The sequence below is a fragment of the Durio zibethinus genome, chromosome 19 (genome assembly GCF_047325235.1).
Source record: "Durio zibethinus cultivar Kanyao isolate XHJ-2024 chromosome 19, ASM4732523v1, whole genome shotgun sequence".
NCBI classification, from domain to species: Eukaryota; Viridiplantae; Streptophyta; class Magnoliopsida; order Malvales; family Malvaceae; genus Durio; species Durio zibethinus.
The window spans coordinates 2,708,247-2,848,197 of record NC_143180.1 but is presented as its reverse complement, the minus strand read 5'-3'; the positions used below and the strand labels follow the sequence as shown (position 1 = coordinate 2,848,197).

General features: G+C 31.1%; 15 protein-coding genes, 1 long non-coding RNA gene, 4 other non-coding genes and 3 pseudogenes across 40 annotated transcripts; 15 read left to right on the top strand and 8 right to left on the bottom strand.

The window, feature by feature from the left end:
- Positions 1-26,226: 26,226 nt before the first annotated feature.
- Positions 26,227-28,658, top strand: LOC111310227 (actin-depolymerizing factor 2-like). Of its 2 annotated transcripts, XM_089748335.1 has the most exons (4): positions 26,261-26,367; positions 26,606-26,665; positions 27,891-28,156; positions 28,258-28,658. In XM_089748335.1, the coding sequence occupies exons 3-4, from the start codon at positions 27,909-27,911 to the stop codon at positions 28,406-28,408; spliced, it is 399 nt and encodes a 132-aa protein (XP_089604461.1). In that variant the 5' UTR covers positions 26,261-26,367; positions 26,606-26,665; positions 27,891-27,908; the 3' UTR covers positions 28,409-28,658. The 2 variants fall into 2 exon arrangements, with proteins under 2 accessions (XP_022765205.1, XP_089604461.1); XM_022909470.2 differs by lacking the exon at positions 26,606-26,665 and having other exon boundaries at positions 26,227-26,367.
- Positions 28,577-31,680, top strand: LOC111309802 (uncharacterized; annotated as a pseudogene). Its single transcript, XR_016330428.1, has 5 exons — positions 28,577-28,581; positions 29,171-29,251; positions 29,453-29,545; positions 30,803-30,895; positions 31,044-31,680. The product of XR_016330428.1 is annotated as an uncharacterized LOC111309802 (transcript).
- Positions 31,681-32,455: 775 nt separating this feature from the next.
- LOC111309801 (enoyl-CoA delta isomerase 1, peroxisomal-like) lies at positions 32,456-34,393 on the top strand. Its single transcript, XM_022908805.2, has 2 exons — positions 32,456-33,056; positions 33,901-34,393. The coding sequence occupies exons 1-2, from the start codon at positions 32,611-32,613 to the stop codon at positions 34,187-34,189; spliced, it is 735 nt and encodes a 244-aa protein (XP_022764540.2). The 5' UTR covers positions 32,456-32,610; the 3' UTR covers positions 34,190-34,393.
- Positions 34,394-35,373: 980 nt separating this feature from the next.
- Positions 35,374-50,912, top strand: LOC111310226 (uncharacterized). Of its 13 annotated transcripts, none has more exons than XM_022909460.2 (19): positions 35,374-35,842; positions 37,236-37,315; positions 38,519-38,569; positions 38,869-39,399; positions 39,574-39,831; positions 41,658-41,723; positions 42,094-42,273; positions 42,901-42,952; positions 43,043-43,327; positions 43,492-43,602; positions 44,653-44,844; positions 45,331-45,606; positions 45,970-46,593; positions 47,987-48,492; positions 48,590-48,650; positions 48,794-48,862; positions 49,432-49,832; positions 49,951-50,052; positions 50,370-50,912. In XM_022909460.2, exons 1-17 carry the CDS (start codon positions 35,591-35,593, stop codon positions 49,504-49,506), a joined length of 3,669 nt encoding a protein of 1,222 aa, XP_022765195.2. In that variant the 5' UTR covers positions 35,374-35,590; the 3' UTR covers positions 49,507-49,832; positions 49,951-50,052; positions 50,370-50,912. The 13 variants fall into 13 exon arrangements, with proteins under 13 accessions (XP_022765195.2, XP_022765194.2, XP_089604449.1 ...); XM_022909459.2 differs by having other exon boundaries at positions 35,394-35,842; positions 43,480-43,602; XM_089748323.1 differs by lacking the exon at positions 38,519-38,569 and having other exon boundaries at positions 35,394-35,842; positions 43,480-43,602.
- A 963-nt stretch (positions 50,913-51,875) lies between these two features.
- LOC111309800 (THO complex subunit 4A-like) lies at positions 51,876-55,006 on the bottom strand. Its single transcript, XM_089748322.1, has 6 exons — positions 54,528-55,006; positions 54,083-54,224; positions 53,067-53,075; positions 52,750-52,799; positions 52,481-52,665; positions 51,876-52,131 (listed from the first exon to the last, which is right to left on the bottom strand). Exons 2-6 carry the CDS (start codon positions 54,219-54,221, stop codon positions 51,945-51,947), a joined length of 570 nt encoding a protein of 189 aa, XP_089604448.1. The 5' UTR covers positions 54,222-54,224; positions 54,528-55,006; the 3' UTR covers positions 51,876-51,944.
- A 375-nt stretch (positions 55,007-55,381) lies between these two features.
- LOC111310225 (zinc finger C3H1 domain protein) lies at positions 55,382-64,664 on the top strand. Of its 2 annotated transcripts, XM_022909454.2 has the most exons (11): positions 55,382-55,629; positions 56,104-56,209; positions 56,619-57,569; positions 57,654-57,778; positions 58,296-58,460; positions 58,547-59,501; positions 59,586-60,002; positions 60,076-60,401; positions 61,132-61,230; positions 61,326-61,451; positions 62,522-64,664. In XM_022909454.2, the coding sequence occupies exons 1-11, from the start codon at positions 55,504-55,506 to the stop codon at positions 64,292-64,294; spliced, it is 5,169 nt and encodes a 1,722-aa protein (XP_022765189.1). In that variant the 5' UTR covers positions 55,382-55,503; the 3' UTR covers positions 64,295-64,664. The 2 variants fall into 2 exon arrangements, with proteins under 2 accessions (XP_022765189.1, XP_089604445.1); XM_089748319.1 differs by lacking the exon at positions 56,619-57,569.
- Positions 64,665-64,810: 146 nt separating this feature from the next.
- On the top strand, positions 64,811-69,213 carry LOC111309799 (elongator complex protein 1-like). 2 transcript variants are annotated; one of them, XM_089748320.1, is made up of 4 exons: positions 64,811-65,409; positions 66,267-66,396; positions 68,105-68,203; positions 68,298-69,213. In XM_089748320.1, exons 1-3 carry the CDS (start codon positions 65,255-65,257, stop codon positions 68,156-68,158), a joined length of 339 nt encoding a protein of 112 aa, XP_089604446.1. In that variant the 5' UTR covers positions 64,811-65,254; the 3' UTR covers positions 68,159-68,203; positions 68,298-69,213. The 2 variants fall into 2 exon arrangements, with proteins under 2 accessions (XP_089604446.1, XP_089604447.1); XM_089748321.1 differs by having other exon boundaries at positions 66,267-66,413.
- Positions 69,214-69,295: 82 nt separating this feature from the next.
- On the bottom strand, positions 69,296-69,367 carry TRNAC-GCA (transfer RNA cysteine (anticodon GCA)). Its single transcript has one exon. It is a non-coding gene; the product is annotated as a tRNA-Cys (tRNA).
- A 527-nt stretch (positions 69,368-69,894) lies between these two features.
- Positions 69,895-73,306, bottom strand: ACR9 (ACT domain-containing protein). The gene is made up of 6 exons (XM_022908804.2): positions 72,821-73,306; positions 72,486-72,725; positions 72,287-72,392; positions 71,186-71,537; positions 70,515-70,799; positions 69,895-70,411 (listed from the first exon to the last, which is right to left on the bottom strand). The coding sequence occupies exons 1-6, from the start codon at positions 72,972-72,974 to the stop codon at positions 70,265-70,267; spliced, it is 1,284 nt and encodes a 427-aa protein (XP_022764539.2). The 5' UTR covers positions 72,975-73,306; the 3' UTR covers positions 69,895-70,264.
- Positions 73,307-75,121: 1,815 nt separating this feature from the next.
- On the top strand, positions 75,122-80,873 carry OVA1 (methionyl-tRNA synthetase / methionine-tRNA ligase / MetRS (cpMetRS)). 2 transcript variants are annotated; one of them, XM_022909448.2, is made up of 12 exons: positions 75,122-75,683; positions 76,266-76,409; positions 76,544-76,693; positions 76,938-77,105; positions 77,193-77,317; positions 77,639-77,732; positions 78,124-78,222; positions 79,003-79,183; positions 79,299-79,414; positions 79,742-79,897; positions 80,239-80,367; positions 80,454-80,873. In XM_022909448.2, exons 1-12 carry the CDS (start codon positions 75,366-75,368, stop codon positions 80,583-80,585), a joined length of 1,812 nt encoding a protein of 603 aa, XP_022765183.2. In that variant the 5' UTR covers positions 75,122-75,365; the 3' UTR covers positions 80,586-80,873. The 2 variants fall into 2 exon arrangements, with proteins under 2 accessions (XP_022765183.2, XP_022765182.2); XM_022909447.2 differs by having other exon boundaries at positions 75,142-75,683; positions 80,209-80,367.
- Positions 80,874-81,311: 438 nt separating this feature from the next.
- On the bottom strand, positions 81,312-84,976 carry LOC111310222 (UDP-glucuronic acid decarboxylase 6-like). Of its 3 annotated transcripts, none has more exons than XM_089748318.1 (13): positions 84,805-84,976; positions 84,280-84,388; positions 83,745-83,831; positions 83,473-83,560; positions 83,298-83,389; positions 83,138-83,202; positions 82,961-83,049; positions 82,604-82,681; positions 82,407-82,500; positions 82,224-82,290; positions 82,075-82,138; positions 81,944-81,984; positions 81,312-81,749 (listed from the first exon to the last, which is right to left on the bottom strand). In XM_089748318.1, exons 2-13 carry the CDS (start codon positions 84,358-84,360, stop codon positions 81,564-81,566), a joined length of 1,032 nt encoding a protein of 343 aa, XP_089604444.1. In that variant the 5' UTR covers positions 84,361-84,388; positions 84,805-84,976; the 3' UTR covers positions 81,312-81,563. The 3 variants fall into 3 exon arrangements, with proteins under 3 accessions (XP_089604444.1, XP_089604443.1, XP_089604442.1); XM_089748317.1 differs by adding an exon at positions 84,494-84,552 and having other exon boundaries at positions 81,366-81,749; positions 81,944-82,138; positions 84,805-84,921; XM_089748316.1 differs by having other exon boundaries at positions 81,366-81,749; positions 81,944-82,138; positions 84,805-84,945.
- A 2,826-nt stretch (positions 84,977-87,802) lies between these two features.
- On the top strand, positions 87,803-87,874 carry TRNAH-GUG (transfer RNA histidin (anticodon GUG)). The gene has a single exon. It is a non-coding gene; the product is annotated as a tRNA-His (tRNA).
- Positions 87,875-88,046: 172 nt separating this feature from the next.
- Positions 88,047-89,858, top strand: LOC111310224 (dolichyl-diphosphooligosaccharide--protein glycosyltransferase subunit 4A pseudogene; annotated as a pseudogene). The gene is made up of 2 exons (XR_016330316.1): positions 88,047-88,108; positions 89,478-89,858. The product of XR_016330316.1 is annotated as a dolichyl-diphosphooligosaccharide--protein glycosyltransferase subunit 4A pseudogene (transcript).
- Positions 88,354-88,426, top strand: TRNAR-CCG (transfer RNA arginine (anticodon CCG)). The gene has a single exon. It is a non-coding gene; the product is annotated as a tRNA-Arg (tRNA).
- A 1,753-nt stretch (positions 89,859-91,611) lies between the features above and the next one.
- Positions 91,612-92,950, bottom strand: LOC111310223 (CASP-like protein 4C1). The gene is made up of 3 exons (XM_022909450.2): positions 92,516-92,950; positions 92,078-92,213; positions 91,612-91,993 (listed from the first exon to the last, which is right to left on the bottom strand). Exons 1-3 carry the CDS (start codon positions 92,743-92,745, stop codon positions 91,772-91,774), a joined length of 588 nt encoding a protein of 195 aa, XP_022765185.2. The 5' UTR covers positions 92,746-92,950; the 3' UTR covers positions 91,612-91,771.
- A 3,129-nt stretch (positions 92,951-96,079) lies between these two features.
- On the bottom strand, positions 96,080-96,151 carry TRNAP-AGG (transfer RNA proline (anticodon AGG)). Its single transcript has one exon. It is a non-coding gene; the product is annotated as a tRNA-Pro (tRNA).
- Positions 96,152-97,253: 1,102 nt separating this feature from the next.
- On the top strand, positions 97,254-98,262 carry LOC149513321 (uncharacterized). The gene is made up of 3 exons (XR_016330504.1): positions 97,254-97,499; positions 97,615-97,688; positions 97,954-98,262. It is a non-coding gene; the product is annotated as an uncharacterized LOC149513321 (long non-coding RNA).
- A 1,671-nt stretch (positions 98,263-99,933) lies between these two features.
- LOC111310218 (heat shock cognate 70 kDa protein 2-like) lies at positions 99,934-102,397 on the top strand. The gene is made up of 2 exons (XM_022909443.2): positions 99,934-100,236; positions 100,457-102,397. Exons 1-2 carry the CDS (start codon positions 100,023-100,025, stop codon positions 102,190-102,192), a joined length of 1,950 nt encoding a protein of 649 aa, XP_022765178.1. The 5' UTR covers positions 99,934-100,022; the 3' UTR covers positions 102,193-102,397.
- A 331-nt stretch (positions 102,398-102,728) lies between these two features.
- LOC111310219 (uncharacterized) lies at positions 102,729-105,567 on the bottom strand. The gene is made up of 2 exons (XM_022909444.2): positions 105,281-105,567; positions 102,729-104,803 (listed from the first exon to the last, which is right to left on the bottom strand). Exon 2 carries the CDS (start codon positions 104,506-104,508, stop codon positions 102,985-102,987), a length of 1,524 nt encoding a protein of 507 aa, XP_022765179.1. The 5' UTR covers positions 104,509-104,803; positions 105,281-105,567; the 3' UTR covers positions 102,729-102,984.
- Positions 105,568-108,993: 3,426 nt separating this feature from the next.
- LOC111309510 (RING-H2 finger protein ATL52-like) lies at positions 108,994-110,389 on the top strand. Its single transcript, XM_089748988.1, has one exon. It carries the CDS (start codon positions 109,295-109,297, stop codon positions 109,850-109,852), a length of 558 nt encoding a protein of 185 aa, XP_089605114.1. The 5' UTR covers positions 108,994-109,294; the 3' UTR covers positions 109,853-110,389.
- Positions 110,390-114,314: 3,925 nt separating this feature from the next.
- LOC111310217 (uncharacterized) lies at positions 114,315-115,608 on the top strand (annotated as a pseudogene).
- Positions 115,609-116,466: 858 nt separating this feature from the next.
- On the bottom strand, positions 116,467-119,063 carry LOC111310216 (heat shock cognate 70 kDa protein 2-like). The gene is made up of 2 exons (XM_022909440.2): positions 118,767-119,063; positions 116,467-118,376 (listed from the first exon to the last, which is right to left on the bottom strand). Exons 1-2 carry the CDS (start codon positions 118,978-118,980, stop codon positions 116,644-116,646), a joined length of 1,947 nt encoding a protein of 648 aa, XP_022765175.2. The 5' UTR covers positions 118,981-119,063; the 3' UTR covers positions 116,467-116,643.
- Positions 119,064-134,538: 15,475 nt separating this feature from the next.
- On the top strand, positions 134,539-136,439 carry LOC111309797 (dof zinc finger protein DOF3.6-like). The gene is made up of 3 exons (XM_022908803.2): positions 134,539-134,783; positions 134,995-135,925; positions 136,039-136,439. The coding sequence occupies exons 1-3, from the start codon at positions 134,733-134,735 to the stop codon at positions 136,068-136,070; spliced, it is 1,014 nt and encodes a 337-aa protein (XP_022764538.1). The 5' UTR covers positions 134,539-134,732; the 3' UTR covers positions 136,071-136,439.
- The last annotated feature ends 3,512 nt before the right edge of the window (positions 136,440-139,951 follow it).

Sequence of the window (139,951 nt, the reverse complement as noted above, 5' to 3'; positions counted from 1 at the left end):
TCCTCTCAGTAGAGGCTCAACAACTTAAAAAAAATCTATCTTAAAAAAGGCTTATCTCAGCAGAGGCTTAACAACTTTAAAATTCTCATCTTGAAAAAAACTCATCTCAGCAGAGGCTCAACAACTTTAAAATTCAATCTTGAAAAAGTTCCTCTAAGCACAAGCTCAATAACTTTAAAAATCTCATCTGTTCTCGAAATCGAGTTCTCATTTTTTAATAAGTAAATTTCTCTCTTTTGAAATCTTTTGTTTGATCTTAATATCAAAATCTTATTTTTTTCATTAGGAAATGGAAATTCTCTATCTTTATTATAACTGCTCATGGATGCATGTACTAAGTGCTCTAAATGCAATATATGTAATGCAATCAAAATTATCCATTGTAGTAAAAAGGTTCTCAAAATCTCTCATTTTTTGTTTCTTTTATCAAAATTATCAACAATTGCCATATAACTAATATGTTCTTAACATCTAACCATTGTATTCTTCCTTAACAATACTTCTCTTCTTCAAAAGTCTGTAACATCAATGTCTTGTCATGCTTTTCTCATCATTTTTCATTTACCTTTGTCATCTTCTAAAAAAGTAATGCAGAGATCTTCCGAGTTTGTTTTTCTTTTCATCATTTTAAGTTCAAGATAAACAAAATGCAATTACACATTTCTCTTATTCATTTGTACGATGAACAAAAATATCAAATGAGGATAAAGGAAAAGATAGGCATTATTTTCAAAGAAAAGAAAACATATTTCATTAGACTAATAAAGTGTTTTAGTTGAAACAAAGGTGCCCAAATAATGGTCACATGATAATCATGAACAAAATATTCTCAGATTCTTTTTCTAAAACTAAATCAGATGACTTTCTTGATTCTTCAGAGTTCATCAAACTACACTTGCCCTAGTGTTGTAAGTATATCCAAGCTGCTCAAGTTTTCAGCTTAGATGAGTCATTATTTTTCATTATTTGACTTTTTTTTTCAAGCAAAATATTTTTTCACAGCATTTGAATTTATTAGAGTAGGCAAATCACCTCCATCCATTTCTGTCAAAATTAATGCCCCACCAGAAAAGGCCTTTTTCGCCACATATGAACCCTCCCAATTTGGTGTATATTTTTCTCGATTGTCATGTTGATTTGAAAGGATTCTTTTCAGCACTAAGTTTCCTTCCTTAAAGCGATGATGACGAATTTTCTTATCATGTGCTTTCATCATCCTTTTTGATATAATTGACCATGATAAAATGCTGACAGTCTTTTTTCTTCAATGAGGTTCAACTACTCGCAGTAATTCTGAACCCATTATGCTTCCTCTAACTCTACCTCCATCAGGACTCTTAGTGAGAGAATTTTTACTTCGGCTGGTAGCATAATTTTCATTCCATATACCAAAGAAAATAGGGTGACCCCGGTAGATATTCAGACTGATGTTCTATAAGCATGCGAAGTAAAAGGTAACTTTTAATGCAAATATTTGTAAGTATCAGTCATTTTCTCTAGGATTCTTTAATATTATTGTTCATAGCCTCTACTGCCCCATTCATTTTCAGACGATACGATGTAGAATTACGATGATGAAACTTGAATTGAGTGCACACTTCATTCATCATTTTGCTATTCAAGTTTTTGACATTATCAGAAATAATTATCTCTAGAAGCCCATATTTATATTTTATCTCTTTTTTTATGAACTTGCATACCACAGATCGGGTCACGCTAGTATATGATGCAGCTTCTACCCACTTAGTGAAGTAATCAATTATCACGAAAATGAATCTATGTCCATTCGGAGCCTTTGGAGTAATAAGACCAATGACATCCATGCCCCACATAAAAAATGACCATGAAAGAGCTAGAACGTATAATGCTGATGGTGGAGCATGAATCTTGTCAACATAAATCTGACACTTATGACATCTCCTAGCATAATCAATACAATCGCCCTCCATCGTCAACCAATAATAGTCAACTCTCATGATTTGTCTAGCCATCATATAACCATTTGTATGTACCTCACATACTCTGTTATGTACTTTTTCAATAATCCTATTTGCTTCAGCTGCACTCACACACCTTAAGAGTACTTGATCTCGACCCTTTTTGTAGAGGACATCTCCATCAAGAAAAAAACTCATAGCCAATCTTCTAATAGTCCTCTTGTCATTTTTCATTACATGTTTTGGGTATTACTGGCTTTTAATCTATTGCATAATGTCATGATAATCAACTTCTTTTTCAATGCCTAAGCAATGTGCTAAAATATCTTTCACATCTAATTTTATGGGTTGGATCTCAATATTCGCATCTATTTTAATCATTACAGCTAGAGTAATCAGTGCATCAGCATTTTGGTTCTCTTCTTTAGGCAAATGCTCAAATTGAACTTCTTCAAATTGCTTAACTAACTCAGAGATGTAATTATGGATTGTATCAACTTGAAATCTCTTGTTTCCCATTCTTCTCGTAACTGATAGATGACTAGAGTTGAATCTCCAAACACGTCCAATACTTTGATCTTCTTTTCAATCGTTGCTTGTAGACCCATAACACAGGCCTCGTATTCAGCCACATTGTTTGTACAGTTAAAATTCAACCTTGCTGTGATGGGATAATAATGTTCATCGAGCGATATTAAAATTGCCCCAATACCATAGCCTAAAGCATTAACGGCTCCATCAAAATGCATCTTCAAAGACTTTTCAACAGGTTTATTTTCTTCAATGGTCATCACATTTTCATCAGAAAAATCTAATTTCATTGGCTTATAATCTTCGATTACACGATCGACAAGAAACTCGACTATTGCACTTCTTTTAATAACCTTTTGAGTTACATAAATAATATCATATTCCGAAAGTGTAACTTGCCATCGCGTTATTCTCCTTATTAGTGAAGACTTCTTGAAGATATATTTAATAGGATCTAACTTTGCTATAAGCTAAGTGGTATGGTAAAGCATGTATTGTTAGAGTCTTCGAGCTGTCCAAGCCAATGCATAACGTATCTTCTCTAATGGTGAATACTTGGACTCGTAATTAGTGAATTTCTTGCTCAAGTAGTAAATTGCTCATTCTTTCTTATTAGTTTCATCTATTTGCCCTAGTATATATCCCATTGAATTTTCATGCACTGTCAAGTACAAAATCAAAAGTTTTTTTAAGATTGGCGGCACCAACACAGGTGAATTTGACAAGTATTCTTTGATCTTATCAAAAGATTCTTGGCATTCGTTATTCCATTCTCCTTAATCATGTTTTCTAAGATGCTTGAAAATAGGATTGTATTTGTAAGTGAGTTGAGAGATGAGACGGGCAATATAATTTAATCTCATTAGAAAATCTCACACTTCTTTTAGGGTACGAGGAGGAGATAAGTTTTGGATGGCTTGTATCTTATCGAGGTCACTTTGATTCCTCTTTCACTAACCACAAAGCCCAATAGTTTTCTTGATTTGGCACCAAATGTACATTTAGCAAGATTCAACTTTAGTTGAAATCTTCTCAACTTGTCAAATAGCTTTCTAATATTGATTACATGATCCTCTCTTTCACGAGATTTTATGATCATATTTTTACATATACTTCTATTTCTTTATGTATCATATCATGAAAAAGAGTCAACATTACTCTTTGATATGTAACACCATCATTTTTCAACTCAAAAAGCATGATTTTATAATAAAATGTCTCTCACATGATCATAAATGTAGTTTTCTTCATATCATCTTGAGTCATCTTGATCTAATTATAGCCTCAGAAGCCATCCATAAAGGAAAATATGAAGTGCCTAGCAGTATTATCAATTAGAGTATCGATATGGGGAAAAAAAAAGTTATCCTTAGGACTTGCCCTATTCAAGTCTCAATAATCGACACACATTCTCATTTTTTCATCTTTCTTGAGAACTGGCACTATATTGGCTACCCATTCAGGATATTTTGTCACCTTCAAAAATCCTGCATCAAATTACTTTTTCACTTTCTCTTTAATTTTCAGCAGCATTTTTGGCTTCATGCACCTTAACTTTTGCTGTACTAGCTTGTATTTTGGTTTCAAAGGTAACTTGTGTTTTACAATATCAGTGCTGAGTCCTGACATATCTTGATAAGACCATCCAAACACATCTATATATTCTCAGAGTAGCTCTTCTAGCTTCTACCTTTCAGCTAGTAAAAGAGATGTACCAATTTTGACCTTTCTTTTATTTTTATCGTTTCTCAAATTCACTAATTCAATAATTTTTTGGTGGGGTTCAATTGGCTTATCTTCATGTTTTATTAATTTTAATAAATCAAGAGGCAGTGTGTAATTATCTGAATCTTTCTTATTATCAAGTTCATCAACATAAATTAAGTTTTTGAAATCAAATTCGAGATTATTGCTATATTATCTTCGTGTTCATTATTCGAGACCTCGCAAAGGGTAAGATGAAGAGAATATTGGCACACGAAAATGGAATGACAAGAAAATGATGAAAATAAAAAATGGAAAACAATAAAAGAAATACTGATGCATCTTCTAAGTCTTTTATTAAAACAATAAACATAAAGACACCATAAAAGATTACCCAATGCTTATAAAAGTAATTAAAGATTTAAAGTTTCACAATACATTACTTTTCAGAAGTTTTAAAAACAACAACCAGCTCTATGACTCTCCAATTATTTAGCTCAAAATCTAAAGACAAGGGTGCACAAATAGCTCTTCATCTCACCTTTTCTTTTCTTCATCATCTATCATTTGAATGGCCAGCTCAGAAAACTCTTCTATGAATTTTACATTTAGGGCTGTAGGTAGATCTGGGTAAATATATCATCTCGAATGAAAAAAATCGTAAAGGTATAAAATGATCATGGGCTCTGACTCTAGCTCATATCCCCCAAGATTACCCATTCTTTTATATTTTTTTCTCATTCACCATTTTTATTCTGTCCCATCTTGTTAGCTTATATCCTAAGCTGAATCTATTTTTCTTATCATATACTGCTAATGGCTTTATGATTCATTGCAGATTCTTCCCTAGTCTAGTTTCAGGTCACCATCCCATTTTGGTAAGTTGTTTAACAACCATTTTAATAGTCGTAGATAGGTATGGTGAATATAGTTTAGATCTTTCAGCCACATATGTTGCGTTAGCTATCTCGAAGGATCTATAAGAACATTCTAGTGCTTCATCTGTTGATTTCACATAAGTAGTATTTATTGATTGAATTACTAATAAATATTCTTCTCTTACCATATATATTAGCTTTTTTTTAACAATAAATTTGACTTTTTGATGTAATAAGGATAGAACTGCATCCACCATATGAATCCATGACCTACCCAACAAGTAACTGTATGAGGGAAAAATATTCATAACTTGGAATTTCATATTGAAAGTGCACGAGTCAATTTGTAATGGCATTTTTATATCTTTCAACACCTCTCTTTGGGTCCCGTCGAAGGCTCAAACTATCATATAACTAAGCTTCATATAAGATCCATCAACAGGGAGTTTCGTCAGAGTAGTCATAGGTATAACATTAAGGGATGAACCATTATCAATCAAAACCTTAGCCATTATATGATTTTTACATTTAATAGTAATGTGAAGGGTCTTGGTACTTCCTCGACCTTCATGAAAAATCTCTTCATCACTGAAAAAGATATAGTTTGAAATTGTTAGATTGCCAACAAACTGTTTCACATATTCAACATAAGCATTGTGAGACACATATGCTTGATTGAGTACTTTTGTAGAGCATTACGATGTAACTCTGAGCTTAGCAATAATGATAATAGTGAAATTCTAGCTGGCATCTTGTTCAACTGTTCTACCACATTATACTCGTTATATTTTATTAGCTTTAAAAATTCGTATGCTTCACTTTTAGAAATCGACTTCTGACATTCTTTATCTGAGACTGCAGTAGGATTATTCTGACTTTTCTCTTCTTTTCTTACCTTTACTTTCTTTTTTTTAGCTTTCTCTAAGGCTTTTGAAGTATAACATCTCCTATTTTGAGTTATACCTCTTACACCCGTTATGTTCACAGTATCTGAATTGACTACAATATCACAATCATACTTCTATGGTACTACTTTATCATTCTAGTATAGAAAAAGATCAAAAACTTTAATTATTACCACTGATCGGGAGATGAACTTTTTCAGCTTCAATGTCGACTTCTCATCATAATAAATAATTATCGGTCTACGCATAAACTTATTCTTTGAATAAATGGTAGACACTTCAACTTTCACCAACTCTTCACTTTCTTCGTAAAACTCTATCTTACTCATATCCATCAATTTCTGCACCTCTTGATGAAATTGACTATAATTCTCGATAGAATGCCTTAAAGCACCTCCGTGATAATTATATCTCTCAGTTGAGTTAATTTTTAGAGTAATTTTAAGGTTCTATTGACTTTAATATGTTAACTTTGACCAAGACTTCAAACACCTTAACCATCGGAGTCCTAACTTCATTTATTTTTTCTTTCACATGGCTTTTTTGCCTATCAGTTAAGGTATTTATTAATGGTCCGATATGGTTTGGTAGAAGGTTCTCATTAACATTTTGAGTCCCTTATTGGTTGGTATCAAAGTTTAATACATCTTCATTGATTAACCCTTGCACTTTACGCTTCAAAATAGTACAATTCTCAGTGAAATGACCTGGATTCTCATAGTGATAATCACAATGCACATTGAGATCATATCATTTGAGAAACGAAGGTTTCAAAGGTTCAACAATAACATGAATACGTAAAGATTTTTTAATAAGTTGAGGATACAAATCTGTGTATGTCATAAGAATAGGATCAAAAGTGAGCTTTTTTTGGGTATTTCTTGAAGTTCTCAGACACTATTAGAACTAGGTCTCCATTCTGGTCTTATAAGTATAACAGGACGGTTATAGGAATAAATAGGTGTCTAAAAAGATAATTGAAATTGAGGTGGATAAGCTGGTTGTTGTAGTGGTTGGTATGGTTGATATGGATAATGGATGGATGTAACATTATTTATGAAAAGGTAATGGATTTGGTAGACTGATGTAGAGTAAGACGTGAAACCTCTGAACTGTTTTTCCACATAGTTTACCGCTTGGGCTTCATTCTTTTTTTTTTAAAACTTCACCTTTCTTTGCTCTATTTGTCTCTCCTACATCAAGCTTGCCATTCTTTATGACACGTTCGATAATCTCACCCGATATCACCATATCTATAAAGTTTTTGGTTGCATTACCTATCAGCCTTTCATAATAAGATGCTTTTAAAGTATTCACAAATAAGACAGTTATCTCTTTCTCAGTAAAAAGAGGTTAGACTTATGCAACCACATATCTTCATTTTTGTGCATACTCTTTAAAGCTTTCAGTTACTTTTTTTCATACCTTGTAAAGATAGACGATCTGGAGCCAGATCCCTGACATGTTGATATTGTATAAAAAATGCCTTTGTAAGCTTTTATCATGAACGAATACGAGTCATGTCTAATTAAACATACCATTTAGTTGTAGAACCCGTAAGGTTATCTTGAAATATATGCATTAACAACTTCTCATCATGAGTATGTGTTACCATTTTTTGACAGTATATGATGATATGGATCATCTGACATTTCATGTCATCTCATTTTTTAAATTCAAAAAGCTTAAATTTAGGTGAAATGATCATATCAATGACCAAACAAAGCTCAGTTACATTTGTAGAACCATAAAAATTCATTCCTTCTACTACTCTAAGCATTTTTTATTAGAGCTTCATCTTTTTCTTGGCACTAGCATTTTTCACTTTTTAAGGTATCTTTATTCTTAGCTTTTCTCTTTCTTTGAGATCATCCAAATCAGGAACTAAGATTAGCTCGGGTGGTTTTTCGTCATAACAGGATTAGAAAAATTTTGAAATTATCCTAGAACATGTATGTATATCATTCCTAGATAAGGATTAAGATATCCACCGAGAGTAAAAATTTGTACTCTTATTTTTTGAGAAGGTTGGGTCAGTCATGGCTTAAATCTTTAAGGGTAAATAGGATCTACCATATCAGGTGATTGCTCTTGAAAGTTGAGATTTTTTTCCATCACTTTTTCTTTGTCAAGTTTCTTAAGCATATCTATTATTGTACTAAGATCTCCTCTTAGTTCTTCTTGAACTTTTTCAATTCTCTCAAATCGACTAGCTTGTTCTTGCTCCACGATTCTTGTCTGAGTCCTGGTGTTGTATGACTAGCGAGTAGGTTAAGTCAAAATTTTTGAAAGGTAAGCTATTCTTGAACCTTTTACCACAAAATTTTTTTAGAAAAATCAGAATGCCATGCGTCAAAAATTTTATTGTTTGTTATTTTTTTGGAAGAAAACAAAATGATGCATGAATGCAAGTATGAAATATTTGCTCTTGGATAAATTTCAACACTAGAAATTTTTATTGATTTCATACAACTTTGATTACATAAGATTTATCATCCTAAAATTATATCTATAAAAGCGTTTGACTTGCTCATAATGGTCTTTCACCTCATCTAGAAAGTTTACTAGGCACTGTCAATGTTCTCTTATAAGATTGACTTCTCTTCTTAACACTTCTATCTATTCAACCATTTTTCATGCTTTTTTTACTATCTTACAAACTTAACTGGTTACGTACTCTATATATTGTTTCCTCTCTAAACTTTTTACTTTTCATATCATACGAGCATCTTTTTCTAAATCATATATGAAGATCCAATCTTTTTCTCATCTCTGTCACTCATCTATTATTGTTGAAATATGATTCTTGTGATCTTACAGTTGTAGCTCCAAACCTTGGATCATCCGGTGAAATGATTCTTTCTCATTCAATACTTCTAGGTGCTTTTTTCTCTCTTTTACGACTATAGCCTTTAACCTTTGCTTTTTTTTCTAACATTTTAGCAATCTTGTTAAAGCTGTAGTTTACAACCCTTTTCAATTCTGGCATTCTTGAGAAATTATGGTGGCTTCTTTTTATTTTTTTTGAGCTTTTTCTTTCTATTAGTTCATTTCTTCTTGAAGCTCATCCACTTTACGTTGTCGACTAAGGTAAGACTTAGTGACCTCTCCAGTCTGAATTGGACTTGTATCCTCTTATTTTTTTGGTGCAGATCTTTCAAATCATTATTGGCCATATCTCATTTTTATGGCTTTTTCCAATCTACTATCTTGGATTTCTACTTCATATTTTAATTGTCCCACCTTCTGACGAAGTCTCAAATTTTCTCTTCTTATTTTTTCTTTTTCAGCTTTTAATTTTTTCTTCATAAGTTTAATTTTTTATAATTGCACTTCTGTCGAAAGATTAGCTGGTTGGTGTGAGCTATCATTAGGACAGAGTACTATGTCTCTAAGCCGTCTTGCTTTTCAAATATGGTAATCATGAGTGACTTTATCGATGAGAGGCTTTAATCTCATTCTTCGTATTTTTTTTCATGCTTGAATCAAATGCTTTGAGGTTCTCGGTGGATTCGATTCTCCGTAAATGAATTCTACTTGGGCCAAGCCATGAGTGGTAAAAACAAACTGTTTTGCACCAAATTGCCTAAGCACATTAATGGAGCATAACTTACAATGCCCCATAGCCCTAATAATGACATCCATGGCTCATTTCTTCCATGATACAATAAGGGCACATAGGGCATCCAAGGCGTTATCCATTCAATTTCATCACCAGTAAGCCTTTGTAAGAAAATGACCCACTCTTCCTTAGTCTTTAATGTTGGCCATTGACTTTTGCATAACTCTTCAATTAGTACTTTGTTTCATAAATACGACTTTAAGAATACATTTCTTTCGCACTTAAAATGACTTCTAATCCACATATACAATAGCGATGCACATCCTATGAATCGTTTCTTTCTATTTTATCAACAAAAATTTAATGATCAGATGGTTTCTGCTAGAACTACTGGTGCAGGATTAATTGCTTGGGTTTTAATTTGCTTAAAAAAGTCTATCATAATTATCTCAATATAACCCAACGTCTTCGAAAAAATTACCATGCCATACAATGATAAAGCAAACACAGCCATGCATTGATCATCATTTAAATACTCTTGAATAAAATTTCAAAGAAAGTCCTAACGAATGCCGAGATGTTCACTTTTAGGCTTTGCGAATTAATCAATGGTTTTCACTTTAACCCCCATAAGCTTGGCCAACTTTTTGTAATAACCTGATTTTGGCTTTGGAGTAAACACTTTATCTGGACATTATAATTTTATTCCAAGAAAAATCAAATATTGTTTAATAGTTGGCATTAAATCTTTCTGATTAAAAGTGAAACATCTATAGGATAGATCCCAAAACTGTACAACTACCCTAATCAATTGTTCATTCATCATTACCAAAATAAAAGACGTAATCTGCCCGTACTTCTTACAAAAGCTTTCTTTTCTTTCTTCACTTAACTGACCCCAGATAGCAACTAAGTCTTCTAAATCATTCTGTGTGAGATTCAAATGTACCTTCTTAGGTAACTCAGACACATAGTCAATAGACAAGCAATCTTCATTCTTTTGTTGAACTTCTTTCAACCAAACATGTACTTCATTATATGGCTCACATGAGACACTGATTGAGGATAAGCAAATCTGTAGTTCTATAGGATCCATGAAAACTTTTTGGGAGAAATATGTCTTAGACCAAATATCTCGATGCAAAACTATATGATATGATTAATGCAAAAAAAAAATAAAACAAAATAAAATTGAGTTAGAGTGAGGATACAATTTGAAAAAAAACATTTTTTTATGTTTTGGGATTTTTTCTTTTGTTTTGTTTTGTATTAGACACAACATTTATTCTTATGTGCTTTTAACTTAGGTATTTTCTACAATAGGGTAGGCAAAGTTCTACCTAAGGTTAGCTTTCTAGGTTTATTACATGCTGGGTTTAGATTGACACATATTTAAAGATTCTCAAATTGCTCCTCATTGTTGTCCATATTGGACTAGTAAGGCACATCGATCCTCACTAATTACAGGCTACAAATAGAAACGGTTCAATTTAAGTGGAAGTATTTCGCTTACCATTGCGAAAGTTATCACCTCATGAGGGTACATGTACTCTACTTAAGGGACGAAGCTCGGGTATAGAGCTCATACATGAGATGCATCATGTTATTGTATGTGCAAATATATCCTAATTTATTGAAAGTAATATATATAGAAAAATAAAGCATAAGAGGCATAGTAAAAGAAATATGTGTGAATTTTTTCTTTTTGTTTTCAATTTATCGTTTTTTAGCTTTTTTCTTATTGAAAGTGAAAAATAAAAATTAAAAAAAACAATTATGACTATTTAAATAAAAAATTAAGGATAATACATAGTTAATTTTGGCCTGACTCTCAAAAATAAAAAGCCTTCCCAGTGGAGTCACCAAGCTATCGTAACGATTTTTTGTCTGTCAGACAAATTTGAAAACAAAATAAAAAATAACAAAGTCACCACCAATCCTTTTTAGCTAAGTGCGATTGGCTACCTATTAAAATATATCATTTTAATAAAATCTTAAAATTAATTAAAATTTATTAAAAGAATAATTTTAGAGTTTGCGCAACAGTCTGGGTTCGGGAGTCGATTACGTGTGAGGAATGATTAACACCCCCATAACGCCCATTTAAAAATGGTACCAATTCACTACGTGTTATCCTTTGATTTTGATAAAAAATAGTCTCATTTTTTGTGTTTGAAAAATAATTTTCTTGATTTTTTTATTAATTTTTTTATTATTATTTATTTTTATTCAAGAAAAATTAAATTAAAAACTTTTTATTGAAATAACTCTTAAAATGTTTCAGTACGTTGGTAACATTAAAAGAACTATCTCTCACCTAAATATTTCTTAGGTATCGCTTCTTGGAATACCTTAAAATCTCATCTTCGGAAGCTCAAATTTATTTTTCGTAAAAAACTATGTCATGCATACAATGTAAAATATTATCATGGTGATACACGCATTTTATTCTTTTTTTAGAAAATTTTATTAATTGTTTTATTTAATATTTATTTTTAATTTAAACTTTGAAGAAAAAAATTTTTTTATTATATTGAAGATTTTTCATAAATATTCTAATATACTGGTAATATTTAAAAAATATATATATATTCTCACTTAGGGATTTCTTAATGCATCTCTACTCATAATACTTTTAGAATCCCATCATTGAGTAAAATTTTTTTTCCTTATTTTTATTACTATTATTTTTAATAAATTAGTTAATTTTTATTTAATGTTAACAAAAAGAAAATTTTATTGTATTGAAAATTTTTTTATAAATACTCCAATACACTGATAGTATTTAAAAAAATATTATCACCTAGAGTTTCATAGGCTTCACTACTTGGAATACCTTTGAATCTCATCATTGGATAAACTTTTTCTTTATTCATTTTTTTATTAATTTTGTATTATTTTTATTTAATTAACATTTTTTATCAATTATTTTATAAGGTTTATTCAAAATTATCAAAAATTTTATTATATTTTATTATTTATTATTTATTATAAAACAATAAAAATTTATTCTGGTAAATTTTAACATTTTAACATGCATAAATATTAAGAATAATAATTAAGATAACAAAAATAATATATAAAAAAATCTTTAAAAAATTCAAAAAAAAAATTTTTTACTTGAACCAAACCGGTCAATGGTTCGATCAACGAGCGATTTGGGCCGATGGTTCGATCTGGTTCAGCGGTTCAAGAACGGTTCGATTCAATTTGGATCGGTTCAACTTGACCGATTAAAGAGTGAAGAAGAAACAAGTCGTCGGGTCGAATCACGGATTGACGCGTGAATCCTCAAGGCTCAAAATGGCATCGTTTTGGGCATTTTTGAAACAATGTCATTTTGATCTTTGGTAATTTCTATAAAAGTCAAAAATTTTCACTTTCTCTCACTTTTTCATTTCTCCCTCTCTCTCTCTAACTCTTTTCTATTCCCAGAGCATTTCTCTCTAAGTCGGTCGATAAGTTGTCAGAAGTCGTGTCAGTGTTGGTAGTCGTGTCGATCGTTGACAGCCGTGTCGATCATCAGCTGTCATGAAAACACGACAACCATCGTCAGTGGTCGTCGGTCGCCGTGTCGATGGTCGAAAAAATTCAAAAAACACTAAAATACTCTTATCGACTCTCTAAACTCAAATCTAGCCTCCGTTTCACCTGAAATTGTCCCAAACGATGCAGATCTGGCCTGAAAGTTTTGGTCATAAATTTTTTTTTTTGTGTTTGTGTGTCGTTTTTTTTTTTATGTTGGCGCTAGGTTTCCCATTTCAAGGGACTATGTTTCTGGATTTTTTTGTCTTTTTTATTTTTTTTTGCAAGGTTTTTTTTTACATAATGCTTTTTTTTTGGTAATTTTCTTGGTAATTTTTTTTCGATTCCCCTCCCTTTTTTTCCTTGCAAGTAACAAGCTCTATTTATAGAGCTTTTTAAGATTAAAATCCCAGATCTTCTGGGATTCAAATCTTAGATTTTCAACTGGTGTGATAAACTTTTGGTGACTGATATTCACGCTTTAGGCAGGGTGTTGGTAATTGTCGGTGGTGATTTTGGATTTTAGGGAGAGTGCATTTAATGCACTAGATTTAGACCAGATAAGGAAGGAAAAAGAAGGAAAAAAAAAGAAAGAAAGAGAAAAGAGAAAGAAACTAATAATAATAATAATAATAATGAAAAAAAATATTGTTTACACCAGTGTATTGGAGTATTTATAAAAAAAAAAATTTACTAATAAATTAAAAATAATAATAATATAAATGTAAAAAAAAAAATTGTATCCTATGATGGGATTCTAAAAATATTTCGAGTAGTGATGCTTTATAAAATCCATAGGTGAAAATTTTTTTTTAAATATTACCAGTGTATTGGAATATTTATAGAAAAACTTCAATATAATAAAATTTCTTTTTTTTTCAAAAATTTAAATTTTAAAAAAAATCAAATAAAAAAATCAATAAATTTAAAGAAAAAAGAATAAAATATATGCATCTATATATTAGTATTTTGCATCGCATACATAATAAAGTTTTTACGAAAAATAAATTTGAGCATCCGATGATGAGATTTTAAGGTATTCCGAGAAGCGATACCTAAGAAATCTCTAGGTGAGAAGGAGTTCTTCTAATGTTACCAACTTACTAGAACATTTTAAGAATTATTTTAATAAAAATGGTTCTAATTTATTTTTCTCAAATAAAATTTAAACAATAAATATGGAATAATAATAAAAGAAAAAAATCAAAATTTCAATAAACAAAGGAAACTAAGAAAATATTTTTTCAAACATCGAAAATAAGATTATTTTTATCAACATCACTGGATAACACGTAATTAATTGGTATCATTTTTAGATGGACATTGTGGGGATGCTAATCATTCCTCACACGTAATCGATTCCCAAACCCAAACTATTGGGCAAAACCTAAAATTATCCTTTTAATTAATTTTAATTAATTTTAAGATTTCATTAAAAAGATATGTTTTAGTAGGTGACCAATCTTACTTAATCAAAAAAGATTTGTAGCAACTTCATTATTTTTTATTTTATTTTCAAATTCTTCAAGCGAACACAAAATTGTTATGACAGTATTAACTAATTTTGTTTTAAATCTCATTATCAATTCAATTTTTATAATTTTAATAAAGGAAAGGAAAGGAAATTGAAAATCCCCCCTTTTTTCTCAAAAGTTTTAATTTTTAATTGCCCTAATTTGGAGTAAACATAAAATATTGAAAAAAGATTAAAAATTTTTAAATATAAAATAACTTTTATATCCTTATTATATTTGATCATTTTTTAAAAAATATTATTATAATATTTAAATTTAACCATTGATGTTAATCATTGATTCTATCTTTAAATCATTTGCAACTCATTCTTCAACTAATTTTTTGTCAATAACTTTAAATTTTATATATTTTTAATTTATGCTTAGATTTTTTGTTCTTTTCATTTTGTTATCACTTCACAAATTCTAAATAATGAAAATAAAAGAACATGACAAAACATGTATAATTGTCAGAAAATACTAATATTTGAACAAATTTATGATTAGTTTCATCTTAATAATAAGTATTTAATTTTTTAATTTTCTCATTTATGGATTAATTTTGAAAAAAAATTATTATTATTATAAAACAATTCCAAATATATATTTTTTATGAATTAATTATTAATAATATTCTCTTTAATTGAAATTATTTTTATTAACTTTCAAAATTATTTAAGATAGTTAATATCAAAATTATTCATATGATAGAAAAAATATTTTATTTTAAAAGGGTATACTTAGAGCAATATAATATAATGTCTCTTTTCCTTTCCTTTTCACAATTTAATCAAATAAAGGCTGTGATTAATCCTTTTTTTTTCCTTTTATTTACTCATTTTAACTATCCAAATAAGATAATAAATTATTATTTTCTTTTTACAAAAAAATTTTCTCTTTTCTTTCTTTTACTAATTCTAATCCAAACATAGGCTAAAAGATATAATTTTATGACTTTTAGGTTAATAGTAAGACTCTGATTTTTTTAAGACTTTAAATTTTTTATTCAATCATTTTTATAATTTGAAATATGGATTATAACATTTAAAATTAAATTTTTTGATTCATTAAAAAAAGTTTAGGTATTATTATGCATAATATTATAATTGTGTTTCAATTTGATATCTTATATATATTATTTTTGCTTTTAATTTAAGTATGTTTCAATATATTAAATTGATTATATATAACATTATATTCAATTTTATTTCAAACTCTTCCAAAATAAAATTTTGTTTTACCGAACGTGAATAATATAAAAATTCTTACTAAATTCGAGTAACATACGAAACATGTGCACTAAAAACAATATCACCATCATCTGATATTGCGCCTTTTGAATTCTTCTAGATAAAAAAAATAAAAAAATAAAAACATTCTGATTAAACATAAGTTCAAGTGATATGAGAACCATGTGCAGAAAATATAATATCAACATCCTTCTTACATTGCATCTTTTAAACTCTCTTAACTTGATAAAACAAAACAAAAATTTTTTTATTAAAATAATATCACCATCATTTTGATATTACATTTTCTTAACTCTAGCACCTTGATAAAACAAAAATAAATTGATTAAAAATTCATACAAATTTAAAATTACTTACACTAAATTTTAAATTTTCTTATATATATATATATATATATTCTCAAAGTGTACCATGCTAATAAATTGAGCATTATTATCAAAAGTTTGGGCATAGTAGTTTTTGATACAAAATAAATTCATAAGATTATATGAGCAATCTAAAAGAGAAGTATAAATATTTCATAAGATTTTATTAATTTTAGTACTAAACAAAAACAAATAACATTGATTATGTTATCTAAAAAATAAAATTTTAAAATTATTGATGATGCTTTCCAAAATCTTTTAGAAATTTATTTTTAAGACAACTAATTATAAAACATATCTAATACAAATGTATATATAGATGAGCTAATACATAACTGTCGCAATATAAAATTTTGGATAATTGTCATATTTCTTAAATATTTACTTGACACTTTACATTTAACACAGGGTTACAAGAACAAAATTAGCCTTCAATGTTTTCCATGAACTATAAAAGTTCCTGTTATAACTTTAGGTCTATTGATTTTCATGAATTATAAAAGTTTTTATTATAACTTTAAGTATATTAATTTTCATAAACTATAAAAACTGTTTAATAAGAAAATGTTATAACTTTAAGTACATTGATTTTCATGAACTATTAAAAAAAAAAAATTGATTTTCATGAATTATATAAACTTTTTAACAAGAAAATGTTATAGTATATTGATTTTCATGAACTATAAAAATTCTTTAACGAGAAAATGCCATGCACGTTGGTTATTCTTATTAAGAATAAAAGGTGAGGTTAACCCTTTATATAGTCAAAACTTTCTAGGATGATCATGATTGCACTAAGTGGCATACAATCATGGACAAACTCTTTATATAGACAAAAACTTCTAAAATGTATAATCATAATTGCATTAAGTGACATACAACCATGGACAAACTAACTGTAAAACATCTCTAATATAAGCCTATATAATATACATGAGACAATTCTAAAAGTTTTGTTAAACATTATACACACAAATGCAACATCTTTTTCACATGCTACCAAGAACCAACTAAGCAATGACATATAGCTCATCATCATCTTTTAACAGAAGATAAATCCATTCAATAAAACAATTTTACTTTGTATCTCTTCCACTTATTTTAAGTCAAGCCATTATTAATTGGATTCTATGTCTAAAATATGTTATACATTAATTTACATCATCTATCATGTAATATTTTAAAGTTGTCATCATGTAAAATATGTATAATTAAAATTTTACTTTCATTTAAAAAAAATTTTATAATTATTTTCGTGGTTGTTATGATGTATGAATATTACTTGCACTATACTTCTATCCTAAGACAGATTAGTAATATAAATGGTTTGGAGTTTGCTCCGATTATGGTCAAGTGAGAAACAACTATCAACATCTCCACAAGGCATCTCCACAAGGTCTGTTTTGAGTTTCCATGTAAACCATTTTTTTAGTAATTTAACTAATATTGATTAAATTTTACGAATAATTATCTAAAATTTTAAATGATTTGTTAATATCAATCCAATTAATAACAATGTCAAACATCATCGCTTCTTCTAATTAAGATGATTAAGTAACAATTAATTATGCTTAAAAATATGCAAATTACTTTAATCTAGTAAGATTGTAAATACTTATGAAATAATAATAATAAGCTTGTACCAATAAAGCCATGGTTTAATGGTAAGGAGAAAGCCCTATAACCTTAAAATTTTACATTCAAGTCCCACTATGTGTAGGTTTAGTTATTTAATTAAATTATAGTTTATTAGTTGATTATCTAGTGATATAATAGTTGATTATACTTGATTATAAATTTGATTATGTAATGTATTGTAACAGTTTTTAGGACCACTGGACTAATTTGAAAACAAAGGGAGGAGTCGTGACCTGTCTTTTTTGGTTAAGTGTGATTGACCACCTATTAAAACTTATCATTTTAATAAAATTTTAAAATTAATTAAAATAATAATTTTTTTGGATCCACGAAAATAGTTTAAGTTCAAGAGTCGGTTACACGTGGGGAATGATTAGTACTCTTATAACACTCGTTAAAATGGTACAAATTAATTATGTGTTATCTTTTAATTTTGGCAATAAGGTCTTAATTTTGATATTTAAAAAAATTAATTTTCTTATTTTTTTTTTAATGAAAAACATATATTTGTGTTTTTAGTTGTTTACTTGAAAAATAAATAAGAACCTTACATATTGAAAAAACTCTAAAGTATTCAATACTTTGGTAATATTAAGAGGAATTTTCTCCCCTAAGGATTTATTAAGACTCACTACTTGGACTTCTCAAAAATCTTATCTTCGGTAGTTCATATTTATCTTCAATATTTATATTTAATAAATATATTATAAAATATGATTATAATTTAAATAAAATAATATTTTCTAAAAATTCATTTCTTATACTAAAACGAAAATTGTTATTAAAAATTATTCTAAATGCTTAAATACATTGACAGTATTTTAGATAAATTTTTTTACTTAAAGATTCTTAAAGAATCACTACTCAAATTTCTTTAAAATTCCATCATCGGATATTTCATTTACTATTTTTTTAATATGATGCACATAAATTAATTTATGATGCTATTGCATTATATAAAAATTCATTTTTAGAAGTGAAAAATAAAACGAGAATTTTTCCATATTGAGAATCATTTTAAATATTTCAATTATTTGGTAATAATTTTTTTCAAAAAATTCTCTCATCTAGAAAATTTTCGAAAATCACTACTCGAACTTTTCAGAATCTCATCAGTGAAAACTCTCATTACTTTCAAGATTATGTAATGACAATGATAAAGTGCAATATACATACAATTTTTTTTTAATTTAATATCTATATATTAAAATTTTTATTTTATTATATTTTTATTACATATTTTATATATATTTTTTAAAAGACATATTACTTATCTTCCTTATATTATATTTCTTTATTACTCATTTTAATTTTGTCCTAGTCACTTAATTATTTCACCATTATTATTAAAAAAATTTTAAAGAAACAAAGTAAAGAAAATTTTTTATTGAAATTTTTTTTTAAATACCTCGATACTTTGGTGATATTTTTAGAAGAATTTTTCACCTAGGAATTTCTTAGGAATCTCTACTCGAACTTCCTTAAAATCCAGTCCTTGAAGATTTCGTTTACTTTCTTACTTTTTTATTTAATTTTATTCTAATTCTAATTTTTTAACTTTTGTTATTATTTTTATTAATTAATACCTATTGAGAAATAAGAATAGTTAACCATCATATTCAAGTATCCTTGTATTAATTTCATTATTAAGAAGATTGATTTTTCCTTTTCATTATTTTTTTGTTTAAGACATCATATAATTATAAATATAATTTTAGAAAATCAATGAATAAAAATCTTTTGTATTGAATATTTTCCTAAATACTCCATTACTTTGGTATATTTTTAGAAAAATATTCTTACATAGAAATTTTAATGAATCACTACTCAGAGTTCTTTAAAATCTCATATTTGGAGATTTACGATTTTATTATTATTTTTTTATGTAAATCTAAAGTGTATGGGAAATAAATTATTCTAAAAGTAAATTGAAACATGAAAAATTATAATTGTATAAAAAATTAAGATAAACATAGAAACCCCTCCCACAAGAAAATTAAAACATGTATAAAATTCAAATTGTAATCAAACATAAACAATATGAAAGAAATGTGTTTAGACTTAAATGATATAAATTGTGCATAAAGATAAACCTTATGGAGAACAAGCAAAAGGTTTTTTTTTTATAATTTCTATACTTTTTTTTTTTTTTGAAATTGCAAAGTAACGCAAATTGTATGAAAATATAAGACCATAAACATTGTACATCTAGAATCGAAATGAACCTTAACAACTAAAAGTAGAATTTTAAACTTTAAGAGGAACAAAGATCGAAAATGAAGAATTTAAGTATTAATAGGCCTTATAGGGATTTCTCTACCTAATGGCTACCTTGTACTGACATAATCAAGTCCATCCATCCATTAGAAACAAAAGGAAGAGTGCAACAACCAAGGCTAACATGACTCAACCAAATGGCAAGAGATGGTTTTTGCACCAAAAAAAGGGCTTGAAAGCTTGAAAATTGTGAAGGATACCTTAGCTATAAGGTAGGACAACTAAGGAATGACATAGCAATAATAACGTAAAGATAATAGGCTCATAGAGTAGGAAAATGACTCAACCAACTGCAAGAAAATGCATCAAGAGAACTAGCAGAAAAAGAAGGAATTTTGCTTAGAAAAGAGAAGGGTTTAAGCTTCTAAAAACTAAAATGGAAGCTGGCGCCAAACAACCATGGAATGCCAAAAAAAAAAAAAAAAACAGAAACAGATACTATAACAAATGATGAAACCCGACTACAAAGAGGACAATCCTTATAGAGAACAAAATTTCTAAACTTACAGAAATTTAAAGGCACATTTAGCTTCACAGTAAGAGGAAATAAGAAATGGAAAAACTAGTAAAAGCTTAAAGAAAGGTAAGTGAAGAAGCTTAGTAATAGAAATGCAAAACATCCTATAAGATCTAATAGAAACTGAGAAAAATGAAAGAACCTTTCATTGAAATTTAAAGTGCTTGAGTTTGTAAATTATATGGACATGTAACTATATCATATAGAACCAAAGTATGGATATAAAATTCTATAGGTATGTTGGTCTGGATATGTAAAGGAAGGAAACAATCAAACATGTGCGAAGCCTCTAACTTTCATGAACCAACCGTATATAACACAAGCTATATCCCTAAAAACCCACACATAGAAGAAAGAACCAATAATCATGTACAGGTTGAAGCATTTAGCTTTCTTAGGTTTACCTTCCAAAGGCATCAACTTTTTTTCATTTTGTAGTAAGCTTTTTTTTCTCCATTTTTTTTAGCTCAAAGACTTCTGTTGCTTTATTCTTCTTTTTTCTTTGTTTTTCTGTTCTTCCTAAACCTACGAGACTTCTTCTTTTTAAAAAAAAAAACTATCCTTTTTTTTCGATAGACTCTTCTTCCTTTTCTCTTTAACCACCCCCTTTACTATTTTTTTTCTTGCTACCTAAAACCTTTTTTTTTTCATTTTTTTTACTCTGTTCCCTTCTCGGCTCTAAAAAAAACCCTCTTTACTATTTTTTCTTTTCTTTTTATATTAAACCACAGCCTTTTTCACCAACCTTCATCGTTTATCTTCTTCTTATTCTCTTTCCCACTTCCCTACAACTGCCTTGGCCGATCATTAATTCTTTAAAATTTATCTGCCATAAATGCCATCAGCTCCTATCTCGCTTGGTTGTCCTTTCGTACACAAGTCACACACAAATGACGAGGTTGAGTGGGAGTCTCTTCTTTCTATTTTTCTCTTTTCTCTTTTTCTTTTTCGTTTCAATTTCAAACTTCTTTTTTTTATGCCACCCAAGCCTCTGCAGAGGCTTATTTCTTATTTTGTCTTTTTGTAAAGGAAATAGTTAGGTTATTTTTCCTTTCGTTTGGCAACTTTTCAAGCTAAATTCAAGGCCTTTGTCTTTTGCTTTTTTCTTTCTTATTTGGGCCATTCTCCATGATCCATTTGGGTTCATCAAATTTTTTTTTACTTGTAATTGGGCTGAATAATGGGTCACATTATAAGTTCTATTTAGGCTTTTAAATAAGCCATAAATTAGGCTTGTAATTGGGTTTTTAAGCGAGCCAATTTATGAGCTCAAAACAGGCTTCATAAAAGGTCTCTAAAAAGTGACCGAATTATGTGCCACATTTTTAGCTTTAAATAGGACTTTTAAAATGGGTTGTATAATAAGTTCAAAAATAGTGATCTTAGTTGAAGCAAAAATGAGAGTGGATTAATAATATTAAATTATTCTAGATAAAATTAGGTATTTATATAATGAATTAGAAAAGTTATGATTTGCAAGATTGAGAAAACAATAAGATATTCATATGGGTAGTTTTCCTTTGTTTTGCATCGATAGATCTGAACATGGTAGACATATTTCTGAAGTTAGGACAAAAAGATATTCAGATTTAATTGATAATTGAATGAAATCTATCAGTGATAGAAGTGAGCATAATGATATTAGTTTTGATAATACTAATGAAGATGAAGATAGTACACTTGTTGGTGATGTTAGAAGAAGAAGATCTTTAGTTTTAATTGCTGATTTAATGTGGTTTGTTAGTTATGTGTTTGAAAATGATCCTGTTACTGCTAATGGAGAAAACATATATCAATCTCATATATTATTGCATTCCTAAGTTGATGCTAATGGGGAATTATAGAACATTGGGATTAAAACATTTAAGTCTCTTGTTATAAGAGATTCAATTGCTCGAATGTAAAAAAAAAAAAAGTTTGGATTGGAGTTGAATCATTATGCAAGTTCTTTTAGATTTTCTCAAATTTCAGAATTAACTATAGCATAATCTATTAGTGTTATCATAAAATAAATCTCAATAGAAAAAGCAATTATTAACTTTAAAATTTTAAAAAATTTTAATAGAAAAAAACTCATCATAAATCGTGCCGATTAACTTGGGGAAATCATATGTCAAACCTTAGTAGTTTTAAGATATAAATAGAAAGGGGCAAAATCTGATATAAAGTATTAATTAAAAACAAATTTAAATCCCAAAATTAAAAATTAGCGTCATTTTTTGTCTAACTTTTAAAAGATTATATATTTGGTGGCTTTTCATATAATTTTTTTAAAAACAGAAGGTATATTTATCGCCGTCTCACCTACCTTTCCATTTATATATAAATCCTTTTTTCACGTGATCTCCAACTTTTCCCTAATCGATATCTCACCCTCAACCTTTTATGTTTTTATTTTTTAAAATTAATTATTTTCTCTAAATAATACTACAGAGAAATAATTTAAAACATTCAAAATTTTTCTTCGATAAATCCAATAAGACTCCAATTTTTCTTGACTAATTTGGGTAAAATATTATATAATTCTCTATTTGTTATAGTGTTAGATATTTTTCTTTTACATTATTATAATCTGATTTTCGATGCAATAGTTTTAATCATAATTATATATAATTCTTGATTTCGTTATGGTGTTAGATCTTTTTCTTTTACATTACTATAATATGATTTTCCATACAATAGTTTTAATCATAATTATATATATATATATACATTTTAAAAGATTTTGTTTATATAAAGAGTATGTCAGTGATTGTATGTCACTTAGTGCAATCATGATCATACATTCTAAAAGATTTTGTGTATATAAAATGGTAACTTCACCTTTTATTATTAAGGAGACTACAAGAGTAATGAAGAAAAAAAAAAAAACAATTTGAGAGATTTGTCATAGATATTTGATTGTATATAGAATTATTTTTTTATAGAATTATAACTCTAAATACTACAAAGTCAAAAGGACGAGAGATTAGTCACAGATATTTGATTGTATATCGATATAATCTTTTTCATCCCATCCGCAATAATAATTAAATTAAAAAAATATAATGTTAACACATTTAGAAAGAAATGATTGATCTTTATCAATAAACCCACTAAAAAACCGAATAAAAGAATACTTAATACCGGTGTCATGGAAATATATATTTTTAGATCTCATATTTAAAATCCTATTTCTTTTTATCATAGTACTCAATGTTAACTTCACATTTTATTTTTAAGAAGATTAGGAGAGCAATGAAGAAGAAAAAAAAAAAAAGACAAATTTGAAATTTTCAAAATTTTTTCTTTTCTTTTTTTTCATTTTCAAAATTTTTTTTCCTTTATTACTCTCGTAGCTTCCTTAACAATAAAAGGTGAAGTTACCATTTTATATAGACAAAACCTTTTAGAATGTACGATCATAATTGCACTGAGTGGCATATAATTATAAACAAACTATTTCAAAATTGTCTTTTTTTTTTTCCTTAATTACTCCCGTGGTCTCCTTAAGAATAAAAGGTGAAGTTACCATTTTATTTAGATAAAACATTCTAGAATATATAATCATGATTGCACTAAGTGGCATACAATCATAGACAAATTCTTTATATAGACAAAATCTTTTAGAATGTGTGATCATGATTACATTAAGTGACAAACAAACATGGACAAACTAACTGTAAAACACCTCTAATATAAACCTATATAATATTATGAAACAATTCTAGAAGTTTTGCAAACATCATACACACAAATACGTCTTTTCAGATGCTACCAAGTACCAACTAAGTATTGACACAGAGCCATCAGCATCCTTTAACAAAAGATAAATCTATTCAATAAAACAATTTTACTTTGTATCTCTTCCACTTATTTTAAGGCAAGCAATTATTAATTCGATTCTATGTCTGAATTATGCCATACATTAATTTATATCATCTATCATATAATATTTTAAAGTTATCGTCATGTAAAATATGTAAAATTAAAATTTACTTTTATTTTAAATTATTTGATAATTATTTTATGGTTGTTATGATATATGAATATTGCTTACATCATACCTTTATCATAAGAATGACCAGTAAAACAAATGGTTTGGAGTTGGCTACAAAACCAATTAGTTGCGACTCCGATTATGGTCAAGTGAGGAACAACTATCTAACATCTACACAAAGTCAAGTTTCGAGTTTTCATGTGAATCTTTTTTTTAGTAATTTAATTGATATTGATCAAAATTTACGAGTAATTATCTAAAATTTTAAATGATTTGTTAATATCAATTCAATTAATAACAATATCAAATGTGACCGTTTCTTTTAATTAAGATGGTTACATAACAACTAATTATACTTAAAAATACGCGAATTACTTTAATTTAATGAGATTGCAAACACTGATGAAATAACAACAATAAGCTTGCACGTGAATGTACTTTTTTCAATTATCTACAATATATGTAAAATCCATCCATTTAAATCCAAAGTATCGTTCAAAACCAGTTATCCAATTCCAAAACCTGCATTTACAAAAGAAAAACTTAGCCAAAAGATAATATTTACTTGCTTTAACATGTATTGATTCCTTTGAGTTTAGAAAGTGAGGGATGTTAAACTGGGCTGAGTGAAATTGAAGTTCATGTTAATGACAAATAAATTTACTTCTTTATCGCTAGTGAAAATTTTGGTATTTATAGGATAATAATTTTTATATTTATATAAATATTTATAATTATTTTTATAATTAATCGTTAAAACTTTATTTATAAAATGTTTTTTTCTCATTCTTTTTGATATGTTGTTTTTTTTTAATTTAATCTACCCATAAATTTTTATTTTAACAAATGCCATTTCATAAAAAGCAGCATCTATTTTTTTTACAATCAACTGGTGAGACTGCAAAAAAATCAAGATTAAAAAATAAACTTCACCAAAAATAAAACTAAAGGAATAATATTAAACCAAAATTAATTACATTAATCATTTTGTCATGGATTTTTTTTTCACTAAAACCAAAAAGAAAAATATTAATTTTTAAAAATATTAATATTATAAATGATTCTTAAATTATAATTAAATGTTTAATATAATTTTTAAATTTTTAAAATTTTTAATATGATATTTAAATTATAAATTTATTAAATAATGTGATATTAAAAATAAATATCACATTTAAAATTAATCATTTTAAAAATATTATATTAATTAATAAGTGTATAAATTTAATGTCATATTAAATATTTTTAAAATTTAAATATTATATTAAATATTTTATTATAATTTAAAAAGAATTCGCGATATTAACTAAATTTTAAATTTCAGTGTTCAACACTGTGTTGCCACAGCAACCCCCCGTGACAAAATTTTATCACTGTCACCTGAGCCAAAAAATTACGTCACCGTACCACAACGTGGCAACTTTTCCACTGCAAGCATACGTGGCAGTACATCGTTGAGTCATTTCGACAACACCGGAAACCGTCACTGTCACTGTAGTATGGAAATTGGAACGGCCACCCCACATAAAACGTGAAAGCCAGGAAAAAAAAGAAAAAATAAAGTAGCAAATTAAAATTATATTAAAACAAAAAAATTAAATTTAAAATTTTTAAAAATCATTTGCCAAACCAAAAAGTAAAATAAAAAGGAAAAAAATTAAAATTAAAATTAGATTCTATCTTTTATCGCCACAATTTCTCTTCCCTTACTTCTGTCTCGGAAGAAGCCCTAGATTTTCTCGGCATTTATCGCTCTTTCCTTCGCTTTCTCGGGGGAAAAAAATGGTAAACACTTTCTCCTCAACTCCTCTTTTACTTCACTATCTCTATCTACAAACTTCTGAATTATTCAATTTTTTTCATTTTTATTTGATGCTATTTTTTTTTTTAATTTTCAATCTGTCGAATTAGGTAGATTTTCATGAAATTAGGCGAAATACTACTCCAATTTAGGGTTTGATTAGGTCTTATTTTGTTCTTCCGATCTAATTTCAATGTTCGATTCGATTTTCGCATCTGACAGTTTGACCGATTGCGGATTACGTGTCTGATTTTCAAGCGTTGATTCTTTTGTTCTATTGCGGTTTGCTTCATATCGCATTTTTTATTTACTTTATATAGAAATTAGAATATTTTGTGTTTTCTAATTTTAGTAAATTTTGCAACACATGTAATTTTTTTCATTTTTTTCTGCACATTTACCTTTGCATAATATTTGGTATCAAAACTTGACCGATATTAATTGTAACTAATTCCCAAAAGAAATTAACTATTTGAATTCAATGATTGTCACAGGTAGGTTAGGGGAAATTTTAAGTAGCCCAAAAAAAAAAAAAGGAAAAATGTTAATGGTGAGCTTGAGAAAATGGGAAGGAACAATGTAGAATACGCATTTTCAAAATGTAATTTAAAGGAATAAGGTCATGTTTGGTGCATAAGATGATAGATAGGATAAGATGATAATCATCCTATATTATGTTTGAGTTGTATTTAAAGAAAATGATAGGATTACGAGGAGGATGAATCATCCTCTTGGTATAAGATGATTCAATCTTCCCGAAGTGGAGAGGATTATTTTTAATCGATGGGATTGAACTTACATATCCTATTATAATCTTAAAAATTACATCAATAATTTAAATTGTATGAACTTTGAGAAAGAATAATTTTAACCAATAAATAAATTATCCTATCCTAATTGTTGCACATATCGAACACAAAATAGGATGACATTATTTAATCTAATCTTATTCATGATATCATCTTATCCTATCTTATCATAATCTTATGTACCAAACACATCCTAAATTTATCAACATGGTATTTTTAATGGGTTTTATGTCTGTCTTGGGAATATTTGTTTCAAATCTTTTGCATTTCTGGTTTTCAATGTTATCATTCTTCAGTTTGTCAAATTGTTTGATAGAATAGGGTAAATATGACTGATGGGTCTTTCTACTTGAAGAATTGGGTGTAAAAGTGGGAGAATCCTTTCCTTCTAGCAAGTGATGTAACTGGTTTGTTAAGCTAATGGGAAAACACATTTGCTTATACTGCCTCTGAACAATGTAATTCACTCTTTTATTTGACCAAGGTTTCATTTCCATGCCAAAATATGTTTCACATTTCATTAATAGAATTTGTAAGTATTGTCATTGTTACAATTGCAATGACTAGATTCTTAGTAATTTGGTAGCTCTTTGTCTTATTTAACTGTTCAGTAGTTCTCTGGCAGTCTGCTGTATTGATTTTTAGTTGGTTTAGTTGATACGTGATACTTGTTGAGATGTTTTGTGCATATTTTGCAGGCAAATGCAGCTTCAGGAATGGCTGTGCATGATGATTGCAAGCTGAAGTTTTTAGAACTGAAGGCGAAAAGGACTTATCGCTTCATAGTTTTCAAGATAGAAGAAAAGCAAAAGCAAGTTATTGTGGAAAAGCTTGGTGAACCTACTGATAGTTACGAAGCTTTCACTGCTAGCCTTCCAGCTGATGAGTGTCGATACGCTGTCTATGACTTCGATTTTGTGACTGATGAGAACTGCCAGAAGAGCAGAATTATTTTCATTGCCTGGTAACATGAAGTGTTAATGAATTTGTAATCTGTGCGGCCAGTTCTATTCATGGATCTCTCCTTAACTGTTTCACTCATCTGTTAACATTTTATACGTGAAGGTCTCCTGATACATCAAAAGTAAGAAGCAAGATGATCTATGCCAGCTCGAAGGACAGGTTCAAAAGGGAATTGGATGGTATCCAGGTAGAGTTGCAAGCTACTGATCCAACCGAGATGGGTCTCGATGTCATAAGGAGCCGTGCCACTTAAAAATGTATCATCTTCTTTGAAATGGAAGTTTTATACCGTCTCTGGTTCACTTAAATGAATGTCTATATCAAATTTGGAACTTAAAACTTGGCTTTGACATTGGGTTGTTGTTCTTGGGTTTATACTCTTCAATCCCCTGTCTTGATTTGTTATATCTGATGGATTCATATGGGGTCAGTGTTCCCCCCTTTGGTGTAATATTCACTGCCTAATATATGATGGTTTGTGGGGGTACCAATCTAATTACAAATTGACTATTGCATGCCTTCTTTCTTTATGTTGGATGGTAATTTACTCTTTTCTTTCTCTACCCTAGAGAGATTTAACATCAGCAGCAATTAGATAGTAACATATATTGTTGTTTTAGTTCATATGAAAGTTTAGTGGATTTTGGAATCCGAACATTTAGCTCAATGATACGTCCATAGCCTTTTTTACTTTATTCTTCAAATAATAATAAAAAAGGTTTTAAGGGTAATTTTTAAGCTTATTATATTTTAGAAAATAATTTATCTATTTAAAAGTGTTCAATTAACAAAATAAAATTAGTAAAGCATAGTAACTTATTTTGATTGGAAAACTTGAAAAAATATATATAAACCCCAAAATCGACATTATTTTTTCTTGCAATTACCTTTGAATACACCTAATCTCAACATCAGAACATTGCCGAAACTTAGAAACATGAAGAAAACGATGTCGTTTTCTTAATGCAGCCAAAAAAAAAGCACGTACCCTTCCACCTTGAACATAAAATCGCAGATTGAGATTTTTCTCTCTATTGAAACAACATTTCCAAAACGGCAAAATCCCAAATCTGAAAACGGTACCTCAATTTTCCAGGTAAATTAAACTCCTCCTATACATATATACACGTACACATACACGTATTGCTTACGTAAATAAACTAAAATGTCTTTCCCTTTTTGTTGTTTGTTAGATTGGAATACATTTTTTTTATAATCTGAAATACGTAAATTTTGTTTTGTTTTTAGAGTTAGTGGTTTGTTTTTGGAATCCTTTTTGAAGGATGAGTTTCAACAGAAGCAAGAGTCCGCCACGTGGCAAAAGGTTTCGAAGCATTGAGCATATTTCTTACTGTGATTCGCCCTACTCCAGACACCGCCGGAATCATCGGTATGACTCAGCTTTCGATTGTTTTAAGGTTATTAAGAATCTTCGTTTTATGATTTACTTTTATTATTGATGAGGATATGCAGTGTAGATTCAGTGTCTCATTGTGTTTAGTTGACAATTTGTGGAAAAGATTGAAGTGGGTATGCTTTGAAATCAAAATAGCAGGAACTAGTGTGTTTTGTATTCAAGGCCTACGTGAAATTGCTAGAAATTTAAGTTAAATTTGTGTCAGACTATGTTGGAGTTGTTTTGAGGATGAAAATGATTTTTTCCTTGGAATTTTTACAAAAAGAACAATGTTTGATGTTTGAACTTCTTATGTTAAAAAAAAAACAAACGATTTGAGAGTAATGCATTTGTTTGGGTAGACAAAGTTTTGAGGCAAGATGAAAAGAAGGTGAGGACATGCAGTGCAAGGATTTGGAAAGGGTACTATTAAAACTGCCAGTATGATGTAAGATAGAATGCTTTCTCTACCTATTTTTGGAAACTGTATTTTTTAGGTTGCAAAGCCATATATTGTTCAAGGATCTCCCTGTTTTGATACTGAAGGTACCAACAACAAGAACCCCAATTTGGATGCTTTACTGTCTAGACTTGGCAGAATTCAATGGTGCCATTGTGATGCATAAGAATTGTCGATTGGAGGAGAGATGGGGTGAGGTGAGATGGATGATGTGGTCATTGTAAGAAAGAAGACACATGACAGACTGATTTATGAGAATAATGGACTATGATGTCAATTGAGAAAAGGTCTTGAACCGTAAAGTTGCTTACTTTATTTAACTCTTCCCCGGCGCTTGATTTTAGACCATGCTCACTTGCCATTCATGGCGGCACCTTGTTTCAGTGATAATCATCTAGTTTGTTCATAGTGCTCTACCATAGAAGACTTAGAATTCCTTGGAATCAGTCCCAGCTGGTGGTGTGGTTATATCAAGAATATATGGGAACGTTGCATGAAAATGTGTCTTAAAGTTTGAGGTTGTAAACCATCTCCAATCCTGAAGCATTCTTAGTTTTTGCTTTGCTTTTTGTTTATTTTGCTACTTCAAGTTCTGTAGTTCAGAATTTCAAGGCTGGGTTTTATAATTGCAGCTTTTCTCTTCCATGTTGATATTTTCATTGTCTAACCCTTGTCAGAATTTATATTGCTGCTGCTTGTACTCCATCTTTCCTCCTTTTCGAAAAATAAAGCTCTTCTTTATTTCTGTAATATTGGTTTTATGTTTAGATAACCCTGTTTTCGTTTCTCAGGCAAGATTATTTGTGCAATAAATTTAAGCAACCTGGACATTTTGCAAGGGAATGTCCAAATATGACTGTGTGCAACAACTGCGGGCTTCCTGGGTGAGATGAACTCTTCCTCATTTAATTTATGTAGAACTTTTCACTTAGCCAAAAGGGAAAAAGGTATAACCTTCCATGTTATGTTAGTTCATTCCTCGAACCATGAAATTTGTTTCAGATCTGTTTGCCTCTCCTTATTTTGTTGTAGTCACATCGCTGCGGAATGCAACTCAACCACAATGTGTTGGAACTGCAAGGAGCCAGGGCATCTTGCCAGCCAATGCCCCAATGAGCCAGTTTGCCATATGTGTGGCAAGATGGGTTACTTAGCTCGCAATTGCGTGAATCCTGGACTTCCTGCTCATGATGCAAGACTCTGCAACAACTGCTACTAGGCAGGCCACATTGCTGCTGACTGTACCAACGAGAAGGGCTGCGATAACTGTTGAAAAACTGGTCACTTTGCTCGTGACTGCCCTAATGAGCCAGTTTGCAAAATCTGCAATATATCAGGTCATGTAGCCCGACAATGCACTAATTCAAGTCTGTCATCAGACATGAGAGACTCCTTCCGGGACGTTATTTGCCGCAACTGTGGGCAGCCAGGTCATATCAGTCGCGACTGAGTGTCCATTGTCATATGCAATAACTGTGGTGGGAGGGGTCACCTACATTACGAGTGCCCTTCGGCAAGGACGTATGACCATGGTGGTGTACTGAGGTATTAACTATTAGCCAACCAATTTAATAGGATTCATTCATTAGCGTCCCCTTGTTTGACTCATCTTACAATTTGATTCTGAATTGATTTATTCTTAAATAAATATGCCATTGTTATTCTACAATTCCATCTTTAGATTTTTCAAAATGTGCTATTCAGATTTTTTCACTGTGTTATAGTTTCTTCATATTAGTAGTAATTTGTTTTATATCTTGTGGATCAGGTTCGAACCTCATCTTACGTATCTTCTTAAACCTTCTTAATCTTTAGGTCATGAAGTTTAAAACAATTTTTTTTTTCAACTTAAAATTTAGAAATATTAAATATATTTTGACATTAACTTCAAAGAATCATTTAGTTATGATACATTAAATGTATTTTGGCATTAACTTAAAAAAAATCATTTAGTTGAGCATGCAAACATCGTAAGAGCATGCATTTGATGAAACAAAAAATTGAATTTGAACAAGAAATCTTGCTAAATTGTTACGTTTCACCTAAAATTTAAAATTAATTGAAATTAGTTCAAGCTCGAAACGATTCAACCCAAATTGTTTGAATCCCAAATGAATTCCTTTCTCACTTTGTAATTTTATTTCTGTTAATAAACAAAAAATTTTAAAAAATCAAATCTAATATCTAAATAATTCTTTTGAAATAAAATAAATATTTGATTTTGTTTGCTTTAATTTTTTTTTTATTTATAGAATCCAAAAGTTTTACTGATAATATATAAAATAATAATTTTATTAATTTTATCTAAATAAATATCTTAATCTTATTATTCCAAAATTTTATTTTTAAAATTTATTAAAATCTTGATTACGAAATGTCAAGTATTCTTAATTTCAAATATCATTTTCAAAAAATAAAATGAAAATAATTACATTGACTAGTGTTCAATAAAAGAAAAAAACAAAAAAAAGTTCAAACAAACAAGAGCGATTGAGCTCTTTTTATAATTTTTCTGTACTTAAAGTTTTAACATTTAATCCTTTTACAAGTTTCTCAAATTCTTTCTTTTTTTTTTTTTTAAAAAAAACTCTCGAAAAAAATGGAGATGTGCACGTTAGAGAAGCGAGGTAACCTGTTCATTTTAACTTTGACCGGCGAAGACGATCACCGTCTAAACCCGACACGAATCGATGCAATCCGGTCAGCACTGAATCGAATCCGATCCGACTCAACCTCTCACTCCGGCTCCGTTCTCATCACTACCGCTCACGGCAAGTTCTTCTCCAATGGCTATGATCTCGCCTGGGCAGGCTCTTCACCAGACAAGATCCGTATAATGTCTTCCAATCTCCGAGCTCTCGTCGCTGACCTAATCTCCTTTCCTATGCCTACCATCGCCGCCGTCAACGGCCACGCCTGCGCGGGCGGATTCATCTTGGCTCTTAGCCATGATTATATTGTTATGAGAAACGATCGAGGGTTTTTGTATATGAGTGAAATGAATATCGGACTGAAGATTCTGGCTTGGCTCAAGGCCGTTATAAGGTAATTCTTCTCATAAAATTTTTTTGACCTTTTTTTTGGATATCTCCTACAAATTTTTCTTCCTTTTTTATTTTCAAAATAAAATTATTATATATTTTTAATCTTAAAGTTAGGAAGTAAATACAAAATAAGTACTATGAGTATTATTATTATTATCAATTTAATCCTTTTACTCATGTAAGTAAAATTTAGTCAAAATTTTAATTTTTTATTCTTTTATTCGACATATTTAAAATTTTATATCAATCTTATATTTATAAAATTAAAATTTACTACTATTTAATAACTTTATAAATATATTAAATACGTAATTATTATATTATATATGCTCATAATGGAAGGATTTTTTTTGGTTAATAAGCAAGGTTGAAACTCTTAACTCTACTATTAACGTTAATCTGGCTTCTATTAAATAAAAAAAAAAATCCAAATATGGATTAAAAATGTGTTAATTTCATACTGATCGTTGGAGCTTTGATAATTATGATAATGGATACTATTCGATTTATTGTTGGTGAAAGTTTAAATCCTATAAGCATAGTTAAAAAATTATGATGTTTTATTATATTAAATTTTTATTTTTTAAAAATATACTCTAAAAAAATGTAATATTTTAATTTAGTTGGAATTAGATTTATCCCTATATTAAGCCGAATCGATGCTGCCTAATTGGATATCTAAAATTTATGTCTATATTTCAATTAAATTCGAATTGGATAATAACTTGATTGTTAAATAGATTTAATTAAAATAATATATGAAATAATCTTTTATAATAATAACAGAAGGTTAGCATATTTGCGTACTTTTGAATTATTGATCATATATCTTTAATTATTATTAGTTGCAAGATTCGCGATGCCACGGTAAAACGAGAGGTGGTGCTGGTAGCGAAGAAGTTGACGGCAAAGCAAGCAGTAACGAGGGGGATCATCGACGCGGCGTATGATTCTGCGGCGGAGACGGTGAAAGGTGCGGTTGAGTTAGGAGAAAAGTTAGTTAAAAAGGGATGGAATGGAGAAGTTTACAGTGAAAATAGAAAGGAGCTTTATAAAGAGATTTTAGATAAGCTTGGAGCTGATGAAACTACAGACGATGTGAAAAAAGTTGCAATTGCATCATCCAAAATGTAGCATGGTTGCAATGTGGTTAGAAAAAAATATATTAGAAAAAGGAAAAAAAAAAGAAAGTACTCATAATAATTTAAGTTTAGCTTAGTGATTATTACCTCTTCAAAAAATGAAAGAGATTTGAAGTTTTAATTTTTTTTTCTCCCTTCAATTTTCCAAACTATGTAATGAAATAAGTAAAAATAAAAATATACTTGAAGTTATTTATCTTTCTTATGTTTTAATCATTATATATCTTACTGTTTTTTATTTTTTTTATTAAAATAAAATAGTAAAATTAAGGCGGATTATAACAAGTATGTATAATGTTAATCAATGTAAATTTTTAACGAACTTGTTAGTCTGAATGGTTTAAAAATTCAATTTTTTTTAAGTAAGATCTTAATTTTAAATTTTATAAATAAAAAAAATAAATATTGAGAGAGTTTATCTATTTATAAGATTTAAATTAACTCAATTCTAAAATAATCGAAATTCAAAGTAACTATCAAATGTTAAAAGGTCACAAACAAATTTTTTATTTTAAACTTAACTTAAATCCGATTTTATTTGGTAAGAAAAAAAAATATTTTGAAAATTAAAATTTTAAATTTCAATTTTAGAAAGAGAGAAGTATGATTTAGGAGATGAAAATAATAATGTTTATGTTTGACTGATAAAAAAGTAAAAGAAAAAATAATTTGAGAGTTGAACTACATAATAACATATAACATATGTTGTTTTTGTCAAAATTTTTATATTAAAAAATTTCAAAAAAGTTTGTTATCATATATTAAAAAAATCCATTTTATGAAAACAATAATAATAAAAAATTAGAATGTTAAAGGCAAGTATTTTGTTTTAATAGAAAGGTAAAGGTCAAGGTCAAGGTAATTATTTTTTATATGTAAGGTATGTGTAATTATTCCTTCATGCATTGGATGAAAGAAAAACCTTAATTTTTACTATTATTAGGGAAAAAAAACACAATTTAATTTTTACTACGTGAGTTCCTACTCAAAAAAGGAAATAGAAAGACCAAAATACCCATAATTCTATTAACAAATTACTTTCCCCCCTTTCATTTTCAATTAGTTTTAACACGATAATTAATTTTCCCTAACTTGAGCCAAGCATTTATTATTTTAATCATAAAAAAATAAAAAAGGGGAAATAAAAATAGCGGTTGCCAGCTAATAACACACCCCATAAATCCACGCTTATACTTACAGCTAATCCTCACTTCCACATTTGTCTCTCTCTCTCTCTCTCTCTGTTCAAATGTAGAAATTAACCCCCAAAAAATTGAATCAAGAAAAAAAAAAAAAGCTTCATTGCTAAAAAATTTAATAAAAAAACTTTTTTTTTTAATTGGAGATAAGATTACAGGCGGTTGTGCGTAGATTCAGTGCAACCAAAATTCCGATGACAACAACGTTCAGTCCAGGTCGGAGCCCGGGAAGTTCGAGGCTTCAGTTAGGCACGGCCAGTGGAGTGTCCAGGCTTAGATCTTCGTCGCTTAAGAAGCCACCCGAGCCGTTGCGTCGGGCGGTGGCGGATTGTCTCTCGTCCTCGTCGTCTTCTTCTTCGTCTCCTTCGGCGGTGACTGGAGGAGTTAGCTCGTATCACCATGGGAGTCCTTCTTTGGTTTTAACTGAAGCTTCGAGGACGCTTCGGGTTCGTAATTTTTGTTGGATTTAACTTTTTTTTTATTGTTTTATTATTAGATCTTGACTTTTTACTGTGTATTTCTGTTTTCAATATAATTAGGCTTTTTATGCTGTTAATTATTATTGAAAAACTATAATAGAATTAATTGAATTATTTTTTTCAAAAAAATTTAAATAGATGGAAATGCTATTGAAATTTAAATTTTAGGAAATTTGATTTATTGGCAGAAGGTAGAGAAATATGGTTTAGTGTAAATTAGTGAAAGTTGTATGATTTACTTTGTAGCTCCACGTCATTGTTATTTCCTGGAAAGTTATTGACTTGGCCAAAGCAAAGAGTAAAAAGGCAAATCATATTTGACTAAAAGTGAAAATGACCAAATGACTAAAATGTAAATTATGGTGTAAAGTAAAAGTGTGCATTTTGTTATTTGCAAAAGTTAGTTTTGAAATTTTAGTTCTCTAGTAATTTGTGGTTTGTTTCGGGAAAGCGAAAAGCAAGTAGTAAAAGAAACAACAAAATACAACTTAAGTGAATGACTTGCTAATGTTGCTTTTCCTGGTTTTCTGTAATGAAGTATCTAATGTGTTTTTCTTCATTTTAACAATGCTTTGATTGTTTCTGTATTATCCTTGTAAGATTTCTAGATTTGCTGTTTTTTATTATATTTCAAACATTAACCAGCCAAGTAGCATTTGGCCCTGAACTACTTATTGGGCTTGAATTTATTATAATGAGAAAAGTTTTGACAATTTTTGGCTGAGCAATAGCTTTTTAATCTAGTGTTGCTTTACTTACAGGTTACTTTAATTAATTAGGAATTGAAATGAATTAGAATCTTTTATATTTCTGTATTTTCTAACTTAATTGCTAGCTTTTGTTGCTTGATCAAAACTAAGCTGAATTCATTATGATCCGAGAGTTCATTTGCCATACATAGAGACAGGAAAGGAAATTCCAAAATCTTGTATTCAATCAATGGTAAACTTTTCCTTTGTTATGTCTTCTTTCTCTTTTGGGGATCCAAGTGTAACCTTGAAGTTGCTTTGTTCTTTTAGTCCAACTTGAATCAGCTCGATATCATTAAAACATAAGGCTGCTGGTGAAGCAAATCTCAGTTCCCCATATAACTTTTCTTCTTGCAGCACCTCAAATGTTTAGAATTGAAAGTACATTTGTTTGAGGTTTTTCCTTTTAAAGAATGTATATTTTAGTATTAGACCTTCCTTTTGCTTCACCTGTGGAATTTATATTTGAATCTTATAGTATCTTAATGTCTTATATTTGTAGATTACTTTTTTTGAGATTTTCTTAGTATTAGACCTTCCTTTTTACCTTACCTGTGAAGTTGGTATTTGAAAGTTATAATATCAGAATGTTTTATATTTAACAATGACAGGACTATCTGGCAGCACCTTCAACTACTGACCAGGCTTATATTGTTATTTTAGAGCATACAATTGCAGAAAGAGAACGCAGGTAATTTTATTTTCTATTAACAGCTTCTGTTATCTTTTATGTCATTAGTCATTCTAATTGATCCCCATTCCATCAACTGCTTTGCTAAAGCATCACAATTTAGTGCCATTATCATTTTTATCCTACATCTAATCTATTGTTTTATGTAAAATTATGGATGTTTTAGTAATTAGGCTAGGGCAGCAGGCATGAGTAATGTTGGCTCTCTAGAAAGCTCTTCTTACTAATGTGACATGATATAAGTGGCACTCTTATTCATGGCACTGAATCCATATGTTTAGAAGAAAAATGGAAATTGAATACCAATCTCCTTGGTAAACATTTGCTCGAAAGATAATGAGATCAGTATATACAAGGTATTACATCAATACATCATCATGCACCATTGTTGATAGTGAGTTTCCAACCTGGGTGTGGACCATCTTTCTATTTGTATATGCCTTTTCAACAAATAAGTTGACTGTATGTACATAGGAGAGGAATGAAAGGAGGGAAGCTAGGTGGGAAGGTTCCCTCTTTTTTTTTTTTTTTCATTCTAGTGGGTTGCTTGATTTTCATTAACAATAGTAGGAGAGATAGATGATTGGTTATAACTTTGACTAACATACTTCTATAGCGACAAAGAGTCAAGAAAGAGATGCGGTTGTTGACACGTTTTGTTGGTAAATAGATTGGAGATGTTGATTTTAAGTGATTTAGAGGTAAACCCTGTTGCTGATAAATGAGTGTGGTGGTAACTTAAATAGTTTGCGCCAGTAGGAGGCTGAAAAGAAAATTTGTTGATGTGTTAAAAGCTTATAATGCTTAATCCATATGATACAGTGCGTTGACACCAAATTAATGCAACAAGTCTTAGCTGAAAACAAGTCTTGTGTAACTTCTTCTAGTAACACGCATAAGTTATGTTTGGATCAAGTATCTGGAAATTTCATAGAAATGACCACAGAAGAATATACTGTTTATTTCAATAATACTTCAACAATTGATTGGAATATAATATTGCAAAGAAAGAAGAAATGATACACTATTTTTATAATTCATTCTTCTCAGGCTCATAATTGTTTTACAGTTAATTAATGATTTGATTATTATTGCTTGTCATGCACAATTTACTTAATTTTTTCATTTTAATTTCAGCATTACTTTTGGAACAGTGTTTATACTATTTTTCTTTGCTGCTAATGTGGCTATAATTTGTGCCAGCCCAGCTGTAGTGGGAAGGTGTGTGGCACTCTTGAAGCGATTCCTTTTAAGGTATTTTGTTTGTGCTGTAAATTTGTGTTTTTACTAGTTTTTACTATATGTAGAATAGGAAAATGTTTGACTGTTGGTTTTAGAATGTGATACGTGTACGAGAATTGTCATCTACCAAGTGTGCACAAAATTAGGTTACTGTTATAGGCAATTTGTAAATATAGTACATGCTATGGTTTCTACCCAGTTTCAGACTAACTGGAAAGATCTATCAAGACCATAGGTTCCAAGATTTATAGGTTCTATTTCATATTTTTCTTTTGTTTTTAGGATTTCATTGTTTGTTCTATTTACTGCAGATATAAGCCCAGTGAGGAGACATTGCTGCAAATAGACCGGTTTTGTGTTAACTTAATTGTTGAATGTGACATTAGTCCAAATCGAAGATTGTCACCTTGGTCCCGATCATTAAATCAACAATCTGGTTCATCAACAGCATCAACTTCATCTGCAAGTGCTTCACCTTCATTGCCTGTATCTAGTTTCGCTTCTATGGCACTTGTAAAGTCATTGAATTATGTGAGATCCCTATTGGCAAAACATATTCCAAAGCGGTCATTCCAACCGGCAGCTTTTTTTGGAGCGACCTTGGCATCAAGACAGTCGCTTCCTACGTTGTCATCTTTGTTGAGTAGATCCTTCAATTCCCAGCTAGGGCCTGTGAATGTTGGAGAATCTTCTGAGAAGAAAGATGCTACAACTTTATCTGTTTCAAACTTGTCAAGCATTGAGGAAGCTGATGGTATAGAGAATCCTGAATATATCGCACATGATGCTTTGAAATGGCGCTGGCTTGGGGATCATCATTCATCATTAATGTTTTCTGAAAGGTAATTGATTTTGCTTATACCTATCAAGTGTTGAAATAGGTCATGTTGGTAATATTGACTTATTTTCTCCCCTTCTAAGTTTTTCTTTTTTTGGCTATTAATACTGTTCTACAATGTGTTCCTTTGCTTCTAAAATGAATTTAACACTCGGAAAGTTCTATGTTCAAAAAACAGTGATCGATCAGTGACTGTTCAAGACATGAGAACACGTAATTTCTTAGAAGTAGGAGCTGCTGCTTTACTTGTAGGAGACATGGAAGCTAAAATGAAGGGCCAGCCCTGGAAATATTTTGGCACTGCTGATATGCCTTATCTTGATCAACTCTTACAGCCCTCATCAGTCACCACAATTGCCAATTCTGCTTCTGCTCGTTCTCACTTGAGAGCAATAACAGCTTTGAAACGCAGTAAAGGAGGACCTCGTCAAATTTGGTATGTTCTCCACGTCTCTCAGATTATTGCTTTGATGACTTTATCTTTAGTCTCACTTACCATTATATTATTCACACTATGTATTGCATGTGGATCCTTTCTATTTGTTATTCTCATGTATTGCATCTGGATCCTTTCTATTTGTTATTCTCACAAACTGTGTCAAACATATGAGATTTGCATTTTGATGGCTGGTAAACGTGGTGGACTGGTAGCTCTAGGGCAGTGATTTCAAGATACCCTGGGTTTTCAAGTTAAACTTGAGTCCGATAGCTTCGAGGTCCAGCTTGTTGATTAAACGTTTTTCTGTACCTAACTTTATTATGACTGATTTTAATGGAGTTTGTCAATTTGGTTAAGTTGGATAGTCTGGGACATTGAAACTAGGGATGACCTCTGTATGTTTGGTTTATTGGTGCCATACTACATACAACCAGTCTGATGTCAGCCATACTCTAGATTTAAAAGAATTTAACTCATCCTATTAGAGAGATATATGTTAGTATGGTTCACTTCTAGAAGTTGTTTCATACTAAAATTTAATGTTGCTTATGATTGTTCAATATGGGTACACTCATTCTTTGCTTTAATTTTTCTTCTATTTGGAAGTTGATACCATTGTACTTGTTCCCACCATGGGCTGCCACATATGTGTCTTTCCTGGGTTCTTTATGAAAAAACAGAGATGAACATAACCTGTGAGTTTTAGATCTTGAAACAAGTTGCATCTATCTGTTATGATGTCTACTATAATTTGCTTGGACCAATTTAAAGGTATTGTCTTCACATTCTAATTCTGAATAGGAATATGAGGGTCAGAAATGAATTATAAAGAAAATGCAGTATTGAATCAGTTAAGAACTATGGAAAAGATACAAAATTGTATTCATTGCAAGTTCTACGGAGTATGGATAGGTGCACAGAAGATATATCATCATATGAATTTTATGGAATCAAAACTGCACATGTTATTCAGAAATTGTCAATACCTAAAGCAGTTGTCAATATCCAAGGGATCTGTTGGGCTACCATAAATATATTACTAGTCATTCTTATGGCAGATGAAAACTGCCTGATATGAAAAAAGTAAGCTTGTTGCAGTTTTCATGTAAGGCATTAGATGTGCACTTTGGTGAGCCCTTTAAACCTTTGATGCATGGCCTTAGGGCCTTACCTGTGTTTATTGCCTTAAATATGCTTTAAGGTTGAGTTTTATACCATTTTAAAATCTTAAGTCTTGTTTGTGATACTTATATCGTCTTTAGTTATAGACCTGCCCATTGGTCATGCTGCCTGCTCTCGAAGCCAAGTGTGGCTGTGAAATCTGTTATATCATATAAATAATGCTTTTTTATTTGAATATATTGTAATATTAATATAATTTCAAATGTTTGTAAGAAATTGTTAAATTTCAGTTTTGTTGGCAGGTATTAGACCTAGCTGAACCTGCCTAGGGCCCATTCCATCTCTTCTTGCAGATATTACTTCATATCTCTAATGTTCTACAGACATTGGAATGATTCATGTAACAATGATATGCTTTTTAGACTGCTAATTTAATTGCACATACAGTTCAAAATGAAAGTCTACATAATGAAAGCAAGGACTTTTTAATTCATATTTCACAATGTTTTGTTAATATCAAGTCTTTGAACTATGACTTAAGAATCTGACTATTCTAAAAACGAAGCTGCTTTTGTGGTGGCATATTAGTAAGATAAAAAACTGTTGAATTTAAGACAAAATTAGTTATGTGTATTTTACACCTTAATTTTGAATACAGTTGTATGATTACATTTCGAGTCTTGCATTTGATTTTTCTGTAGGGATGATTCTCCACCAAGCACATTCCGCCCACGTGCCAAGCGACTTTTCCAGTATCGTCATTACAGGTGTGCAATTTGACATCCTTTAGTTGATGGTATATTGCTTTTGTAATTTGTTAGCATGCTAGCTTAATAGTTTTGGGATTAAATAGGGTACCTTCTCTTTTTTCCCTGTTGTTAACAAATATTCCATGTATAATTTAAGGACATTCATATTGTTGAGTTAAATATGAAGCACTGACTAACAGCCACTGACTTTGATTTATATAATTGTTCTATTGCATCATTATCTGTGGCTGGGTGTATCCTGCTTCTGTTGCACATAGCTTCTTGTTCTGAAGTGCAGTTTCATTCACAAATATTGATAGGTGGCAAAGTGGTCGAGTTTGTGTCTATGTTTTTTTTTTCTCTCATCAAATATATTTGTGTGCATCAGTGAACAACAACCTCTGCGATTAAATCCTGCTGAGGTATGCGAGGTTATTGCTGCTGTCTGCTCTGAGACATCTTCGACAAATGCTAATACCATGACGGTATCTTCTAGATTAAGTAATAACAGCAGAAAGCCATCAATGGATGTGGCTGTTAGCGTCCTTATTAAGCTGGTTATTGACATGTATGTTTCTGTTTTCTTATTTTCTTGGACCTTTTTCCTCCTTTATTTTACACCATGCACTTAACCTTCTCACTTTCTCTCCCTCTCTCTGCTTATGGGACTCATTATTCATTCTATAATAATGATAGCATCCAGTTAACTTATGCATATGAGACCTGGTTGGTTGATATGCTGCTTTTATCTGTAGCCTGAGGTGCATAAGTTATGTCAAAAACATCCTTGTGTCGAAGGTGAAAAACTTTCTTCTTTTCTATCCTGCAATCCTAAATTCACAGTCTTACGATGCACTTGGAATAGTTTACTAATTCCTTGCTATTTAACAATAAGTTATCTGAAAAACAATTTATATATCCTTTTTACTTATCTGAAATCAACATCCCCTTGATCATGTTGTGGGCATACTTTGAATTTTCACATCATGGATGGAAATCTTACCCATTACAAGCTTGAGTTATTCATAAACATTACCAGGGGTTTGATCAGGAATTTCCAATATAGTTGTTGCTGCACAGGATCATATGATTGATTTTGTTTCATTTTCTCCCTTTGCTTGTTTTCTTCTTTTAAAGTTCACATCATCTGATGACCATTGGTATGGAGGGAGTTGCTGAAAATTCTGTTTTGCAGGTATGTCTTGGATTCTGGAACTGCTGCTCCTCTCACTCTGTCTATGCTTGAGGTTTTGCATCAATTACATTTTCAGTTCTTTATTATTTAAGCATTGTGAAAGCATCTTTTAATTCTTACTTTTTTATGAACTTTCTTACAGGAGATGCTTAGTTCTCCAAGAACGGCCTGTAGGGTGCGTGCTTTTGATTTAATTCTAAACCTTGCAGTCCATGCTCACTTGTTGGAACCAATGATAATTGATGATAATTCTGCAATTGAAGAAGAATATTCTCAAGAATTACTTTTAAATGGTGAAGACCAGCTTACCACACAAGGGATAAGGAAATTAGATTCTGCCAAGAAGTTGGGCACCTCCTCAGCCATTGATAAATTTGAGTCTTGGATTTTAAACATTTTATACGAGATACTTCTTCTTCTTGTTCAGGTACAGCCAGTATTTTAACTGAAGCTTGTGCATGTTGGCTGCTTTGATTTTATGAACATCCATGCTTGTCTTTTTTTTTTTTTTTTTTCATTTTTACTGCTACCATGCTATTACATTTGTCCTTAATATTCTTTATGGTCTCATGCTGTTAGTACTTGTTGCAGACTGAGGAGAAGGAAGAGTCTGTCTGGGCTTCTGCCCTAAGCTGTTTACTGTATTTTGTCTGTGATAGAGGCAAAATCTCAAGAAATCGATTAAAAGGACTTGACATTAGGGTGAGTCAGTTTTCCCTTCCTAGCTACCAGTTCCTGGAATTATTTTTCACCTTGATTTAACCAATTAGAGTGCTTTGTTTGTTTGTGTGTGGAGGAAATTTGGTCTAGGTGAAAATTTGGAAGTTTCACTTCTGTGTGTGCATGTATGTGTTTAATATTTGACATTACTTGTCCTGTAAAAGTGGCAGCATCCACCTTAAACATCTAAATGAAAAAATGAAACACCCCAGTAGACTTATTGGTCTCCCAATTGATAACATAGCACTATTGCATCTACCATGTTAAAATTTCTGAGGCATGCTTAAGCAGTGCCCAATACCTTACAGGAAAGTTCAAACTTTGCTTTGGAAGAATTATTTACTGAAGCTAATCTATGCAAAATGTAATCTTAGCATTACAATTCCTCTGAATTATGCTAGATAATGCATCGAGCAATTTTTTCTTTACGGTACTAATAAAGGGATTGCAAAACTAAAGGCCGGTAGGATTTGCTAGATATATCATTCAGTTGTAGCCATATAGGTTCTGAGAATATTGGGATGGGTATTTGGTATGCCTCACCGGAAGGAGAATCTCATGTATTGTTGGAAATTGAATATGTTGAAAGAATTTATTGACCCTAATTTTCACTTTTCTTTTGCATTCTGCACCATCTGCATTATGTGTTGGTAAAATTTGCTGGGTATGTGATTCAGTTCTAGCCTTATAGTTTGTGGGAATATTGGGATGGGTATTTGGTTTACCTCACCTCATTGGAAACAGAATCCCACGGTGTCCTTAGACAATTAAGTATGCTGGAATAATTTATTAACCCTTTTCACGTCTTTTGCATTTGCAACCTCTCCAAAATGTCTCTCTCAAAACCATACTCATGCAGTCTTGTCAATCAAAGCTGACTTAAAATTTGATTGGATTTCCTCGTGAGGAAATTTTATGAATTAATTAGGGTTGTTTGTTTAAATGTTTTAGCTTAGTTTATTGGAACTTAGTATTATTGTGGCAATAAATCTGAGTGTCAATTGTGGTCTCTTCAAATGTGTTTGTCTTCAGGTTGTCAAGGCACTTATAGAGACTAGCCGGGCAAATTCCTGGGCTGAACTTGTTCATTGCAAGCTTATTTGTATCCTAACTAACATGTTTTATCAAGTACCTGATGAATCTACTACGGCCATCATGAGTACTGCAAGCTTTCTTATTGACCAGGTTGGCCTGATTGGAGGAATTGATTTTATCTTCATTGAGGTATGCCAATTTGTTTGATGTGGGCATGCCTAGAAATAAGATTGACTTGGTTCTCTGCAGTAAGGCAACATTCCTGCTGCTGTTGGGGTGATAATTTTAATTTTTATTAAAGGATTAATTTTCCTGAATGAAAGAACGTATGGACCCAATCCAAAATTTAATACCATGACATAAGTATTGTATTCCAATGGCTTAACAAACCTTTGGAAATGGGTGACTAGGTAATTAGTTCTGTTCTAAATAATGGCTTGTAATGTGCATCTTTGTGAAGTTGTTCGACCAAAGATTTATGATTATTGAATGGCTAATTGCATTATGAGTTTTCAATGCTTAACAAAATATGGTGGTCAATTCAAATATATACAAAAGTTTTTAAAATCTTAATCTTTTTTTATTTCCTTTCGTTATTTTAATGCTTTCAAAAACTTATCCATGTAGAGAAACCTTTTAACTTGTATGTTTTCTCTTTTCAATTACGAGGTGCAGTATTCACTGTCAACCTCAAGGGAAGAAAGAAAACATCTGTATTTGGTGCTTTTCGACTATGTTTTGCATCAAATAAATGAAACATCAATGTCGACTGGAGTTTCTGAATATAGTGCTGATGAGATTCAGCCTATTGCTACACTGCTCGCTTTGGCTGATGCACCTGAAGCCTTTTATATTTCTGTTAAGCTAGGGGTGGAGGGCATCGGGGAGCTTTTGAGAAGATCAGTTTCTGCTGCATTATCTAGATACACTAACAGTGAGCGATTAAATAAGGTAATGTCCCGTGAATATATTTATGGTTTTGCCTGTGTTGGCAAAAGCATGTCTGTTTGTAATGTTTGGTGAGTGGGGATGATAAATCAGAAGCAGGCTGGTGATCTGGTGTGTCATGTGTGTGGTTGTTTATGTGATTCCACCAGTTTGATTCATTTCATATCTGGAAGTACAGCTTTTTAATGGAGATTGAAAATGAATCAGGGGTGGGAGGAAGACTCTTTCTAGCTTTATCATGTTAAATCCGTCTTTTTCTCTCCTCATCTCTACTTATATTTCACAGAAGCTTGCTAAAGTGATATTCAACTGTGTGAATTGCAAATAAATATCTGCTTTCTAATTATTGTTTGTTTCCGTTTGCAGCTTTTGGAAAATATTACAGAGAAATTGGATACGATAATAAGTTCATTTACTCATTTGGACAAAGAGTTCTTGCATCTAAAACAGATAACAAAATCCAACAAGTTCATCAACAGTATTGAGCATTCATCTCTGCAAAATGGTGTTGCAATGAAAGCAAAGCTTGCTTGGGCCATTTTACATTCTCTACTTCATTCAGATAGAATCTCTTACCGCCAAAATGGATTTATCTGGTTAGGTGATCTGCTTATTGCTGAAATAAGGGAGTCAAGGAATGGGAGTATATGGTCTAATTTGAAGACCTTGCAGAATAAAATTTCTTATGCTGGTGTTCATGATTCCTCTGATCCTTCTGATGTACCTTTGTCTATTTGGCTGATTTGTGGTCTTCTGAAGTCAAAGAACAACATTATTAGGTGGGGCTTTCTATTTGTTCTGGAGAGGCTTCTCATTCGGTGCAAATTTTTGTTAGACGAGTGTGACATGCAATGTTCAAGCAACAGTGATGTTGGCCCTGATCGTAAGGATGCCCGACTTGAGAAAGCAAATGCAGTGATAGATATCATGAGTAGTGCTTTGTCCTTGGTAGCTCAAAGAAACGAAACAGACCGCATGAATATTTTAAAGGTATATGGCTTGGAGAACTTTCAAACCATCTTTCAAAATGTCAGTGATATTTAAAATCATCAAATTTTATTTGATGAAAGGAAGATAATGTGACCCTTCTTGGATATTTCTTGGAGTAAAATGCCCCTCATACACTTTTCTAGCTTATCTTTGACCAAATCCTGCTTGATGGGCTAGTCTAATTGTTAATCCTTTGCTCTGTTTTCAGTTCCTGTGATAGAATCCTTGAAGGACCAAGGGGTGATTTGGTTTAAGCCTTGAAACCCTTTTTTGTTTTTCTTAATTTTAAGCTAAAATAGTACATGCTACTTTTAAACAATTATAATTTTCAAGTTCCTAGTTCTTTAAATTACTTGTAGGTGACCTTAGTTAATATTTTATGATTTTGATCTGACTGTCACTCAAAAATCGTTTTTACGTAATACAAGTAAGAAAAGAAAGGACAAGAACAGTAAAACTTGAATTAACTGATAGGAAGTCACGCTCTAATGTGATGTTTCTTTTTTAAATTTTTCTTGGAGATGTTACCTCTTTCAATTGTTAAGTAGGGATTTCCCATTTAGCGTGCCCCACAAGTATCTTAAGTAGAAGGCTATATGCAAAAATGTTAGTTTTCTATCACTCAAGTTTCTGGCTTGTCCCATAGGAATTTTTTGATATTTAACATCTCTTTTCTAGTTATTTTCACTTTCTATAGCATCTAGGTATCAATATTCTTTAGACTTGCTTAGATCCTATTAGGATCCTATTTTAACCACCTTGCCTGAGACATGATCTTATATCCACTTGTCTAACTAAAGTGATCTTTTCAGTCTAGTATGTGTCGTCTCATATTTTAACCAGTCAGAGTGGATTTAGTGAAGGAAAAAGCCTATATGTAGAATCTCTCTATACTTTCAAGGACTATAGGGCCATTTCTAAAATCTGTAGAGATATTAAGCCTTCATTTTTTTTTTTTTTTTCTTATTTGAGTTTGTTATGAAGCATGCAAGGATCTATTTGGCAATTTTATTATAGACATTCTCTTGTTTCTTTGGACTGTTGTCTTGTAGCTATTATCATCAGTATCTTGTAATACTTGAGCAAACGCCTCTTCTTTTGAGTTTTGAAGGAAATGAAGTATAGATGGCTAGAATAAAAGGATAAGATGACTGTTATGGTAAACTTGATGCTTGGTTCCTGTGAGATGGATTTATCTATTCATATTTCCAAACAAATAGGAGATTTCACAGAAAAAATAAAATGTTTTTGGCCTAAATTATATGGATCTGTGATTTTGAGTTTTTCTCCATTGTTTTATGCATTGTGCGTATGAAAGTCTTGTACACCATTTCCTCATTAGCACTTAATACATGTGTAAGAGAGTCACTATTCTTTTCTTTTTGTTGAACAGATGTGCGACATTCTATTCTCTCAGTTGTGCTTGAAAGTTCCCCATTCAACTGTGATGCCATTTGGACAAGGAATACAGCAAACTAAAGTTTTTACTCGTACAGATGGAATTAGAAAAACTAGTGATGCTGAGCTTGTATCTCAACAAGCAAGCTGTCGCTGGGATGAACTAATGGAGGAAACTGATAGCAAATCAGGCTACACTGTTAGTAGTCCTCTGATACGTGCGACAGCTTCTATGGCTGCACTACTACTTCGAGGACAAGCCATTGCTCCAATGCAATTAGTTGCACGTGTTCCAGCTGCTTTGTTTTATTGGCCTTTGATTCAACTTGCAGGTGCAGCAACTGACAACATTGCACTAGGTGTTGCTGTTGGAAGCAAAGGACGAGGGAACCTTCCTGGTGCTACTTCTGATATTCGGGCTACCCTTCTTTTGCTTCTAATTGGTAAATGTACTGCAGATCCTACAGCTTTTCAGGAAGTTGGTGGAGAAGAATTTTTCAGGTGATCTCTATTTCTTTGCTTGTGAAGAACGAATTTAAAAGAAGCTTACCTACAGGCATGCCAAAACTTAAACTTTCTGTTTTACCCTTTCTTTCAGGGAACTTTTGGATGATACTGATTCTAGGGTGGCATATTACTCTTCAGCTTTTCTATTGAAGGTAAGAAAGCTTTATTTGGTGTGTGTGTGTCTCTCTCTTTATCCCCCTTCTTTTTATGTTCTTTCTGTTCCACTTCTGTTTTCCTTCCTTCCACTTGTGGTTATGCTTTTCCATTAAGCTATTCAAATATGGGAACTTTGCAGAGAATGATGACTGAAAAACCAGAAAAGTACCAACACATGCTACAAAAGCTTGTTTTTAAAGCTCAACAGGTAATTGACTCCTCAATGTTCAGTATGAAGGCACTTTATTGCAATTATGAAGCACATACATATGAGAACAACTGATGAATATTCTCTACACAAATAGGGAAGGTGATTTTGGTCTGAAATTCCCTATAATGGCATTTCTGCTGAAAGAGAGTTTCATCCCATTTTCCTTATCTAATTGACTTTGCACCTCAAAGTTTAAGAAAACGGTTAAACCTTATGTAAGAAACAATATTTGTGCCAAATTCTGTTTGACTTGAATCGATTTCCTTGTTAAGGGTAGATTATTTCAGGGTAAGCCAATCACTGTTTCAGTCATTTAGTGGATTGTTTTTGCTGTAACTTATTTATGTTAGTTAACATGACCTTAACACATGGTCATATGGTTGGCTTATATGCTTCTTGTTGAACATCTTATTAGTGTCCATTTCTTGATATGCTGATAGAAAAGGTTAAATTTTTTATAGTATCTATTGTTTTTCTGCATTGGATTTACATACTCTTCGTTTGTTGTCATTTAATAGGGTTGCTTTTAATTTCTGAAGTCTTTGTTTTGTGTGCCTAAACTGCAGAGTAACAACGAAAAGCTGCTTGAGAATCCATATCTTCAGATGCGTGGGATATTTCAGTTGTCAAATGATCTTTGAGCTCGGTTGTATTTGATCATTCCTTTATGCAAAGTTTAATATACATAGTGGCGCACTGCAGTGTTCATTAACATGACTTTCCTTTGCTCATGATATCTCAACCCTGGCAACATTTGGCCTGATTCTTTGAGTCCATTGTTGATGTACGCCTGATTTTGTGAGCCTCCATAAGATGGTCTGAAGTCGTAACTAGTTCAGAGCCGCAAAATTATTGAATTTAGGCCAACGGTGTGAGATTCCAAGCCTGGCTCCCAAATATTTGAGTGACAGTGTAAATTCTTTGAATACTGCTAATATGTGCTCCCAAATCTGCTGTAGAAATAGAGGTGAGACTTTTAATGTCTGTTAATATTTCCATCTACGAGTTGAGACACCGTTTAATGGACTTTTAGTACTTCCTAGAAGCATAAAAGTTGATGCTTATTTTGAGACCTTAATTTGCAGGAATGCCAGGAATAAAAATGAAGTGACTGGAGCTATTGATTCATCTGCCTTTTCAGTTCTGCGACTGGATTGTGTATATCATGCCTTTGAACATATCTTCAGGTACTCCTATCTAAACTCAAGTCATATGAATTTTCACCTTTTCATGTATATTCATTCATTTGTATCTTTGTAAATTCAGATTGGATAGCTTCTTCCCACCATCATTATGAACACATTCTTGTCCATCCATTAATTCCTCGCCTTCCCACTCATTAAATTTGGCTTAGTTATATAATTGTTCATCAACTTTTTGTAATGTACTTTTTACGCATGCAGATTGTTTGAACAAAAATATCCATCTTATCAACGTTTAAGAATTCTTCTTTCATCATTACTCATATCATTGCTTGTACTAATATTTCTTCATTTCAAAACAGTTATTCTCGTGCCTTACACAAATACAGAAGAATTTCTGGGCAACTCCAGGTACATAATTAGATTTCCCGTGGCCTTCCTTTTTTACAAATGATGAGGGCGAGTTAGCGTTGGCTACTTTTTAAAGGCCATCTTTAGTAATAAAAAAAAAAAACTTTAACTCAGAGATTCGTTGCCTCGATGGCAATAAGAACAAAGCATCCTTTATTTTCAATGGATAGGGCCTTCAAGGCTCTCCAATTCCATTAATAGGGGTATCACCTTGGAAATGTCTGTTTTTAAGGGGCATCTCTAAAGTGTAACCTGATATGCTTGGTTTTTTCAGTCATTACAGTGTTCATTACATGATTTTGACTTTGTAAATATGTGAATTTGGCTTTTGGTTTGTTTGAGTTTTTTTTTTTTTTTTTTTTGAGTAAAACAAATTTTGGTGCTTCTCAGAGTTGTATTATGTCCTTTTTACTTAGCTTCAGACTCGTGTGTAATTACATCTTTTTTTTTTTTTCTTAATACAATGATAAAAAATTAAGCTTTATATCCCATAATACTTTTGTATGGGATCTTTTGTATAAAATTTTTACCCTAATCTCTCATGGTATATTTCCTTTTGAAGAATGGTTCAATGACCCGTTTGAAGTGCCATTCGGTTCCATGGAGTTCCCAAGGAATTTTGATGTGGATTAATCTCAGCTACAAAATCATAATTGAAATTAAATTTATTAATGAAAAATCAGATTCATTTTATTAAAATATTTATAATAAATTTATGTATTATTAGTTATGATTTTGTGGTTTTAATTAAATTACATGATAACTCATGAAATTTAGTTCATGAGATCAAAATTTTGTTAACTCACCGAATCGAGTTAATGAGATCAAAATTTGTCACAAAATTCTTTCTCATGTTTGACATGAGGAAAAAAAAAGAAAGATTGCAAGAGCTTCTAATTTTTCTATTACCCATTTTACCCTCATGTTTGACATTTTGTTTCCAAATTATATATTTTCTCGAATTTCTTGGTAGACTTTTCATTGAACCAAAGGAGATTGACAAATGAAGCCCTAATCGCCTTTTGCAAGAGTGAGCCCTTCGAGTTCAACAAGAAAATATTACATCAACACAAATTAGAGATATAATTAAGTCTTGTATCCCTAAACTTGGAATTGGATGTATGAAAGAGAAAAAAAAAATCATGTTAAGTCATAATTTTGAATTTTCTTGTGAAGTTCAACAAGAAAATGCAGAGAGAAAAATCTCAAAACTATACTGGAGACTGCAAAATCTCAAAATCAATGAAGAAGATATTAAAGAAAAATATAGGAGAACATACAACATTATGCACTTCAACCTTCACAAGAAAACTGGGGTGTGAAATTCAGAGAGTTCAATTAGAGTCAAAACACAATGCTCAGTATGTCAGTGACATCATTTCTATCCTAAACACTACCTTTCCTTCTTCCCCCTCCCCTCCCCCCCCCCCCCCCCCCCCCAAAAAAAAAAAAAAAAAAGAAACTAGACAATATACCTAGACAAAAAAAAGTAATTTCAGATGCATATAGCAGGAGAGGAGAGGACATCATTTAATTCGTGTAGCTTCTGAGTGGTACTTATCCAAGTCAGCATCAAGATCTTCTGCAGATAATTTCTTACCAATATGTCCTCCTCGTCCACGTCCCCTTGCAAATCTGCGACCAGCAGCACCATTGTTAGGTCCATGACCATCGCCTCGAATCCATCCCCTACCATCAACCCTTTCTTCATCCCTGTCCGGAGGCAAAGAAACTAATATATGAAACAGCATCCAGGTATGAAGTAGGCACTAAGAATAATATATGAAAGCTAGTTTAATTTGAGATGAACTTTGTGAAACTTCCAATATAAATATATTTCGATTTTCCACAAAACCAGCATTTGGTGTCCGTCTCGTCTTTCTGGATTGTTGTATAGGTGAAAGCACATGGATCAAACAGAAATAATATTCAAGGTATCATTAAGCAAATTCAGAATTTTCATTGAAGCAGCAGAAACAAGTTACATGAACACTTGAATAGAAAGCAAGCGATTGGGATGCTAATGATGCGAATAACTAGGGAAAAGCCTTAAATTTCAGACCTTCTAGAGGCCACATTTGGCTTTCTCAGAATGCCAGTTTTGGTTGGAGTGACAGGAGTAGACATAACCACATTTGCTCCCACAAGCTCAATTGACATTGGTTTTCCATCAAGTTGAACATTGTTGTATCTCTTAATAGCTGCCAAAGCATCTGTCTGTCTGAAAAAGACAACTTCTGTAGTTCCCTAAAATAAATACTGAACATTTTCAGCAGCAGAAGAGAAAAAAAACATTTCATATTGGCTTCAAACTTGGACAAGAGTAGATACCTTTGATCTTCCACTCCTATCATAATTAATAGAGTACCTCTTCAAGTGAGCTGCACGAAGATAGGTACGTTAGAGAAAGGAGAGACAAAAATGAATATACAACATATTCAAAAGAGCATTGAAGTTTCTAGCAATATTTCCACTAAAATATTCATGGATAGGCTTTTAACAGAATTTCAATTCAAACTCATATGATCATGATTATCTTTGCAATCTCAACTGCCTTATACCTCAGTCCCACAGCTCTACTATACTAAACTCCCACAGATTGCTGACACACACAATCGGCCAGCAATATTAGTCTCATAACTAGAAACCAACTTCAGCTAAAAAGACCGCTCAACATTCCTCTTTCCTTCTGCCAGAATCACATTACTGAAAGGAAAGATGAAAAAAATGAATACATAACACATTCAAAAGAGCATTGAAGTTTCTAGCAATACTTCCACTAAATATGCATGTGTAGCTGTTGACAGATTTTCAATCAATTCAAATTCATATTATCATAATGATCTCAACAATCTCAACTGCCATATAACTTTGTCCCATTGCATTACCATTCTAAACTGTGACAACTTGGTAGCACACGCAACCAACCTGCAATATTAGTATCATAACTAGAAACCAACTTCCACAAAATAAACCGTCCACCTTTCCTTCCACCAAAACTAGAGTACTAAATGCGAGTTAGAATGAAGAGCTAGAGTACTACATGTGAAACAAAAACATTGGTATGTTCTCAATGCAAATAAACAAATGCTCATATATGTAAATTACAGTAAGGAGCAAAAAGACCTAATAATTCAAAACACGATATGATGATACGACATGAAAAAGATAGATGGAAAAAGACACAAAAGTGACACAATTTAAAATTTTAGCAAAAACCGTATATGGATTTAATAAAAACTAAACAAATGAATTTCATATTTTCTGTGTTAACATGAATTGCCATTGTGTTACATGACACAAATACAAAAATTTGTCAGGGTAACAATAGCTTGACAAACCATTAATCACAAACACGCTTCTATGCTTACACTCTACTAGGCATGTAGTCAAAAATAATTCAATCACGTACAAGAACACCCACATTACAAATTCTACACCACCAATATATCAGCCTCTCTTATTTCCTCCTGCCTAAACAACTAATCCATTCCACATCCAATTATCACCTAAATCATACTCTTCTAGCAGAGAAATTCACCAATCCATATTTTTCTTTAACAAACAACGCGATTCAGGATTACTCGTTCGTTCTTCTTTGCTAAAGAAACAAATAAATAAATAAAATTATAACAACAAATAAATTAGCAAACAAAGAATTTGCAAAAAAGAAAAACAACCTTAATATCCTCATTAGAAACACTGTAATCCAAGTTGGATATATATAATTTCGCCTCCACATCCGAACCTCCACTCGAAACCAACTGTCCCTGCAATGATGGCACCTGTAATTGTACCTGCATTTGCTGCATTCACACGCGCGTGATGCGCACACGTTTGTCAGCGCGTAGACAAAATAACCGTTTGAATAAATTTCCATGTAACAAAATATAAAATAAACGAGTTAAATGATTATATATATTTATATATTTATATATATCCACACAGTCCAATATTCAAATAAAAAAATTACATTTCCATCAATAAAATATATATATATATATATATATTAATTAACAAAGTTGATTTTCTTCTTTATTATTTAAAAAATCATACTAATAAACTCAGTATTTTTATTTTTATTTTTGGTTGGGAGTAGAGGAATTTACCGGTCTAACCGGATACGGGGTTGGTTCGGAGCGGGTCGATAGTGGGGCCACGACGATCAGGGCCAGGACCGGGGCGACGAGGTTTTGAGTCTGAAATTACGAGAATGCCCTTCGGGTCTGCTTTTATTACGGATTATTTCGTCGAGTGACATGTCCAGTGAGCTGGACATTTTAGAAAATTCAAGTTCTGGGTTTTTGGGAAATGCTGTTTAGGGTTTGTTGCAGTTTTTGAAGGCGAAACCCGAAAGCCGGAGACTGAAGATTTTTGCAGGGAGCGAGGAAACGTGAATAGGTTTTTACCGAGGTACGAAAATTTCGTTCACTATGTTTATTTTGGTGACACGTGGAATAAATTGGGCCCTTGGGCTGGGCCCACTTTTGCAAAAAAATGGGCCTATTGGACTGGATTAAACAATAAGTCTCTTTTGGGTACATGGATTCGGCCCAATATGGGTTGGGCTTGAACAAGATATTTTAGGTTTGGATCCAAATGATTCTGTGATATTATTTTTATTTTATTTTGTTTTTAACAAAATACAATTCAAAAGATCAAAACTTGGGAGAAAATTATGTGATTTTTTTTCTTACCAAAAAAAATTTTATGTGATATTTTTGTTTTAATTTTATTTTCCTTGTAATAAACTTCTCTGCTAGTTTAATTGGATTAAAAAAAATGTGAGCGCATCTGAAAAGGAAATTCATGCTGGTTTATGACGTCATTGCTGACCTGTCCAATCCAGAACAGTGAAGAAAATCACAGAGAATGTCAATTAATAACCAGATGAAGGGCATTTCCGTCTTTAAAAAAATTACGCCCGCCTCTTTATTCTTTCCCACCATCACAATTGTCCTCTACAACGCGTTTCACCGTAACTTTGAAAAAGACCGTTTCCTCCTTTCTTTTGACTCTCTGTGCATCGGAAACAAATAAGTCAGAAGAAAAAAGAAGAAACTTTCATTTTTAATTATTAAATTCATGGAGAAGATCGATGAGCTCAAAGCCAAAGCCATGGCTTCAGATTTAACGAATGCAAACGCTAGCAAAGACATCGAAGCTTCTAAAACTAAAGAAGAAGGCGAGCTCTCCGATTCGTTCGATGACGTATTAACATCTCTCTCTCCTTAACCCTAACTTCCCCCTCTTATTTTTCTTTTTTTTTTTTTGGCTGATGAAAAATATAGGAAAAGATTTTTTTGTTAAATTTTGTCGATGTATTATGATCGTTTATAGCTCATATTTATTTTAAAATTTTTGGTGCTTTGAAGTTTTGATTTTGTTGAAGGGTTGATTGTGTTTGGTTGCTGAGAAATCGAAAGAAAGGGAAAGAAAATGATCTGGTAGCTTATGATATGTATTGCCTTTTAGAAGTTAATTAGGTTAGGTCATGTTGCAAGCATATTTATAGTTTTTAGTTGTATTTTTTACAATATGCTTAGTTAAATGTAGCTTAAAAAATTGTTGTTGCATTGTAAAATCATTGAAGCAGAGGCAGAGCTTTCAGTGAGTGAGGACCTTATTTGAAATTCACTAGTGTGACTTTTAGTTCTATTTACTGCGTTTTTCTTTTAACCACAGGAAAATCTGGGTTGCTCCACTGCTCAGTCTAGTGGTACTGTTACCCCACCTTCAGGATCTAATTCGGCACCTTCCACTGTCAAATCCTTGCCACCGAATCTGGCGGGTAAGTCTTTCAAGTCATCTCATGCCAAAGTCTAGATTCTTAAGAAGCTTCAATGTTCCTGACATATTAGGAGCTTATTTTGTTTGCAATGACAGACTGACCATCGAATTGTCCTTTTTTTGTATACTAAAGTATTAAACAAGTGCATAAAATATACTTTAATCAATGCACTATTTGGTTGCTTTTTATTGCTAGACATGGCCAATTCTTAAGGCACATTTTTAAGTTGGTTATGTGCTTAGTTTTTCTAGAGCTCTTGTTTTACCTTCTACTGCCTTCGCCACACCATCTGGAAACTTGAGTGTCTTTTATCTGCAAGATAGGGTGTTTTCCTAATATTGTGGAAACTATTATATATGTCCCTTTCTGAATGTTAATATTATATTACAATGCATCTGCTGATTTATAGGGAACACTATTTCTGGCAATAATCTTGCCAGCGCCGTTGATATCCTGTCACAACAACCAATTCCACCAAAGAGTCAGAAAAATATCGAGAAGAATCGGTTGGCAGTTAAATCCACTAATCGTAGTTGGTATGCACCTTCTGGAGGCAACAATAATCTTGTGATACGCTTCTCAGATGATGACAGTGGTAGTGACTCAGAAGAGTGCAGCCAACAAAAAACTGTTGAAAATAAATCCAACTCGACTAGGGATGGTACTCAGAGACCCCTTACTTCATTTGCTCCAAAGATGAACAAGTTAGGCCAGACTTCCAGGAACATTACCAGAGTAATTCCCAAGAAACCTTTAAGCCGTACATTTATCTCATCAATGACCAAAATCAATGGTGGGACCAATTCCAGGGTTGCTGGTCCTTCAACGGTTGATCAAGGTTCACAAGTTAGATATTTTAATCCCCGCAACAAAAATTCGGCAAGCCATGATCTTGTGTCTGAGCAAGGTGTGGCTTCCAACAATAGTAAACTCCAGGACTTGAGGCAGCAGATTGCACTTCGGGAAAGTGAATTGAAGCTTAAGGCCGCCCAGCAACATAAGGAAACAGTTTTAGCATCAACTATGAACCTGGACAATGGTGCAGGAAAGAAGTGGATTGCAACTTTGGTGGATGCTGGTTCAATAGATCCAAAAGAACCAGACAAGAAACGCTTGAAAGTCAGTGAATCTAATTTTGCCCATTTAAATTCAGGTGCTCAACAGGAGTTACATCATGTAAAATCTAATTTAGTGTCAAAAGACCAAAAATTGGAGACAAACAGTCGGCCGAGCAAGGATAAGGCTGATAGCAAGAAAGTAGCTTCAATGAGCAAAGCCAAGTCAAGCATTAAGTGGCAAAAAAAAGATGATAATCTGGTTGATGTTTCATTAGAAGATACGTCTAAAGTGCTGAAAGATGGTGAATAGTTTGTTTATCTTCTTAAAGTTTTGTCTGATGTCATCCCATGGATGCTCTGACTGACTGAGTTTTTTGGTTCTGCAGGTGTTGATATGCATACGAATTTGCATCAATCCAAAAGGACCAGTAGGCAGGTGGATCCAAGTGTTTTGGCGAACCAGACTGCATCATTAACAAACATAAGTGCCAGTGCTGTGCCAAATAACTTGGTAAGTTAATGTTTTAATGTTTTAAAATGCTCATTAGTCATTACTTAATGGTTCTTAAAATAATAATACTGGCACTGTTTAATTAACATATGAGATCTGTTTTCCATCCTGCTCGAATATTATATTCGTTATATTCTCTGCATTTGATGGGCCTTGCTTCATATTGTAATATTTATGTCTATGTGCTTAAGATTTAGAGTATTCTACAGATCTGGTGGGAAAGATCATGTCACAATTATGGATAGATTAGATACTGATAAACTGAACCTTCCAGTTTCTCCTGTATTTTGGAGTAGTGTTTTGCATCTTCTACTCATGCAGAAGACAGTGGTTGATCTTCATTATGTTGCAGTGGGGATTCTAAGGATTGTCTGATAAGTGAACACCTTGTTGCAGAATTGACTTTTATCTTCACAAAATTGGAAAAATCTCAAGAAATTCTGTTTCCAAATTGTTGCCTTTACATGATCATCCTTTTTTTTTTTACTATGGTAGTTAATAGTTCTGCAACTTGCAGAGTAACGTGGAGTTAAATCATCCAACAGAGGTTGGTTTAAATAATCCACCAAGTTCTTCACTAAGCAAAGCAACAAGAGAACTGAATTTAGCGAAAGGAAATGATTATCTTGAAGTCACATCTGGTGATAAGACACTTGGGCCCTATTTTAGCAAAAAATTTCAGGTCTGTTTTTATATCGGGTGATATAATACTTGAACTATCTTTATCCTCATTACGACTATGCTGACTTGGTTAATCATTTATTTCAGACATCTCAAAATACAGCAAGTCTATGGAACAATTTGGCTAATGTAAATATCTCAAGTCATTGCAATGTAGATGTAGATATACGTTCTTTTGTTGAAATTGAGGAAAAGCTGGACAAGGAGCTAGAGGAAGTGCAGCAGCACAGACGCTTGTGTGAAATTGAAGAAAGAAATGCTCTTAAAGCTTACAGAAAAGCTCAGAGAGCTTTGATTGAAGCTAATGCTAGATGTACTGATCTTTATCGTCAAAGGGAACTTTGTTCAGCCCACTTCAGATCTTTTATTGTGAATGATTCCAATACCTTGTGGTCCTCCATGCAACATGAACACACTGGAGTTGGATTGGATACTTCAAATAATGTACCTGAAAATATGGATCTTGTACCCATGTCAACTCATAGATTACAACCTGAATATGATGGTTTTAATCAACCAGGGTATGATCCAAATATCCAATCTATCAATGTGGCTCCTCGCAATATGTCTCTCCAGCATGACAATGGACAAAATTTGGGTTCTGAACCATGCAGTGAGCCAGATGCTAGTACATCAGAGCCATTTCCTCATAATAGCAACAACGCTGCAAATGCAGTGAGATCTCTGTGCAGTCCAATTATTTCAGTGGATGAAGATGAAGAGACATCTCCTATGGACCATGATTCTGTTCAACCTAGTGCTGGGTATCAGCAAAAGGAGCAAAAGTCTGAAGTAAATCAAAGGAATGCAAATAATGAGTCTGACAATCAGGATTCTTTGCTTCTTGAAGCGACATTGAGGTCTGAACTATTTGCGCGGTTGGGAACGAGAACTTCATCAAAGAACATTGATTCATTTTGCCATGGAGAGCCTTCTGTTGAACGAGGGGCAGAAAATGATGTTGAAAGTGAAAAGACCCAGATGAGCAATGGCAGTCTTACACTCTCGGAGGCAGAAAAAAAGCATCAATTTGATGTTTCAGGTAACTTATTTCATTAAGAACATTGAATTAGCAGTCCTTTGTTTTTTCTTTGGTTGAAATAATAATAGTCATTTCCTGATTTAGGCCCTGGAAAGCCCAATGAAGTTATATCAGAAGTTCTGGTACCGAATGAGAACCAGCACCATGAAAAAGATGATGTTTCTTCCATTTTGAGGAGTGCAATTGGCCATTTGAAGGTCATGTCTCCTGTCACTAGACAAAAAGAGAACCATTTCTACAGTGAAGAGGGTTCTTATGTCAACTTTGATGAAATTGAGTGGTCTGGTCAGATAGCAAACTCTTTAGAGGAGGCTGTTCGGGGTTTATCTGGGAAAGAAATGGGCTCATATATGTGCACTATTGCAGTTGACCCATTTTGGCCGCTCTGCATGTATGAGCTTCGGGGAAAGTGCAACAATGACGAATGCCCCTTTCAACATGTTAAAGACTTTTCTAAGAAAAATGCATATCAGAATGCACATGATGATTCTGACAGTGCCGGTATGAATATTTTTATTACAACTTTGGAAGCCTGTGCTTTGTTGCTTGCCTTATTGAAGTCATCCTTTTGCAGATTGTCAGCTTGGTCTGACACCATGTCAACAGCAAAGTAATGGTCCAACAAAAGCTTCCAAATGTTGTGATGTTTTCAATTCACCAACTTATATAGTCAGCTTAGATATTTTGAAAGCTGATCCACATCCACACGAATTTGTTGTGACTTGGGGAAATGCACAATCCTGGTGGAAGTGTTTCAGTATTTGCTTAGCTTTATCTAGTTTTCTCCGGAAAGGTCTATCTTCAGATGAACCTTTCGTGGATGGTGGTGATGGCCGTATTGAAGTGCATGGCAGCTGGAATAGGGAATCCTCATTTTTCCAGAGTAGAAATGGAATAGTGGTTTGTAGCTATTCATTCTATGTTATTTATCTACTTCTATGTTATTGGTGAATCCCAACTTCTGGTGTGCTATTTATTAATAACATGTGATTTCTTCTTAGATTTTAAAGGATGTTCTGATTAACTGTCACCTAAGAATATGCTTTGGCAGGAATATATGCTTATCATGGTTATTATTGGCCAATCTTCTCTTTACTGTGTTGCTTATTTTTTTGGTTTGAGCTCTATAATCTTTTTCTTCGGTGAATTGTTAGCTTTACTAACTTCTGGCCTGATGTTTATGCTACAGATACAGGCAACATTAAACCATCTTTGTTTCACCTAAATCATTTTGTTTGCATTCAAAGTCAAGTATGCGTTGTTTATGTCCCTTGTACTGTGAGCATTGAGTTGACCTTCAATTGATTCTTCAATAATCTTTCATTAATTGTGAGATGTGAGGAAAGAATCTCCAACTGATGTCTTGTTTACTTTATCCAATTTCCTATGATTTTACCCATTAGTCTTGTCATAGGTAAAGCCTGGTGCTCTCTCCAAGAGGGGGGAGGGGGGAGGGGGGGAAACAATGCCTCTTGTAATTTGTCAACTTTTCATCTCTGCTTGTTTTCATACATTTATGTTTATTTAATGCCATGAGATATGTTTGTATTCTTACAAATGACAAACTGGCATATACTATTGTTTATGTCCATAGTCTAATTTTTACACCGATTTCATGGTGTGTACTCAGAATAAACTCAACCAAGCTTTAGGTATGAATGCCCAGTCCTTGGAGATGGCTTTGCTTATCCTCAACCAGGATGTTAACAAGTTGGAGGGTATGAAGAAGGTAACCTTAACAACCTGCAAGATAACTTGTGGTTCATATTCACATCCCAACACTTCTGTTTCTGTCATCAACTCTCCTTTTTTAAGTTTTTGCAGGCTCTTTCTTTGCTGTCACGAGCCCTTGAGGCTGATCCGGCATCAGAAACTCTCTGGATAGTTTATCTGCTTATTTACTATAGCCATATGACATTTGATGGGAAGGATGACATGTTCTCTTATGCGGTATGTAATTTCATATGCCTGGTTATAATAATTCTATGGAGTCTCTGCATGTCAGGGACCATATTTATAGTAGGTATGCTATTAGTTTTATCATAAATTTATGCCAACATGTAGAGGTTTCTTTGTATTGCATTTTGTTGGTTGGCTCTCCTGTGGTACCTCATACAGATGCTAGTATGTACATGCCTTAGGAACTTTTTGGTTCTCCAAAGAAGTGCTCTTCATTTGGAAACTAATTGCATCACCCATTGTCTTATGCATGCTATTGATATCTTTATCAGCTGTTTTAACCTGCTTTTAGTGCTTCACTATTTTCTAATGGTATATTATTTCTCTTTGCTATGGTGGGAACAAAATAGAAACATTTGTACTAAAAGAAATTACTGTCCAATCATGATGCTTGTGTGGGCTTGTTATGGTAATGTTAATTTTGGGATTGGGTGAGAGGTTGGGGAGGGGATAAAAGAATATATGCGAAGACTGTTATTATTGCTTTATTTGTGTGAGTATTTTTTCCGTGTGCCATCCTTTTCAGTTTGCTTAAGGTTTTTCTTCTTTTGATTACTTTCTTGCCATCACTTTCTTATGTATGTGTATGTGTGCAAATATATGTATTATGTTCTTTTAAATAATATTTTAGTATATTAAAATTTGCTTTTCTTTGGCATTAACCTTGTATTGTTATTCCTACTTAGGCAGCACTTACCATCTTGGGTATTCCTTCTCATTTGTCTCTCACACACACTTCCCATCACTTTCTTACGTATTTGTGTATGTGTGCAAATATATGTATTATGTTCTTTTGAGTATTTATCCTTTTAATATATTAAAATTTGCTTTTCTTTATCAGTAGCCTTGAATTATTCCTACTTAGGCAGTGTTTTCCATCTTGGTATTCCTTTTTCTTTGTCTCTCTCACACACAAACCAAGCATGTATGAATGTAAATCTGTGTATATGTGTATGAGTTTGATACTAACACATATATACATGCATCCTTGTTCCTCCTTTAGAGAATTCAAATGAAATTCAAACCTTTTCTTTGGGAATACTTCTCCTATTGGTCTTCAGGTCAGAAACAATGAAGGATCATATGAACTTTGGCTTATGTACATCAACAGTCGTAAACAACTTGATGATAGGTTGGTTGCATATGATGCTGCTCTTTCAGCCCTTTGCCGTGGTGCATCTTCCTCAGAAAAGGATGCAATGCATGCTAGTGCATGCATCCTAGACCTGTTTTTGCAGATGATGGATTGTTTGTGCATATCTGGGAATGTTGAGAAAGCCATCCTGATGATATATAGACTCTTACCTGCTACAACAAATCCTGATGGGCCTCATTCTCAGATGTTTAATGATATCCTCACATGCTTAACAATTTCTGACAAATGTGTATTATGGGTTTCTTGCATTTACTTGGTTATTTACAGGAAGCTGCCAGATGCTGTGGTGCAGCGGTTAGAGCATGAGAAAGAACTCCTTCCAGTTGAATGGCCCTCTGTTCATCTGGCCAATGATGAAAAGAAAAGGGTTGTGCAGTTGTTAGAAATGGTAGTAAGTTGTGTTGACTCATACATCAATATTGAATCATTTAAGAGTGAAACTGATCTCAGATCAGCACAAGTTTTTGCTCTCAATCACATTAGGTGTTTTGTGGCACTTGATAGCACTGAATCCAGTCGAAATTTGTTGAAAAAATACATAAAGGTGTACCCATCTTGCTTAGAACTTGTTCTGATATCAGCAAGACTGCAAAAATATGATTCTGAGAATTTGGGTTTTATTGGGTTTGAAGAAGTCCTTCATAACTGGCCTACAGAAGCCCCTGGAATTCACTGTATCTGGAACCAGTATGCTGAATTTGCCCAACAGAATGGAAACCCTGATCTTGTGAAAAAACTCTTGACACGCTGGTATCACTCAGTTTGGAAAGTTCAGTACCCTGAAAATGAAAATTTGAATGCTATAGATGGTGGGAACTCTCTTGTCTCTCTGGAACTGGATTCAAAGTCAAAGCCTGACATTTTGGTACCTAACCCTAACCAGATGGATCTGATGTTTGGATATATTAATCTCTTTCTTTGCAACTTCTTGCAGAATGATCATGTTGAGGCTCGCTATGCTATTGACCAGGCATTGAGGGCTTCTATTCCCATGGGTTTCAATGATTGTGTAAAGGAGCATGCCTTGTTTTTGCTCAATGATAAGTCCCAAAAGGAGGATGTTTCTATTAGTTGGCAACTCAAGACTTTGAATATGTATTTGGATGCTGCCCGGTCTTTCTCAGTCTCTGAGCCACTATCTAGACATTTTATCAGCAAGATTGAAAAGTCAAGAGTCCAGCAACTTGTTAGAAACATTCTAAGTCCAGTCTCATCTGATTCTTCTCTTGTGAACTTGGTCCTTGAAGTGTGGTATGGCCCGTCTCTTTTACCCCAAAATTTAACTGAACCAAAGGATCTAGTTGATTTTGTGGAAGCTATCTTGGTAATAGCACCATCCAACTATGAGTTAGTGTTTTCTGTTTGTAAGATGTTAAGCAGAGGTGACAGCTTTAGGGACGTTTCTCCTAGTCTTATGTTTTGGGCTAGCTCAACCTTGGTCGATGCATTCTTTCATGCTATCCCAATTCCGCCAGAGTTTGTATGGGTAAAGGCTGCACATATATTGGACACTATTCCGGGCATTGAGGCCATACATAAGAGGTTTTATAAAAAGGGTTTAGCAGTATATCCATTCTCCCTCAAGTTGTGGCAATCTTACCACAATCTAAATAAGACCAAAGGAGACGGGAACATTGTCCTGGAAGCAGCAAGAGAAAGGGGTATTGAACTTGACTGAAGTTTTTTCCTTCAAAGAGGTTATAATATTAGGTTGGTAGAGTCGACATTTGGCGAGGAAAAATATTGGCCAGTTTTACTTGAGACCATATCAAATTCGGCAAGGTAAATATTGAGCCATTTCTTCTGTAAAACAGTTAGGAGAGATTGATGTGAAACTATGAAACATAGAAACATACGAACTATAGGATCAAAATCAAATAGATTTTGTCTTTGATGAATCTTGAATAGGTGAAGGTTTCTTAGATGTAAGCCTATTGTTGTGCTCCCTTTTATGTTGTTTATTTTTCTTAATCAAGTGTAATTACCCATGTTTTGAACTAATTTGCATAGTTGAGTGAAATTTTTGTTCGTCTCTTTTGCCCACTTCACTTGCTTTTCTTCCTCTTCTGTTTCTTTCTTTTCTATGTTTTCTCGACTGTGTGTTGATGTTGATTACACGTAATGCTTGACGACGTCGAGCAGTGAAGAAAGATGAAAGCACCAGCCAGATAGTTATGGAGGAGGTTTGGACATGTTTCTGCAGGTCGGAGATAGTTTTAATGGAACGGTGAATGCTTCATTTCGGAATTTGGAGAACCCAAACCATTTATGTTTACTTTCTGTGTTCTACTTTCCAAGAGTCCTTGAAAAAAAAAAAAAAAAAGAAACGATGTCAAGCGGAAGTGGTACTTGAATTTGATCATCCCAATTTGAATATCAAATTCAGAAAGTCCCAACTCGATTTGAATATCAAAATATTAGAGGAAAGAATTAAAAGAAAGAAACAGAATTAGGGGCAAATAAGAAATTTCAAGTCATTAACTAGGTTTGGCTATGGTGAACTCCCTCATTTTTCTTCAGTGAAGGCAAAAAAGCCTCCTTTTGCAAGGCCTAAACCTCCCCCCAAAACCCTTAATCCCTTTCATTTCTCTTCGAATTTTCCGGGGTTAAGGGTTTTCAAAACCTGAAATTAACAAAAATGAAAGACCTAAGCCTGTATTCCGAGATTACTTCGAATCTTCAGTTACAATCAGAAGGTGAAGTATTACAGCTCTCTGCATATGATATCCAGAGAAATCGCTTCTTCTTTGCTTCTTCGGATAATTTCATTGACACCATCTTTTTTCTTACCAAGTATGCCCCCTTTCCTCTCATTCTTTTTCTTTTTATTTTTTTAGTTTTTTGATGAGTTAATATCAATAAATCATGTGTATTTGTTTTTTAATTAAAAATTTTATGGTAACTGAATCAAAATTAGAAAGATTATGTTTTGACGTGTATTACATGTTAATTATTTTCTCATTTTTTAATCAAAATTTCATTTCCTTTCGCTTTCTAGTAGCTTCTTTTTTTTTTTTTTTTTTTGAGAAAATGAAGTACTTACTGTGAGTGTAAATTTAAATGGGATTGTTAATTACGCAGCTTTTATATATTGTTTATTTGTTTGTTGAGTGTATGCACGGTATGCAGCTTTAATGAAGTATTTTGTAGCATGTATGCTCACCGATGTGAGGTGATGAATCTTTTAGAACGAGAGGGCGTGGATCAAAGGTCCGCTAAAGCAGAAATTGATCCCCTAGGTTTGGTGCCTGTGGATGTCATTACGTCCTTTGATTATCTTATGGAGAAAGAAGCACTGATAGTGGGTACTTCTAGTGGGCTTTTACAGCTGCATACCGTGGATGGAAAGTCTTAGGAGCATATTTTTGTTTAGAGGATAAATTTATTTTTTTACTCATTAAAGATGATCAGCAGAAAATCATATATAATTTTTACTTTTAAACATACTTAATATGTATAATGACGCTTTAGCTTAACTACGTTACTATTTTATTTTATAAACCTCTCATCTTTTGCTCATAAATAAAGCAATCCATGTACTATCTATTCAATCTAAATTTTTCCTTGTTTCTCTTTTCGTTTCCTTCCAATTTCTCTTATCCACAGCTGCCTTTGCTCTTAACCGTTTTTTTTCTCCTATGTGATTTCAGGGTACTAACCTTAAGCTTGGAACTCGGCGCCAATAGAAAGGTTTGTTGGTGGGGTGGAGGGTGGAGGGTGGAGGGTGGAGACAAGTGCATCTCGCCCAGTCCAAATGGAGACCTGCTTGGTGTAACTAAGGTTTTTGGCAATTACTGGTTAGAACAATATTTTCATAAATTTTTTTTATCATGAAATGAATTATGTTTATAAAATTATTCTACATTTTTAGAAGTTAGACTAAAAAAGTCTAATGTTACTAATCCAAGTATAGAATTATATGATATTTTTGGAAGTTGAATAAGTTATATACAACAAGAAGTTGTAGAATATTGTAAGTAAGTTTAGTCATGAACAATGTATTAAGATATTAGAAAATGAATTTACTTTTGGTTGTAAACAACAATCAAAATTCAAGAAAAACCGATTCAAAAGGATACGGTATTTTATGAAAAAATGGAAAAATTTTTGAAATCCAGACAAAAAATCTGGGAAGAAGTATGTAGTAAAAGGAAAACCTTCTAGAAAACAAAAATGTAGATGTTTTATTCGTGAAGAAAAAGGACATATTGCTACTAACTGTCCTAAAAAAAAGACAAAGTGCAAAACAAGTTATAAAAACTCTCGGAACAATGAAGAAATATCAAATGATAAAATTTTTTATAAATTATTTTTTGAAACAGATTTTGATTCTTCTTTCAGTGAAATAGAATATATTTTTATGAATATTAATTCTAAACAAGAAACAGTATCAAAAACATCTTCTACAGTTGATAATCAATCAACAAAAGAAGATATGACATCTCTAAGAAATATCATAAGATAAAAAAAACTCATCATATTTCTGATGAAAAATTGAAAAAATGAAAAAATTACTGCTCATAAAAAGATGAAGTTTATCAAACTAGTTTTTTCAAAAATTTTCAACCATTTATTAAATGTCATATAAAAAAAGTATGTGGGGATTCAATTCCTAGTGATTCTGAACAAGGATCCGTAAAAATTTCTTTGTCTACAAAAGAGCAAAATAAACCATTTTCTCAAAAATTTTCCAAAAATAAAATATATTCATATCGAATGAGACTGCATTGGAGGACCTTCTGAAGGTGTTGAGGTACCTAAGGACTTTTCTCCATTATTCTCTGATTTTTTTTTTTTTCGACCGCAATTTTTGGCTCCTATTAATTCTTTGAATTGTGTCCTATCACGCTGTTGTGGGATAGGGAAAAGAAGAAATTCTCCCTCTATTCATTGACCCCTTTTTTTTTTTTTTTGTTCCTGTCTGGATAAATGAAGAATCTATTTGATCGAGACTTTACCCTTTTAATGTATCCTTTGATGAGTGAACTCTATTTTGTTCATAACAAGTACAAATTACAATTATCCCTCAATGTAAAAAGCCACATAGAGGACAACTTTGTGTGTGCTTATAGAAATTTTTTTTTTTTTTTGAAATATTAGGTTTTAAGCAAATCTAGTTACTTCTCAACTGCTTATGGTTTATCAATCCTTTATATATATATATATATATATATGCATATTTATTCTATGAGCATCCTCAAACTTTGCTGGTAAACTTTCTCCTGTTGGAGATTCAAGATAAACCTTCGGCCATGTATGGTTATTTCTTTACTTAAATCATAACATAGGTTGAATACATTTGTTTGCTACTACAAGCTATAAATATTTATCTTCTGTATCTATTTGATGGCTTTGCCCAATGTGCTGCAAGTTGCATGATACGTAGTAGGCGTCAGAACCTATTTTCTGACTTCAAGCAACTAATATAAATGGTCTTTTTTGAGTCTCATTCATGTCTGAATGTGCTGTTTCTTTCTTGCATGAACAGGACAAAGAAAAGCTCTGCTGCTTAACTTGGCTCAACTGTGGCCAGCAAGGCTAGAGATGCAAGACGTCAGTGAAGCAGAGGAAAAATTCGTCCTGGCAGGTATTTGGTCATTCAAGTATCAGAATCTCTCTTCTTTCTTCCTTGCTATATCTACAAGGACATATTTTACTGAGACCGTTTCCTGGCATTGTAGCCCTGGTGAGGAGATGGCTCTTGTAGAACATTTGAAAGGCATGTCTCCAACGGCTGGAGCAAAGCGGGAACTTAAGTCCTTGTTGGTTTCTCTTTTAATGCTTGGCAAGAAACTGCACGGAAGTTGCAACATATCGGGGAGAACTTTCAACTATCTCACACGGCTGCAGTCAGACTAGCTGAAGAAACACTATCTAATGATAGCATAAATGAGCATGCACATAGTTTGGAGCGTTATATACAAAAAGAAAAAACTGAACTGCAGGGTTCAGATGCTTTTTCATGGCTCTGTAGAGTGCTCCTTAATCCTTGACAGGTTAGCTCATTCTTGCCGATAACCACCCTCGTTTCAAACTTCTCCATTGTTGAACTGTATCTTATAGTATTTGATTTCCCATGGATTACTTTTCACATCAACATTATATTGGCAAAGAGTGTATACCAGTAACTTACTGAAAATTGTTGCATGTTTAATCTTTTCAATATCTGATAGCACCTGTGGTTTGCACATGGCTTACTGTAAGATTCATAGCATCATGGGCGTTAGATCAATGTTAAAGCATTGTTAACCGAGTTTGGGGTCTCACATCTCCTCTCTCTGGATTCTCTCTCTTGCGAACGAGCAGACGCTTGTCCACGGACAAGCATCATACAAAACAATTTTGCTTCTGAATCCATGTCATGGGTTACAGTTTGTGCTTAACCTCCTCAAATTGAATGTCCTTGAAGCTTATTGTTTGATTTTCGATATTTTAAGTCTACAGGCATAGAAGGTTGCATAACACGTTAGCTGCTGAATCATCAATGTATATTTTCAGATAAGAGGTTGTGATTAAGGAGATAGGAGGCATTATTATTCTGTAGAAGTAGCTTTGGAAATCTCCAATCCTCATTTCTTTAATAGGAATAATTTCATTGATATTGTAGCAGCTGTTTCATTATGTTTTTGTTAAGTTCCAAGCAAAAAGGGTAGTACAAAAGCATAAAATAATACTTATAAGGGCCCAACCGGGTTCGAACCGGTGACCATTTGATCTGCAGTCAAATGCTCTACCACTGAGCTATAGACCCTTATGATTCCGATGTGCTCAATATAATACCTAAAATCCTTAATTAATGGATCACTAAAATAATAAATTATGGATAGGGTTAGAATTGAAGAATGTACCAAAGTAATTGTTAGCGTCCTATCCAACATAATATATATATATATATATATATATATGTTTCCTGGTTGATAATCTCGGATTCAGCGTCCCTCCCTCTTTCTCCATTTAAATAAGAAAAGAAAAACTTTATGCTATTAATAGAATGAACAAGGACCGCTTCTGACCATGTAAAATGCAATGGAAAACACTTTCTTTCTTCTTAGGAATGCTCCAAAAATTTCATTACAAGCTCAATATTCATGTCAAATTAAGAATAGCTTCATCACCATTGTCATACATACAAATATTGTTTCCAGAAGAAAAATGGAAAGAACTCATTTGAGGAAGATGTTGCTTGATGAACCGAGTCTCGGATTTCGTCTCTTCTAATGTAGTAAAGAGGTTAGCCTTGGGCAATTTGATCCTAATCTCAACTTTTTCTTCAAGGCATGTCATAATTTTGCTGTGCATTCATACAAAGAAGAATTTGACACAGTATTTTGGAAGTATATATTGAGAATTTTCGACTAAAAGCAAAAGCTATGTATACATTAAAAGATGATAGAATTTCAGTTTTAAGAGTCCCAAAAGCCAAAGGCTGCAACAAATACCTCACATTCCAATCTTACACAACTCAAAGTGGTGTCCCAATCTTTGCTTCTGAACAAGTTTGAATCCGGATTTAACGAACTAGGACACCATGGTAGTGTCTACATCAATTGGTTCCAATAAGGAGTTGTTTGATATGTTGCAATGTGATTGGACAGCACGACACACCCCGAGAGCAAAACCATCGCTCACCATCAAAATGTAGATCAGCTCACCAACCCATCAATATTCTTCTTACTCTGTCCACAATCTGATTTCTAGCTTGACTGCTTGCTAAAGGAAATTCACGGCTGTCATCCAAAAGAAATCTGTAGACTTCCCACTGGCGATCTGATGTTGAATGCCGTCCAATTTCAGCCTATAAGGCAACAGAAAAGAAAACTCATTAACGCATGCAAACTTTTCAGCCAAGAAAAGAGAAAACTAGAACAACAAACAATAAATCTCCATGTCAGTCTTACCGAAAAAATGCATATCCCTAGCATTTTAAGAGCCAATGTAACATCATAGAAAACTCGAGGCCTTCCTTTTCCAGATAACTCAACGGGGTTAGCAACCACGAGTTCAGTATCAGGGCCTCGGTTAACAATAATCAGTCGAAATGGGTGAAGCATCTCCTCCTTTAAACGATAACATAAAACACTCTGGTGCTTGGGATCCACGATTTTTTTCCCATCTGCTTGCCGAACAAAAAGATCCATATTACGGTAGCCTTTCACGCTTGAAGAGAATCTACCATAAGCGATCTAAATGAAAAACAACAAAAACCATGTACAGATAAAGTACTAATTGCAAAGTTGCCAGCCAATAAAACCAAAAAAGTGTATCAAAGCCACATTTTCAAAAGAAATACTAGTGATCCAGTCCCAGCAAATTTAGAGAAATAAAACCATCCTATTTTCATTGCTTCCCAGACAACCAAAGAACAATGATAGTAAAGGCACAATAAAAATCTAAAGGACAGTTTAGAAGGTAGAGATTGTTAAAACTAACTTGATTCCAAATATATCAAGCACCTTACAGCCAGAAGGTTGATACTTTTCAATTTTCATGCTTAAAAATTGCTCTCAAGAAGCCTAGATAACAACAATATCGTACAGAAGTCAAATAACGTGAACCTCATGACAAGTACCTGCAAATCACAGTCTTTTGAAATCCTCAAAATGTCGTAAAAGAGTCCTTTCTGATCAACACATTGTATTTGAAGCAGTGTATGGGCAGGGCTCAACATATTATCTACAGTAACAGTGGCCTTCTTCAATGCCATCAGATCTGATTTGTGTTCCTTTGAGCTAGCTTCCTTGTCAGCCAACTCATAGGTAAATAACTCCTCTTCAACTGCAGGAGGGAGAGAAGGCAATGCCTTCAGACTCTCATATTCGGGCCCCGCCAACTGAAGCTCACAGCTGATACAATACTTTCCCAAAACAGTAATCAGATGCTCAATGGTATCAGCTCGCCTCTTTTTTGTATGTAAAAGTTCCCTGAAATGAGACAGTGCCAGGTGTTGAGAATTACCATAAATTATGCATTAGAAACTGCTAATAAAAGTTTTCCACCGGGCTAAGTAGCCCTGGCACAGGAGAGGAAAAGGTACAAAATATCAAAATGAATAGAATTGTGACATCATGAGTCCGATTGAAATCAAACTTAAAGAGCAAATAACTGAAAGATAGAAAACAAGCTGGCAATTGACTAATGACCTGAAGTCATTCTTTGCCATATGGTCAATTAAGTAATTGATTATTCTCAAAAAGCAATAATTTATTTAAAATTGCAGGGAAAGTTTATTGACTTGTCAAAAACCAGAAGGACCCCTATTTTTTGAAATTTTAGACCATAGAACAAGTATATGATATTAATCTGCTTTAACCCATATAGACAAATTCCTACAGCACCACATCTTCGTCTCATATCTTGGCTTAAAATTTATGCAACTACCAAATTTACTATACCAAAATCCACCATTCTAGATACTAAACTTCACAAAGTTCCAAAAAAAGTACGAGCAGCGGTAAAAAAATTACACAACAAAGATATCCATATATAATAACGAGTCATCGTAACGGCATTAATTCGAAACTAAGATATAAACAATGAACTCCAATACTTCATAAAATTCAAATATTGAACAAACAGTACTCCCTGGAGACAGAATCAAGTCGAAAACATGCTATACGGAGTCACAGAATCGCAAACCAACTAAAAATTTCTTTATAATATGAGCACTCACATTCCATCGGTGATAAAAAACAAGTCGACAACTCTTCCATCTGGCGTTGTCATAACTTTCACTCTTTGAATCGTAAATTCAAGCTCGGACAATATCTTTGTAACATCTAAAACAACATAAAAACAATCAAAATCCTATAATCTACCTAACAAATTCAATCAAACCCAGGGAAAATTTAAAAGAGTTGTTGTTAACTGACCATGAAGCAATCCCTTACGATCCAAGCAACAAAGTTTCAACAAATAAACCAAAGAAGAATGAGTTGAATTTCCATTTCCATGTCCTTGCTGATTAGTAAAGTAATAAAACGGAACCAAACATGAAGGACACAATGAAAATAACCGATTCTTCAAGCTCCCCCAATCAATTTTCGACGAATTCGAAACGTTTGGAACCAACCAAAATACAATGTAACACCATCTTCCATCCGTGGAAAAATCTAACAATAATCGAAAAAAATTAAATCTTTTTTAATAGTATTAATTTGGCGCCAATCTAATTTATAAATTAATTTAAAAAATTATAAATAGGTACCTGCTCGGGTAATTGAAAAACCAAATTCGAGAATTGTACGGCAAAGATCGCAGCCGAGACCGGGTTTGTCGGGGCAATTAATGGTGACGACGGTGGGCTCGGATGGTGCTTTGGATAACTGGATTAAAACAACGTCGTCGTTTGGAATCCCCATTGACGGAGAATTGGCGGGTATTTTTAGGGATTGGTTTCTAAGAGGAGTAAATGTGGGATTTTATTTATTTTAGGGGGTTGTCACCGGCGGAGATATGTTGGGTGCTACGGCGACGGGGTTAGCCAATTTCTTGTTCTTCTGTGAGAATGAATGGTGGAAGATGAGACTGGATTATTGAGGTTGTTTTGTCAGCCTTAGGTGGGACCCACGTGCTGTTATGTCCACGTCAGATAGTACCTTGGAACACCTACCGTTCTTGTTGGATGGAGGGTCTTTTTGTAATTTTATGGTCCCATGATTGGTGTCTGCGGCGGACTCCGCGTGTCTGGTCGCTGGATTTTAGTGTTCATGTAATAAAATTAATTGTTTTTTATTTTATAATATTGATAAGAAATTATAAATAAAATTAACATATATGATATCTTATTTTAAATTAAATTTACAATATAAATTCAATTTTTAATTTTTTTATTTGGAAATTGTAATTTTTTATATAAAAAATCACTGATTTAATTAAATTAAATAATGAGGGATAATAAAATGATTAAAGCACAAAGATTATCAATCAATTAAGAACACCAAGACAAAGGAAAACATGATGTACAATATTTGGCTGTCTCAGTAAAATGACAGGAAAATCCTTTTTTCGAAAAAAAAAACTGTTGTTGTTCTTAGCAACAAAACAAGAAGTCAAATTAAATCACAACTCACGCCTACCATAAACCAACAAATCTCATCCGTCCGATCAAAAAAATATTACTGTTGACAATGACATCAACGCTCTAGGCTGCCACTAAATCTCTACTTTTTTTGCTCAAGAAGAAATAAGAGCCGACAGCCGTCGTCGTTTTAAGAATATTTTTCTTAAAGGCATAATGTTAATGTAAAAGATAATATATAATAAATTTTTTAATGGCTGATTGAGATGCAAGTTGATAGAAAAAAATGGCTAATAATTGCATGTGGGATTAGTAAGATTAGCAATTTTGCATGATTATGCTTTTGAACTATTTTAGCAGTTTTTTTTTTTGGACCAATTGCTTCGTTTTATGGGTGAGAGGATTTAGTTTTATGTAGATTGGATAATTTATATATTTATATTTATTTATTTTATATTTAATATATGTAAATATAAAAAATTTTATGTTATAATTTATAACGATATATTAAATATAAATTTATTTATTTATTTTTATCATATTTATATATAAATTTTATTAAAATTTTAAATCATTTTTTATTTAAAATTTTCAAGAATTAATTTTTATGTCATGTCGGCAGAGGACAACGATTATAGCAAGTATTAAATTTTCGGTTTAAAAAAATTTATTGGTGTAATTTTTTTTTCGTCAAATAAATAATAAAATTTAAGGAGTTTAAGGGTAAATTAAAAATTAGAAAAATATTGTACCCTTCTTTTTATATTCAAAACGCTTAATAGAAAATTCCTTAATTTCAAAAGATGCATAAAAATACTAAAAGATTATAAATAGAACGTACAGTTAAAAAAAAAAGAATTTAACAAAATTTTTAAAAAATGACAATAATTAAAGAGTCCAGCCCAATCCTTTTATAAATGTTGTCGTTAGTGGGCTAATCCAATTTTCAAAAGTCTAAACCTAACCCAAAGAATAACCAAATAGGCCCAAAATAAAGAAAATGAATCAGCTAAGCCCAATATAAACAAAATGGCTCAGCGCAAGTTGCTCAACCCCATTCGATTTTGGCAAAAATGCTAAAGAGGCCGTTGTACTTTTCAAGATTCTGGACAAACCCTTATTTTTATTTCTTACTTATCCAACTAAATTTTTAAAATGTTATTTTTACCTAATCAAAATTTTAAAATAATATTTTATTTAATTAATTCATTATTTTTTAATTAAACTTTTTTTTAACTATTTTTAATTTTTCTTTCGTATAAAAATTTTTTATTAAAAAATCATCAATACATTTATAATTAATTTAATAAAGTGATACATTTTTATATATTTTATAAAATTAAAAATAAATTTAAAAAATAAAACATGTATAATTTTATTAATGTTAATTAAATCTATAAAATCAAAAAATTTCACATATATCAAATAATTTTTCTAAATAAAAATATTATTTTAAAAACTCAATTGCACACAATTAAAAATAGACTTAATTGAAAATTTTAAAAAGTATAGAAACCTTGTTCAGTATTTTGTCTTCAATTTTATTCTTCTGCGTTTTCTTCCTCCCCTTATCTTATTCCCTCTCCAAAGCTCTCTAGCGCTTCAGCCGAACCATAATTTTCATTTTTTTTCCATTTAAAAACAAAGTAAGTGAGTCCATTTATGTCTTAATTTATGTAAAAAAAAAAAAAAAAATCATTTTTTTTTCTTTTTTAAACAGTTGAAGTAGAAAATGGCAGCAGCTAGGATAAACATGAACTGTTCAATACAAAGCAGCCTTTCTTGTTTATTAAAACCATCATATTTTTTCAATTTTAAAACTACCCAGTTCAAAAATCGACTTTATTTCCCTCAAAATCACTTCATTTCTTCAAAAAGATCATTGCTTTGTACTTGTTCAAGCAATAATAACAATAATAGTAGTAATTTCCAAACTGGAGAAAAGGTTGAGCCTTTTGTTATTACAACTCCTCTTTATTATGTCAATGCTCCTCCTCATATGGGTAGTGCTTACACTACTATTGCTGCAGATGCCATTGCCAGGTTTCAGGTGTGTTAAATGGTGTGTTAGTTTTAATGGGTTCTAATTTTTGGTTATTTTTATGAGTTTTTTTTTTTTTGTCTGTTGATGGGGTTTTGAGAAGTTTTCAGTTTGGGGCTGATTTTGGAATTGAGATGTGTAGTTTTGGCTTAGAACGATGACTTTTTTCTTATTGATGACAAATTTGGGATGTTGTATTAAGTGAGACATCAATTTGTGTTTCTTTGTAAATATAGTTAGTTCTTGTTTAAAAATTTGGCATTGGAATTGTTAATTTTGCTAACAAGTTTACATGAAGAAAATCTAGACTAGTTTGATTGTTGTTAATTGTGTTTCTTTGGTTAAAGATGTATTGTTCTTAAGAACCAATGTACTTTTACATAGAACAATTATGTTTGAATTGGTATTGCATTTTATGTAGTTATTCATCCTCAATTTATCATAATTTTACTTTTTACTGTGTGCTTTTGCTTTATAACAACTTTCTAGGAAGCACAAACAAATGGCAAAGAAAGCTAGCCATATTTCCCACTTGTTTTTCAGCTGTGAATATCACTTTTGATTAATTGTATTTCTTATATTTTGTTGCAGAGGCTTTTGGGAAAGCGAGTCATTTTTATTACTGGGACAGATGAGCATGGGGAGAAGATAGCTACAGCAGCCTCTGCTTGTGGCTCCAGCCCAAGTGAGCATTGTGATGTTATATCTCAAGCTTACAAAATGCTGTGGAAACATGTAATTCTTTTCTTTTCCAACTTGGGGGGTTACCTTTTATCTGAGTAATTTGAGCTTTCGAATTTCCTTATCTTTGATCCAAGTAATTGAGGTCTTGGATGTCCTTATGATTGTTAATATTTTCCTGATTACAGTTGGATATAGCTTATGACAAATTCATTCGCACAACAGATCCAAAACATGAAGCAATTGTCAAGGAATTTTATTCTAGAGTTTTTGCCAATGATGACATTTACAGGGCAGACTATGAGGGACTGTATTGTGTCAATTGTGAGGAGTATAAGGTGTACACTGCATTTCTATCTACATATATCACCTGTTGCATTCATAGATTTTGATATGGACTATATGTTCATTAAAAACTGATTTTCTTAGATATTTTGACTGGAAAAAACAAAATTTTATGTTGATAATTTCTAGAGCTTGAGGAAAGTATTATTTTTTTATTTTATGTGTCTATGCAGAAAATGTTTTTTAATTCTCAATTGGTTATTTTACTGAAGAATGGCTTGTTGTTACATTATGCAGGATGAGAAAGAACTGCTTGAAAACAAATGTTGTCCTACGCACCTAAAGCCTTGTGTTCCTCGCAAAGAGGATAATTACTTCTTTGCATTGTCAAAATACCAAAAATCACTAGAAGAAACTTTGGCCCAAAATCCAAATTTTGTTCAGCCTTCATACCGTTTGAATGAGGTGAAGCAAAGTAGAAATCTTCTCTTTTTGGGACAGATCAACGTTCTTTCCTTTGAGAAAACTCATCTTAGTCATGAACTTTTCCAGGTGCAAAGTTGGATCAAAAGTGGCTTAAGAGATTTTTCAATTTCCCGAGCAGCTGTGGATTGGGGTATTCCGGTTCCCAATGACAATAAGCAAACTATATATGTTTGGTTTGACGCACTCCTTGGGTACTGTTCTTTTCTCATAGAAAAGGAAGTTATAGTAGGTTGTACTGTTCTTTTCTCATAGAAAAGGAAGTTGTAGTAGGTTTTTTAATTCTTGATTTGAATGCTATCAGGACGTTTTCATTTCTCTTCTGTTTCATTGTTAAAGTGCAAGTGAAACCTATTACTTTTCTTTAGTTTAATAGCTGGGTAACATATAAAGAAACAAAGAAAGAACCTACAATGATTAAAGATTCAGCTTATTAGCCAACATTTTCTTGTTTTCTTGTTGTGGAATATTTTTGCTGAATATGGATTTTAACAAGTACAACTTGTTTTAAACAGCTATATATCAGCTCTGTTGGAGGTTAAGGAGCAACCTGATTTACAAAGTGCGGTTTCTTCAGGTTGGCCTGCCTCACTACACTTGATTGGAAAGGTATGAAACTTATCAGCATGGCAAGAATTGCCAGATGCACCAAAATATTTGGTTTCCTGTTATTGCTTCCCTTTGTGTCTTGCTGATTTCTATCCTTGTGGAAAGCTGGTTTTCACATCCTCCAAGATGTTTCCTAGAAACTGGTTGTGCTGGACTCACATAACATCATTGATTTTTGGAAATGATGATCCTTTTACATTTTCATTTGTTTATTTTATGAACGTAGATCTTGATGTTATTTTTCGGCCATTCATTATAAATGGGAAGGTTTGTATAGATTTTCTATGTATCACCATGTTGAATGTTACTCAGGTGAATGAGTTATGTTCCCCTTTTCGATAATTGTACAGAGTTTGACATTTTCTTATGCTTTTTTCTATTTTTTGTGTAGGATATTTTACGTTTTCATGCTGTTTACTGGCCAGCTATGCTAATGTCTGCTGGATTGAGTCTCCCTAAGATGGTGTTTGGCCATGGTTTCTTGACAAAGGTAATTGAATACCGTGAAGCGTGGCTTATTGCTTTCTTTTGAAATAGTTGCATAATATCTAGTTTTTATTCTAGAACTTTGAATGAGAGCTTTAGGTAATAGAATGCCTGTACAAAGATTTGGACAAGTAACTTCCAAATCTGCTATGACTAACTAAGCTGCATATTGTGCTTAGACTTGTCTGGATTGGTTTCTTTTTTCACTTCTATCTCTGTTATTTTACATTGCCTTACATTTACTTAAACATGTAATTTATTCAAGACCGAGTTTAGAAGCACGGGCCACAGGGGTCTAGTAATTTATTCAAGGTATGGAGTTCAAATATATGAAAAGAACTAAGGGGTGATGAAAAGGAAGAAATTGAAAGAATTTTAACTATGAATGCATTTTGAAAGAATTATACATGGATTTGAAAAGGAAGAAATTAATGCTCTGCTGACCATTATCCATCCAATGAGTAAGTTAACTGATTGAGTACTGTATTTACATTTGTTTCCATTGTGATAATTCCTTTCCTCACCATTATTAATGTGAAACAGCATTATTGTTTGGTTCCTGGCTTAGGTATTAAGTTGGTTGGGTGGTGTAATGCTAGGTCTATGGTTCTGTTGTATGTTTTCCATGAAAACAGACGTGGACACATTTTTTAATACATTTTTACAATTTTATATAGTTTGGAACTGAAGAAGTCAAGGGAGCAAACAAATTCTTTAACATATTTTTTTCTCATATACCTAATTTTATTTCATGCAGCAATGCTTTTTATTTTGAAAATTATAGGATGGCATGAAGATGGGGAAGTCACTAGGGAATACAATTGAACCAAATGAATTGGTTCATAAATTTGGGTCTGATGCAGTCAGGTACTTCTTCCTGAGGGAGGTAGAATTTGGAAATGACGGGAATTATTCAGAAGACCGTTTCATTAATATTGTAAATGCACATCTTGCCAATACAATAGGTATGTTTCAGTTACTATTATTAGATTTTAAGCAGGTCATTTGAGTTACTTTATTATTTCATTCTTTTATTCATAGACCACGATAGATGCATGTATGACCTTGACTTCTCTGTAGGAAATCTTCTCAACCGTACTCTTGGACTTCTTAAGAAGAACTGCCAATCAACTTTAGTGGTTGATTCAACCATTGCTGCTGAAGGAGAGGATTTTAAGCATACTGTTGAGAAGCTGGTAACGTTATTGTGAATCTAATATGTCTGACATTTGAACATTGGGTAGTAGTTTCTTAAAGAGCTATTGGATTCTTCTCTTACCACATTTACATTGCCTGCGTTGAGAATGACTTGGTGGAAAGGATTATATAGTCCTGCTCTTTTAAGAATGACTTGGTTGGAAGATAGTTTCTCAAAGCTATCTTCCTTTTCCTCTCTCTCTCTCTCATTATTTGTCAGTCTGTCATCTTTTTCTTCCTTTTTTTTCTCCTCCCTCCTGCTCAACACTGACAATTATATTTTTAGGTGAATTTCTCATACGTTCTTGTTCTCTATGCTTACATAGGTTGAAAAAGCTTGCATCCATTACAAAAAACTCTCCCTATCATCTGCTTGTGAAGCTGTGCTAGAGATCAGTAATGCTGGAAACTCATACATGGATAAGCATGAACCATGGTCTCTTTTTAAGCAAGGAGGTGCTGCCTCTGAAGCTGCAGCAAAGGTGCTTCAGCCTTCATTTATATATATATTTTTTCTGTCCATGAAGTATTTTGCACGATATGTCCAACAATTCTTACTCATAAAATTCTATTTGAAAGGGAAAAAATTGAACTTAGGTCCTGAATGTGCCAATAGCATGGTAAATCTAAGCATGTAGGGAAGCTTGTTATTTGCTTAGTGTAGGGGAGATAAGATGACTGTTAGTTTCCAATGTTGGGTTTAACAAGAAACTTGACTTGACCCTTGTGAGTCTAAACAAAAATAGACCCTGAACGCCATGTTTTTTGATGGTGGGTATCTCGATTTGTTTAGGGGGCTTATTCCTTTTCGGTATTGAGACAGGATCTTGTGATCATATTGGAAGCAATGAGGATCATAGCAATCGCTTTATCACCAGTCACACCTAACTTATGTAGGAGGATATATGCACAGCTTGGCTACTCTGAGGACCAGTTCAACAATTTAAACTGGGTTAGTCTCTCTTTCTCTCAGTAGGTATGCATGCCCACTAGCATATATTTGTTGTTTATTAACTTCACTGGATGTTCGAACTACAGAGTGAAACGAAGTGGGGTGGACTAAAGGGTGGTCAGGTAATGGCTCAACCTAAACCAGTCTTTGCAAGAATTGAACAGATGACGGAGACAGAAAATGGGGGTGAAGCAGCTAAAAAGGTTGTGAAAAGGTAAGAGAAAAAGCGCCAAGTTCAAGGGGTGGTAGAAGCCTAAGATTCCAATTTCAAAGGATTCTTTTCCAATAGCAACCATCACAGCAATATCTATGGATGAAGATCATGACATAATTTACTTATAATAATTGCCAATAATTGCCATATCTTCCCAGCATATGGAAGAAATTTTCTGGTTGATGGAAATCTGCTTCCTATTGGAATTCTTTTTTTATGTTAAACGTAATTCTTATACTCCAACTTGTGGGTAGAATGCAGATGATTTAGAGAAAAAGGGTTGCTTTATTAATTTGTTTTGCTTAAGGGTACTCTTTTCTTTTGCTTTTGTATTTGATGGCAGGCAAGGAGATAGAGAGCTACAAAGGTGTTTTGATAAGGGCTAGAATTTTTATTGGTATTTAGGGGTGTAAGGGAGCCAAGATAGTAGTGAGCTGTTGTGCTCGAGCAGATACTAGTGAGCTACTCAAGCATTCAAGTTTGGCTTTCAAAGATGTATTGTAAGCTAAGCTCGACCCGTTTGAATAGCCGAGTGAGCTGAATTCGAGGGTATTAATGCTTGGCTCAAGCAGTTCACAAGCTTACTCGAGCTACTCGAGTTTGGCATTGAAAGACTGTGTCTGAGCTAAGCTCGAGTAGCTTAAATAGTTGCGTAAGCTAGCTATATTCGAGCCTATTAGGTAAAGTTAAGTGGCCAAAGATTATTGGGTAAAGTATCTACAACAAGCCATAGAACAAAAGTATCTTTCCATTAACTCATATACCGTTCAAACACAAATGGTAATAATAATAATAATAATAATAATAATAATAATAATAACAATCCAAAATGACTAAACTGTGGAGAAAACGATGCCATTATTGTGCATGAAGATAATGTATGGGAATTCACTAAAGGAACGAGACCATAGAATTTTATCTGTAGCTTTCCATTCTAAGAGGGACATAGAAGCCTGCAGCCAGCACTGTGAATTTGTTGAAGTCAATTCTTATTGGGGACCCCAAGCCTCTGACGGAAATCCTCCTCCATAAGAGGAAGTCCATCACGCAACTTGACTTTTGGTTCCCATCCTAGCAGCTCCTTTGCTCTGGTTATGTCTGGCTTCCTTTGACGAGGATCATCGGGAGTGTTTTCGACCATTGAAATTTGCACCTCAGGATTGATAAGCTGCACGAACAATAGCCAAGTATTCGATTGAATCATTTTTGTAAATATATATATATATATATATATATGAATAGTATCCACCAGTTTTGCTGGTATAGAAACCACTACTAATGACTACCAAGAAAAGTATTCATGTCAAATCCAGCAAAGAGAACTACATGATAATATGGTGGAGGAAAAAAAAAAAAACTGACCTCCTTCACAGCCTCTGCAAGTTCGAGAATCGTGAATTCACCTAAAATGTCGAAAAAGAAAATTACTGTTAATATTGGAAACAAAGAGCTACAAAGATAGGAAAATGGAGATAAATGGCTTGTATAATCACCTGGATTCCCAATATTGATTGGCCCCGTGTTCTCTCCTTCCATAAGTCGAATAAGGCCATCAACCTTTAGTGAAAAAAATGAAAAATAAATGAGCAGCAGCCACATTAACGATTAAAAGAGTTCGATGTTAACAAGAATTCCAGCATACCATATCTGAGACATAACAGAAACTCCTTGTCTGTGTTCCAGGTAATTGAACAGTCAAAGGCTCGTTACTGCACGATTAAACAGTTAAGTGAGAAAGGGTGTCAGCAAAAGGAGCAGAAAATAAATAAAATCCTCGTATGCATCTGCAAGATATGCAATGTACTGGTAAAATATAGCTATTTACCGGATTGCTTGGGCTATGAAATTGCTGACAACACGACCATCGTCGATATTCATGCGTGGTCCATAAGTGTTGAAAATTCTAGCAATCCGAATCTCTGTTATCATCATATCATTATTTTTAGAAAAGAGCAAAAATCCTCACAGGAAAAATGAAAAATGCACAGAAAATACACGAGCAGTGAACGATGCATTATTTACCTATACCATGCTGCCTGTGGTAATCAAACATCAAAGTTTCAGCTACTCGTTTTCCTTCATCATAGCAGCTCCTAACTCCTGTAGCACGATACGCAACCAAATCATTAGAAAGTTGTATGTGCAACAAGATTGATGCAAGACTATGTGACATAATTCTTACTTAGAAGTGTGGCAGCCATTAATGAAAGATAGATGCAAAGATGTGGCATTCATACTTTAACAAATGACATAGAACGACTTTCAGTTATTGGGCAAATCAACAGAAATATTCAACATGAAGACAATCGGGCTTCCACATATCCATACCACAATAACTGAAAACTCTCCTCAATCATCAAAGTAGCCTAGAATACTTACCAATTGGGTTAACATTTCCCCAATAGCTCTCATTCTGGGGATGCTCCAATGGATCTCCATACACCTCTGAAGTTGAGGTAAGTAAAATCCTGTTGCAAACAATCAAACCATGAACAATGCAGGACTATGTTAATAAACGCTATATCATAGTCATAGAGATAAGTAACTGTCTCAAACCTCGCTCCAACACGCTTTGCAAGTCCCAACATATTTAATGTACCAATCACATTTGTCTTTATTGTCTGTTTAATGTCACAGAAACATAGTTTTCAGTTAGTGGTTGAAAAGAAAAAGACAAAGATAATAAAGACAGGGTCATGCTGCAGAGGAATCTTACCTTCACAGGATTGTATTTATAGAAGATTGGAGAAGCTGGGCAAGCAAGATGGTATATACGATCAACCTCAACGAGCAATGGCTCAGTGACATCTGGATAAATAAAGAAAACATTAACATAATATTCCAACATTGTTAGCTATGCATTACTGGACATACAAAATAAAGAAGAATACCATGACGAATAAGTTCAAATCTTGGATGCCCAATCCATTTCTTCAGATTGTCCTTGGAGCCAGTAAAGTAGTTATCGGCAACAATAACCTGAACAGAACAAAAACAGAACAATGTTAAATGTAAGCAAAGCACAAGTATCAGTTGATAGACATGACTCATGAACGTATGAATCCAGATATCTGACTGCACAATAGACTATGAGATTTGCTCATTCTCACATCATAAATGATATAGAGTGAAGAAACATATGTTGCTAACAAAATGTACTCACCTCATTCTTTTCGTTCTCCATCAACTTGTCCACTAGGTGGGAGCCAATGAATCCAGCTCCTCCAGTAACCAGAATCCTCATGTTGGACTGCTCATAAAACAAAGATAGGATATAACACCAATCACATACCATAAGTAACTAAGATCAACCAGGACCCTATTCTACAGAATTTATTAGAAATCTTTAATCCAAAAAAAAAAAAAAATCGCCCATAAACCGAAGGATAATCCAAGGTAAGTAGAATAGTGATAAGTAATCAACATTATCAGATTGAATTTGCATGAACTCCTGTGAAATTTAACAATGATGGGAGTGATGCATTTTAGTCTTATCATTCCCAATTTTGAAACAGCATAGTTATCACATCTCATTCATTTATACACAGGATTCACTAATATCAAAGTATATGGGGAATTTAACTTAAAGCAACAACATTAATGCATAACCAAGATCTTCACTCTTCAAGGAAACAAAGATACTTTCCAGGAAAGTAAACCCAAATATGGAAATGCTAATAACTTGAAATCTTAATTACCTGGAAAAACTTGGAAAATCTCAAAGGAGATGGACTTGGAGGCTTCTTAGAAGCTGAGTTGTGAGTTCCGTTTGTAGACATTTTTTTTTTCAGATCCTTTCTTGAAATCCTACACACGAAACAAATCAACACTCAAAATTCATCCTCAAATCATCCAAAACCACCCACAAAGAAAATAACTTAGAAAAATAAATAAAAAATAAAAAAAACTAACTGAATTCACTTTTCCAAAATTTTTCTCCCTTCTATCCTATGAAACGAAGAGATTGCAGCCTAATATATACAATTGAATATGATTTAAACAGAACTAAAATAAAATAATGACTGACCAAACTGTACCAACCAGAGAGATAGACAAAGCAAACGGAAACTTAAAAAACAAGAAAAGTAAATTACAATCAAAAGCTTCACATTAACAAAGCTATAGCCCACACCAAACTAAAAAAAAAAGGCTTTTTCAGATCTCAATCTGAAACAATGGCCCGAAGATCATAGAATTAAAAAAAAAGATAAAAAAGATTATACCTTGAGAAAGAACAAGGTGAAAATAAAATATGGGTTTTGTTTTGTTTAATGAAATTTTAAAGAAATTTGAGGACTTTAAGGATTTGAAGATGACTTTAGACCAAACTGCGTATAGAAGTGGCACTTAGAACCAAGTTTTATACTGTGTTTCTTTTATGGTACAAGTACAATTGCAGTTAAAAGGAAGGAGATCTTAAGAATCATGAAAAAAACGCAGCGATGACGTAGCAATGAGTTTTAGTTGAGATATGTTTTATCTACAATTTGCTTTCCAATTATGGAATGCCACATATTTTTTCAACGGTTATTGCTCACGAATGGACCACGAGTTCACGTGTTCTGTTGGATTACTCTTCCGGAGTTTTTGTTCGCTGCGGTTAGAAATAGTGTAACGATGGAATTCTCTTGTGATTAAATTACTTAATCTATCCATAATCTAATTGAGACAAAAATCAAATTTTAAATGATTTAATATAATTTATTTTTGAATTCGGATAACGGATGCATCTAAGCTCTAATTTAAAATAATTAAAATATTATTTAAGGAAAGATTTTAACACTTAGATAGTTTTTTATACGAAATTATCACTCAAAAATTCTGTTATAATTTATATAAAATGATTAGATCATTATGTTTGATAAGCATTGAATAATCATACATGATAAAGATTTTAAATTATCGAAAGTGATCAGATCATTATTTAAAAGATGATATAATTTTTATATAAAAAAAATAAAAAAATTTTATCATCAAAATGAAATAATATGTAAATTAAATAATAGTCAATTTTACGCATTTAATGTGTAAATTAAAATTTACTTCCTCTTAAAATTATAATTATTTATATTATAAATTTTTATATTTTTAAATTAATATTCATTGTAATAATTTTTAAAATTATTTATTTATTTTTTACTTGTTTTAATGTTTTATATATAATATATATATTGTTTTTCTTTTATTATCAATTTAATATATTTAATTTATTTTTTAATTCAAATATTTTACAAATTTTATATTATAAAAATTAATTTATCTATCAATAAATATATTATTAATTTAATAATTTAATAATATTTTATTATAAAATAAATAAATATTACTAATATTTTATATATTATTATCTTTAAACAACTTTAAAATTATTAATTTATGTAACTATTATAATATATATGATTATTTTCGTATTTTTTAAATAAAATAATTTTTAATTTTTAATAATATTAAATATAATAATTTTTAAAAATTAATAATTATTAATCAAATAAAATAATTTCAAATCATGAGATTTAAATTTACTTTAATAATAAAATTACTTCGATAATTATATTATTATAATAATCTTGTAAAAAATACCAAATGTTTTTTTAATAATTTTATTTTCACTAAATTCAAATATAGATAACATAATAATTACAAAATTTTAAATATCCTATTAATTGGTACCCATAAATGGATTAAGTTCGGTGAGTCTTTTAAAGGGTTTGTCTAATGTTTGGTTTGTCAAATTTGAGATATTCAAAATTTTTAAAAATATATGTTAAAATATTTATTAAAAATTTAAAATATATTTTTATTTATTTGTTATTTAATTTCTGAGTGGTAAAAATGTTATTTTAAGCTTAGCCACATCAATCGTGACTTCTCTCTGAGCGTTCTAATATAAATACGAGTCAAATCCTGATTGGCTTATATCATTTTTTATTGGTGGTCCGCGTACCATCTGATAACTACAGTGAATGGATAAAAGTCCAAAATTATACGGTAATCGGCTTATGGGGCCACGTTGGATACAGCTAATGTCTATTTTAAAGGGCAATTCATAGGTATAGGTGACGTGCATGATAGTCAACGCTACGGCGTTATCCTGCCGCGTCAGATCCTAACCATCAAGTTTGACTTGTTATCCAAAAATTAAAAAAAAAAAATTGACATAGATTAAATCTCCTTTGAATTTACAACTTATCCAAAAAATAAATAAAATTATAGAATAATCCAGTTGAGTAATTTTTAATTAAGTATCAACTACATATTTTATTTTGTAAATCCAATGACATTTGTAGAAATTTTCTTTAATTATGTGAGTTGACATGACACTTTTATTTTATATTGTTTTCTTGAAAAAGATTACAGAGAAATTCACTTTCTATGGTCATTCCAAAAATTTATGAGGTAAGTAAGTACATGTCCATTCATTTTTCCACATGATATATTCTAATCTACCAAGCAAATTCTTAAAGATTAGAGTATTCATTATTCCTAATTTATAAGCCCTCAAATATTTTAGTTAGAATTAAAGGACTTTTAAAAGTGTACAAAGGCATACATCTATGCCTATAATAACTAGTTATTTTGATTTTTTATATAGTTACAAGTATGAAAAAGAATTATAATTATAATCTTGTATTAAATTAATCGATAAAGATAAAATTTAATTGATATGTTTTATTTTATATAAAAGATATAGTAGATTAAAAATAAGAAAATGAATTATAAATGCTTGAATTTAAAGCTCACGCCTATTAGATATTATTTTTTAAAAAATAATTACATATATAAATTAAATTAAAATTTGAATTTGAATTTCTGACATATTTATTTTTTATAAAAAAAGAGGTTAAACAAGAAAATAAGAGAATATATTAAATATATTGGAATTTGAAACCTAGAGCTATGTAATACCACATTTTAAGGTTAATTATATAAATTGATGAATTAAACTCTAAATTATTGACATGTTTATTTTTTATATAAAAGAAGTTATAACCTAATAGAGAAAAATTGAAACCATTGAAATTTGATTTCTATATTTACTAAATAAGATGAAATATATATTTTTTTAGTGTTTAGACATCGTGACTCTCTTATTGCCATATGAATTTCTGTTAACATTGATGATAATTTTAATATCTTCTGGCGGAGTTAATCTACTTTTCTTCTAAATAAATCAAATAAATAAATAATATATAAAAGTTTTTTGCATTTATTTTCAATCTTGTGGCTGTAGTTTAGTGGTAAGAATTCCACGTTGTGGCCGTGGAGACCTGGGCTCGAATCCCAGCAGCCACAGTAGATTATTTTTATGTTAATTTCCCAACTTTTGTTTTTTATTCCTTTTTGCCCTTTTCCCTTGGGCCTCCCTTTTCTTGAAAAGAGCCCAGAACGCAGTCGTTTTGGTCCCGAATACCAATATTACAACAATAAAGCCAAAGGCTTTCACGTCAATAGAAATAATAGCTTTCTCCAGAGATTTGTTCGTTGGCTCGTTGCTTTGGCGTTTTGGCCTCTCCTCGATCCGACAAGGTACGCCGTTTCTTATTGGATCCCTCCTTTTTTTTTTTTTCCTTTGTTTTCCTCTTTAATCACCGCAGCGCAATATCACGATCTAGAAGCAGATGGCTGATTTCTTTTTGATTCACAGTCTTAGATTAAACTTTTTCCCTATTTTTTGTTTGTTCATTCGAATAATTTAGTTTTCCGGTTCTTGAATAGTGAGTCATATCGATTTTGTATATAAGTTAAGAACTGAATTATTGCAAGTAAAAAGCGATCGCATAGCGGAGTGGATATCGCATTAGACTCCGGATCTAAAGGTCGTGGGTTCGAATCCCACTGCGATCGCCACCATTCGATCCATTTTGCATTTTTAGCTAGTTATTTTCTTTTTGCGGATTTAGGGTTTATTTAGAGCTTTTTTTTCTTTTTTTTAGTTATAAAATTTGAACTGTAAGAAAGAAATTTGGTGAAGAAGGATGTTAAAGCTCAATGATGTGCCCATTGATGACTTTAAAACATCTAGAACAGCTTCTTCGCTTGTGTATATAGGGGTGTGATCTAGATTTGATCATATGAAACGTTGGTTGAAAACCTTAGTTACTGTAATAGTATTGGTTAATGAACTAAATTACATTGATTATTAGCATAAACGTATCCATGCCCAATAAGTTATATTTTGTATGATGATTGATTAGATTATCAAAATTAATGTACAAATTGCCATAAACATGACGTTCCTATGTTGGATACATACTAATGTTGTGAAGTTGGATGATTGGATCTGGAGTCCATGTAAAATATAGGTAATAGATGACCGTTGTTAATGTCAGGTTTGGGGATTAGATTCTTTTTATAGTGATGTATGCGAGGTCCTTTTGTTTTGTTGATTGCTGCTAATAGCTATAGAGCTAGTTCATTCAACCATGAACTGCATGGATTGGTTACAGCAACCCTTATCTCTGGAAGAAATTAAGTATTATTGTTTGTAGTTGGTTGGAATAATCATTTCTGTCTGATTTACTCTATGTAGGTGTTAAAACTGTCGATATTGGCTTCTAATTACTGTCGGATTTCATAATGATAGTAGCTTTTATTAAGATTAGAGTCAATAAGTTTCTCTGCCATGTGTTTGGTCAGTTGATTGCCTTGCGTAAAGGATAGAACTTATCACCAACAATTTTCTGCATTTATTCTGTTGAAGGACAGTTACTGCTTGAAGTTCAGGTAGAATGCTTGCTTAAGTTAATGCCACCAAGTATCTGGAAAATACTGTATACCACATACTATTTGGTGTTTGAAACTTTATAGTAGGTTTTATTGCCAATATTTGTTAAAATTATAGCACAATAGTTTGTGACAGGCTGCTCATTTGTGGGGATTTTATGTGCTCATGCAGATGATTGATGACCAACAGCTGGGATTTCTTGCCAATTTTCTCGGCATTTTTATATTTGCGCTGGTAATTGCTTACCATTACGTGATGGCTGATCCAAAATATGAAGGAAACTAAAAGGGTGTGCAGAGCTAATGTATGTGCTTTTAGATAAGAACCTAGATTAGACTTGTACCATGTTAGTTTTGTTTGCACAACTGTGCTGAAAACTTTGTTTTTGCCTGTCTTGGTTTTTCTACTAAATATAATGACATGTTCATTGCAAGTCTTCCTACTAGAGCTCAAAACTGGATTTGTGCTCAAATTTCCATTTCCAACCAACCAGTTAAGCCAGTTCTTGTGATATATAGCATTATCTTATGTATGTTTCAATGTTTTTACTCATTTAAAGGCTCCCTACCTTCTTGTAATACATGTGCTTGTGATGTTGAACTGCTGATGTTTACTACACATATGCACCCACATGACATGCTCCTTGCTAGTTGCTACTGTTAACATCTTCAATAATTCTATGACCAAATAAAGCCAAGAAGATTAAACTTAAAACTACCAGGACTTATTGCTCCTCAAATCTCAATTTGCCCATTCCCATGCTGCCATTTTGAGCCAAGCCCAAGTGGTAGCGTCAATTCAGTTGTGTTACATTGTTTTCATTCATTCATTGCGAAGGAAAAAAGAAAGAAACCTGCACCAAGTCAAAATTGCCGTTCTTCTGATGTGAAATGGCTGATGATTGGTACAGGACTACAATGATTTGCTCTTTTTGTCCATTATGTTTTGGATTGGTTATTTGTATGGTGCTTCAAAACTTGACACCACTTTGTAAAACCTCTGGGTGCCTGCATCTTTTAATTGTTTTTTTTAAGCCCATCAATCTTCATGTTTTGCATAGATCTTGATAATCTGAAACATAATTCGATGAAATTAGGATATAAAGGTAATAGCATAAAATTTTAATAATAATTATGAGTTTAATAAAATCAAAAATATATATTTCACATTTTGATGTTGACATGAATTGTAACACAATTTTTATGTAAAATATAATATGAATATATAAATTTTAATAATTTATACGATATAAATACATGAATTGTCAAATTTAATTTTGCACCTTTAAATTTTGAGTGTTGAGGGTTCAATTGGTAATTTTTGTTGATATAAAGGATATTAAATTGAAAGTAACAAAGGAGAGTCTTGTAAGAATTCACATTTTAAAAGAGAATCTCTTAAGTTATGGATTTGTTAATAAAAATAAAATTATTAATTTTTAACAAAAAATAGTAATAAGAAATCTAATGGATTGAAAGAAAAGATATTAATATCGTATCAAATAATGTTTTGATTTTTTTTAAAAATATGATATTTATTGATATAAATTATTTTGATATATTATTTTAAAATTTTAATTTAATATAAATATATATAAATACATATGAACTTGTATATTATAATATTATTAATAATTTACAATATAAATATGTAATATATTCAAAAATCAAATAAATAAGTTTAAAAGAATAAGAAATGATGTCATAAAATTTTTATAATATTTTTAAACATTTAATTTGATAATATAATATTTAAATAAAATTTTTCTTATAAATATTAAAATAAAAACAAAAAATAAAAAATTAATCAAGATTTTATGGTTGTTAAATTTTATAAAAATATATAATTGTTTTCTTGAAAAAAAAATTAAAATACTAATAAATTTTAATTTAAAAAATAAAGTATAAAAAATTAAAATAAAAAATAAAAAACTTAACTTTTAAAGATTATTTTATCAATTAATTTTATTTTTATTAAATTAAAAATAATTAAATAACATAAAATAAATTAAAATTTTTATAATATATTTCATATTCATATCACTTGAAACATGTTATTTTATTAAAATTTATCAAAAATAATAAAAATAATCGATATTATTTAATATCAAATTTCATATAAAAAATTTTTTAAATATATTATATTTTGATATAATTGAAACGTATTAATCGTTATAATTAATATGTAATGAAATTAACAATCACGATTGAAAATGCACTAATAAAATGACTGTTGACTAAATCCTACTTTTGAAATAATAAGGTTGGTAGGATTTGGTCAACGATAACTCATATGTACACATCAGTTTCATTGGCCACGTCATCGTGGTAAAATAAACACAAATCAGTAAATCAATCACCGTTCATCACTATCATCACATGAAGGGAAAAAAAGTCATAGCGTATGGTATACGGCAAAAGTCCAACACCTACTTCACACAACCAAAAATATTCTCTTTCTAAAATCTACATAAGGAAACGAGAGCCGCTGATTATATAACAGGCGACTCGAAAACCCGATAGCAAAGACGATAACCCTAGAAACAAAAAGCCGGCGAAACCCAACGCCACCGAAATATTAGATTGAACGCAAAACGAGTTCGACGTTGTACACGTGGTTGTCCCTTTTAACGTCTTCGCCAACGCCGTTCCCGCCGAGTCCGCCGACAATAATAAATATGTAAATACCTAATTCAAAAATAAAATGAATTTATAATTAAATCAAAACATAAAGAAAATAAAAAAATTCAAATTTTTGGTTAATTTGAAAACCTGGTCGTGGCCAAAGTCGAACCAAACTTGGAGGATTTCGGGGAAGAGAGTGGCTCCGGTGGAGATCTCCCAAACGGAAACGCCCATTTCGAAAAGCGAATACAAAGCCACGATTGCGTTTGCGGCGAAGACAAATCTGCGGTGAGATTTTGATTTTTTACTTTCAATTTTTAAGCTTTTATTTGTTTTCAATTTTCATAAAATTAAAATTGTAAAGCAAAAGAAACTAGAAATTAAAAGCTTTTTTTTTTTTTTCATTTGAAATGTGAACTAAAGAACCGCACGTTTTCAAACGAAGTTGAAAGCGTCGAATTTAACAAAATTAAGCTTTTTAAATTAAATTCTATATAAAATAAAAAAGAAATTTAAATTAAAAGTTTTGTTTGACAATTTTTTTCTTAGCGAACAGACAAAAATGCTTCTGCTTCTAAAACTAACCTGAAAGCGTCAAAATCAAACCAATGAGGGGAATCGGAGCCACGAGAGTTGGTGACCATGAAAACGGAGGAAGAGAGGGAGAAAGCAAAAGCGGCGAGTCGGAAGACGAGAATCAGTGAGTTGAATCGTCTGAGTTTACGGAGAGTTACAGTGGAGTGAAAGGAAGGTGTTGAGATTCCGTGGTGAGGGGAAGGTGTCTCGCCGTTGCGAAGAGCCAGTGGGGACCGCATAATGAACGGCTGCGATGATTTTCTGATGGAGGAAAGGGAAAGGAAAGAGAGAGAGAGAGAGAGTCATGAGAGAAATGGGGAGTGATTTGGGAGGAGAAGAAGTAGGGATAGGAAGTCACGGGCGAAGGAAACGGGACTCATGGTATAAGGAAGGAAATGAGAGGGAAAGTGTTGTGAAAAGAAAGAAGAGAGAGAGTTGGAAAGTGGGGGAAAGTAGAGGAAAAACAAAGAAAAAAGGAGGAAGAGGGTTTTGGAGAGTTCCTTTATTTTTTTTCCTTGAGAGAATGAAAGGAAAAAAAAGTATAAACACTGTTGAAATTTGTTTGAAACTTTTTGAGAGATATAAATTTAATTATACTATTAAATACTTATAAGGGAAGTCATATAAACTTTATTAAATTAAAAAATAAAATATATTTAAGAGAATAATATAGCAGGAATTATTGTAATTCTAAATTAAATAAGATTAAAATAGTTAATGCATGTTTTCCAAAAAAAAAAGATAATTCATAAATAAAAACTTTTTTTTTTCAAATGAGATTCATTTTAAAACTTTGTTATTAATGTATAATGGATTATTGGGTTGAAATGAAAAAGTAGACATAGAGTTCACAATCACTTTCTTTATATTAGAAGGATTAAACAAACTTATCACGTCGATTAATAATAAATTTTTTAAATTTTACTCTCAAAATTAATAAAATTATATATATTTGTATAGTAAAAATAAAAAATAATTAAAAAATAAAATATGTTATAGCAAATATCAAAATGAAACTTTTCACTTCTTTTTTTAATCTGATGAATTTTTTTTTTATAAAGTCAAATTTTTATATCTTAAAATTAAATTTTTAATTTTAAAATTATTTCAAGTAGCCCGACAACCGACAACCGACAACAATGGTAATGGAACGGTGATAACATTTGGAGACTTTGCGTCCTTTTCTGTCTTAAGCATGTTGTCTTTTTAAAATCTGTCTTTCTTGTTTCACTGTCCTCTTTAACAATTTAAGTTTACTTTCTTCATTGTTGCCTTCACGCGCGACTATCAAATGTGACGTGCCAACAGCTGCATTTCGCTGCCAAATGCTGCTGTTCCCGGTTTTTGGGATTTGTTTAGCCCGTGCATCGGAGGTGATTAAAGGTGTATACGAATTAAATATAAATAAAATTTATTATTTTATAACATATTTATTTAATTAATAAATATTAAAATTTTATTTATATTCTTTTATTATTATTGATAAATAAATATAAATAGAATTTATTCATAAATTATTTGTTAAATGTTTTATTTATTTATACAAATGAATTTAGTAGAAATAAAATTTTTTTATAATTTTTTATTTAATTAACAAATAATGAAATGTTATTCATGATAATTTATTTAGTTTAATAAATAAATATAAATTAAATATATTTACAAATTATTTATTTTATTAAATATTATTTTCATTTTTATACTCCTAAAAAAAAAATGTGTTTCGAATCAAGACATTCTGGTTAGGTTTGCGTTGTGAATATTTCTCTTTCTTATTCTTCCAAACCTCTTGTCGGCCAACCCTGAATATAAATATTAAATGAATTAAAAAATGATTTTTTTTAATCCTTAAATGAGAACACTAGAAAAAGTACTAACACTAATGGCAGAACTTTTTCTTTGGAAAAGAAAAAAAAAACTAATGATAATATTTAGTTGGAATTTTTTAATACAAAAATTCCAATAGAATCTCATATTTAAAATTCAAATATGATAACAAAATTTATTGGATAGTACAATTGATGAACAATAGTGTAATTTATTAATAAAATATTAAATTTTAATTTTTGATAACTTTAATTATAAAAAAATAAAATTTCAAAATCGGACATTTATTTTGTACGTAATTGAAATTACTTTTGTGCATATTTATTTTTGCTTATAGAATTATGTACTTAAATATTTTTTGAGTCAAGATATTCGAATATTTAATTTATTAACTGATGTATGCTCAAATCTTTATCTTAGATAAATAATACTATATATTATGAATAATATGAAATTTGATTAAAATTCCAAATTTGATCTATTTTTTGTATCAAATAAAATTTTATCTATTTTACGAAAAATATATTTTCTCATTATTATAGAAATAATAAGTTTATTATTGTAAAATAATAAAATAATAATAAAGTATTCATGAAGTCATCAGATGAAGAAATAAAGACAAGGTTGATAAAGTCTTCACCATTTGCTCGGACTGGTTCAGCATTGGAGCCTGGTTTTTTTGTTCTATATGATTTTCCATCTTGCTCATTAGTCAAAACCCAAAACTGAAATTGCAAATATATATATATATATATGATAATTTTAAATATGATATGGTGATATTGTAAAATAATATAATTTTAAATAATATGATTTTAAATTTAATTAAAAATTATATTTTATTAATAAAAAATAAATATTATATTTTGTATTTGTATGTTGATATAAATTATAATATGATAATTTTTATATTTTATATATATTTGATAAAAATAAATAAATATAAATATACGAACTTTTATATATTCCTTTAAACTTATTATCCTAAACAATTTATATATATATATATATATATATTTATATATATTCTTTCTCTTCAACAGCGAGACAGATTTTCAAGTAGTTGTGAACTTGACTTTTCTTCATTTCGTCTGAATGAAGAACATTTTAATAAATGATTGAACAAATAAGTTCCAACTGCCCTTCGCTTTTGCTATGCCTAATACTTTGACCTTTATGTTCATGTAATAAACAAAAGTAAAATGAAAAAAAAAAAAGAAGGGAAAAGCCTGTTCACATGCCATCATTATTGTGAACAAAGCATGAATCTTAACAAGCTATTTATACAATTATGCTTGATTTCTTTGGGCTCAACTGATAAACAAACAAAAGGTGAAAAGGATAAAGAATCTATGTAGAATAAAATCGACAATTATGTAGTTACTTTTAAAAGGTTACATCTAATATTTCTGTTGTTGGCAAGAGATTCATCATTGATATGATGCTCGAAACTATACTCTCAATCTGCAAATCAAAATTAGCAATCAGCAGACCAGGAAAACTGGTGTGTGGAAACAGGTTGAGCAACAACCAATGGAAGCAAAGCTCTAGATAATGACCCTATTGAAGTATATCAGAAAAAAATGGTTGTAAAACAGAAGATGGAACCTTAGCTGAAATGTTTTTAGCAATCACTTAACTGCCTTTCATGCATTTGATAGTTTTCAACCTGAAGCCAAATACTACAACATTGAGCCATTGATCATCTAAATGGAAGGGTTATAGCAAAATAAATGAAAAGAAATGGGGGCACTCCGAGAATTGAACTCGGGACCTCTCGCACCCTAAGCGAGAATCATACCACTAGACCAAGTGCCCATTGATGGTTGCTGTCGTTCTTGCACTTATGGAAAAACTTTTCAGCTGTTCAATGGGGTCAATTCACAGTAATTCCACCAAAATGAAAGCTTAGGGGAAAAAAATATTGTTTCAGCATTTGCAATTCCTGTAAATGATTGAATCTTACAGCTATATATGAAAATAAACCCGGTGAAAGTGCCAAAATTGACTCTGCAATTGCCTTATTCAACAATGGAGGACCCTAAAGGATAGCATAAATTGAGCCACAAGTATAAGAGGGAAAATCGAAAGAAGCCAAGCTACTTTAATTCGAATGACAATGTAACAAATTACCTAATGAAACCTACAAAATTCCAGACAGAAAATCCATGTTAACAGTGGTAAATGGCATCATTACAACTTGTCTTTTGGGAAGTCCATGAGGCTCAATCAAAGACCCTGGTTTCAAGAGTCTTTCTTTTTTTTTCTTTTCTCCTTTGCCAAGTGTTGTCCCACTCTTTTATCAACTTTTCGTTGATGATAATTGTAATAAAATACCCCGTCAAGCTTTTGCTAAACACTATAGTTCTTGAAAGAGCTGCAAAAGCATTTTTGCAAAGATCAGACTGCCTGTTACTCAAGATAGATTAAAAATGACTAGCCTTGCAAGGTTATCCATGGTGTGTTTGTGGCAAATTTCAGGCAAAATGTTTGGGGAAGTTCAGCTGATAAACATACATTCTTGAATAAAAAATGTACATGCATATCAAGGCAACCATTAAAAGCAAAAATGCTTCTCTTATGGTACAATCTTCAACTCTTTAAAGCTAACTTGACAGATTCATTTTCTACAGAATTAATTAACATGAGCTATTACAAATTGTTTAATTGTTTTGAATTTGCATGTTTCACGTTGCAAAAGCAATGATTTTGGACCTTTCTATTAAATGATTAGAAAATCAACAACATTCCCATATACCAAACACCAGCTCAACTTTAGGCTGAAGAGAGATACAGTGGGAGGAAAATAGAGTTGACATGATAGCTCAATCATATGGCTTTGTGCCATTACTCAAGTCAACATGCAATGCCAAGAAAAAAAAAGCCCACATCTCTAGCCTTATATTAATCCGAATCTGTAAAAGGCATTGGATTCCCAGACAGCTTTAACAAAGAAATTACCTTGCTTTCAAACAAGTCATGATTAAGTATCCAATTTGTCCCATAAATATGTTGCTCTCTATGATCAAGATCAGCAGCCCCAAGTGAAAAAGCACAAAGTTGGCACCAAAGATGAAGAGAATCCAAGTTTTAGCCTATTTGATCATTGCTTTTCTTCTTGTTTCAGCTTCACAATCTCAATTCTCAATTCAAGCCATGGAAACAGGCAAGCTCTTTCAAGTTTTTCATCTGATATATCTCCTCGGGCAATCTTAAAAAGTTATAATATTTTTATAAAAAGAAGACTAATCACGTTGTTTTTTGGATTCTTTTTTTTATAGTTGCTGATGGTATGAAGATCAGCACTGCTAAACCAAAACCAAATTCTGCCAACAGGTTCTTGTTAGCTACTTGGGTGAGTTTTTCTTATTGCTAAATATAATATAGTTAAGAGAGGAGTACTTTCCTTGTTAATCTGGGTTCGATTCTTGTGGAAAATAAAATCTTAAATGTATCAAATCGATGTGAGAATGCGCCCTCAAGATCGTCCAGACAAAACTTGAGGATACTTATAACCATCTTATAAGGGGAAAAAATATAATGTAGTTTTGCTCTTTATTTGATTATGATGAAATGGCTGACATGAATTTTGATTCTGTCTCAATTCTTTTATGAAAAAGGAACGTGGAACACAGCTCAATGATAACAAAGGCAAGGTTCCATCTGCCCCAAATCCTATTGGAAACAAGCATCCACCATCCAAGCCGTGAAAATCAAGGGAAAAAGAAAGGTTTCTCATATGCTGCAAAGTAAAAAGGATTGAGCTGTGATAACATTGTTTCTCTTGTTTGTTGATTTCAATAAAAAGTTTTGCATCTGTGATATTTCCAAGTGCTTCCTATATTTGTAGTAGGGCTTCAGTGTTCCCGGAATTCAATAGGTTCACTCAGTACTACAATGAAATCTTTTGTTTAAGTACATTGGCAAGTTTTGTGTGAATCTTTATTAATATATATATATATATATATATGGAGATAAAAAATTTGTTTGGGAAGTGTTATAAGATAACAAACAAATAACATTACCATGTACATATCTTCTTTGTTGAATTAGTGGTTTATCATCTCCCAGTTGAATTTTCAAGTGAAAATTCAATGTTTTCATTCTCCGCTTGCTTTAATTAAGGTTTCTTAAGTTTATTACTCCATGAATAACCAATTTTCAAGATTTTAATTCATGGATATATCACTTTTTAAGATGAAAATAAATAGAACTTTCAATAAACTGTTCGTGAACATATTTAATTTTTATTTATTTATTAAACTAAACAGATAATTTTGAATAGTATTTTTATATTCGTTTGTTAAATAAATTAAATATGAATAAAAATTTGTTTGGTTCATTTATATTCATGAACAAACTTGTTTAATGTTTATTTAAAATTCATTTGTTTAGGATTTGTTCATTGTACATTTATAATACTAATAATAAAATTATATTTTTATCCTTTATTTTAATCATATTTTAAGATTCATTTATATTCATTTGGATTCATTTATATTTGTTTTTAGTTTATTTGTTTATAATTCATTTATATAAATTTATGAACATATTTATTTATATATATTCGTGAATATATTCATTTAATATTTATCAATGATTGCATTTAATTTAATTAAATATAATACGAATCGAATACGAATATTTTATCATTTAAATGAATCGAATTTCAACGAGTAGAATAATTTTTTTACCAAATATAAATCAAATTTAAACACTTCTAAAAATAAATAAATAAATCACAAATATACATTTATCTTATAATCCTATCCCTTTAAAAGGGTTTTTATTTTTTTTCTTTTGGACTATCCAACTCGAGACATGAAATTAAAGCTTCTTTTTATTTTTGGGTTTTTTTTTCTTTATATTTGAGCTTTCATTTCTTTTTGTCTCACATAATATATTAAAAAAACAATTTGGAGATAGCAAAAGTTATAAATGTTAAACTTGAATCCAAATTTATTAAATGTTAAAAAATTATTTTTATATAAAAATTAAAAATATTTATCTTCAAAACTATTAAAATTTTAGAACTATGATAATTAAATAATAAACGCTTTCACAAATGGCATAAAATATAAAACAAGAAATTGCTTTCTAAACTTATTAATCCTAATATATAATAAATAAATAAATAAATAAAATGATTTTCTAGTCTTGCTGTCTTAGCTTAGGTGCCCAAAACTAAAAAAAGGCAAAAGTCTTTGCTGTCTTAGCATCTAAGAAAGAATCCCGACCGCGTGGTGAGCCGACCGGCCACGATGCGAAAGCCAATTTAGCTAAGCTAGCTGTATGTGGCCCGTAAACTTCACACGCCTCGCACATATGAGGTTTAAAAAGCGCGGGAGAGATTCACCAATTGGACGAGGATTCCGACTCTTATGAAACGTGCGCTTATAGGATTAGAATATTCTTTAATAGATTAATTAATAAAAAAACAAAAATGGAAATTTCGAGAACCTAACAAGAGCTAGAGATTTTAGGTCGGAAGCATAGAGTCAAATCTGACGGCTAAGAATTCGCTTATAGATCTTTCTGGAACTGAATCCTCAAATTTACAAATTCTATATAAATTCCCTATTCCCTCCCGCTCTCTCTCCATTCATAACAAAACAAAAATAAACAAAAAAATTTTCTCTTTGCTTTCGATTTTCTTTTACGTTTTGATCTGTCAAAGAAATTCATATAAATGGCCGGAAAAGGAGAAGGACCAGCCATCGGAATCGATCTAGGGACCACTTACTCGTGCGTAGGAGTATGGCAACACGACAGAGTCGAAATCATCGCCAACGACCAAGGCAATCGTACGACCCCGTCTTATGTCGGTTTTACCGATTCCGAGCGTTTGATCGGCGACGCTGCTAAAAATCAAGTCGCCATGAATCCCATAAACACCGTCTTCGGTAAATTCCTAATTCCCTATTTATTTTTAGAAAAATAGTTTAGTTTAATTTATAGATCTGCAATGTTCTATGCCGTTAGATCTACTGATGAAACTAATTTTTTATATTTTTGTTTCATATTTATGACGTCATTATAGAAATAGCTAGAGTTTGGGAGAGTTAACTTATCTGCTACACTGTTTTGATTAAATTTTTGTTAATCATAATTAAACTGAAACAGATGCTAAGCGGCTAATTGGGAGAAGATTTAGTGATTCATCGGTTCAAAGTGATATAAAGCACTGGCCTTTTAAGGTTATAGCAGGGCCTGGTGATAAACCCATGATTGTTGTTAATTACAAGGGTGCAGAAAAGCAATTTGCTGCTGAGGAAATTTCTTCCATGGTTTTAACCAAGATGCGTGAAATTGCTGAGGCTTACCTAGGCTCCACTATAAAAAACGCTGTCGTTACGGTGCCTGCTTACTTCAATGATTCCCAGAGGCAAGCCACCAAGGATGCTGGAGTCATTGCTGGGCTTAATGTTATGAGAATCATTAATGAGCCGACCGCTGCCGCCATTGCTTATGGTCTTGATAAGAAAGCTACTAGTGTTGGTGAAAAGAATGTTTTGATTTTTGATTTGGGTGGTGGTACTTTTGATGTTTCTTTGCTTACTATTGAAGAAGGTATTTTCGAAGTTAAGGCTACCGCAGGTGATACTCATTTGGGTGGTGAGGATTTTGATAATAGGATGGTCAACCATTTTGTTCAGGAATTTAGGAGGAAGAATAAGAAGGATATTAGTGGGAATCCTAGAGCGTTGAGGAGGTTGAGGACTGCTTGTGAGAGAGCTAAGAGGACCTTGTCTTCAACAGCTCAAACTACCATTGAGATTGATTCTTTGTACGAGGGTATTGATTTTTACTCAACTATTACTCGTGCAAGGTTCGAGGAGCTTAATATGGATCTTTTTAGGAAGTGTATGGAGCCTGTCGAGAAATGTCTGAGAGATGCTAAGATGGATAAGAGCAGTGTTCATGATGTTGTCCTTGTTGGTGGTTCAACTAGGATTCCTAAGGTACAGCAATTGTTGCAAGACTTTTTCAATGGGAAGGAGCTTTGCAAGAGCATTAATCCTGATGAGGCTGTCGCTTACGGTGCTGCCGTTCAGGCTGCAATTTTGAATGGTGAAGGAAATGAGAAGGTTCAGGATTTATTGCTTTTGGATGTTACTCCTCTGTCTCTTGGGTTGGAAACTGCTGGTGGTGTTATGACTGTTTTGATTCCAAGGAACACCACTATTCCAACTAAGAAAGAGCAGGTTTTCTCTACCTACTCCGATAACCAGCCTGGTGTGTTGATTCAAGTTTATGAGGGTGAGAGAGCCAGAACTCGGGACAACAACTTATTGGGAAAATTCGAGCTTTCTGGTATTCCTCCAGCACCTAGGGGTGTTCCTCAAATTACTGTTTGCTTTGATATTGATGCCAATGGAATCTTGAATGTCTCTGCTGAGGACAAGACTACCGGCCAGAAGAACAAGATTACTATCACAAATGACAAGGGTAGGTTGTCCAAGGAAGAAATCGAGAAGATGGTCCAAGAGGCAGAAAAATACAAGTCTGAGGATGAGGAGCTCAAGAAGAAGGTTGAGGCCAAGAATGCTTTGGAGAACTATGCCTACAACATGAGGAACACTGTCAAGGATGAGAAGATTGGTTCAAAGCTTTCCCCTGATGACAAGAAGAAGATTGAGGATGCCATTGATGGGGCGATTCAATGGTTGGATGGTAACCAGCTAGCCGAGGCAGATGAGTTCGAAGACAAGATGAAGGAGCTTGAGAGCATATGCAACCCCATCATAGCTAAGATGTACCAGGGAGCTGGTCCCGACATGGGTGGTTCTGGCATGGCTGATGATGTTCCTCCAGCTGGGGGCAGTGGTGCTGGTCCCAAAATTGAAGAAGTTGACTAGGCTGCTTAGTTCTGATTTTATATGCGATTCATCAGCATATATTATTTTAATGTTTTAGAAACTTTCTTCTCAATTGATTCTATGCTTGTATGTGTTTTTTTTTAATTGGTGAGCTTAGGCTCTCTCAAAGTGTTTCTTTTGATGGAAACAATCTCCAGTTTTGTGGTTTGCTTGGATAAAATAAAATATTCAATTACACAACTAATCTCAATGGTTGTTTTTTTTTCCTTTGCTGTGTGGAAAAATGTTCAAAATATTGTATCTTCTTTAGTAAGGCACATCCAATGTTAAGGCAGAGGCAAAGAGAAGGAAAATGTTTTGAACATATAAAACATAAACTTGGAAGCTGCATTCATTTTCATTTCGCACAAAACCATGAAATGATATGTATAAGAACATTAATGATTCTTTGGAAAGCAGCATGAAACTCACAATTTCGTTTGACTCGTGCTCGAATGAAGATTCTCATAAGGTATAGATAAGAGAACAGACAATCTATCCGCCCTAATGCAAAACTTAAAACTTCAAGCCAAGGGAAAGCGCAAAATTCCAATTTCACAAATCACAAAATTAATTCAAAGAATCTACATGTATGTAGAACAGTTATTAAGTCCATAAATTGTCACTAAATATGATGAATCACGACAGATCTAAAGATAAATTGAAAATTATAAAAGGTATGATAAAAAAACATATTATCTAAAAAAATGCAGTTTTTAATTTCACAGATTTCCTTAAGGAATGAGGTTAGTAAACGATGAAGCACCAACCACTCTAACATCTTTACATGTATCACACTATCGATTCCTCCAGGTCCACAAATGCTCGTTCACTCCATGGTGAGGGGCGAAGGCAGACACGGACCTCATGCTCTTCTGGTCCTACATGATGCTTGGGGACAATAATCTCAAGCATTGTTCCTGTCTCATCACAGTATGCTTCCAGTTTAGCATCTTCCGGAATGCGGTTTGGAAGGGGAATCTCTCTAATAAATTCCCCTGGAGGGCAGTGCTCTGGTGTTGGATCTGTTAGCTTAAATGTCCTATCATGTCTCTTAATGACTGGCATGCAGGCTGTACTCACACAAGATATCTTTACAATTCCATGTGAGGGAGTATTTCTCCAAGTAACTTTCACCCTTTGAAGATCTGAAAAGGGCAGGCTGACGATGATCAAAAACCCTTCATCATCTTGGTATATTGTTTTTGCTGCTGTAACGGGCCCATACACATTCTTCATTACCCCGCTAAATTCATTCAACCATGTTGGCTCGACAGGGTGAATTTTCATATCCAAAACTTGGTTAGCATGCAAATTATTAGGTAAATGAGCATCCTCATCATTTCCATGCCAGAAATAGTCCTTTTTCCGTTTGTTGCAGACAGTTGATACATCCATCCCATCACAATTGCTATGTTCTAATGGCTGCGTTGATAAGTTCAAACCAGTACTGTTAAGCAATTTTTTAGGGTGGGAATTTAAATTACTCTTTAGAGGAGCAGGGAGGCGCTCAAGCTCAAATTCTGCATTTGTAAGGTTCCTCCAAGCTTCAAAATCACTGGCTTCTGGAGGAATAGAGAAGTTTATATCCCTCCCAGTAAGTTCTGTCCACCTCCTCTTCTCTTCATCATCAAGGTTAGAGAGGTTTGGTGATGCCACAACTTCAATCCCATGTAAACACTGAGGATTAGAGAGACCCCTGTAGTGCTTCCTCTGCATTCTATGAGATCTAACAAAACCTTTAACCACACTAAATGGAAATGGGCGCTCACCTTGCCGAGAGTGACCATTCATGTAACTCCTCAATTGCATCTTACCAAGTGCATTTTCCGGCCTTTCCTTGAAAACCCACATATACATATTCTCCATATCATGCTGAACCAAGAAAGTATCTAGGTGCAATTCTGACTTGTCATAACCAGACACACCATTGCCATCCCTAATTAGCTTAGACTTTGATTTTCCATTCAAGACAGGCTTGAAGTAGGAAGTAAAGAAAAACCAAGCACCCCAAATGCTATCAAGACGCTTGATGCATTTCTTAGCAACTTTTGGGACATTGACAACTGCGTCAGCCTCATATGTCTGAGGTGCAAGGCTAACATCTAAGTTATCATATAAATCATTCCATGCCAGTGGAGGTGGGCTTGGTTCAGACGATAGCGGGAGATTGATATCAGGTGGCCGAGAGAGAAGCATAGACCGGCTCATCTCTCTCTCAAATTCATCTGGTGGAAAAGAACCTGAATCCATTGACAAAAGTGTAGATGGGTGACAATTCTCCATTGACAGTGTAGTGAGAAGAGCTTCCCCCATTCTTTTTTCCTTGCTCTTTTCGCCTATGCAACTTACAAACCCCTAACAGTCAACAAAAAGCTCTCTATGGACATCTTCACGAATCAAATGAAAAACCCAGCAGTGTCGTAGATGCATCAATCAATCAATCAATCAATCAATCCATAAAACCCTGATGAATCTCATAAATATCTTCATGGTTCAATTCTAAACACAACAATATCCACAAAGTTTCATCAATCAATCAAATTCACACTACATTCGACACCAGCAACTGAAGCAAGGACAGTTACATTGTTAACACCAACAAACCATCCTGAAAAAATCAACAAAAACACCTCCACTCAATAAAAAAGAAAATTATTCACATACATTAAACTCCACTACAAAATACCAAAACAAAAACCCAATTTAATTCTAAATTTTCTATATAAAAATGGATTCAAAATAATGGAAAAGATGCATCCCTTACATGACAAACAAATCCTATATCTAAGATCTAAAATACCCTAAAAACATAAAGATTCAAAACTTTCACTTTCTATTGATTTTCTCCCAGAAACCAAACAGAATATAAATACAAAAAAAAAAAGAAAAAAAAAACAGACCCATGATTCTACGAGAACCAGAATCCAATAAAATCTAACAGAATATGAGCAGCCACAAAAGAAACAGATTTGAAGGCAATCAAATCAATCATACAAAAAAAACCCTAACCTTAAAATTATAAGAAAAAGAAATAAAAGAAGGGAAATTAATTTTGAAAAATAAATTTCATTTTCATTATTATTACCTAAAAGGTGAGCCTTTGAGTCCAGAGAAAATTGAGAACTTGAAAGATGATCCCCTTTGAGAGAGAAAGAAAGAAAACGGAGTCTGTTTAAAGAGACGGAGTTGAATAAGGAAATAAAAGGGTTAGCGGTTACGTAACGGAGACAGTGACGGCGATTCTATTATTATTGTTCTTTTTGGAATGACTTGAGAAGTGAGAAGCGAAAAGCAACAGTCAAACGAGGCGTCTCTCTCTCTCATCAAGTAACAGTGTTACGCAAAAAAAAAAAAAAAAAGTTGTTCATATTCAATATCTCAAGAATCGTTTCATTCCCTCTTACTCTTATTTTTTATTCACGATTCAAATATTTTAAAAAAATTCTTAAATTTGAGTTTTGAATTTCTTCGATTTAGATATTGTATTTGGGATTAATGTTTCTAAAAATCTATTTCCACATAAATGGGAAAATTATTATCCTTAAAAAAGCTAAATAAAAATGCCTTGCCTAAGTTTATTCTCTTCAAATTAATTTTCATTAGTCAACCCCAAATACAACATAAATTTTTACCAAATATTAATAATTATTAAATAAAATTTGAGTTGAAAAGTGTAATTAAATCTAGAAAAATATATTTTGTAACATTTGAATGATTCAAAAAATATTGCAATGATCTCATCAATTCAAATTAACAGATGAGATGTCATGTGCTAAATATTCAAAGTCACCTCATCACATTTTGTGTGGGTTTATGTACTTATGTAGTGATTTTCATGTCTAAAAACAACTTAAGAAAAATTAAGGAATAGAATTTAACTAAATGTATAGTTCTACTATTGATTGTGAAATTATATTATTCAAACAACAATAACAATTTTATTATTTATCTCTATATTATATTTTTTATTTAATTTTTATTTATTCTATTAGTCTATTCTATTTATTTTGTTAGTCTATTCTATTTAATATTATATATATTAGTATAATATTACTATATTTTTTATTTTATATGTATCAATTCATGAATGGTGAAACTAGTTTTGTCCCTCCTATTTTCATCAATTTTTTTATTTTATATTTTATGTAATTTTTAATTGCCTGATAATTGAAGTTTTTTTTTGTTTATTTCTTTCTTCCTTGATGACATTAAAAATATTAAAATCAAGAATCTAATTATACAAGCTTATTAGGATTTGCACATATTATAAGAACATGACAATTTTTTCGTAGTAGTAGAATAAATGTGAAGGGGCACTTGAATCATAAGCTCTTCAAGTAGCCAAAAGACAAATTATATATTTTTTTCTTAAAAGACTACCTTTATTGAAATAAATTAGAGATCAAACTATATTTGTGTGAAGATTCATATCAAATTTGAGATGTATTATTTATTTTGATTTGAAAGTTTCATGAAAAATATTTCGTAAGTTGGGTGCGGGTTTTCATAAATGGTAAAAAAATGATCACCAGTCAGATAGAAGCTAAGTGTTAAATCGTGGAGCTACTTTTAGAATCTTCATATCTGGTGTGATTCTATGGTCTGTATGTATTTTATATTAGGTTCGACGAGAACATCAAATTTTATTTTAGGAGTTTATAAAATTTCAATCTCATGTTAGGATAATTTGAAGTTTTGCAATGATATATATATATAGAAACTTAAACCTAAATTTGTAAAATATTTTTTGTGAAATAAAATCATGAGATATTTGGATCAAAACAAATAATACCTTACAAATTGAGGTGTGAGTCTCCACAATTTGATTGTAGGAAAAGAAAAAAAACAGAAAATAAAATTTAATTTTTTGAAGGTAAGAATTAAGAAATTATGTGTTTAAAAAATCTTTATTTTTCTTCCATCTTATTAGGATAAGATGGAAGAAAAATAATTTGAAGTTCTACAATGATATGTGTATAGAGATTTAAATCTAAACTTGTGAGATGTTTTTTTATAAAATAAAATCGAGAGATCTTTGGATCAAAACGGATAATACTTTGTAAATTGAATGCAAATCTCCACAATTTGATTGCAGAAAAAAAAATTAACTTTTTGAAGGTAAGAATTAAGAAATTATGTGTTTAAAAAAATCTTTATTTTTCTTCCATCTTATTTCTTTTTAAACCAAATGAAAAAGCTTCCTCCTTATCCTCATTTTCTTTGCATTATTTTCTTGTGTTTCCGTTATTCTTTCCACTAGCAAAAGTATATTTACTCTGAAAAATGAAACGTGTATAAATTGTGCGTTCAAATAATATATATGTGAATAATTATGTGATACGTTGGTAAAATATTAAATTTTTTAATTTTTATAATTCAATCTTTGATAATTTTAAATATAATAAAATAAAATAAAATATATATTTACAGTTTAATAATTAATAAATATATTTCAAAAAGTTGGGTTAAAAAACTTCACATCCCCTTTTATATATATATATATATATATATATATATATAGAGAGAGAGAGAGAGAGAGAGAGAGAGAGAGAGAGAGAGAGAGAGAGAGAGAGAGAGAGAGGAATCAAGTTATATTGGTGTAATTGATATTTTAACAAATTAATTGTTAGATTTAATATAATATAATTATACCCTTTGTATGTGTAAAGTTTCAAATCTTTGTCATATTAGTTGAGAATACTATTTTTTTTCAATATATATTTAATGATTGAATTTTTATATCAAACAAATACATATTTAATTAACTTAAAATTTGACGTGCATAATTTATGTAAGTAGAGTATGAAATAACAATATCCTAATTAAAAAATATAAATCATATAAAAATTATAAAAATATGTATAATAAATTAATTTTGCAACCATGTAAATGAATTCTTCCTTTCATATATATATATATAATGAAAAATATAATTTAAGTTTCCTTATAAAAAGAATGTCTCAGATAACACTTGGTTTGTTTAATTTTGAGATGGGTTAACGTTGCAAATTATTTTTAAATTATAATAAAATATTTAAAATAATGTGATATTTAAATTATAAATTTATTAAAAAATACGATGCATCATACGTCATCATTTAAAATTAATCACGTTAAAAATAAATATCATATTAATTAATAAATTTATAACTTAAATATCACTTTAAATATTTTTAAAATTCAAATATTATAGTAATTATTTTTAAAAACTATTCATAATATTAACGTTTTCCACTTGAGTTTTGACACCTTACCTATATAAGGTCCATGGAAGTGATAAGTGATAGGTGATTGTTAATAAAATAATATACAATAATTTAAAAGAAATATCATTGAATATTTATTTTACGTCGGTATAAGTGATTCTTTAATTATATATAAAATGAAAAGTATGCAAATAAAGTTTCCTTACAAAAAAAAAGTCCCAGATAATACCTGGCTGATTTAGGTTTCTTCTGCTTGAATTTTGACACCTTATCTATTATATATGGTCCATGGAAGTGATAAGTGATTGGTAATCAAATAATGCACAATAATTTAAAAGAAGCATCATTGAAGATTCCCCAATCTTTAACTTTTATAAGTAGTTGTGCCCAATTTCAATAAAGCATTCAAAAAGGCCAAATCCTTTTTTTTTTTTCTCTTCCACGTTCGAGTCCCAACAAAATGGTTGGATCTTATTCATGGTTTAACTTCAATGGAACTTTGAAGAATCAATCCCCTTTCATTTTTAGTTGAATCTTTTGATTTTTTTTATGTGAATATTTGTAATTGATTTCAATTATTAAATATTTTCTCAATTGTTGGTTCAAAGTGAAGCCCTTTTTGTTGCACAAATTCAACAAAAAAAAATCATAATATAAAATTAAATTCTTTTTCATTTAAATGTTTTTTTATGATTAGTGTAATATTTTGTTTATCTTATTAATTAAATATCGTGTTTTTAAAACAACAATGGGCTGCATGGGCTGAAATAGGCTTTGTACAAGTCTCAGCCAGAGGGAAAGGATCATGTAATTTTCACTGAGCGTTATAATGTTCTTCATAGGATAATCTTGCAATCATCGCCAAACCAATGCAGCTTAATTAAATTTCCTGTATGCAAAGCTCTGAAGAATTTTCCTGGTCACTCTCTGCCATGGGAGACGTCGATTTCAATCTCGATAACACCAAATTATCCGTCGTTTTGGTCTGCATCGGATCGGCTGCTTTGGTGGTAACAATCTACCATTGCATTGCCGTGGGATGGTGCCACCCCCACCGTGATAGCCAAGCTCAAGGAGCACAACAAGCACAAGCTCAACAGCATTCATTGAGAAATGAAGTGTTAGAGAGAGCAAGCTTAGAGAATTTAGCAACCCAACTCATTCCAGCCGATGAGTACCAGAAGGGCATGGGCTTGGTGGATGATGATGAAATGTGTGCAGTTTGCTTGTCTCAATTTGAAGAGGGTGAAGAGTTAAGGACATTACCAGAATGCCTGCATTCATACCATGCTCCATGCATTGATATGTGGTTTTATTCACATTCAAGTTGCCCCATGTGCCGTACTGATGCCACTCCGTCGCCCCAAATATTTCACTGGCAGTCGGATTCAGGTTCTGTGCATGTAGATTCCGGCATGTTGCATAATATTGTACAATCTCGGACAATGTGATCTCAAAGAATGGAATTAGGATTTTAAGATGTGCCAATTTCCATTCCACAATGATAGGTACAACGAAACTTTCAAGGTAAGTATTGCACAAAATCAATAGTAGCTTTTTGTAGAATTGTTTGGACAGAGGATTAAAGCTTAAGACTCATGGATGTGATTGTTGATTTTAATCAATAGTAGTTTCTTTTTTAGAATAGTTTTTATCAAACATATATAGTTTAATTTCAATCTCGCTATAATTGCAATTTTCAATCTCACCATTGTGCCGAACACGTTGAAGTAACATGATTAAACTGGGTAGCCCAAGTCATGAACACAGCTTTGGACTATGACACTTGGCTTTCATGTAATTATGTGTTTAAAATCTTATTCTTTGAGTAGATCTTTTTCGGATATATTTTGAAAGTAAAATTTTAAATATATTAAATTAATTTAATTATATCTTAATCAGATAGATTTGGATTGTGATAATTTAGCTGAAGCTTAAACTTGAATATGATTTACGTGCTGCTCACATCTGATCCAGATGGGTTAATTTAGTACTACCCATGCTTGTGGGGTACTAATTTTTTTATTTTCTAGACTTGTGTTTGAATTATAATTAAAAAATAATTTAAATTTTTAATATTTTATTACAATCAATCAATCAATCGAGTTTTTAATTTTTTATTTCAACTCAATTAAATTTTTAATTGAATAAAATTTAATCAAGTGACGAAATTAATCAATTTTTGGGTTATAATGAATTAAACTCTTAAAGAGATTTTAGAGAAAAAGAAAAAAAATAAAAAAAAATGAGAAGAAACAAAGTTTATTTTATTTAATTTTTATATATTAATTATATTACATGATAAATTTTTATTTATTTTATTAATGTCACATAAAATTTATTTTAATTGACAAAAAATTAACGGTATTAATTTTTTTATTTAAATAAAGATATGATTGAATGTAAATTAATATTTTAAAAATTAATTAATTATAATAAAAAATAAATATTTAAATAATTTTTTAATTATACTTCAAAAACTTTTTATATTCTTTTAACTTATTTTCTAACTTACGGAAATGATAAGTGCATCAAAGCTTACAAAAATATCCTACCAACTTGTCCCACTTTTATTTTCTCCTTCTAGTGAATTCCCAAACGAGTGGCAGAAGAAAAAAAGAGGTTGTTTCATAAGAAATCTTTTTGCAAGATTTGTTTCATGTAAATTCAATGGTGGAATGATTGGGAAATGGAAATTTGACACTACACTTTAACTAATCTTTGTCCTAAAGAGGGGAATCTTAAACCACATCCCAACCCAAAGTTCCACTTAGGGGCAAAAATACCATAACATTTCTGGTTAGAAAAAGTTTTATTTATTTATTTATTTATTTATTGAGTATAAATTATTTTTTTTATTCTTTAATCTTTTCACTTTAACGCTAGAAATAAACTTACAATCTCAATTTTTTACTTTTAAAATCAAAAGTAACAAAAAAGAGCATAAAAAAGTATCATTAACATCAACAAGTGATTGATTTAATTAATTAAAATTTTTTTTTTTTATAAAAATGTATTGGATTTGAGTTCTGTCAGTAATCATTTATTGAAATCATATCGAATGCACCATCTGCAACCACTTATTTTATACTGTCAGATACGATATATATTACTCTGATTTAAGAGACTGAACAAATTAATTTCTCTCAAATTTTTTTTTACCAAAAAAAAAAAGTACCACTAAAGTAAAGTGTTTTCAAGAAAAAAAAAATTCCAGGGTCTAATTCCATGATATAATAATGATAACAGCTCCCCTGATGTTTTATGCCACCAATTCTATTAAAAAGTTTATTTATTTTTTTACCATGGATATTTGGTAAAAATATTACTTGTTATTCGTTTATTTGAGTTTGAATTTGTTAAAATATTATAAAAAATAATTTTTTTTTATAAATTTATTAAATTTAAATATAAATAAATTTATTTAAATCGATTCGAAAATAAAATATATTAGATAAAATCCATAAATCTTTACCATTCAAAAAAATTCTTATTGTTATTATTATTAAAGTTGTTAGAACAATAAAAGCTTTTTTTTCAACAGAAAATGACTATTCAAATATCAAAATTTCTTTTAATACGCTGCCTATACTCAAATCATACACAGTAAAAACCACATTATCTAAAAATATGGGAGGGAATTATGAATTTCACCTAAAAAAATGGTGATCTATCACTCTATTTACTCCATTACCTATAACTACAATAAGGAGTCATAAATTCTATGATTTTGATATACCTTTCACCAATAAATCAATGTCTCCCTCATTTATTCTTTTTTTGTTATTATTTCTAAATTTATTTTTCTTCTTTTCTTGGGTTTGAGAATCATCCCATGTGAAGTTTTTTTTTTTTTTTTTTCTTTTTTTATCCGAAAAAATTTAAGAGTAAAAAAATATTATACCATCTTCAAAATTAGAACAAATCATCAATTCAATTAAAATTTATTAATTTATTAAAATTTTACTTATAAATTTTTTAAATTTACATATCATTTATCAATAAAAAATTATATAAAAATTCAAACCTAAATTCATTAATATTTAACATTCACTTCGATGTAAACTTTTGAACAACCGTCAACAAAGACAGAATTTCCTAAATTCTACATCAACTTTAACCAGGATATATATATATATAACTTAAAAAGGAAAGAGCAGATTGTGGTTTTCCCTGCTGTCATGTATGGGAAAAGTGAGAGCAAAATCTGATTTTTCACTGTGAAGCCTTCTGGCTAATTGGCTTCTTTTGAATCTTGTGCTATTCAAACCTGGGGCTCCTAAATCTGATTTTTATGAATTTTGTTAACTAAACATTCTTTAAATTAATTAATATATTATTTATAATAATATTTTCATTAAAAAATTTCAAATTATTAAAATAAAATTACAAAATTTTACACTCTTTATAATGATATGATCATACTTATCATGCTGGAAAAATTTGAAGGCAATTCGCTATTCATATTGTATCCACTAAAAAATACCCTATTTTATAGTATATATATTTAAGAGTTAAAATTTTATTATTGTAAAAAAAATATGTGTACATTTTTAATCAATTTAAAAATTATGGTGCGTGCTATATTTGAATTAAACATAAAATCTAAGGGTTTAATTGATAAATATAAATATATAAATATGAATTGATATAAAGTTTTAATTTTACATTGATGGAATCCTTTTTTTCATTAAATATGATATAGATTTACAAAATATTGAGAGAAAATATTATAAGGTAAAAAAAAAGTAATTATTTAAATAAGTTATTAAATTACCACGATTATAAGATTGTTTGGAATTCAGTAAACAATTAATTTTCATCCCTATAACAAGTCAAACACTAATTACTCAAGGTAAATAAAAAATTTATTACCTATAATAAATTTTACAAACTTTTACGTTCATTTTATTTTTCCCATATTACCCTTGTCCAAAATTCAATCCGATCCTCACCAATAAGTTCTGTAAGGGATATTAGAGTAAAATGAAGCAAAAAGAACAAAAAAAAAAAATCTAGCCACAATGACACATCACTTTCCTTTTAGTTGTGATCCCATGTGATGTGAGTATCTCTTGTAGGTTGAAGCCAGCGACCCCTCAGCCATAAAATACAAAGGCATTTGCCCACTCTTCTTTACCTGGTGGCCCTATTGATTTTCATTTCTCATTTTTATTTAACAATCTCAATTAACCCAATGATTTAAAGCTTAAAAAAATTAATACTTAAATTTTAATTCTTTTTTAAAAAATTATTTCATATATCATCCAAAAAAAAATTTAAATTCTATCTACGTATTAAAAAATTATCAGGCATTTCTTTTTTATAAAAGATGCTACAACTTAACGATATTGAATTTTGAATTTTAAATTGTGGTGCTAAATTTTATTTTTTAAAAGTAATTGAATAAATTAATTAAATTTAAAATTAAATTTTTTTAAAAAATATATATTAATATAATTATAAAAAATAAACATGATATATAATTTTTTAAGACACTCTGATGATATATAGAAAAAACTCATTAAAATTTTATTTAAAAAAACTTTAAGCTTTCTAAAAGTATGTGGTGGTGGTTCATGTGGTTTTTTTATAAGTTATTATAGTTTGTACAAAAAAAAAAGTTTTCTGATAATCATGCTTAATGATTAAAATAGTGTGATTTTCAGAGAAAAGAGAGCTTTATAGATTTATTTATTATTTTAGCACAAGGTTGCAGGAACAACTATGATTTTTTCAGGTAAAGCTGAAGGGTACATTTATAATGCTTTTGATAAAAAAGAGTGAAAGAGAGATTCATGAAACATACTTTTGGGTGGGGGAGTCTGGTCAAAGTTCTTTGGGTTCTTGCTTCCTGGGCTTTTGGTTTTGTGTTTTGTGAAGATTGAGACTGCTCAGTATGCTTTGTTTTTTCCTTGGGTTTTTCACTTGTTTCTTGTACTGATGGTGGGATATCTTCATCAAGTAGTTTATTAAACCAAGTTCTTTCCTTCTTGAGTGGAAAGGTTTCAAGTTTTTTTGGTTTGTTTTCTGATGTAAATTGGAAGGTGGGTTTGGATTGAAAATGAAATCTTTGAGTGGTGTAGGACTTGGTTTGAGTATAGTTTTTGGTTGTCTCTTGTTGGCTTTGATTGCTGAGTTGTATTACTTGTTATGGTGGAAGAAGAGGCTAACAGGCAGAGATTTGGAAAATGATTACAGCAATCCAGCTAGAGAGTTCTTTTACATGTTTTGTTGGAAAAGGTCAGCTTCCATGACTCACTCAGCTTTGAATCCTCAAGGAATTAGACTGAGAGAAGAACAACAATCTCATCATCATCATCTGGACTCAAACAAAGATTTGTTGCTCAAGCCTTTTGATGATCATGGCGTGGAAAGTGAGCTACTGAGGCTGCATAGTCTGTCAGGGCCACCAAGATTTCTCTTCACAATTATTGAAGAAACAAAGGAGGATTTGGAGTCAGAGGAAGCCAAGTCCAAGTGTGATAACAAGAGTAGAGTAGGGTCAAGAGGGAGGAGCTTGAGTGATCTACTTCTTACTGTTGAAACACCATATTTAACCCCTCTTGCTTCTCCACCATTTTTCACTCCTCCTCTTACTCCAATGGAAGCCTGTTATAGTCACCAAGGATTCAACCCTTTGTTTGAATCTGCAACTGATGCAGAGTTTAACAGGATAAGGTCATCATCACCTTCCCCAAAGTTCAAGTTCCTGCAAGAAGCAGAGGAGAAACTTCATAGGAAAAAATCAATGGAAGAAGCTGAGAGTAATGATGGATTTGATCAAGAAAATGGTGACATGACTCCTCCTTCAAAGTATCTCAAAGATGAGGAAGATGGATCTTTTATCACAATCATTGTTGATAGGAACAAAGAAAGGGGGTTTAATCACTATCATCAACACCAATTTCATTCAGGTACTTCCTCTTAGTTCTTCACCTTCAACATTCAAGTCACCAGCCAGAACTACTCCCATCTAACAATGTTTTTGGAGTTTCATGACCAACCAAAGTAAAATGAAAATTCCTTTTTTTTTTTTTTATAATTATTAGCTTTTTCTTGGTAGTTTTAGGTTTTGAGGGGGAGAGACAACATTCTATTCTACAGCATGATGATGTGAGGTGGTCTAATGCAAGTGGAAGGAGACAAGTGGGGTTACTTGTTTTATTTCATCTCCATGTCTCCTGAGCTGTTTGATTCCTGTGATCATTCTATGAGTGAATTGATTTACTAATGTTCTTTCTTCAAAGAGCCTTGTAAAATTTTTTGAACAAAATTTTATGATCCAAGTTGTCCAATTTTCTGGATCAAAGTAAAATGTATCTTTTTTTCATAAATATCGTGCATTTGAAATTAACATGAATAAAAAAAATTACATTATACTTCAACAAAATGACAAAACTGGAAACAAGAGAAGAAAGAAAAGAAAAGAGGGGCAGATGCCAGATGGGCAGTGATTTGTAAGTTTCCTTTAGGCTTTTTACATCACAACAGAGAGATGCAATTGCCCTTGAAAGTGTCCGGTGCACATGGCCGAAAGATACCCACCTTGAAGAAAACTCGTTACTTCTACAAGCACTTCCCTTCTCCATTTCCCCTTTAAATTGCTAGGGGCTGGCGAGGTCCCATGATTGATAATCATGAAACCCGATTCCCACCACCAAAACTTTACCATACTCCACCGTAACGCCCTTGACAAACGGAACCAAAACCTTCTGCCAATTTAAGTAGGTTGGAAACTTGGGTTGTGACTGCAGTGATGAAGCACTTTGATCTGTCTGAAATGAAAAAATCATGTGTTGTAAGATAATGTTTGCCTTATATTCAAAGTTGTAGTAAATTATGGAAGAAAGCAACAGCTCCTAGAGCTTGTTAGAGTTAACTGGTTACGCAGCATGTTCAAGTTATTCCCGTATGCATAAATTTGCACCGTAACTTTTTTGCGTCAATCGGTGTCTGCTGGAAAAGAATACCACTGAACCACGACGCCCATGGCTCATGCTCTGCACAAACCGCTATTTGTTCTTACCAAAGACATCTAGCCAAATTTTATATGACAAGGAAATTTGAAAACTACCGACAACCTTTTAAAGGAAACATTCATTACGGACGATGGTTCTCCAAAATAGTCCAGAATTTTTCACAACAAAGAGATTCAATAACTAAAACAAACTGCAGTAAACATAAAAACAACACCATCAGCAACAGCAACCCGCTTATCATCCTTTCTCAAACATTGGATTTAATCAACTTCTTCAATCTTGGGACCTGCACCGCTGCCACCAGCAGGAGGGATATCCTCATCCATGCCACCACCCATGTCAGCACCAGCACCCTGGTACATCTTGGCGATGATAGGATTGCAGATGCTCTCAAGCTCCTTCATCTTATCCTCAAACTCATCAGCCTCGGCTAGCTGGTTGCCATCCAGCCATTGAACAGCCCCATCAATGGCATCCTCAATCTTCTTCTTGTCAGCTGGGTCAAGTTTCGAACCAATCTTCTCATCTCTGACGGTGTTCCTCATGTTGTAGGCATAGTTCTCCAAAGCATTCTTGGCCTCAACCTTCTTCTTGTGCTCCTCATCCTCAGACTTGTATTTCTCTGCCTCTTGAACCATCTTCTCAATTTCATCCTTGGACAACCTACCCTTGTCATTTGTGATTGTAATCTTATTCTTCTGGCCAGTAGTTTTGTCCTCAGCAGATACATTCAAGATACCATTGGCATCGATATCAAAGCAAACAGTGATTTGAGGAACACCCCTTGGTGCTGGAGGAATTCCAGAAAGCTCGAATTTACCCAACAAGTTGTTGTCCCTTGTTCTGGCTCTCTCACCCTCATAAACTTGAATCAACACACCAGGCTGGTTATCAGAGTAAGTAGAGAACACCTGCTCCTTCTTTGTGGGAATAGTGGTGTTCCTTGGAATCAAAACAGTCATAACACCACCTGCAGTTTCCAGCCCAAGGGACAAAGGAGTAACATCAAGGAGCAATAGATCCTGAACCTTCTCATTTCCTTCGCCACTCAAGATGGCAGCTTGTACAGCAGCACCATAAGCAACAGCCTCATCAGGATTAATGCTCTTGCAGAGCTCTTTCCCATTAAAGAAGTCTTGCAACAACTGCTGCACCTTAGGAATCCTGGTTGAACCACCAACAAGGACAACATCATGGACAGAGCTCTTATCCATCTTAGCATCCCTCAAACATTTCTCAACAGGTTCCATACATTTCCTAAAAAGATCCATATTTAGCTCCTCAAACCTTGCACGAGTTATAGTGGAGTAAAAATCAATACCCTCGTACAAAGAATCAATCTCAATAGTAGTTTGAGCAGTTGAAGAAAGCGTCCTCTTAGCTCTCTCACAAGCAGTCCTCAACCTCCTCAACGCTCTAGGATTCCCACTAATATCCTTCTTATTCTTCCTCTTAAATTCCTGAACAAAATGGTTGACCATCCTATTATCAAAATCCTCACCACCCAAATGAGTATCACCTGCAGTAGCCTTAACTTCAAAAATACCTTCTTCAATAGTAAGCAAAGAAACATCAAAAGTACCACCACCCAAATCAAAAATCAAAACATTCTTTTCACCAACACTGGTAGCTTTCTTATCAAGACCATAAGCAATGGCGGCAGCGGTCGGCTCATTAATGATTCTCATAACATTAAGCCCAGCAATGACTCCAGCATCCTTGGTGGCTTGCCTCTGGGAATCATTGAAGTAAGCAGGCACCGTAACGACAGCGTTTTTAATAGTGGAGCCTAGGTAAGCCTCAGCAATTTCACGCATCTTGGTTAAAACCATGGAAGAAATTTCCTCAGCAGCAAATTGCTTTTCTTCACCCTTGTAATTAACAACAATCATGGGTTTATCACCAGGCCCAGCTATAACCTTAAAAGGCCAAAGCTTTATATCGCTTTGAACCGATGGGTCACTGAATCTTCTCCCAATTAACCGCTTAGCATCTGTTTAATTATAATTAACAAAATTTTAGTCAACACACTGTACAAGAAGTCAACTATCCTGGATTCTCGCTAATCCTATAATGACTTCATAAACAGAAAAGAAACAGTCGCATATATTTTTACTTGAAAATCAAACTGCTAACAACAACAATACGACGTCGTACTACATCTGGCTAAGAATAATTGAAATTTCGCAAAAGAAAAAAATAGTCATTTACTCAACGTACTACAGTACAAAAGTCAACTATCCCAAATTCTCGCTAACCCTATATTATTAACGTCATAAATAAATATATCTATAATATTACGACGTCGTAGATCTGGGTAAAAATAATTGAAATTTCGAGAAAAAAAAAAGGAAAAATTTGTCGCTGGGAATAAGAAATTTACCAAAGACGGTGTTGATGGGGTTCATGGCGACTTGGTTTTTAGCAGCGTCTCCGATCAAACGCTCGGTATCAGTAAAACCGACATAAGACGGCGTCGTTCGGTTGCCTTGGTCATTAGCGATGATTTCGACTCTGTCGTGTTGCCATACTCCGACGCACGAGTACGTCGTCCCTAGATCGATTCCGATCGCAGGTCCTTCTCCTTTCCCGGCCATTGCTCAAAATTCCGACAGGAACCAAAGAAGAACACGGAACGAGAAGAGAAATACAAAAGTTTTTCTACTTTTGAATGAAATGTGTGGCTTGTAATTAGGGTTGGTGATTTTATACGTTTTTTTTTGGAGTTGTAATTAGGGTTCTAGAATGTTCGGAGGGAGAATGGGGATTTTTGAGCCGTTGATTTTAAAATGATGGACGGTTAAGATTTGTTTTTGGAATTGGAAAGAAAGTGCCGGTCCACTACGACTTTATTAGTTGCGTGTTTTTTCAAGTTTCCTTAGCGGGTGAGGATTTGAATTTTTTGGATGATTCGGCTACACCCTTCGACGGGTCTTGGGCTGTGCCGGGTTGGGATGCAAACACAACCCGAAATGCATATGGATCTTTATAATTTATTTATTTTTATCTGCAAATTGGCTTTTTTTTTTTTTTTTATAAATCTTATTTTTCATTTTTATAGCTCACTAAACATCGTTTACTTTGATATAAAAATTCAAATTCAACAGATAATATATTGTTAAAATTATCTCGAATATATTATTTTTAATTATTATTTTTAAACTATTAAATAATCATATCTTATTTTAATTTTAAGAATCGAATTAATGTTTTAAATCAAATTAAAACTATTATACTTTTTAACTCAAATTAATGAACTAACAAAACTAAACTTAATATCAATTTTTTTATTTTTTTATTCAAAACATAACATATCTCCCACAAAAATTATAATCGATTTTAGTAAGAGTAAAATTTTATATGATTAAGATTTGCATATATTAATTCTTACATAAAAAAAATCTTCCTTCCCTTATTTTTTAACATTTAAAAAGAAATTATTATAAAAACACATAATATAATGTTTAGTAACAATTTTTTTTCTAAAAAGGTACAAATTACCCTTTGATGCAAAAATTAAGAATTTTTATAATAATGAAAATTTTTTTTTTCAAACCTATGTTTCATTTGGATCACCTATGGGATACGACCCCTAACTAGTCAATGGACATTGGGCTTGTTACCATAGTTAAGATAGTATTTAAAGAGTGGTAGGCCGAGTTGCCTCATGCCCAAAACAAGAAATGGCATTCCATGGCCCAACAATGGCCCAGGATTAACTTTTATATCATTTAAACTTTTTAGGTTGCTTATGGTTGGCCTGCCTTTTTTGCTTTAAATAATTTTCAGCTTAAGAAAAGAAGCTTTGGGAGGCCCAAAATTTGGATTTTGGGCTTATATTACCCATCAATCAAAGGCAGGCTTGGCAAAAAGGCCTTATGTAGGTGTAAATATTTTTATTTTATTATCAAATAAAATAACAATGTCACAGACGAAAACTCTTGTAGAGATCAGCAGTACTTCTCTTTACTATAATTTTATAAATATTCAATCATAATATAAAATTAAGTAAGAGTTCATCGATTTCATATAAAATTTTGATAAATTTTATAAAATTTTAAATTATAATTAATTAATTATATTACAACAATTATAAATGATATAGTCCCTCCTATCACATTAATCACATTAATTATAAACATATACTTGTGAAGTTGATTTTTACATAATGAGAAATAATTTCTTTTATTTCATGATTTGAACTCGATTTTTAAAAATTAAATTTTAACCTTTAATCGTTGAAATGTAGAGTCCGAATCAGATGATGGAGTAGGATGTTTATGAATTTTTTAAAAATTGAAAAATAAAAAAAAATTTTAAGAAAAAAAATTATTTTTTTGGATTTTTTTTATAAAATTAATAAATTCATTGTATTTTTTTTATATATTATAAATAAACATTAAAAAAAAAAATCCTGAATCCACTGTTATCAAAATCTTGGCATGAAAATTAATCATTGATTTTTCAAAAGTAAGAAAAGTACAAATAATTCAGGGACCACTAACACTAACCTCATGCTTAGAAGGTAGTTTTTTTTTGTTTAGAAAAAAATCAAACATAATCAGCGGCAGATTTAACGGTCTTAAACAAATATTTAGGAATCTAGCTTTAGAATCTTCATGGGAAAAGCACGTGATGAGCATGATTTTGAGCCTGATTGTCAGCTCTCTCTACAATTCTTTCGTTCCTTAACCACACGACATGAACAATACTGCTTTTCCCTTTTAAAAGATTTAAATGTTAATGCATAATTATTCATCAAAATCATTCTTTATCTCCTAAAGATTATACAATGTTACATAGTTGAAATATTTCATTCAAATAATGTATTCACTTGTTTTTTAATCTTATTCTAGGGATTTAAGTAAAAATTTTAAAATTTTAATCGATTGTAATAGAATTTGAAAACAAGATTAATATGAATGTATTAAATGAGTATGATATAATATTTTCCTTATCTTAAGTTATGTAAATTTTCTTGTTTTATTTAATTAAGCCAATTACTCGATGAATGCCGTAGTTATTTTCTTAAAAAGGAGGTCATTGTGCAAAATTAAAAAAAAAAATTATAAATGTTAATATTTAAATTTTGAATTTATTGAATATCATCTTTTAATGATAATTACATAATTCAATTGATTTCGATTTTTAAACCTTTAAAACTTTAGAATTATCAAAGTTATAATAATTGCACCAATCATATTCGACCATGTTTGGGTTGTTCATCCTAGTTTTTTCCTTAATCGACATGTAAAAATAATCATTAAAATATGGTGGTATATGATATATAACACTTTAATAATTATCTCTTATTAACCTAGGCAATGAATAAAATTGAAAAAAAATAAAGAAGTACTTTTATATGAATCTCTTGTAATATTAAATAAACTATATCTCTTTGAGAGAAAGAAGAATGTGGGATGGGAAGGTGACTGCAAGTGAATAAATATAATAGTGGCAAAAAGCTGCAACAAAGCTTCCAACCCAACCATGTACATATATACAAGAAGGGTTTGCTTTTTGCATGAAAATGTGCAAAAAAGACACAAATATTCTGCCAAAGATTGATTAGATATGGGAATTAGATTCCGACACCACCCAAACCTTAAAAATTGTTTCCTAAATCACGTGCTACAGATCAAACGATTTGATCAGATTTTGATCTCTTTCTCAATAGTTGCATGCACGATCCTCTTCTCAAAAAATAATAACCAATTTTTGACACTTTCATTCTATGCAGACTAGTATTTTCATGTATAGAATCTTCCAGGGTCTTTGGGCTTTGCGATCTCTTGCTTCTTGTTAAATGTGCATATAGCTCCATTAATAGTAATTAAACAATAATATTGAATCCTCTTATGATTTTTTTTTTTATACACAAAGATCGATTTTAAATTATTACGAAATGGTTCTTTCTTATCTCATAAATCTAATCTCATTCTGTTCAGGATTTGAATATGAAACTCCAATGAATTTTATTAGCTAATGAAAGTTTAATTTCCAAGCTAGATGGAAAACACATATGCTACCTTACTATATAAATTGTGGTCTAATTCCAGTCTTTCAATTAATTATTAATTTTCAGATATTTTATAAATATGCTATCAACACACAAACTTTTGACAAGGAAATATTGCCTAGAGGGACCTGCATAGCTAAGGTATAATTAACCATGGAAATTAAGGAATAAAGATGCCAAAAATTTTCCAACTAATTCAGCAACAAGGGAATTTTTCCCCCCAAATAACTCCCACTTTTGAAATATTTTCAATTGATAAATACTCACAAAGGTTTAATTATTTTTTATCATTAATTTGTTCTCTCCTTTGTTTGGGAATGTGTTGTGCTTTTGCTGATCAAATCTTTTCTTTTTTCGGAGAGCCTTTCTTTTTTTGTGTCTTTTGAATGTTATAATTGAGATTTGAATTTGAAATTTCAAAGAAATCTTAGTATCATCGAATTAATAATTCATTGGTTATTTTCTTTTCTTATAAAAGAATTTTTTTTATTTTTCATATTTAATTATTAAAAAGAAATAAAATTAATGTAGAAAGCTTGCTCTATTATTATTATTTTTTTATAAAAGAGGTCGTAGTTTGAAAAAAAAAAAGATATTAAAATATAAATTTTAAACTTGTTGGACGTAAACTCTTAAAGATAATTGCATGAATGAATTGAGCTAAATTTTACATTCAAACTTCATGTCTTTTGCAAATTAAACATAGACCCCTAAGACAATTTGTATTAATTAGTTGGTAAGTATCATGTTTAACATCTAATAAAAATAATTTAAAAAACCATATAATAAAAAATTGGATGCTAATTAAACACTTTACAAAGTATATATTAGTTTCATAATTACTATCAAAATTATTGTTGAATGAGACTTCAAATTGAAGACGCGGAATGTTTAATCAATTGCAATCAGATAAATAATTAGAGGGCCAAGCATTAATCGGTGGGCCAAAAGAGACTGACCTCACCATATAATTTTAGTGACAAAAAGAATCATTACCTTAGAAGCAATGTAAAGGCAATAATTAATTTTTAATTATATATAGTAATGTAAGAATGTTCAAAATCCCTTAGTATTAATTAAATTTGATAAAATACCCAATTTTTAATTTTTATTAGTAAGATTCAAATTCTGACAAATTTAAATATTATATATATATATATATATATATATTAGCACTTAGTCATTAAGCACATAATTCCCACCTTTAAGCATATATTGGGAATATCACGAGCCTAATCGCATTGCTTAATTCTTTTAAAATTTTAAAAAATATATTTATTTAAATTCATTAATATTATTTTGAGTAAATGGTATATAGTTGAATAGTAGGGCATCCTTGAAACATAGATTGAAAATGGAAAAGAAAAAGTGTTAATTGATAGGAATTCCTTGAATTCAGAATATCATTATTATTAATTAAGATTTTGTGTCCTATTAACATCAATATAAAAAGGATTTTCATTTGCCATTTATGTATTATAAATGTATGATATTAATGTCCCTTTGCAATTTATTAAAGCACCTTATGCAATTTTGGGTTGGCTCATTAATATGATATTATTTTTTAAGACAATTGACATTTTTCTTCCAAATTCATGAAAAATACTCTTTCTATCCATACACTATAGAGTTGTTTAGGCACCGATTTTATGCATTTAATTTGATGCAGACATATAACAAATCAATTTATATTGTTAATTTTTTTTATTAAATTACGTTTCTCCATAGAAATCACAATTCTAATTAGATAATCCTTAGACATATATATGATATAATTATTACATTACAAATCCATTACTGATCAAATTCAGTTACGATGAGACTCGAACTCGAGATTTAATGATTGCATACATTTAAGATGTGTCATATGTGCGTAATATTGGAAGCTATTGTCTTTTTATTCAAGAAATTTTATTCAAGAGATTTGCTCTGAGACAAGTTTCACTATATATAACCAGTCTTTTGGAACCATTAATGATTACTTGAAGCATGACAAGAACTTTCACCAAACTTAATTAACACAGAACTGATCAAATAAGTCCAGAATTCAACTAACTTCTTGGCCTTTGCTTAATAGTTTCTCTTCAAAATCCAAGAAATATTTCAAGGCAGTTATAGCTTTCTAATTCCAATGTGACAACCCATTTGATTACTTTCAAAACTTTGCTTTGATGGATATGACTTTGAAAAAAAATTGTGAATATTAGCTGAATGAATATATGTCAATTCTCTATCAATGAAAAGTTGTCTCCTAGCTAATCCGTAGATGGGTCACGGAATAGGGAAAATATGTCGTTTTTGGTTTTGAAATGTATGAAAAATAGGTGTAGAATTCAAATCTCAATAAATGCAATCCATTCCATTGTTTTTAGGTATTGATCTCTTTTATTAAAAAATATTTATTAATTTTTTAAAGCTCATTTTCTTTAAACCTGTATTATTATTCCCAATTAAAAAAGAAACCCATATTATTTTTAATGGCTTGAGATCAAGGTTTAAACTTGATTCTGTTCTCCCTTCATTTTTTACTATGTAACTAAGCCTCAACGTATCGGTTGTTATCTTTCTTAAGGATTAAAGTTAATTCAAGGTTCAAACATCTTCTCTTACTCTAAACTTTTTCATTTATGTATATAAAAAAGGAATTACATATATGATTGTATTCTAATGCAAAAAAGCTACTCTAATATATATATGTATATATATAAATACATAATTATCTCATATATTATTAGTGTAACTTTTAAATTTCACAAATGAAATTAGCATAAACGACATATGTCACTTAGGAAATATTAAATATATAAAAATTATCTCGTGAATTGGTTCATTTGAATATATCATCATTTGCCCTAAATTTGACTGAAACCTGAAAAATATTAGCTAGATCATGTTTCCAAACTAACCCAAATCCAAGAAACAACCCCAACAAAGCCATGCACATGCTTGATATCTAGCTTGGGTGATGAAATTTTGATTTATGTTTTTTTTTTTAAATAATTATGAACTGAAGTGTCAATTAACTTTTGAGTTTGAGCTGTGTGGGATACCATATTAATGAGGGGACCGATTAGTCGTCCATTTTGGAGAAGAAGCAAAGAAAAATTACAGATACCCATAGCTATTGAATAAAAAAGTACTTATCAATGGGTTGGAGACCATGGACCACAAATTTCTTTGCCAATGGAAGATTGGGACAGAGTCCTGAAATATGTTTTTTTTTTTTTTTTTTCCTTTTTCAGCCTTTAATGAATGACAATGTTTCTAACAATTTATCCATAAAATCATTACCAGATTCTTTTTTTTTTTTTTTTTAAATTTTGGGGTAAATATAGTACATCAATGTTACTATGACTTTAAAGTTGAATTCCCATGCCATGATGTTCCAACAAGTTTAACTCTCTCTCTCTCTCTTTCCCCCTTGAGTGATGCATGTGGGTGTGAATTGCAGTTTTGAATTTGGTATATCTTTTTTTGGGTCTAAAGGAGGGTCAATTGGTCCAAAAAGAAAGTAAAGTCTAGGGTACTCTTCATGACTTGGCCTAATTGGTGCTTCACTTTGTCAAATATAATTGATTCCATTTTAAATTGTTTATTTTATTTATTTTTAAAATATACAAAAATATTTCTATATGGATAATTTAATATTTTACATATATATTTTAAATTAAAATTCAATAAAAATAATTTATTTAATAATAAAATATTCATGTATCAGATTTGATCGAATTTTTTATTTAAAATATTTTAATAAATCTAAATTAACAGTTCGATCTGTGAATAAATCTATATATAAATAAAGATAATCACTTAATTATGATAAAAGACAATGTCAAAATTCAGATTAATTTTTACATATAAAAAAGACTTAAATATTGGATGAATTATGATATATATGCAAAAATTTTATGTGAGTCTCTCTGTCTCTCTCTGGGGTCAATTTCTTAACCAATGTACAAGACCAGAGGCCACGACTTGATATTCTTAGATCCAGTGGACGATAGTACGTGGATGTGATTATCCACGATGAAATTGAAAGGGGAACCTTCAAAATCTGATGTTTGATAATGAATTATGTACGTATTGTCCAAACCTTATCTAGTCACTAATTTTGTCTGACATAGTTTTGTTTATATTACTATTATTATTATTATTATTATTATTATTATTATTATTATTAAAGATGAAGAAAAAGTTAAATTTTTTTTTTCAAATATAATAGTTAAAATCAAGTCGTCGGAGTGATATTTTTTCTCTTTAATACTACTTAATTTGATAACTTGAAACATGATGATCAAAAGTCACTAGATAAGCTTTCAAAATTTTTCACAAAAGATCTCAAAAGATTTAAGATTTGAATCTCAAAGATTTTATAAATGAAGCCAATCCTTGTAAGTAAAAATAAGAATAAAGAGAAAAACGAGGAAGCTTAGGGGTTTTGTAAAAAAAAAAAAAAAAAAGGAAAACAAAGAACATAAAAGCTATAAAAAAATACCTCAATCCTTTTAATGAGGAACAATAGCAAAAATAAAAAATTTCAAAAATAAAAAAAGAACCCCTAAGAATAAAATTTTTGATCTAGGAGGTTTGAGATTTTTTTAAAAAATCTAATTTTGAGAGAGTATTTAGAAAACAAAAAGGATCAATTTGAGATTTTTAAAAAAATTTTGAATTTTTTTTGGGCCACCAAAAATTGAAAAAGTTTAAATTTTTTTATGACCATTGAATTTTTTGGTAACTATTGATTTTCAGTCACTGAAAACTGAAAAGTTAGCCGGAATATATAATTTTTGAATTTTTCGATTTCGATTGAAGTTTTCGACTACCAGTGTATAGCGACAACTCATCGAAAACTGGATAATTGTGGCGACTAGTAAGAGGAAGTTTAGGTTTTAGAGCGAGGAGCTTTAAGGTAGAGAGAGAGAAAAAGAGAAAAAAATTGATTTTGGCCTATTTAAAGGCTTCCAAAACAATGCCATTTTGAGCGTTTGACCTGTTCTTAACTTGACAAGATCCGCATGTCAACCCGCGTTTCGATTCGACCTATTTGGCAAGTTTTCCTTTTTTTTTTTTAATTTTTTGTTTTGATTTTTATTTTATTTATTTTGTGTTGATTTTTATATTATTTTTATGTTATTTTTTTTATTTTTTATGATATTATTGTTATTTTATATTATTACTACTAATAATTCTTTTAGAAATAAATAAAAAAATAAAATAGTAATAATTCTTTTATAAATAAATATATAAAATAAAAATAAAACTAAAAAAAACGGACCTAAAAAATATAATATGCAAAAAAAATTATTAATAATAATAACTATTTAAGGAAAATAAAATTTTATTACAAGCAAAAATATTATTTAAATTTCACCAAAGTGTTGGAATAATTTAAAAAATAATTTTTGTTAAAAAAATAATAAAATTATAAAAAAAAAGATAAATTATTTAAATTAATCTTTTAAATGTAATTTTTAAAGAAAACTAAAAGAGTTTAGTTTTCTTTAATTATTATAAGTAAAAATAATTTTTTGGATTTCACTATAAGTTGTAATAATCCAAAATTATTTTTACTAGAACAAAGGTTTATATAAACAATATAAAAAATAAAATAATAATAATAATTGATATTTTGAATAAATGTTTTTAAAAAAAGTAAAAAATTGAAATAGTTCAATTTTTTTTTAATACAAGCAAAAGATTAATATTTAGATTTCGTTAGTGAATCGAGACAATCTAAATATTTTTATATAATAAAAATAATTAAAAAATAAATTGTAAATTATAAAGATAATCACAATAAAAATTAATTAATTGATTAATTAAATCCCTTAATTATCACAAAAATAATTTTATTTAAGATCTTATCAGAAAGTTGGGATGATCTTAAAATTTATTTAAAATTTTTAAGATTTAACTGAAGAGTTGGGATAATCTTAAATCTATTCAATAAATTTCGAAAACTCATTAAAGAGTCGAGATGTTCGTAAAATCCTTTTTAAAACAAATAAATAAGTCATCTTATGACGAGATTTCGAGAATTTTGTGAATGGTTAATTTTTTCAAAATATTTTTTAAATAATGATTTTCTATAAATTTTGTCAAAGTGTTGAAAAATTTATAGAATACGAAAGAATAAAAATAATAATGTTAATTTCACAACAAATAAATATTTTTTGGTAAATAGATTTTAAAAAATTAAATTTAAATATAAAAGATTGTGTCATCAAAATTAACAGATTACACATGTTTAATTAGTACAATTACTCGAATGGGCAACATGAGGGTACTAATACATTTTTTACTCATAATCGTACTCTTGAACCCAACCCTAAATTCGTAGATCTAAACCTCTTTTAATAAATCTTAATTAATTTTATGAGTTTTATTAAAAGATAAAATTTTTGGATGATCAATCATACCCACAAAAAAAAAATAATGGTGACTCTAAAAATTTTCATCCAGGTCAAGCGATCGAATTCCTCCAAATGAAAAATCGTTATGACATTTGTTACTCGTATCCCTTGACATATATCTTTTGAAAATATCCACCTCTCCAAAAATCTCTTGAAATATCATTTTCAACACAGTTTCTTGAAAATTAATGAATAATAAAGTTATTTTTGTTGGAACACAACTTGCAAGTATAGTTCCACATGTATTTATTCCAAAATCTTAAATAAATAATTTGAATTTGAACAAATATTATTTGTATAAAAGGGTTATTGTCTATGTATTAAGAGGATAACACTTAACCGGTTAGATTTTGATTATCTAATTTAAAAGTCTCGATTTTGAATTTTCAAATAAAAGGATACTAGAATTTACGGATTAAAATGAATTATCGACTCTCTTTTTTTTGCTGACTGATGTTTTTAAATTTCATCCAATATATTTTTCTTTAGCCATCAATTCAAGCAAATTTATTTATGTCAACTAATTTAAGTTGAATCTTGCCAGCTAATATTTGATGGATTAAAGGGAAAATAAAAAGAGTGGCTGTTAAATTGAGATGTGGGTACTATAGACTTGTTATATAATATTAGTTGTTGGAAGGGATTATCAAATCTAGAGCGTCATATCATATCCCCAACCTCCATTAATTTGATTAGCAGGGTCACTTCTTGCATATATCAAATTAAACGTGCTAAGCTTTCATTATCAATCTCGATTGAAATTGAGTTTTAGCTTACTATTTCCGGCAAATATATATATATATATATATATATATATATATATATATATATACTCTCCATTTGAATTTCACATGCAATTATGAGCGTATTTATGAGAAACACGTTTGTTGTAATTATGAGAAAGTGATGAAATATTTCAAAATTTATCTAAGAATCCAATTGCTGGACGAAAATATTATTTAATTAATAAAAAATTATTTAAAATTTAATTTAAAAATGTTTTAAAATATTTAATTTTTTAAAAGAAAAATTGAGTTGTTGAGGCTCGACAGATAGGGTCGAGCTTTGGGTATGGTATTCAAAAGACTAAATGAGTCGGTTCAGTCGACATATATGTGCATGTATGTGATTTTTTTTATTTGTCTATAAATATAAATAGCAAGCTTTATATACATAGGGATTCTTGACATGCTCTACCTAGCTTGATCATGAATGAAAATAGAAAAGTGTGTATAGAAATATAAAGAAATTAATTATAACAAAAAGATAAGTTTTGGATCTATCCGTACAACGGTCTCAAAACTCATGGTTTTGGAAAATGACCGTAGATTGAGTAATATTGACTGGAGAAATTGAACATAGTAGTTTTCAATTTCCTGGGTATGGTTATTAATTTCATAATTACTTCGACAACAAAACCTTTGGTTTTTTATTAGAGAAGGCAAAAAAACCCAAAACCAATGGGTTTCGATCTAATCTGATATCTTATGGTCGATTTTTTTTTGTTATGAAAATCGGGTATCAGGTAGGGTCAAGTGACATAAAGAAAAATTCGAGGTCGAATTTTAAGCAAACTTGACTCGATTTATATAAATTATTTATTTAATTTTGTATTTATTTATATATATTTAATTTTATTTATATTAAAAATAATATTTTATTAATTTCGGATCTGATGAAATCGGATATAATTTTATACAATATCAAATCAAGTCGAATATAAAAATAATAAAAAATTTATCGAATCAGATCGGAAAGAACAAAAATCTGCTATAACCCGACCCGTTGCCATCATTATTTTTTATAGTATATATGGTGTAAACATAATATTGACTTTGCTGACTATCTTTTTATGTTTTTGCAATTTAGTCCAATTGATTACTTTACTAATAGTACTCCATTTAACTGATTCTTTTGTTATTTGCTATTTATTTTTTACTAATCACAGATTGGTTTTGTTAGAGTTGAGATAATAACAGTTTCAATTTTTTGGGATCGTGGTTTTCCTTCTTATATATATATATATATATTGCATGTTCGGTTATAAAAAAAAAAGAAGCTTTTTCTCATAATTTACTGAATAATACTAGGGGAAAAAAAATAAAAAAGCCTCATTTTATTTGATATATATGTATTTTAAACTCTTAATTTCAGTTATTAGGATTGAAATCTGGATTATTTTAAGTATAAAAAAATTAATTTTAAACAATTATATATTATTCATGAAGGGTCCTTGATTTTGTGCCACCCACTTGAGGGCCATAACCCATATGCATGATTGGTAATTGCAGGGAACTGATCACAATTTCAAGCAAAAAGCAATTGCAGGGACCCCATTCCATGAAACATAATGCGACCAACCATGCCTTTTTTCTTCTTGCTTTTACACCCAAAAAAAAAATAAAATCCAAACACACAAAATGTTACGTGTCTCTTTTGAAATGGAATAAACATAATCATACAAAAATGACTTATTAGTTATGAATCCATACAATCTCATATAATTAAACTTTCAACTTTTCCCGATTGTACATTAATGATTATATTCATTATTGATGATCATTCTACATATAATTAAGCATCACTATATCATTGAAACATTCTTTTGCTCGTCGAATCATTGATTGGGCAATTGCTTGGATAATCACTAATCGATTGATAATTATAAAATATGTTATTTTTGGATAGAGATTTTGAAAGGTTAATTGAATCGAATTTAATCTGATTTGATTCACGAACATTTTTATATGAAAATTATAAGCTGAAGTTAGCATAATTTTGTTAAGCCAAGAGATTTAATTAAACCTAAAAACCATATGTTCTTCTCTCTTACAATCACCTTTCTCCTTAAACCAACCTTAGAATCGATCCAACGGTCCAAATTTCATCATCAAAACATCAAGATGATGCTCAATTTCTCATTTTATGATCCATGTCTCTTACTCCATGGAAGCTTGAACGAAAATTTCGGCCTCATGTTTCATGTGGGACCTTTCGAAGAGCTGTGGTGGTGAGACCAACTTTTTTCACCGACCCAAAGCAGATAGAGAGAAGGAAATGAAGGAGATCATATACTATTACATTACACCAAAATATTAGCACTATTTGTACAAAAAATATTTTAAAACTATTTCTTAGGTTGGCCCCGAAGACAAGAACCTTACAAGAAGGTGTTGTGGGACCCAGTGCGATCTGACGTGGCACGTGGGAAAAGTGAAAATCAACCTGACTTTGAGCATCTGATAAAGACTAATCTCTTCATCCCACACACTACGGCTTGGCCACCCCACCACCATCACCCAATGAAAATCTTTGGTTTTTTTTTTTTTTTTTTTTCTTTTGGTAATAGTATCATGTCTTTCCGTTTTGTTTGAATCTAATTTCCTTTCAAACGATTTTAATAACATATTTTCCGTATAGTTTAATTTCTCATATTAATAAAAATTTTACTTTTAAAATGCGTTTCACAAGATTTAACCTTTAATCAAAAAAAAAAAAAAACGCATCCTTTTATCAATCAGGCACCCATGTGAGTATATCCAATAAGATATGAAATAACTTTAATTCCCCCCCCTTTTTTTTTGGTTAGTCCAAGACCTACGATTACTTAAAAATTATTGGAAAATTCCTGATATGATTCTTGGATTATAGCTATCGTATTCAAATTCAAGAATAAGGATATTTTGGTTAAATCTTATCCATAATAAAGTTTATGATGTTCATATACATAAATGTCTTGCATGATTTGTGTAATATGCCTTTATCAATGGTCTTATTTAAAAAATTATAGGATGTCGGCAACCATACTAATCAAATGGTGTCGTCACGAAACATTCAATTTAAAAGCTTAATTACTTGTTAAAGTATGATCGAGAATAAGCTTTATTCATTAACACATCTATTCATAATTTTTATTCATTAACATATTTTGGTTTGATAATCTATTCACATAAAATTGATCACTTTAAACATTTTAGTCATAGAAATTCTAACATCACGTCAAAATTACTCAACATTTTTTTTTCATTAAGCCAAAGAAATTTATTAAGTAAACAAGAGGCTAATTCAACGAAAATGTTTAAATTAAATCATTGTTTTCCATTCAATCCCTCCGTCACCGTGAACCCTAATTAGATTCAGGCATAATACACTTTTTAATTATTGTGAGAATCCGAATACTCTCTTTTGGATCCAGGAGCGGTTTCAAAGAAAAAAAATTCTTATCATCAAAAACAACATCTAACATCTCACTTGAGGCCTTAGGGCTTTGTAGATTTGATATAAGCTTGTTATAATTTGGTGAAGGGGACTGAGATCCTATCTAGGCCACTTTAATTCTATGACATTCTTTAAATTTTCAGCACAGCTAGTATCCTATTAATTTTGAAAATGATTAATCGTTAAACATATAAGGGTTATTAAAGACTTTCAAGCATTTATATCCATGAGATATGTATTTAATGCAATGAAAAAAATACTTATCAAACAAAAATTGCAAGATAAAAGGTAAAGAAGTGGCATTCACTTAGTTCCAATGAACCAGTTATTTCCTTTTTTTTTTTCTAAAAAAGGAAAAACTTAGATTAATTGATTTCTTTATTTTAACTTGATTTTGCATTGAAAAATAAAATTAAAAAAAAAAGAAAAAGATCTAACGAGAAATGGTCTTTTTCATTATTTTTGTCCTATGAAGATTGACCTTGGTCTACCTTCTAAGCTCTAAGTTCTAACTTCACTTTTAGAAAAGAAATATTGCTCTTATTCGGTTTACTTTCACACTGAATACCATATACAAATTATGATGAATTTATACATGCAAATCCTTTTTTTTATTCTCAAATTGTGATATTTTTTATACCAAAAAATTGTGATGACTTGTATATTAGATAAAATTCTTTGATCATAATAACAAAGAATTATCATTTATCATTTTAATTAAATGGTTCAAATCGCTGGCCAATTATCTTTATCATGGGTTCTTTTCCCATCATTTTCCTAATTCCTTTTTGACTTAAATCTAAAATGAATGTTGTATTGACTTAAAAATTAGAAAATCAAAGTCAGGCAAAGAAAGTGTAAACAATAAATAGGCGATTGAGAAAAAGTGACAAGAAAATGTTGAATGTATCACTATAGGGTTTGCTTAATCCTAGTATGCCTAAAATATTCTATTTCTTTTCACACTTTTTTTCTTGTCTCTTTGGAATTGAGAGAAAGATTGTAGTGGCTCATCTTGTCTTTCATATATATGGAATGTATATTACTTCTTTGCCAAAATCCCATATTGCTAATTGAAAAATACGAAAAATTATAGCAAAAGGGAAAGTTAAAAAAAAAAGAAAAAGAAACTTATATATTTTACATGCAAAAAGGTTAAATAAAATAAAATTAAAAATCCTTAAGGGGACAAACCCAAGAAACAAAGGTACATTCGATTGTGACACATCCACCCGTAAGACTCCCCCACCAAGACCAACTTTTCTTTAAATTTTTTACATTTAAAATATATTCCATTATTAAGTTATTAATAATAAATTATTATTTTATTGTAACGAGTTTCACCTAGGGTTTCCTCTCTTTCTCAAAACATGCATGGCCACTATATCTTTTTCGGGCACCGTAATAATAAAAAAATTAAAAAACAAACAATCAGCATAAACAAAAAATTGAAGCTTACCTACTAAGAAAAAAAATGTTCTAACTCTAAAAAATTTAATAAAACAAAAAGAGAGAGTGGGAGGTGAGAGAAAACAAAGAACAAAATAAATAAACAAACACTGCCTTAAGCTTTCCTTTTATCTTTTTCATTCTCTGCTTCTCTCTTTCTCTGCAACTTCCCTTGTGTTTTGATGTGATTCTCCACCATACCTCCCAAAACCCTTTACAAAAAAGATAGAAAGCTCAAGCTCACACCATGGTTTTCTCTTCTGTTCCAGTCTATCTAGATCCACCTAATTGGCAACAGGTAATGTTTTTTTTTTTTTTTTTACTAGTAAATTTTTAACCCAGATTTTCTTTTCTTTTCCTAGCTAGCTTCTTCTCCAAAAAAGATAATTAAAGATAAATAATATTCCTACCCTTCTCTTCTCTTGAATATACCATTTATTTGATCTTCTTCTCTTTTTTTTCTTTATGTTTTGATATCTTTGTATAATTTTTTTAAAAAAATTCTACAGCCACCAACTCATCAGCAACCTGGAGTTATTACTACTGAGTATCTTGGTAATTCCCAGCTTCCACCAGCACCACCATCTGTTGGTGGTGGTGGCGGCGGCGCAGGCTCAATTAGGCCTGGTTCTATGGCAGAACGAGCCAGGCTAGCTAAAATACCACAACCTGAGGCTGCTCTCAAGTGCCCTCGTTGTGAATCAACAAATACTAAATTTTGTTACTTCAACAATTACAGCCTTTCACAGCCTCGTCACTTTTGCAAAACCTGTAGACGATACTGGACTAGAGGAGGTGCTTTAAGGAACGTACCGGTTGGTGGTGGTTGTCGAAGAAACAAAAGAAGCAAAGGAAGTAATCGATCACAATCTCCATCAGTAGTATCCGAACGCCAAACCGGGTCAAGCTCATCTTCAAGTACACTTGCTTCTAATAGTTGCACTGATATGTTGGGCCACATGAACCCAGCACCACCACAGTTGCCTCTATTACCCCCTTTACATCATCTAGGAGACTATAATTCTGGTGATATTGGGATAAATTTTGGGGGACTCCAGGCTCAGGTGGCGGCGACAGGCGGTGGTACTAATGCTATTAACATGGATTTTCCGATTGGAACTAGCTCAAGTGGTGGTGGGTCGATGTTAACAAATGGATTAGTAGAACAGTGGAGACTGCAACAAGTTCAACAATTTCCATTTTTAACTAGTTTGGAGCAGCCTCCAACCGGGTTTTATCCATTTGAAAGTGAAGGTGTAGTGGAGCCACCAAGTTATCATCAGCTTCGGTCTAAGCCATTGGAGAGTGTGATTACTCAGTTGGGAGCTGTTAAAATGGAAGAAACTCAAGGTTTGAATTTATCAAAGAATTTCTTGGGAATCCCAGGAAGTGATCAATACTGGGGTGGTGTTGGTGGCAATGCATGGACTGATCTTTCTGGTTTCGCCTCTTCTTCTACCAGCCATTTCTTTTTCTTTTTTATATATCTTTACTTCCCCCAAAACCCAATCCAACCGTTTTTTTTTTTTTTTTTTTGGTTCAATTACTTACAGGTTTCATCAAAGAGAAATCAAGTCATAGATAAGGATTTTCAATGAACAACTACTCTAACTTTTGCAAATTTCAAGTTTCCAACCCGAAGACGAGAAAGTGATGATCAATTGGAAAAGGAATCGATCGAATGAATTGCTTGTCACTCCATGATCTACTAAAAGAGAAGACTTTAGAAAATGGTAGATTTCTGCTCTTGAAAATTATTTGCAGTTCATTTTTTTTTGTTGTGTTCTATTATTGTAATGCTCTAAGAAATTAAGTAGGTCTATATGTAATATTCATGCAGAGAGTTTGATCTGACATGAAGATGACAGTTTATTGTTGATAAAAAATGCTTTGTACTAAGTGATTTCCCTTCAAAAATCATATGTGAAAATGCATCCATAATTTTTTTTTTGGGTTTTCTTTATTCATTTGAATTCTCAAATTTTCACCTTTTTTCTTCTATGTGAAGGTTGAAGACTTTCATCATTTGCCAAAATTGAGAAAACAAATTTCCCAAATTACATACATTATTAATGTACAATTTATAGGACTTTAAAAAAAAAAAAAAATCTTGAAACCATATCAAATCTTGATTATTTCTTCTCCTTATTTTAAACTACATTTACAGTTAATTTGATTTACTATACGTGATCAGTGTTAATTACCTTCAGCATTAAAAGATTAGTCATCGAATGAGGTAAGTACTTTCATGTAATGGAATAGTTTTCTATCAAGAAAAACTACTCTTTCCTTTCAATGTTTTGTTTTTGGGTTTCTCTTGGACAATACTTAGGCAAGGTTTTTTAGCTCAAGCTCGTGAGATTTTCTATTAAAAGTGATTAAATAAATACTAAAATCGAAATATTAAGATTATGTGTAAGCAATTTAAATTTTTTAAAATAAGTTTTGACATACTTTTTAAATAGATATTTTAAAATAAAAATTTTAATAGATTTTTCCTGTTAAATAAGTATTAACTAAATTTTAATTATAATTACCTTTAATAAATTTTCTTTTGTACATATTATTGATTTTTTCAGGAATTCTATTAATCTAAAAATTTTTTATTTTCAAAATAAATTTTTATATGATAAGTTTAACGGGAACTTATGTAAGTTCTCTCTCTCTCTCTCTCTCTCTTTTTTTTTTTTTTTTAACTTGTTTGCTTAGACATTATGGAGATAACCCTAGGAAGCACGTATCATGAAATAATTATAGTTTCCACTCACACACCTTTGCTTTTTAGGCCAAAACAGTGAGCAAATTCCTTTTTTTTTTTTTTTTTCTCTGGTGCAGTAGTCTGAAAGGGGTTCAGTCCTTTCAGTAACTCTCCATGCTTTGTTTCATCAACATCAAGCCCTCCCCTTTCAAGCAGTTGAACCCAAAGTCATTTATTACTGCTGCCATAGGGATCACTGATCAGTATTTCAGTTCCCCTTTAATCGTTTTTCTTGGCAATTCCAGATTCCTAGATGTCTCTTGGTCTTACATCTTTTAGGAAATTTAACCTGAGGTTAGTTATTTTTCACCCTCCCAAGAAAAAAAATAATTTTGTCTTGAATGCATCTAAGTCTGTGCCCTTGCCATATTGCCATGCATGCTTTTAAGATAAAAAAAAAAAAAAAACCCAAGATAGAGAAAGAGAAAACAGATTTGACAATGAACGAATTTTAAATGACTACGTAATTTATCGTCGAATTTTTAATTTCAATAATGGAAGATTAATTTTGGTAGTCTAAACTATAATTTTTTTTTAAATAACCCTAGGGAAGTCCTTATAATTTGTTGCTTTGTGGACTAAAATTGAATGATGATGTAATTACAGGAAATTTTAGCAGGAAAGTTTACAAAAAAGAAGATACCGAAATTTTTGTTTTTTGTACAGCAATACGAACTGAGAGTTTGGACATGAGAAAGTTTAAAAATGACAAAACGCCAAAATCTCACTCAAAACCATGCGATGATATTTGTCCATCCATCCAAGATTCTCCATTTTTGTTTGCAAATTCCTAACGAAAGACCAAAACGTAAAACAAGAAAGTATAACAGTTGATCAAGTCAAAAAGTATAACAAGAAAGAACAAACTACATTTCTCAAAGACTTTCCCTTTAACCATTTGTTTGGTTTTCCACATTTTTGTGTCAACGTTTTTAATTATTTGAAATTATAAAAAAATTAATTTTGATTATTGAAATTAAAAATTTAATGTTTTATATTAATATTTAGATAATAAAGATAATGATGTCATTGATAGTATAAAATTATTTAAGTAATTTTATGAGAGAATGGAATCTGAGTTTTGGATCTGCTTTTACAATAACCAAGGCAGCTTACTAACAAGGAATAAAGTCATCTATCAAAAAAGCAGATCTCCTGCTCTCTTTGAGAGCTATAGTTTTTGTATTTTTTTTGCTGGTGGCTGGTGGGATGGAACAAATGAGATATGGATCCAAAATTGTCTATGGAAATTGAGAATTGTTCTAAAAAAAGAAAGGAAAAAAAAATAAATGGAAGAAGAGGAAGAAGAAGAATTGAGCTCGGAAATCCAAGCAAAGGGTGGCTAGTTTTTCTTGTAAAATGTTTGAAAATATTAATGTTGATGGCCACAATGAATTGAAAGTATTTTTACAGGCATGAGATGTTCTCTCTGTTTCCTATGGCAGCTTTCACTTTTGAAACGTCCTTGTTCTCTTTTCTTTTCTTTTCTTTTGCTATGAGATTCCAATCTATGCAATTCCTCTTTCAGTCCCTCACGTTCTTCCACATGTGCTCAATCATACAAGTGTTAGATTCTAGTCATCACTTCTACACATACTTCATTCTATCACTATTATCTTCTTTTTTAATAAATTATTATATCACAATTATCTTCTTTCTCTCTCTCTCTCTCTTTATACAAAATCACATCCACAAATCGAAATTACATGGCAACTTTAACAAGGATGACATATTATGACATTCAGTATAAAAATTAATTAATAAATTATATAAAATTAAATCAAATCCACGTACAATGTTTTGAATGAGGTAATTAAAGTTGCATTGAGTGATAAGTTGCATTATGCGCTTCCATTTTATTCCACCTTCGACATACAATCGATCATATATATATATAATATAATTGGAAGCTTGCGCAATTAAGCACTAACTTTTGTTTGCAATGCATTGCTTTGGTTTAATTCTTTATTATTACGTATATATAGAGTCTGGATAATTACAAAGAACGGTCATAAAAGTGATCAGATTGTTTAATTTTGACTAAAATAGTTAACCCACATTAAGAACCTAGCCCTGTGAACCTCATCAATGGTATCTTGATTGAAGCAAAAGAGGATAATTTGACTGGAAAGAACATTTGTGTTAAGCTTAAGTTCAAATCAAAAGTGGAAATCAACTTGATGAAGCATTATAATGTGCTTTTACATTAATTTTTTGAAGCTGATGATGTGAAATGGGGCTTTTAATTATCAGTCTATTGCAGGAAAAAAAATTACAAAAAAAAAAATCAGCTTATTGGAATGTGATGTCATACATAAAGGTAATTGAAAAGGCTTCTTGGCCTTTCTATCTAATGGGATTGGAATGTCTGGGACATCATAAATTTGCACATCTTAAAATGATCATAAGAGAATATATATATATTCACATATCCCTATTCCTAATTATGTCATTTAAGTTTTTTTTTCTTTTATTAATTGTTAAAGAAAAAAAGGCAATGAATCCTTTTGCCTGCCCAAATTAAATTGTAACTTAGCAACAACAAGAAACCCTTTTGAGAAACCAATTTAAAAAGGAACTAGCATTGGAAAAGGGAGGGGATTCCTATCTTATGCTAGCTTTTGCTTTTTGGTATGAAATTGATTTTGTCATTATGTTCTATAGCCATGAACCTTGTTATGACCAAGGATTGAAAGTAGGAAAAAAAT

Excerpts from the sequence above, each read along its gene's own strand:
- LOC111310227 (XM_022909470.2), top strand. Across the intron at positions 28,157-28,257 it reads AGAATTATTTTCATTGCCTG|GTCTCCTGATACATCAAAAG; the intron begins GTAACATGAAGT and ends TTATACGTGAAG.
- LOC111309801 (XM_022908805.2), top strand. The coding sequence starts at position 32,611 with ATGGAGATGTGCACGTTAGAGAAGCGAGGTAACCTGTTCATTTTAACT. Across the intron at positions 33,057-33,900 it reads TGGCTCAAGGCCGTTATAAG|TTGCAAGATTCGCGATGCCA; the intron begins GTAATTCTTCTC and ends AATTATTATTAG.
- LOC111310226 (XM_022909459.2), top strand. The coding sequence starts at position 35,591 with ATGACAACAACGTTCAGTCCAGGTCGGAGCCCGGGAAGTTCGAGGCTT. Across the intron at positions 35,843-37,235 it reads AAGCTTCGAGGACGCTTCGG|GACTATCTGGCAGCACCTTC; the intron begins GTTCGTAATTTT and ends TAACAATGACAG. Across the intron at positions 48,493-48,589 it reads GGTGGAGAAGAATTTTTCAG|GGAACTTTTGGATGATACTG; the intron begins GTGATCTCTATT and ends CCTTTCTTTCAG.
- LOC111309800 (XM_089748322.1), bottom strand. The coding sequence starts at position 54,221 with ATGCAGGTACAATTACAGGTGCCATCATTGCAGGGACAGTTGGTTTCG. Across the intron at positions 52,666-52,749 it reads ATAGGAGTGGAAGATCAAAG|GGAACTACAGAAGTTGTCTT; the intron begins GTATCTACTCTT and ends TATTTATTTTAG. Across the intron at positions 52,132-52,480 it reads CCAAATGTGGCCTCTAGAAG|GGATGAAGAAAGGGTTGATG; the intron begins GTCTGAAATTTA and ends GCCTCCGGACAG.
- LOC111310225 (XM_022909454.2), top strand. The coding sequence starts at position 55,504 with ATGGAGAAGATCGATGAGCTCAAAGCCAAAGCCATGGCTTCAGATTTA. Across the intron at positions 55,630-56,103 it reads TCTCCGATTCGTTCGATGAC|GAAAATCTGGGTTGCTCCAC; the intron begins GTATTAACATCT and ends TTTTAACCACAG. Across the intron at positions 60,402-61,131 it reads AGAGTAGAAATGGAATAGTG|AATAAACTCAACCAAGCTTT; the intron begins GTTTGTAGCTAT and ends GTGTGTACTCAG.
- LOC111309799 (XM_089748320.1), top strand. The coding sequence starts at position 65,255 with ATGAAAGACCTAAGCCTGTATTCCGAGATTACTTCGAATCTTCAGTTA. Across the intron at positions 65,410-66,266 it reads ACCATCTTTTTTCTTACCAA|GGTACTAACCTTAAGCTTGG; the intron begins GTATGCCCCCTT and ends ATGTGATTTCAG. Across the intron at positions 66,397-68,104 it reads ACCTGCTTGGTGTAACTAAG|GACAAAGAAAAGCTCTGCTG; the intron begins GTTTTTGGCAAT and ends TTGCATGAACAG.
- ACR9 (XM_022908804.2), bottom strand. The coding sequence starts at position 72,974 with ATGGGGATTCCAAACGACGACGTTGTTTTAATCCAGTTATCCAAAGCA. Across the intron at positions 72,726-72,820 it reads TTTTTCAATTACCCGAGCAG|ATTTTTCCACGGATGGAAGA; the intron begins GTACCTATTTAT and ends GATTATTGTTAG. Across the intron at positions 70,412-70,514 it reads TAGGGATATGCATTTTTTCG|GCTGAAATTGGACGGCATTC; the intron begins GTAAGACTGACA and ends GTTGCCTTATAG.
- OVA1 (XM_022909447.2), top strand. The coding sequence starts at position 75,366 with ATGGCAGCAGCTAGGATAAACATGAACTGTTCAATACAAAGCAGCCTT. Across the intron at positions 75,684-76,265 it reads ATGCCATTGCCAGGTTTCAG|AGGCTTTTGGGAAAGCGAGT; the intron begins GTGTGTTAAATG and ends ATTTTGTTGCAG. Across the intron at positions 79,415-79,741 it reads AGCATACTGTTGAGAAGCTG|GTTGAAAAAGCTTGCATCCA; the intron begins GTAACGTTATTG and ends ATGCTTACATAG.
- LOC111310222 (XM_089748316.1), bottom strand. The coding sequence starts at position 84,360 with ATGTCTACAAACGGAACTCACAACTCAGCTTCTAAGAAGCCTCCAAGT. Across the intron at positions 83,050-83,137 it reads GCAAAGCGTGTTGGAGCGAG|GATTTTACTTACCTCAACTT; the intron begins GTTTGAGACAGT and ends TGTTTGCAACAG. Across the intron at positions 82,139-82,223 it reads TCTGTTATGTCTCAGATATG|GTTGATGGCCTTATTCGACT; the intron begins GTATGCTGGAAT and ends TTTTCACTAAAG.
- LOC111310223 (XM_022909450.2), bottom strand. The coding sequence starts at position 92,745 with ATGCGGTCCCCACTGGCTCTTCGCAACGGCGAGACACCTTCCCCTCAC. Across the intron at positions 92,214-92,515 it reads TTTGATTTTGACGCTTTCAG|ATTTGTCTTCGCCGCAAACG; the intron begins GTTAGTTTTAGA and ends ATCTCACCGCAG. Across the intron at positions 91,994-92,077 it reads TCGACTTTGGCCACGACCAG|GTATTTACATATTTATTATT; the intron begins GTTTTCAAATTA and ends TTTTTGAATTAG.
- LOC111310218 (XM_022909443.2), top strand. The coding sequence starts at position 100,023 with ATGGCCGGAAAAGGAGAAGGACCAGCCATCGGAATCGATCTAGGGACC. Across the intron at positions 100,237-100,456 it reads TCCCATAAACACCGTCTTCG|ATGCTAAGCGGCTAATTGGG; the intron begins GTAAATTCCTAA and ends AAACTGAAACAG.
- LOC111310219 (XM_022909444.2), bottom strand. The coding sequence starts at position 104,508 with ATGGGGGAAGCTCTTCTCACTACACTGTCAATGGAGAATTGTCACCCA.
- LOC111309510 (XM_089748988.1), top strand. The coding sequence starts at position 109,295 with ATGCAAAGCTCTGAAGAATTTTCCTGGTCACTCTCTGCCATGGGAGAC.
- LOC111310216 (XM_022909440.2), bottom strand. The coding sequence starts at position 118,980 with ATGGCCGGGAAAGGAGAAGGACCTGCGATCGGAATCGATCTAGGGACG. Across the intron at positions 118,377-118,766 it reads CCCCATCAACACCGTCTTTG|ATGCTAAGCGGTTAATTGGG; the intron begins GTAAATTTCTTA and ends ATAATTAAACAG.
- LOC111309797 (XM_022908803.2), top strand. The coding sequence starts at position 134,733 with ATGGTTTTCTCTTCTGTTCCAGTCTATCTAGATCCACCTAATTGGCAA. Across the intron at positions 134,784-134,994 it reads ATCCACCTAATTGGCAACAG|CCACCAACTCATCAGCAACC; the intron begins GTAATGTTTTTT and ends AAAATTCTACAG. Across the intron at positions 135,926-136,038 it reads TGCATGGACTGATCTTTCTG|GTTTCATCAAAGAGAAATCA; the intron begins GTTTCGCCTCTT and ends AATTACTTACAG.